The sequence below is a fragment of the Rhinolophus hipposideros genome, assembly GCF_964194185.1.
Source record: "Rhinolophus hipposideros genome assembly, chromosome: 2".
In the NCBI taxonomy this organism is placed as follows: Eukaryota; Metazoa; Chordata; class Mammalia; order Chiroptera; family Rhinolophidae; genus Rhinolophus; species Rhinolophus hipposideros.
The window spans coordinates 75,784,582-75,928,760 of NC_138048.1; the positions used below are offsets into that span (position 1 = coordinate 75,784,582).

A 144,179-nucleotide genomic window follows, 5' to 3' on the forward strand; every position below is an offset into this window, starting at 1 on the left:
AGTTAAATATCCTTAGCTCAGAAATCTTGCGTTCAAATCTTGTGTTCTCACTGGTACAATGAAGCATGAATTTACAAAAACCCTCAGGAATACTGTGCTCATGATACAGATATGGAAAAGTATTTACAGAATTGTTGTGTGTCAGTTAAATGCACTCTGCTTCAGGATATTGGCTCTCCAGAGGTGTCATTGTTTTTATATGTTTCATTTCATTTTGTCACTAATCATGGTTCTGAAAGACAAATACTTAATATGTTTCATTTTATTATGTAACATGGCATGGGTTTACATTTGGCTCTGCTTTTCTTTGCATAACTGTACATGAGTCAAGATAGTCTCCTAAATATAAGTAAGATAATGTTCCTTTAATGCTTTTGAAATGTACCACAATATTTTATACATTATTTTTATGAGTTTAATTCTACTATTGCACCAGTAAATGCATTTTTAGAATTCTTTTCTGAAGCAAAAATGTTCTGTACATAAGTGATCAGAGGTTTTATGTAAAATACTACTGTTGATTAGGTCAGAAGTGAAGTTTGTTTACTGTTCCTTGTCTGGAATGTTCCTTGCCCTGTCTGCCCATCTCTTTCTCCCTGGCTGCATTCAGATACTTCCCAGACCATCTTACCTAAGTTTGAACTCTTAATTATTTTCAATTTTTTTTCTGCTCTGTCTTTAAAGTGCCTGACATATGAGGTCTGACAATTAAGGTGCAAGGATGTTGTTAACCTTTTTTGATATCAGAGGGATCATTCATTAAAAATTTGTACCAACTGGACAAAGAGTTAACCAAGTTTACTATTTGGAAGTACTTAAAATGTTGTGTGAAAAAATTAGACGACCTAAACATTTTGCCAACAATTCATGGCTCTTGCATCACCACAAATGCACCAGCTCACACAGCACTGTTTGTGAGGGACTTTTTAGCCAGTAAACAAATAACTGTGGGGAACACCCTTCCTACTCACCTGATCTGGTCCCCAATGACTTCTTTCTTTGCCCCAAGTAAAGGAAATATTGAAAGAAAGACATTTTGATGACATTCGGGATATCGAGGCTAATACGATGACATCTCTGATGACCATTCCAGAAAAGAGTTCCAAAATTACTTTGAAGAGTGGACTAGGTGCTGGTGTCAGTGCATAGCTTCCTAAGGGGAGTGCTTCGAAGGTGACTGTAGTGATATTCAGCAATGAGGTATGGGAAACTTTTGCTAGGATGAGATCACAAACTTAGTTGTCATACCTCAATTTGGTACAAAGGGAAAAAAGAGTTCTGAGTTTGCTAAGAAATCTAGGTTTTATTCTTGACTTTCTCTATTGTGACATTTGAGCATGCATGTGGGATTTCTGAACTGCTTGGGTTAATTCTTTTTGGGTCTGTCTTTCGTTAGCTTTGTAATTTTGAGTTATTTAAACTTTCTATTCTTTAGTTTTCTTAGATACAAATCGGGCTGTTATGAGAATGAATTCGATATTACAAATCGATCTCTTAGAAGAGTGCTTGGAATATAGTAGGGACTCAGTAAGCGTTAGTTAACTGTTATCTCCTCCAGGAGAAAGCCTCCAGGGTCTGCTTCCTAGCCCTTCCCTTTCACTCCCTTTCCCTGTTTCTTGGTAGGGCTCCCTTGCTCCCTCTGCGGGCCTGCAGTGGCAGGATCAAGCGTTCTGGTTGCTATGGTACCGATGTAACGCGGTAACCAAAGAGACCAAGGCCGGAAGCTCTGGGCAGCTACTTGGGGCCCGCGGAGGTGATGCAGCAGGCTGGGGTCTCCAGGTAAGTTGGCTAGCGGCGGACAGGAGCCCGCGGAGTCCACTTAGTGAGGGAGCGCGTGGGGTCTGGGCAGTGAGAGGAGCACGGTGGGACGGCGGGAAAGGAGACTGGGCTCGGAGTGGAGCTGGGACGCCCGGTCCACTGGTGTTTGATGAGCCCCTGGCATGTGCCCGACACAGTGTCCGTCCTGTGGGCTGCAAGACGTGGCCTTGACCTCAGGAGTTGAAAGTTTTTTTCTATAAACAAACGACTTCCCGGCCCATGGTGCTAATGGAAGCCTGACTCGAGGGTGAACCCCAGACAGCAAGAGCGGACCTTGAGGAGTGTACGCCTTCTACAACCCACCCTTTTAAAATGCTAGCCTCTTTTATCCTTTGAACTTATTTGCGCCTTATGAAAAATTTGGTGCCCTGAAAGAGCATTGTCACACCCACTTTTGTAGCCTCCTTTCTGTATAGGTGGCCACATGCACCTACTTCATTCGAGAAGTAAGTACACTCCTCCCAAGTAAGGGTCGCAGAGAGGGGTCCCAGATTCCTGAGAACTCAGAAGCTGTGGAACTTCTTTCTTTCCCAAATCAGCATTAGAGGTGCTCAGATAGATAGGTTCAGTTATGTCTTTTTTTTAACCCTGACTTTTTAAATTCAGTTAGTAAGTCTCAAAAAAAAAAGTTATATAAAGTTGAAGCTTCACAGTATTAAAACTATACAAACTGTATGCTAATGGCAAGTGAAAAAAAACACACAAAAAAACAAAAAAGCAAAAACAAAACCCTCTGCCTCCCTTCCTCTACTACTTTATCTTAGAAGCTACATAGAGGCCTGCCATGACCTACCGTAATATTGCTGGTGATAGTAGGTATTATAAGTTCATTATTTGAAAGTACCTCCGTCCTTTGTTTATTTCCTTCAAAACAATACTTTCCACAATTATTTTGTTTTTAATTTCTTCTTCCTTCCTTCAGCAGAGTGTAAGTTCAGGGATGATTGGTACTATACCTGTCTGGTCTACCTTGTTCCTCAGTGCTTAACCTGATACCTGGCACAGAAGAGGTGTTCAATGTATATTTGTTGAAAGTCTGGTAGGGTACGTGGAAAAAAGAAAACAAGAAGGTTTGCTGAAGTGGAAAAGAGGATGATGTGTTTGTTTAAAATTTTTTTATATGTGCAATACATTCGAAGCGGTAGAAAAAAATTAAAACTTAGCACATTATTATTGGCAGTACACTATATGTAGGCCCACTACTAATTGCTGGGAATTCAAAGATCAATGGTAGGACTGCCTTCAAATATTTGAGATACTCGGGGAAACAACATCTATATAAGCAAAGCAACAACAACAAAATAACACAAGGCATAAGTAATAGTAAATGAGTGTAATACACAGGATGTCCTTACAGGAGAAGCTCACTTTTGATGGAAGAAAGTTTCATGGTAGAGATGTCCTTCACACTGAACATTGAATAGAATAAAACTTGGCCAGCAGAGTAGTGGAAAATAATGATTGGGATAAATAATGGAGGATGTTAAGTACCAAGTAGAGCAAGGTTTGTTTTTGTTTGTTTGTTTTTGCTTGTTTGTTTGTTTGTTTGTTTTTTCTTCCCTATGGCTATGGGGAACTATGTAGAAACAAAAATTTGTGACCTCATATTACATGGAAGCAATCTGACACCCAAACAATTTTTAGTGGTGTTTGAATTTATTGCTGTAAAATTTGGAAAACATTTGATGTCAAACAGTTCTTTTTCCAAATTTCCATTTCACTACAGGTTAAGAGTACAAAAGGTGAGAATGATATATTAATTAATCATTTTAAGTATATAGAACCATGTTTAGATTTCAAGTCTAAAGAAGAGCTAACAGGAGTGGAATAAAATTATGATTTCTGGCTTTGTCACCAATCTTGGACAAATGCCTTAATTTTCCCATTTGTAAGATATTCATAAGTGAACACCTAGTGTAATAGTGGTTCTTAGGAGAATGAGTGGAATGAGTTAAATATATGAAAGAGCTTAGGTTTCTGAAAGGTATGATTATAAATTTAACACTTTCATTTTTATTTGTAATCATATAAAGTTTTTAATTGATACAGAATTAATAATTGTATATTGCTTTACAGTTGTGCATTTCAAGTTTTTTTTTTTTATTTGTTTCAGGTGCACAAAACAAAGTAATAGACATTTATTATTTATATCCTCACTCCGTGTCAACCCTCCTCCCCGCATCCACTATCCCTCTTCTGACATTGCACACAGCCATTACATTACCACTGTCTCTATTCCTAATGCTGTACTCTGCTTCTTGTAACTATATACATATATATAATATATATAGTATATATATATATGTATATATATATATACATATATATATATACTATATATATATATATATAAACTTGTAGTTGACATTCATTATTGCTCAGCTTCAGCTTCAGGTGTACAGGGCAGTGATCAGGCATCTACATCTTCCCTGAGATGGTCTCCCTAACGAGACAAGTGTCCATCGGATACCTACAAAATCTTTACAACATTATTGCTTACATTCCCCAAATTAACTTTCATAACCCCGTAGCAATCTTGTGGTTACTGACTGTGAATTCTAATCCCCTCACCTTCCCCCTTATGCCTTCCCCCCTCCCATCTAGCAACCCTCAGTTTTTCCTCTGTGTCTCTGAAACTGTTTCTGATTAGTTCATTCATTCATTCTTTTCTTTAGATTCCACATATAAATGAGATCATACGATATTCACCTTTCTCTGTCTGACTTATTTCACTTAGCATAATGTTCTCTAGGTCCATCCATGTTGTTACAAATGGTAAGATTTCTTTCTTCTTTATGACTGCATAATACTCCATTGTATAAATGTACCACAGTTTCTTAATCCAGTCATTTCCCGATGGGCATTTTGGTTGTTTCCATGTTTTGGCTATTGTGTATAGTGCTGCAATAAACATCAGGGTGCATACATTTTTTGGAATTAGAGTTTGGGATTTCTCCCGATAGATACCTAGGAGTGGAATTGCTGGATCATAAGGTAGTGCCATTTTCAGATTTTTGAGATGCCTCCATACTGTTTTCCATAGTGGCTGCACCAATCTGCAATCCCACCAACAGTGCACAAGGGTTCCCTTTTCTCCATGTCCTCGCCAGCACTTGTTGTTAGTTGATTTATTGATGATAGCCATTTTGACTGGGGTGAGGTGGTATCGCATTGTGATTTCTATTTGCATTTCTCTGATGGTTAGTGAGGTTGAGCATTTTTTCATGTCTGTTTGCCATTTATATGTCCTTCTTTGAAAAATGTTCGTTCATGTCCTCTGCCCATTTTTTAATTGGGTTGTTGTTTTTTTTGGAGTTGAATGAGTTTTTTATAAATTTTGGATATTAACCCCTTATCGGATATATCATTGGCAAATATCTTCTCCCATTCAGCAGGATCCCTTTTTGCTTTATTGATGGTTTCCTTTGCTGTGAAAAAACTTTTTAGTTTAATGTAATCCCACATGTTTATTTTTTCTCTTACTGCCCTTGCCCGAGGGGATATATAAGTAAAAATCTCACTCCGAGTAATGTCTGTAAAGTTTCTTCTTATATTTTCTTATAGGAATTTTATGGTTTCAGATCATACACTTAAGTCTTTAAGCCATTTTGAATTTATTTTTGTATATGGTGTAAGGAGGTAGACCAGCTTCATTTTTCTGCATGTGTTTCCCAGCATCATTTATTGAATAGACTGTCTTTACCCCACCTTAAATTCTTGCTTCTATTGTCATAGATTAAATTACCATATAGACATGGATTTATTTCTGTGCTCTCTGTTCTGTTCCATTGATCTATGTGTCTGTTTTTATGCCAGTACCATGCTGTTTTGATTACTGTAGCCTTGTAGTATAATTTGGTGTCAGGTATCGTTATACTCCCACTTTTTTCTTATTTCTCAAGATTGCTGAGGCTATCCGGGGTCTTTTATGGTTCCATATAAATTTTAGGATTATATGTCCTATTTCTGTGAAAAACATCATTGGTAGTTTGATAGGAATTGCATTGAATATGTATATTGCCTTAGGCAGTATGGACATTTTAACTATATTACTACTTCCTCTCCATGAACATGGTATGTGTTTCCATCCATTTGTATCTTCTTTCATTTCTTTTTTCAGTATCTTATAATTTTCTGAGTACAGATCTTTTACTTCTTTGGTTAAATTTATTCCCAGGTATTTTATATTCTTTCAAACAATTGTAAATGGAATTTTTAAAAAATTTCTCCTTCTGATGTTTTATTATTGGTATATACAAATTCAACTGATTTCTGAATATTAATTTTGTATCCTGCTACTCTACTAAATTCATTTATCAGCTCTAACAGTTTCTCATTGGAGTCTTTAGTGTTCTCTCTATATAATATCATGTCATCTGCATGATTGCTGTGGCTAGAACTTCCAGCACTATGTTGAATGGAAGTGGAGAAAGTCGCCAACCTTGCCTTGTTCCCGATCTTAAGGGGAATGGTTTTAGCTTTTCCCCATTGAGTATGATGTTAGCTGTGGGTATATCATATATGGCTTTTATTATGCTGAGATATGATCCCTCTATTCCCACTTTCTTAAGGGTTTTTATCATAAATGGCTGCTGGATTTTGTAAAATGCTTTTTCTGCATCTATTGATATGATTGTATGAATTTTATTTTTCATTTTGTTAATGTGGTGTATCACATTAATTGATTTGCGGATGTTGAACCACCCTTGCATACCAGGGATGAATCCCACTTGATCATGGTGTATGATCTTTTTAATGTATTGCTGAATTCTATTCACTAATATTTTGTTGAGGATTTTTGCATCTATGTTCATTAGAGATATCGGCCTGTAGTTTTCTTTTTTTGTATTGTCTTTGTCTGATTTTGGGATCAGGGTGATAGTGGCCTCATAAAAAGTGTTTGGGAGTCTTCCCTCCTTCTGGATTTTTTTAGAAGAGATTGAGGAGAATAGGTGATAATCTTTTTTGAATGTTTTGTAAAATTCACCTGTAAAGCCATCTGGTCCAGGGCTTTTGTTTGTTGGGAGATTGTTGATTACTGATTCAATTTCCCTGTTGGTAATCAGTTTATTCAGGTTTTCTGTTTCTTCTCGAGTTAACCTTGGAAGGTTGTATGCTTCTAGAAAATTGTCCATTTCTTCCAGATTGTCAAATTTGTTGGCATATAGTTGCTCATAGTAATTTCTTAATTTTTTTTGTATTTCTGTGGTATCTGTTGTCACTTCTCCTCTTTCATTTCTGATTTTATTAATTTGGGTCCTCTCTCTTTTTTTTTAATGAGTCTGGCTAAAGATTTGCTGATTTTGTTTATCTTCGCTAAAAACTAACTCTTGGATCATTGATCTTACATATTGTTTTTCTGATTTCTATTTCATTTATTTCCGCTCTGATCTTTATTATCTCCTCCCTTGTACTCCCTTTGGGCTTATTTTGCTGTTCTTTTTCCAGATCCCTTAAGTGTGAAGATAAACTGTTGATTAGTGATTTTTTTTGTTTCTTTAGGTAGGCCTGCATCCTATAGATTTTGGGTCATCGTGTTTTCATTTTCGTTTGTGTTGAGATATCTTTTGATTTCTTCCTTGATCTCATGGTTGACCCATTCATTATTTAGTAACATGTTATTCAGCCTCCATAAATGGGTGTGTCTTCCAGTTTTTTTCCGGTAGTTCATTTCTAATTTCATAGCACTGTGGTCATAGAAGACAATTGGTATGATTTCAATTTTGTTAAATTTATCAAGAATTGTTTTGTGGCATAACATGTGATCTATCTTGGAAAATGTTCCATGTGCGCTTGAGAAAAACGTGTATTCTGCAGCTTTGGGGTGAAATGCTCTGAAAATATTTATTAAATCCAAGTGCTCCAATGTGTCATTTAAGGACGTTGTTTCCATATTGATTTTCTGTCTGGAAGACCTGCCCCTTGTTGTCAGAGGTGTGTTGAAGTCCCCTACTATGATAGTGTTACTGTTAATCTCTGTCTTTATGTCAGTCAATATCTGTTTTATATATTTAGGTGCTCCTATGTTGGGTGCATACATGTTTACTAGAGTTATGTCCTCTTGTCGGATTGATCCCTTTATTATTATATAGTGCCCATCTTTGTCTTTTAATATGTTCTTCATTTTAAAGTCTATTTTGTCAGATATAAGTATTGCAACTCCAGCTTTTTTCTCACTTGCATTTGCATGAAATATCTTACTCCAACCCTTCACTTTCAGCCTATGTGTGTCTTTTGATCTGAGGTGAGTCTCTTGTATACAGTATATACAAGGGTCTTGCTTTCTTATCTACTCAGCCACCCTATTTCTTTTGATAGGAGCATTTAATCCATTTACATTTAAAGTGATGATTGATAGGTACATAGTTATTGCCATTTTAAAAATTTGTAGTTAGATTGTTTTCATCTTTCTTCTGTTTACAGAAGTCCTTTTAATATTTCCTGCAAGCTGGCTTGGTAGTAATAAATTCCTTTAGTTTATTCTTTTCTGGGAAGCTGTTTATCTCCCCTTCAATTTTAAATGATAGCCTTGCTGGATAAAGCAATCTAGGTTGTAGGCCTTTGTGTTCCATCACTTTGAGTATCTCCTGCCACTCCCTCCTGGCCAGCAATGTTTCTGTAGAAAATCATTTGATAGTCTTATAGGAGTTCCTTTGTATGTAACCCTCTGTCTTTCTCTTGCTGCTTTTAGGATTCTCTCTTTGCCTTTAAGCTTTGCCATTTTAACTATAATATGTTTTGGTGTGGACCTGTTTGGGTTTATCCTGGTTAGAACTCTCTGCACTTCCTGGGCTTGTATGTTGGTTTCCTTCACCAAGTTAGGGAAGTTTCCGGACATTATTATTTCAAATATGTTATCAATCCCTTGCTTCCTCTCCTCACCTTCTGGTATTCCTATGATGCACATGTTGTTGCACTTGATGTTATCCCAGAGGTCTCTTAAACCATTTTCATTGTTTTTTATTCTTTTTTCTTTTTGGTGTTCTGTTTGGGTGATCTCTGCTAACTTGTCTTCTAAGTTGCTGATTCGATCCTCTGCTTCATCTAACCTGCTGGTCATTCCTTCAAGTGTGTTTTTTATTTTAGTTATTGTATTTTTTAGTTCTAACTTGTTGTTCATTATGATTTCTCTGTCCTTCTTTGTGTCGTCACTAAGCTCCTTAAACATTCTTATCATCAGTGTTCTGATTCTGACTCTCTCAGGTTGGTTACTTCTATTTCATTTAGTTCCAATTCTGGAGGATTCTTCTGTTCTTTTATTTGGGACATGTTTCTTTGTTTCCCCATTCTGGCTAACTCTCTGTGTTTGCATTGATGTATTAGGTAGATGCCCTAGGGTTCTTAGTTTTTGCTGGCTTATCTTATGTAGTATGTGCCTTTTATGTTTGACTTGCACCACTTCCTTCTTCTCCTATACATGTGCCCCAAAGGTGACTCTTGTGCTGTGTATATTGTCCTGTTAAAGTTGATCTTTAATTGCTTTACCCTTGTGAGTAGGTAGGGTTAATTCCTAGGCTGACTAGTTGTGAGACTTGGCTCTCCCTACAGCAGGATGTTCTGCTGCGTGAGGGTTGACTGCTTAAATGAGGTTTGGCCTCTATGTGCTCTTGTGCCTGTAGAGAATTCCCTTTGGGTGTGTCACTTGTAGGTCAAACTCGGTAATACTCTGGTTTGGTCTGGCCTCTGGGTGTGTTGAGTCTTATGCCTCTTAAGTTGGACCCTAGTGAAAGGCAATTTAAGAACACAGCAAACCACCAAGCACAACAACAACAGCAAAGAAAAAAAACAAATACATTCACATGTAAAAACAACCGATAACTCATACTCAACACAGGCAAAGATATCAAACATATAAAAACAAAACAAAACAAAACAAAAAAAGCAGCACCAGTCTTGGCTTAAGCCCACCAAGTAATCTCCAGGTTGTCCTCTGCTGTACCAAAGAGTCCTCTGTGTATTGTGCAGGCAGAGTGGGTCACCTGGTGCCCAGAGTGACCTTGAGACTACAGATTTAGATGAGTGGTGCTAAGGGGTCTGGATGGTAGTTTCTACAAAGTCAGTGCAGTTTGTGCTCTTGCCTGCGCGTATGTGCACTTATAGTGAGCACCACCAGCCCTGTGCCCAATTCTCCTGAATCTTAGGGCACTTCTTCCGTGTGTGTGTGTGTGTGTGTGTGTGTGTGTGTGTGTGTGGCGGGCAGGAGATTTCTGAGCTGCTGAAAGCTGGGAGCTGCGTCTGCCACTTACTGCTGATCTCTGGGAGTGCCTCCACTGTTGTAATTGCCCTGCCCTAGGCAGGCCAGAAAGCGTGGTGGCTGGGGGTGGAGGAGTCTCTTCTCTCCCAGCCCAGCAAAATCACACTCTTCCCTGCCTCTTCTGTGGGTCAGAGCTGCAAGCAGGTCTTTCCAGAGGCTGAGCACTACGGCTCCTCTGTAATCTGAAACTGCACCTCAATTTAGGGGGCCGTTTAAGTCTCTGGAAGGGCAGGGGTAGGATTGGAAGAGCGAGGGAGGGGCCCAGGTATGGAGTTTATATCCTTTGTCCAACCTAGGGCCCAGCTGGAGGTCTCAGCTGAGGTTACTACCTCAAATGCTGGATATGTTGCCCTCTTGGCGGGAGAGATCAGCTGTGGGACACAAGGAAAGAGCCCACCTCCTGATTTTTGTGGTCTCTGTTCCATCCCGGATCCCCTGTGTCTCCACAGCCACGGATGCAGGCCACGTCTCCACAGCCATGGAGGCGGCTGTGTCTCCACTCCGCTCTCTTCCCTCTAACCCCGCTTGCCCAATTTGCCCACCTACAAGTAATCCTTGTCCGAGTCTCTTAGCTGTTCTGCGAGATGAACAGAGTCCTTTGATGGGTTACAGATATTCCGTTTGTGGTAAGATCTGGAGGAGAACTCAAGAAGTCCACTTCGCTGTCACAATTCCGTGCAAAAGGTCTGGCTGCTTGCCGCGTGAAAGCCAAGACTTGAGAGCTCAAGGGTTTTTTTTTTAAGCTATAGAAAAGTTTATATTAAATCTGACCCAGAGGCCCATTATGTAAAATAGATGAAATCAGAGAAGCTGTGGATAAAGCAGAGCCTTTGATGCTCTCCTCACTTCCTTCTCAAGGTAATTTCTAATACTTCTTCCCTTGTATCTAAAGGCAACTTTCTCAGTTGTTCTCTCGGGAATTTGGTCATGGAATGTAAAAAAATGGGTGACTTGAGTACCATTTAGTGCCCTGAAGCAGTGTTTATTTATCAAATAGGTGGGTTGGCTGAAAGATTTCGTGCAATTTGGAAGTCAATACCGAATTTTCTTTCAGGGTTTCTGATTTCTAAATACTATGCTAAACATTTTAATCCATCCAAAAGAGCTTGCTTATTAGACCCTTTTTAAATATGTGCTAAAGTAAAGAAAAATCCTATTTATAGGCTTTTAAGTTTTCAGGTCTAAGATTATCTGGGTCATTAGAAGAATCAACTAACCTTGGATAAGTTTTCAGTTACAAAAATTTGCCCATTTTGAGAATAATGATTTCCCAAACCTCCCATTCTGCCCATGGTATGATGATAAATCCTTTAGGAGGCTAGGGAAACTCTTGATGAATTATCTGAGTTCTAGATTTATTGCTCATTGTAATTTCCTTGTTTCCATTCTGTGGCAGCTGCCTTCGGTGCTTGGCTTGCATTCCCAGAATGAGAACTATGTAGAAAGATCATCAAAGCATCATGGACAATATTGGGTCACATTGTGTGTATATGTGTGGGGAAGAATAAGGTTGGGGACAGAAAAGTGATGCAGCCAAATAAATCAAGTAACTACAAAATTTTCCAAAAACAACTGAATTTTTGGTATTTCATTACAAGAAAAAAAACTGAATGACCAAAAATCAAATGCAACACTGAGGTTTGCGTAATAGGTATTTTTATCTCTATTTCCCTGGTTCATTAGGTGACTAAATTTTTGTGCTTTGCTATTCTTCCTACTAATGTTGTTATATCCTAGCTGTCCCAAGAAAGGTGACTAATTCTCTGTTGGTTTTATGTAAGGAAACTGGCAGAACAGTATGACTCACAATTAAAAACTTCCTTTTTCCTTCATACAAGAAAATTGGCTTATGTGTGTGATTTAATAAAACACTTAATTGAGAAGAAGCCATACTAATTGCATTCAGTGGAGTGAAATACCCCCTGAATAAAACCATTTATTGGTTAAATCACATTATAAGCAGAGCTATAAATATGAATTATCTCATCCTAATGAAATTCAAAGACATTTTTTCATTCATTTCAGACTTTGTGTATCAGATCAGCTTTATGCATATGTACATCAACTGTCAAATTGTATATTTCAGTGTTTAAATAAAATTAAGTCAATTTAAATTATTTAAAATAATTAGACACTAACTTTGGGGATTCTTTTATTATTATATTTTAAATAATAATGGTAATGTTAACATTTTAGAACTTTTCATGAAAAACTTACAGTAGAAAAGGACCAAGAGTTGGATTTCCTGTTTATGATCAAAAAGGGATATAGACTCTATGTTATAGGAGCAGGATAATTCCTGCAGGTTTTTTTAAAGATAGTTTTTATAACCTCTGTTTCATAAAAATGAGATAAAGATTTTAACCTACAAAGAAGGCATAGAAAATACATCCTCCCTTCCCAAAAGCAAGCAAAATCCTACTTTTCCATTCCTGGGGAACCTTTAGTTCTCTTTGATACTGAGTTTAGCTTTGAGAGATAGGACTTGGTGCTTGAGAAATGAGTCTGAGTTGGATGTTCCCAAGTACTTCTTTTTGTCCTGGTATTGCCATTGTTTGTCTGGCTTTCCCTTTGATTATGAGTTGAGGGAAGGAACCATGTCTTAGTTACCACTGTGATTTCAGTACCTATAATAAGGGTCACAAGGGAGCAGCTACATATATGCCTATTGATCGAAGGCACACATACACTTAGTCTTATGATGGTCACTATATTGCTTATAATATAAAATTTCATTTTGGAATTATCTTCAGAGAATAACTTCCTTCAGAATTTCCTCTAAGGCAGTAACACTCTATGCTTTCTTGCTAGATTTGATTTTTGAACATAGAGTAATTTGAAACTAAGTTTGAGTGAACAAAGAAAGTAGTCCCTCCTGTTGGACAATATCGTTTTTAGTTTTCAATGAAGCACACCAAAGTACATTTGTGTATTTGTTGGGGGTATGATGGACTCTGCAGTCAGTTTCAAAAGAAGCATTCCAAAAATGTTTTGATCAGTGGTTGCATCATGGACGTTATGAGATAGTCTCCCAAAGGAACAACAAAGAAGAACAAGTTATTTGATTGTGTAGACTTTGATGTCACCCTTCCACTTGGTTACTCCTATTCTGGTACCTTCTCTCCTTAAGTCTTTGAGCAAAGCTTCTAGACTTAGTTTCTGTCCTGCCCTGTAAAACTTTTAGTGACTCTCATTACCTAAGAATAAATTCCAAAAGTGTTAAGTTGGCATTTAAGCCACTCATTACTGGGCCTCAGCCTACACTTCCAAATTTACGCCTACTTTTCCTTATCCATATAACCTATATATCAACCAAATGGAGCCAGTCATCAGTTTCATTCAAGAGCTGTTCTTGCAGTGTGGAATGTCCATCCAATCCTTATGATCATATGTAAGCCTAGCTTCTCCTTAAAGCCCTACTTTAAATGCTAGCCAGTTTGATTTCTCTCTTTCCTCTCACTTCTTTTATTATTAAATCTATCAATTTTATGGCCTTTATAATTTCTATGTTGTTATACGACTTTTATATGTAGGTCTTATATACCCTATATAAGCCCAGAAAACAAATGTCCTTGGGCCTTGACTCCTCCATGCCTCTCAGCTCAGTGCCTTTATGTAGCAGAGCCTCAATAAAAATTCATGGGGTTATGAGCACATAGGAACACATATATAAACTGATAGTAGCAAATAATTTGGCACTTAAGACTAAGGACTCTATGGTATTGCCTCTTCTATTTAAGAGAGTTTGGAATTTTTTATTCAGATAAAACCTAATAGCTTTCAATGTAATTCAGCATTACCGAGGAGATTATTATAGAACCACGAATAATTGGGATACTCAGGAAACAGGGTGTTCTGAATAATTTAATTTTCTGGTTAACTTGGAGTTTGGCAGAAAAATCTGTTTTGTTTCATCTCTTGTTGAAAAATTCTTTCTAAATATGCTAATTTCTGATCTTAGGCAAAGAGCATCATTAAAATTTTCTTTGATAAATGAGGATATTAAGATGCCTTTGGGTAATTTATTACATGCCTTAATTCTCATTTTACAGTACCACATATGTTTAAAAAAAGAGGTTTTTAAGTTTGGATTGTAGCTATAAGGTTCTTTTCTTTTCACTCTATTTAGCCTTGGATATTAGTTTTGGATGGGAACAAATACCTGATACATATTTTTATAACCTTAACATAGAAAGAGCCAGAATATGTGTTCTATTTATCTTTATGAATGCATTCTTTACTTTCAGTTGAATATTTCCACAGTCTTTTACCACATAATTATTGGTAAAATTTTATTTCCATCAGATATATTTATAACTTTAATAGTGTGTACATTTATATAACAATTAAGCTTATGTCATTTTTTATTATTTAACCTTTGATTTGGCCTTTTCACTCATAACTATTTCTGTTTTTAAAATTTCATTGAGTTATATGTAGTTTCGAATTTGTAAGTTAACTGTTTTACCTCAGGCATAATTATTTTATCTTTGTTATTTTTCAGAAATTTCCATAAATCAATAATTTTTAGACAATATTAAGACACTAATCATGAACACCAAAGACTTTGTAGTTCTTCCATGGGGAAAACCTGGACATTCGGTAAAGCTGAAATATAAGTAAGTGTATACATATTGACTTAAATAGAAATAATTGACTTAAATAATTTTCTGTATATTGTAATGTATTCTTTTTACATGAGGCTATTTAGAGTTTAACTCAAATTTTGTCAATTCTTATCATCATATTCTTCACAGCTATAGTTTAAAAACTTTAAAAAATAAGGACTAAAAATATTTATGCCACAAGAATCGAAGTGAAAAGCTATAAATGGAGGTTGAGCTTACTAACTATTAAAGCAATATAACGGAAAGTTACAAATACTTTTATGACACTTATTCAAAGTTAAAAGAGAATTACTCTGAAGAAACTGAAATTTAGGAAGATTATTAGGGTGCTTGACCTTTAAAAGAGAATAGAAGGTAGTAACTACCCTAACACTTTGCGTAGTTAAAAGATGTTTTGTTGAATTTACTCTTCCCAAAGAGACTATCTTCTGCTCTAGATTACCTGGTGGATGTACTCAGCCAGAGCCAAGCAGATCTGGGTATCCTGGAAATTTCATGACCTGGCGGGGTACCAGAAGTTTCAAGATACTGTCTGCCTTTGAGATCATCCAGAGTCACTGGAAATTCCCAAGTCCTTCCTCTCAAATATCACTAAAGGCCAGCCAGCATGGGTTGGGAACAGACTGTCAATTTTAATTTCAGTTTTTGAATTCTCTGATCCAGATCAGTAGTTCTGTGGTTATTCATTGTCTTCAGATCTTTCCTAATTCTCCCTTTACTTTTGAGATACTGTATGTAAAATCATTGTGTAAATTGGAAAATGTTATATAAATTTATGGCATTATCATGATAAGGTTTACCGTTTTTTGGTGGGGAGCAGAGCTATGCAATTGCTAGTATTACCACTTTTTCTTTTTTATAGAAAAAGAGAAGGGGGAATGCATTATTCAGTTTTGGTGACATGTTTCAAGTCTGTGTGTGATACAAAGTGTGATCAAACAATATGGTGAATGTTTAATGAAAAAAATATTACAGTAAAAGATGCATTGAAATTAATTCCCTGCAAAATATGCCCCTCACTTTGAACACACTTTTCCCATTGTTCTTGCCACTTTCTGAAGCAATTCTGGAAGTCCTCTTTCGTGAGTGTCTTTAGTTGTGCTGTCATCGCTGCCTTGATGTCCTGAATCATTTTGACTTTGGGGAAGAGCCAGAAGTTGCATGGTGCCAGATCCAGTGAATAAGGTGAATATGGACACACCATAATGTTTATATTTGACAGAAATCGCCATATACCAGAAGTGACATGCGACACGGAGCATTGTCATGATGGAGGATGATTTACAGCACACTTTAAAACACACCTTCTCTCAATCGTAGCTACCACCTGACTGGACTGACTGCACCGAACAAGTTGAAACTTACCACACACACTGTTACTAAAGTTCGACATACTGCTTCCCATATTGAAGATCTCTGTCTTTCCATTGGATGGTACTTGGCAGCAGCATTCACTGTATTTTATGATCATAACAGAAAGGCTCTGTGTTACACATCGATTCTAGAATACGGCAATTTCTATCAAATAAAAACATTATGTTGTGTCCTCATCCACCTTATGGAAAGGTAAATGTTTTGAATCGACTCATGAAAGAGGACTTCCAGAAGTGCTTCAGAAAGTGGCAAGAATGATGAGACAAGTGAGTTTGAAGTGAGGGGGAGTATTTTGAGGGGTATTAATGGCAATGTGTTTTTCACTGTACATTTTTTTTAATTTAAATGTTCACTGTATTGTTTGATCTCACCTTGTACTTACAAACACTCATCTAACAAACATTTATTAAGTACATGTTCTACATACTGTACTAGGGGATGGTAGATATAAAAGTAGGAAATCACAATTTTTGCCCTCAAATAATTTGTACTGGATGTGAATAAGTAAAATTACATTTATGACATAGTGTGAAACAGGATGTGATGTGAAAGCACAGGGGGCCATAAGAATATGTCCCAAACTTCTGAGGTGAGGTTAGAAGGTCTCCAAATTTTGCCTGAAATATGCTGTTAGTTGGCTAGGTACTGGGTGAGAAACTTGGGCAAAAGCACAGAGACCACATAATTTGGGGCCTTTCAGACGTATACAGTTGGCTAAAGTTTATAGAACAAAGTTAAAGAGAACGGCAGGGTTGTATAGGTAATAAATTAACTTGTGTGCCACACTGAGGAGTTTGGAATTTATTTTGGAGATGCAGGGGAATCACTGTTCTCTGGCCTTTATGTGTCCCTAATCCACCCGTGATCCACAACCTGTATAAACTAGGACGGTAACACCTACTCTATGGTAATTGCTCTGGAGTTCCCATTCTTGGCCTTTCCTTATTCCAAGCCTATTTTCATTTGACATCCTCTTCACAATTGTCTTTATGTTTTCTGACATTATGGTGTTCTCCAATTTCTCACTACCTCTTTCCCAGCTCCCAACCCATTTCAGTGGGTGGATTTGTTGTGTTGACATGGTCCAGGATCAACTTTAGTTTTTCTTGCCTGTCCTTCTGTCTCTGTAGTCAAGGCTGTCTCCAAGAGGAATCTTTTGTCTTGTTTCAGATCCATAGAATTCCACCATAAACTTGAACAATTGGTCAGTAGGTCAGTCCTTTTTTTTTTTTTTTTTTTTTTTTTTTTTTTTTGTTTAGTCTCACCCCTTTCTTCTACCACAGTGGGAATTTCAGAACCATTAAAGTTTTCTAAGCAAATGAGTGACACGGTCATATTTGTGCTTTTGAACTCTTCCCCTGGAAGCCACATGGAAAGTGTTATAGGCCCTTTGATACTTTGAGCAGGGAGACCAGCTCAGGGACTAATTATGAACTGTGTCTTCTGCTCATCCCAGCGTGATCCAGTTCAGGAAATGGCATCATTGTCTTTCTGATCACTCAAGTAAGAAAACTGGGATTATCTCAGATTTCTTTCTTGTTCTTTGCCTGGTCAGTCACCTACTTCTGGTCAGCCTCTTAGTCCAATTAATTCTATTTCCTTATTTTCTCAAATGTTCCCATTTTTCTCGCCACTGTTTCTATCTAGTCAGACCAGCGTAATGTCTCTATTATTAAGATTACTGACATAGTTTCCTCACTGGCTGCCTTACTTCCAGCTTTGCACCCTGTAATTAATTTTCCATTATACAGCCAGAGTAATCTTTCTAAAATGCAAGTCTGATCAATTCTCTTAAAACCCTCTAATGATTCTTATTGCTCATAGAATACAGATCCCAATTTCTCATCATGACCTTTGTGGCTATTCATTATCTTTCCACTGTCCACCTCAGCAGTTCCATTTCCTGCCACCTTTCCCATCCTGCACTTAATGCCTGGTCACACAGAACTTCTAATTCCTTGGCCGACACATCACTCTTCTACTTATGCGCACACTTTCTTCCTGGAACACTGATCTCACCACTTCCCTTTAACTGATAAAGTCTTTTCACACCTTATGGCTCACCTCAGACTTCACTTTCTCCAGGAATTGTTCTTACATGCCCAGGGGCTGGGTATGTGGCCTTTCTGTGTGCTCAGATACCTCCCTGTACAGCTCCAATGAGAGCGTCATCATACTATGTTTCAATTACCTACATGCTTGTCTGTGTTCCTTTCTATACTGGAAGCTCCACTGGGTCTCATATCATATCACCTACTGCAGTACTTGTATGTAGTAGGGGCTGAATTCCTCCTTGTGGAGCAGATGTAATGAAAATAATGTCTCCTCCTCAATATCTTTGCCAGTTTCTCTGAACCCTCCGGACAGCCTTTGCCTCCTATCACTTTCCGTACAGCTCCCTGGATTGTGTCCATTTTGGGACATATGTTTGGCCCACTGCTCTTTGGTGACTGCTCATCATCTCTGTAAATTAGTTGCCTTTTCTGATCTTCATTATTCTTGTTTCCTTGCCATAGCATGCCTGGTCACCTATGTTACATGATTATAGTAAACCACTAGTAATGTCATAATGAAGGAAGAGGCTTAAATTCATGGTAGATAATAAAAGCTAGAGAACTAGGTTGGCTTAGACCTATGAAAGAGAGTTAGTGACTAATGCTGAATAGAGACTAGAATTGTAAAATGAAGAAAATGGCCTGTGTTAAAAGCTTGATGAGCTTCAGATAATATCAAAATCTCTTGTACAAGAATCTACAAGGGGGCTCTGCTCTGTTCTCAACAGGTCTCTTCTTATTGCTTTTCTTTAGAGGAAATGATAGGTTGGGCTTGGCTCAGTTCTCATTTAATCCTTTTAATGGCTTCTATACCAAAACTCTTAATGGGTACTTTTTCCCTAATAGGCCCCGAGCAGGCTCTGCTTTTTTGTTGTTGTTGTTGTTGTTTACTTTTTGGATTATACATGTCTGACATAAAGGTAGAAATTTATTGAAGGCTTCCAAGATGATCAGTTCAGCAAAAATGTGTATTCTGCCTATACAGAAAAAATAAAAGTGATTTTAAACACTGTGCTTCAAACTACTTGAATCCTTAGAGGAAAGACAGTATGGAAATTAGAAAATAATTTTTCTTTTGTTTCCTATTCATATGTCATAGATATTTGTTCATGCATACAGATACAGTGTATATATAAAGTGAATTATGATTCGAAACTTCTAGCAATGTAATAGGAAAAGCAAAAGTCTGACATCTGAAGAGATACCTTGCTTGAGGAGAATATTAATGGAAGGCACTTGCTAACTTTAGAAACCATATTTCAAAGAAATACAAAGAAGTTAAAATACTTCATCACAATTTATTATTCATAATTCTACTTAAGAGAAAAAATGATATAAAATTATTTTACCTTGTTTTTGTTTGTTTGTTTACCTCAAATAAATATTCTGCATTTAAATCTTTTTCAGAAATGCTCAAGAACTGAGGATGGAGAAAGTACAGTTAGAGATGGAGAACCAAGAGATGGAAAAGAAACTACAAGAATTCCATTCAACACGGAACAGAGAAAAGGAAGAAAGAGTGTAGGTGACATTTTTAGAGAATTTCAAAGGGATAAACAAAATTATTTAAAGAACTATTTTATGTACTATTATAATTCCTATAAAGATCTGTTCTGAATGAATAATTTCTGGTTTTCCTAATGAATTACATTTCCCCTACTACTTCTATTTGTGTTTCTTATATAAGGCATGCTGTTTTTTAAAATTATTATTACTTTTGTTTCATCTGAGCCTTATATGCTCTTGTATTTTCTTATTTCTTTTCTTATGTTATTCTTTTGAATGTTTAGGACAACAATGCAGAATTTACCCTTTGCTCCCATAAAATTGCCATGAACAGAAGATTGCCAGTTTATATGTAGAGTCCTTTTTATTTATTAAAAGTCTTTTGGGGCAGGAGTGTACATGTACACATAAAAGAATCATTCAAATCCTCAATATGTTTGAAATATTTTTAGCAAATGTGCTTTAGCTGAAATTTTATAAATGATAACTCTCCAATGTTATGCTTGTATATCTGTACTAATTTTACTGAGAATTTGACTTCATTATAAAAATAATAAATAAATATGATTAAAGTTGAATAGAAGTGATAGTTACATAATGAAAGTCTATCTCTTAGCTGTAGGCTGACACCCAGCACATTTTGTAGCACCAGTTTTAACGATTAAATTTTTCCCCTTCAAATGTCTTATCTTTTAATGATTACATATTATTTCTTTGGGTGGACATAATAGCATTTATTGTTCAAATCTTTATTAAGTTTTCAGTATTTTGATTATATGTACTGCCATGAATATGCTTATATATATATATATATATATATATATATATATTTTTTTTTTTTTCCTTGTACCAGGGATAGCAAAAAAATGTATGCACATGACTTGTATTCATCTTTTGTTATCGGTATATATTGAGTATTATAATTTTAATACATTTTTTTTCCTTTCTTAAAATGTGTATACATTTTTTTGGCACCCTCTGTATTTGCAACAGTATCTATGGGGTAAATTCTTACCTGGATAATTTTCGGTCAAAGTATATATGTAACTTACATTTTGGTAGACATTGGAGAAATTGTTTTTCAAATAGGCTTCAAAAGTGTGTAACGTTGTCCTGTACAGAATGGGAGTGCATGTTTCACATGCTTTCGGCAGTACTGACTATTCCCAGGCTCTTTGTATATTAGATTTGCTTTTGTTTGCTGCTCTAAGTGATGATCATCAAATATCTATTAAGTACCTTCTGAACCATTAAAGAAAATTCAAATATTTATTGTAGCTTCAGTAGCATTTATCTTTAGAGCCTAGCTTTTTGAAAAACATTCAGGACACATACACACCCTCTCCAAAAACTGAAGCATTGGTTTAATCCATGCATCTCAATGTTGTACATTATCCCAGGTGACTAAGTTTATTGTGTATCTTGCTGCTCTTCTCTTAATGATCCAGTGGCCAGTTCTATTTTTTTTAACCTTCGCTGCTTTGGATTTCTTAGTGGATCACAAATATGTCTGTGAATCAGAGTTTCTGAAATCAGCCCTCAAGAATGAATTTTCATTAGCTCAGGAACCTTTTCTAGATATTTTTTTAAATGTTCTAAAGCTTGACTGCATTTTCAGATTAGTTAAATGTTTTTCTAAGGTCACGTAGATAGTAAATGTCATAGCCAGAATGAGAACCTGCCACTCACTGGTTAGAAGGTTATGAGTCCAATATTCTCATCTTGACTTTATTATTTATTATCTGCGACATTGCATATGTTTTTGTCTCATTATTTTTAAAATAGGAATTGGATTCACTGCCTTATTAATTTCAAAAACAAATGTGAAGCTCAAATAAAAGTGCTTTGAAAACTAAACTATAAAACTAAACAGTGTGCCTTCTCTGCAATCCCTGTTACCTTTCAATGGGGCCTCATTTGAAGTCTTAATAAGGTGTTGATCACTTAGTAGATCTGCTGAATATTCTTATTATTTTGCTTCCTTTTCCTCTTTACATTTGTGGACCCTTAGCTTTTAAAAATATATGGCAATCTTTAAAATGTCTATAAATCCATAAAGCTATCTTTAGTCATTATAAATGACTAAAAAACGGAATTCTTCATCTGTTTGGACATTTCACTGTTATTCATTTTGTCTCAAAAGTTCCAAATACGATAGAGTTATATTTTAGAATTACTGAGGATATTGTGGCATTCTTGACATTTTATTTTTATTTTGTGGTAGTCTGTTTACATGTTAACAACTGAATTTCCATTTCCTGAAACAGGGAAAATACATTTGTTTTCATTAAAAGGAGATGTGTATTTAGTAATTACATTTTGTCTTCTGTTTATATGTATTGAAGGTCAAGTGAATATCACTGGAAATCTGGAAAAGTGGGCAAATTGGGTAATCAATCACATATAATGTCACAGAATAAAGGAAATGTTATTAAGGTAAGAAAATACTATTTGATTCTCTGGCAATTTGCTAAGCAAGAAGATATAAATTATTTTTTCAGATCTTGCATTCCCTTTCATACTTAAGAACTTACTGTTTTGGTTTTAACAACTTTGCATGTTAGGGTATTGTGATTGAAATTAAAATTTTATAGGTTGTATACAAGTTTCATCATTCAGATATGTTTTTGTTTTTCATCTGGAAGTTGATGTTTAGAAATTCACCTTGAGTTGAATTTTTCTAAACCAATTTTTTCCATTCAATTCTGGTTTCAAGTGTGTGAAATAGAACTATGTAGTTCTATATTAAGGTGAAAGCTATAATTTAATGTACCAAAGAACAGATTTTTATCCACCTCTGTATTATATCACATTGGTTTAATGTGTTTGTGTTCTGTTTGAATAGTAATTATTATTCATATACTGTTGATTGTATGTGTAAAGATATCCAAGGAAAAAATTCTTACAGGTTTCCAGATAGAATTGTTTTATTACTATCTATCATTACATTATAGGTATAAGTAAAACCAGAGTAAATGTATTTCTGTACAGAAAACTGTTTTGCTTCTGGATTCTTTAGTACAAGATCTGTGACTTTGTAAGTTTTAACTTATACAGCTTTTTCTTTTTTTATATAACTATCATTAAACTTTCATTGGGCAGTTGGCATCTATAAACATCTTACTCAGTGCTTCTAAACTTTTTGGCTTTGAAAAATCATTTTATTCTGTAGTGTCATTCTCTTACTGAAATATGTTTCTTTAATTTTGGGATTAAAAGTTTTATAATTTGCTTTGCATTATTTATTACTTCTTGAGATAGTGTTCCATGTTTCTGATGTTATTGTAAATATATTAAAAATGCTGACTGTAATTATTGACTTCTTTTTCACTAGCATTTATTAAGTGCCTTCTTTGTGGTATAATGAATTATCCTTATTCTCAAGGGGATCCTCATCTAATTTGGAAGGTGATGCACCTATAAAAATATATAGAAAAGTCAGTATGTAATTTTTGCCATAGCTATTTAGTGTATGAACCAATTAGTGCTTGGGAAATAATAGTTTAGTTCTACAAATATTTGAGAATCTACAAGATCTACTTGTAAGAAAAAAAGAGATGAATAAGTCATAATGCCAGTCCCCACAAACCTCATGAATGAGTAGGAGGATGAAAACTTGGAGGAGCAGGAAGCTGTTGAAGGTGGGTATAGAAAGTGAGCTAGGGCATGGGGAAAGGCCTGGAATATCAGACTCAGGAGTCTTAAATTTTTCATTGGGTGAATGGAATTCCCTGAAAGCTTTGGAAGAGGAGGGTAGTGAGACTAAGGTGATAATATATGATGGTTGATTTTTTCAAATATCCAGTCCATTTCTAGTTAATAAATACAGAGAAAATGATATCTAAACTGTTTTGATTGTGCATCATATCAATAAATAATTTATTTTGAGCACGGACTTTCTACCCATAAACTATTTATTTATTTATGTATAAAATGTGTGTGTGTGTATACATATACACACACACGCATACTTGTTTACTATTAGTAATATATAATACTAATATATATAGATATCTATATCTATGTGTATATATATATATATATATGTTTACTAATATGTCATGTGCATTGTAAACCAAAAATTGAAAATTAATCAAGGATAATATAAATATCAATAGATGTTTCTTTTCTACTTTCTGGCCTTTTCCTGAACTCCCTCAGGCCTGCATACATGCTATTTTGGAGGCCACTGCTATAGAAGCAGAGAGATTATTTGGAAGACTATTGAAATAATCTAGAGATCAGATAAGAAGAGTCTGAATTAGAATGTAGATAAAGAAATATAAAGGAAAATATGAAACCAAGAAACAGTGAGAAAGGAGGAAGTCAGATATATAACTATAAGATTTCAGGACACATTGACTAGGAGATAAACTAAAGAAGGAAGTCAGAAAAAATGTTCTGGGGTATAGATTTAGTGCTTCCTTCCTTCCTTCCTTCCTTCCTTCCTTCCTTCCTTCCTTCCTTCCTTCCTTCCTTCCTTCCTTCCTTCTTTCCTTCCTACCTTCCTTCCTTCCTTCCTTCCTTCTCTTTTTCCTTCCTTCCTTCTCTTTTTCCTTCCTTCCTTTCTTTTTCTTTTCCCGAGCTTTATTGAGGTATAATTGACAAATAAAATTATAAGATTTTTAAAATGTACAACTTGATGATTTGATATATGTATACATTGTGAAAATATCCCACATCAAGTTAATTAACACATCCATTATCTCACATATTTCTTTTTGTGCATGTGAGAACATTTAAGTTCTACATTCTTAGCAATTTTCAAAGATTTAGAGTTTTATTTTTGAATTCTCATGTGTTAGTTGAAGCTGAGAATGTAAATGTGTTTCCTAAGAATTTATAAAAAGGAGAAGAAAGGTGTGAAGGATAAAGCTCAGGAAGGGCAGCTGTGAAGGGTGAAGCTCAAAGAATATAGAGGCAGAGAACTTTAATATTTATTCACTAACTGTTTTATTCCAGTCAACAGGTTTCCTGCTTTTTCTGTTTTATTCCATTTAGTGTTTGTATCACCCCTAAAAGACAATTGTTATTTTTCCAGTTCCACAGAGGGAGTAATTATACATCAAATAAGTTTAACTTGCTCATAGTCAAGTGTCAGGACCAAGATTTGGAATGCAAGCTTTCAGGCTGATTCTAAAGTAATTTGCCAGCTCTGTAGTAAAGGGAGTCTGAGAAGAGAAAGAATGAAAGGAATAGAATCAAAGTAATATAATTTTACATAAGATGAAAGTGAAGGAGGGTGTTTTTAGAAAATATGGAAAAGTCAACATTGGCTGATACATTGTGTAGTGGAAAAAGTTTTGAATATAGTTTTAGACCACTGTTTGTCCTCGGGTGCAATTGTACTCCCAGGAGACATTTGTCAATGTTTGGAGACATTTTCAATTATCACCACGAATAACTAAGGTGATTTAAGATTTCTTTGTTCTTTTGTTTCTTTTTTTTTTTTTTTTTTTGTTTTGTTTTTGCTAATGGTATGAGATGGCTATAGGACAGGGATGCTGTTATACATCCTATAATGCACTGGGAAACTCTGACAACGAAGAATTGTCTTGGCCAAGGTCAAGAAACCCGGTGTTAGACTTTATAGATTAAATTCCTCACTCATTTCATTAACTCTGTGGTTTAACTCTGCAAGTCATTTAACCATTCTGAGTCTCTGTTACCATTTTTGTAAACATGCATAAGAATACTTGCTAACTACTTCACAGAATTTTGAGCAATGTGTGAGATAATAGGTGTGAAACCAATTGTAACACTGACTGAAAATCACATTAGGATGTCTAATGTGAGGGTCTATTTAGGGGTAGCAAGTTAGCTCAGTTGGAGCATGGTGCTGATAACATCAAGGTTGCCAGTTTGATCCCCACATGTGCCCCTGTGAAGCTCCGTACAAAAAAAAAAAAAAAAAAGTTAAAAAAAAAAGAATTTATGGAGAATGAGACTCCATTCTCCATAAATAGACTCATATTCTATTTATGGAGAATGAGACTTTCTAGAAACACTGAATTTGATTTGGTGATTGTATTATTATTAGATGCAAACATATTTTCAAGTCGTTGAGAAAGAAAGGTAGGTGGCAATGAGTAAAGACAAGTGTTGCAGTGACCATGAGAATAGAGGGTAATGTCTCAAGGGTTTAATGGGATCAAGGAAGGACTTCATTTTATTGTATTTTAGAGTCAGGGAGGAAATGTGGGTCAATTTGTAGTTGAGGAATGGACTAACTAGTGGAGGAAAGATTGAGGATGCAAATGAGAGAGGTGCCATTTGCTGGGGGTCTAGTCTTTGAAGAAGAGAGGACACATTTTCTCTGAGATAAGAAAGATGGAAGAGAAAACAGGTGGCAGTAGGGGAAATGTTTTAGAGGTTTCATTTAACAGCAGGTGAGGTAGGAAGCTGTGGCAAACTCTTAATGGGAAGACCTCAGCATTCTTAGTAAATTTGAAGGTAAGATCATCTGCTCAGATTAAGGAAGAGAAATGGGGTGAATTTGAGTGTTTTGGAATAGAGAAGGTTGGGAGCAGCCACTATGGCAGTCAGGATTGAGGTTTAGCAGCAAATGATAAACGGATTGCTGAAGAGCTGGAAGAGCCCACTGGAGTTGTTCAGCATGTATTTGTAGGGGGCCCACTCAGTATTATGTCATCACAATGGTAGGTAGAGGTGGGACGTCTAAGAGGAAGAAAGTGAGGTGATCATGGTTAGCACTGAGAAACTCTTGAGTTTGGGCTTTGAAGGTGTGGCCATTCAGATTGCTGCTTAGGTTCAAGGTTTTGTCATAATGGTCTGGTGGCTGAAGAGCCATTTAGATGTTCACGGTAGTCAGTGTGTTGGAGGGTTTTTCAGCATCAAGATGTCAGGCAAACATGGACATTGAAGTCTCCACGATCATCGCCCAGAAATGCAATAGAGACACTGGACAGATTCCTAAAGTTCAGCTGGAAGAGGATCTTGGGTATTGATAAAGGCAATAAGTGGATGGTGAGGACCTTTAGTAAAGGTGACTTTGCTGAATGATGAGAGCAGAATATTCTAGAAGCAGCACTGGGAAGCAAACAGGGAGAAAAATTTTTGTCTCTAAACCTGGTGAGTGAAAGGGAATAGAAATGGAGCTAGTTCCTCTGGAAAGTTCTGTGGAGGAGGTTGTGTCTAGGAAAGGTGTGTCCAGTTAATGTGAACTTTTTGGAAGACATTTTTAGGAAATATTTAAGACATAAGATAGTTAAATGACTATTTAATAAGAGCTCCGTGGAATGGCAGGGGAGTCTAGATGGCAGGACAAGCAGTAGAGAATGGCAAAGGTTAAGTAACTGGATTAAGAATAAGAATATTTAAAGAGGTTGCTTATGGGAGAAGTGTGGGCCCAGCATGCCATATGAGGGCATTGGTGGGAGTTTGGGGGCATCTGTGAATGCCAGGGAGGCTAATGATGACAGCATAGCTTGACCCCAATGACCCAGATGATATGTCTGTGTGGTAGAGCCACTAAGCTGTCCCTGACCTGTGATTTAGCATCTGCTGGTAGAGGTAAAAGAGGGTTAATAAGGCATAGGCTTCAGTATGTTGAAGTACTGATGTTTGGATATATATATAGCTGCATAAATATGTATATACATATGGATATGTGTTGTGGTGTGTGTGTGTGTGTGGCCTTGGTTCAGCCTCACTCCACCCTCACCTCTTTCCCAGATAAAAATTAGACTTAGAAGGAAATTCTGCTTGCCTAAAAATAGCAGCTAGCAGTTTATTCATTGTAATATTTTTATGCAGTTTGAATCATTTGAGGTAAATATAACTATATTCATAGAACAGAAAATATTCTTCAAAATAATAAATACAAATTACAAAATTTCCCTAATAATGGCTTCAGTTCACTTTGACAAATCCATTCTGCCCAGGTTGCCTATAATCATATCGATCTTATTGCAATTCAGGTGTATTGTTAAGGTAATAATATTGGATAATTCGGTTATGACAAATGAGATTAAGTTATCAGCACCTTGTATAACATTGTCAGTTTAAAAATAAAGGTGTGATTCACTAAAAATTGATGATTTCAATCCTGTTCTCTTTTCTTTTGTGTTTGATACATAGCATCTGAGTAGCTACTTAAAGAATGTGAACAACAAATGCCCGTTTAAAGCAAAACCACTAGAATCAGTGAGAATAATTAGGCCTAAATTTTCAGATGACTGCAACTGGTATAGGCATAGGCGTAGAGGCAGCCATTGTTCTCATATTCTCATATACAAATTGGGCAATTGAGCATGCAAACTGCAAATCGAAAACCCGGCATGAATTGACCGTGTCTGTGTAAATGTGCACCATCATCTATATTCGTTTGTGTACTTTGAATGTTGGTTTTAAAAAGACCAAGCCCAGTACAGGCAATTGGCAAGTCTACTTTATTTCTTAAAATCTTAAGATCCAAGGATTTTAAGTGGTTATCTGAAATACCTAGCAGAGAGCCTCATTAACTCATTTTGTTTTGTTTTGTTTTGTTTTGTTTCTTTTGGCTACAACTTGGGAAAGTCAAAAATCACAAATAATATATTTGAAGGTTAAGTCTGAGATGCTTGAACACCTGGTTCTCTAAATTGGGCAAATAAGATAATAAGATTGGTGTCCACAGTTATGTAAACAGACTAGCTCAGTCAGAATTCAGTTTAGACTCAGCCTACAAATATTAGGCTTTCTGTCTTTCAGAAAGATCAGAGATAGAAAAGTCTTTATAGTATTTTAAGAGTAATGCTTTCCTAAAAATCATTTCATGATGATATATAATGATTTTTGTTTAAACATAATTTATGGAATGTTTAAAATCTGGTTTATATGTATATTTCCAAAATTTATTTTCTTTTTATGAATTTTCTCTTAATTTAATTAGAAGATCTATATATGCTTTAATGATGATCTTTTCTATGAATTTTATATTATTATCTCAAATTTTTTGTTCAAGATGCACCAAAATGTTATCGCTTTCTAATATTTTTGTTAATAGCTTAAACCATCTTTGAATAATAGAATGTATAGTGACAAATAGTATTTATTTCATTAATACAGTTTTCTGCTGGAAAAGTGAAATTAAAATTACTGAAGGAGCAGTTTCAAGGTAAACAGCTTCCCACTCTATTACTAGATGCTACAGATATAATTCATTTTTCTTCCAACTGAATTACATAAAAATTAAAGTACCGGAATTGTTCATGCAATATAAAAAGTACAAACCCCTATATTATGACTCTTTTATCTTTGATGTTCAAAATACATTTTATTTATGTATTTTTTTGGGGGGGCTTAATTTTATGTCAAAAATGCCAACTTAGAATATGATTATAATATAGCGTTTTTCAAAAGTGAAGACTTTGCTTAAAATTTGTCATTACACACTTTAACTAGGAAGATCATTTCACAGTATAAAATTACAATTTGAAATTTTACTCTAGGAAATTAAGAGAATATTGAAAAATTCTCTTATATTTTAATATATCTTGACAATAGCAAAAACCATAATCAATTTTTAATTTATAATAATTCCAAAGAAATAAGACTTTTTTATAGAGGATAAACATTTGATTTGAATGGTTAAGGTAATTTGGTAGTTCTAAAAATATATATACATATATGTAATTTATATATATAACATCATATATATACATATATATGTATATATATGTGTGTATATATATACATACATATACATGTATGTGTGTGTGTATATGTGTATATATATATAATTATATATCTAGATCAAACTAAAGCCCACACAGGACATCTTCTGTAATAAATTATATATAATTACAGAAGATGTCCTGTGTGGGCTTTAGTTTGATCTAGAGATGGGACAGAATGCCATAGGAATTCTATCAAGAACATAGTTTTTAACTGTTACTACATTTTGTAATTTTATATGTCTAGTACTAAATCTAGTTCAAGAGTGGATATGAGTGGATGTGTGTGGCCCTGTGGTCACGAGGGGCTGGAGGGAGACTGTGGGCTCCCCAGCCTACTGGGAGGATTAGACTTGGCTAAATACCAAACATCGTATTTTAAAGTGATTAGTCTGACTTATTTTTTTTTCTTCCAGAGGCAGTGAGACAACCACTTAATTATAAAATGGCAAATTCCTCTGGAAGTGAAAAACCCAAGATAAAGGGGAAGGTTTGTGGACAGTGTGAGAACAAAGCTGCTCTGCTAGTACGTACATGATAATAAGATATTGAGATAGAACTTTCGCATGGTCTCTGACACCTCTTCCAGCTTAACCTGCTTTAGTAGCCATATCCTTGTCCTTGACAGTTATTAAGCGTGAAGTGTGCGTGCTGCTGGGGAAGGCCAAGGACACACTGAACCTCTTCCTGTTTAAGGTCACACCTTAACTCTTATCCTCTCTGTACTGGATCACCAGCCCACAAATACTGCGCAGTAGCTCCCATCTAAAACCAAAACCGAAACTAAAAACAAACATTCTCCTTGGACTTCCACATTTCCCTCTTTATCTCTTGCTAACACCTCTGAGGAGTTAGTGACTTCCTGTCATCATATTTTCTCCTCTCATTCTCTCTCTCTCTTATGAGGAATAATTTACTTACTGTGAAGAGGACAGATCTCAAATATACAATTAGATGTCTTTTGACAAATGTCTCTATACCCATCATGATCATTGAATATGCCCAGAAGTTCCCTTGTGCCATTTCCACTTATTCCCTCCCATAAAGACCACTACTGTTCTGATTTTTAACACCATTCATGTTGTGGTGCCTATTCTTGAACTTTATGTAAATGGAATTGTGTGGTATATATTCTTTTGTGTAAGGTGTTTTTTTTTTTTTTTTTTTTTTTTTTTTTTTTTGCTCCATGTAGAGGTTGATTCACACTGTTACATTTATCATTGGTTGTTCCTTTCTGTTACTGAGTAGTATTCCATTGTATAGATACACCAACGTTTATTTATTCATTCATGTGTTGAATGACTTGGTTGTTTCAGTTATTTTTCTTATTGTTTTTAAGGCTGCTGTAGACATTTAAGTGCAAATACACCATAATTTAAAAGTTACCATATTTAAATATATAGTTATTTTAACTATGTTTTAAGTATACAGTTCGGTGGCATTAAGTACGTTCACATTGTTGTATGACCATCATCGCCATCCATCCAAAGAGCTCTTTTCAACAGAAACTGAAATTCTGTCCTCTTTAAAGAATAACTCTACATACCCCCTCGCCTCAGCCCCTGGCAACTACCATTCTATTTTCTGTCTATGCATTTGACAATTCTTGGTGTCTCATACAAGTGGAATCATGCAGTATTCATTCTTTTGTCACCATTTAGTTTTGTCCTTATTTCACGTAGCATAATATCTTCAAGGTTTATCCATGTTGTAGCATATATCAGAATTTCCTTCTTTTTTAAGACTGAATTCCATTGTATATAATTTCCACGTTTTGTTTATCCATTGTCCATTGATGGACACAGGTTACTTCCACCCCTTACCTATTGTGAATAATGCTGCTGTGAACATGGGTGTACAAATGTCTATCCAAGTTCTTACTTGCAATTATTTTGGGTACATACCCAGAAGTGGAAATGCGAAATTCCTGTTCTCTCTTAAACCCTCTCCTTTCAGAAATAGGTCTCCACGACTGCCCAGCAACTCCTCCTATCAAGGTCATCAGTGACTTCCACATTCTTAAACGCAGTGGTCAATTCTCACTTCTTATCTTAATCTATTAGTAATATTTGACACAGTATTCCTCTCATTTCCTTTGACTCTTCAGTTGGCTTCCCCTGAGATACCATTCACCCTTGGTTTTATTTTACTTTGCTAGCTGCCCCTTCTCAATCTTTTTTGTTGGTTTTCTGTGTTCTTGACCCCTTAACATTGGCATGCTACAGAGCTCAGTCCTCAGGTCTCTTCTTTTGTCTGTAGCTATACAGGTAACTCCAGTATTACATGGTTGTTAGGTTCCTAAAAACGCCATTATGCAAATCCGCGTGATATGAAACAAAGAACTAGTACAAAAAGGGGTTAGGTTCCAAAAATTGAAAAACAAAAACCATACTGTTATGTTTTTATAATTAAGAGAAATATCTTTATTAAACCAATTTTCACCAAAAATATATTAACATGTATTAAATGTTTTCTTCGTCATCACTACTAAGCACTATGAACTGAGGACATTTTCTTTTTGACAAGATATCTTCATCCTCTGAACTTAATACTCCATGAACAAAATGGATTTAAAAGTCTAGCAAATTTTAAAATTCTGCAGTCAAATCTGATGCATCCACACTCTAATGAAAATTTTCAAATGAAATATCTTTTGCTCTTAAAAGCTTTTATTATGTTCTGTGTTATTCAGGAATGTCTCTAATTTCAAATGAGATGTTTTTTGCTCTACAAAGCTCTTATTACACTCAGTGTTATTCAGGGATTTCTCTAATTCTCAAACTGTGTTGGAGTGAAGCTGTGTTTTAGGATGCCGTGTTGTAAGAGGGTTTTCCCCAATTCTCGAACTGTGTTAGAGTGAAACCGTGTTATAGAAGTGCCATGTTATACGGGGGTTACCTGCACTTACTCTTTAGGTCATTTCGTTCACTTTCTTGGCTTTAAAGACCATCTCTACTTTGCCAGATTTACATATCTAACTCATATCTCTCCTCTGAACTTTGAACTCAAGCTGCTTAATTAATTCCTCTACGTGGCTCACAGGAATCACTAACTTACCATGTTCAAAAATGAACCATAATTTATCTCCAACAATTTTCCCTCCCACAGTTTCCTCATATCAATAAAGGTCAACTCAGATGTTACCTACCCTGACAGATCTTTGTAAAATAGCAACAGCTCAGTTGCACACTCTAGTTTCATGAAGGTCCTTCATTCATCTACATAGCAGTTATCACCCTTTAATATATATTTATTTATTTTCCATCCACCTATAATGTAAACTTCACGAAAGTGGGGAATTAGTTTTGTTCACTGCTCTGTGCCCACTACCTTGAATTATGTCTGCAATTTAGTAGGTTCTCAACAAATATTTGTTGAATAATCATTTCTTTAAAATTTTTCTTTAATATAGACTTTAGATATATCTTCCTTTCAGCTAGTATTGAAGATACTCCAATAACTTTTGTAATTTAAAATATTTAAAGCACACTTAGGAAACAGGTCCCCCCAAAACATTTAATGATTATAACTAACATTGTAGATTATGTTATAGTTTCAGAGAACATAGCCATAATCACTCTGATTTATGACTATATTACTAGCTTTATTTCATGGTAGTTTTAACTGGACTGAAAGAGTTAGAATGCTGTAAATCTAATATAGAGCTAATAACAGTATTAAATGAAAAACCCTGGCTGTTGGTAAAATGTTCTTACTATTACGTCATACTATTTTCTGAACAAAATTTAAGGAATCTTAGTCATTTGTACTTATCTAGAAATGTTTAAAAACATAAACGAATGCTAATGTTCCTGAAGTTGGAAATATGAAAGCTGAAAGAGACTTACTTGTTGAGTTGAATTGTTGAGGTCCATTGTTCATAATCTGAAAAGGATTTATGTAGTAGCTATGAGGCAATATTTTTATTGAATCCTATTCTGTACTGAGCCCTTTTTAAAGGCCATGGAATTTGAACAAATGATATGTAGTAGGTAAGACTTGACCTGGAAATAAAGCATCTCTTTTTCTGTAGAGTAGGAAATGCAAGAAAAAGGGCATCCCAGACAGCATAAATGGTATTTGCCTTTACTGGAAAGCAGATGAGTGACATGTGCAATAATTAAAAAGCTGATTTACCTGAATACTATTGTATATAGAAGCCAGGATTTAGGCCCTAAACATACTTAAACATTTCACTAAGATTTTAAGAAAGGATATTCTTTGATTCGAAATGAAAATAATATCTTAGAATGCTTGTCAAGGCACAATAATAAGTTATTTAAAAATTCAAACTAGGTAGGCAGATCTAATTAAGCAGACTGGTAGTGTTGAAGTGTTTTTAACTTCCATCATTCTAGATGATAATGCTGACTGGATGATTAGAGTCAACCTTTCTATATCTTATGATAGGGTCTTTAAGAGGGAAAGATTGTGTATTGGGGTAGGGGTTAAGAGCTTGTGCTTTGGGGAATTGAATCTCAACTTTACCTGTTATTAACTATGTGACTTTCAGCAAATGACTTCATTCCTTCATATTTCCGTTTTCTCATTTGTAAAATGGAATACTATAGATAACAGTAGTCTATACCTCATAGTTATTGAGGATAATGAATAATGCATGTGAAGTATTTAACATTGTGCCTACTATATTGAGAGGAGACAATAAATTGTGTATTATTGTTGTTGGCACATTTTCTTATGTCCTGATGCATTCACATACATTGGTGGTAAAAATAAAATTCCAAACTTACAAATTTCTTATTTTTTTTAAAGAAGTTACAGTAGCTTTAGGCTGTCTCTACATGACAAAAGTGAAATGGATAGTTAAAAATTCTACATTAATTTGGCAAATTTGGATAACTTAACTCAAATAGATTCTGAAGGTTTAGTACAACTGATCTAGCCTTAATCAATTAAAAAAATGTTTGCTAAAACTGCACTTGAGTATTCCATCATCGAAGAAGTATCTGTAGTGGAATGGAATCCTTATCTATATTTTAGTATGTTCTTGCCAATTATACAAACTGCCTAAAAAGATTTTCCACTTGGCGGTCATTTTAACCCAATTTAAATCCAAATATGCTTGTATAACAAAATATATAAGCTTACTCTGCAACTCCAGCTTTGATCTTCCAGTTTACAAAATCTGTTTAACTACTTTCATTAAAAGTCTGTTTTTGACAAATACTTGGCTTAGAATTATATGTTGAAACTGATTTTCAGTCCTCTATAACATTGTGAGAACATTGTCAAATATATATGTAAGAAATGTATTAAAATATTAAGTAAAATAAAAATTATGCAGAATACATTTTGAAATCTACATTAATATAATAATACTGTCCTATGTATGTGAAATTATAGTTTATTAATTGATTTTGCACTTGAAAAAATATGGATTTAGGTAATGTGTTTGTCATCATTTCTCTGAGAATATATCTCTTGAAGAAACAAGAGTTGAAAAGGTAGGACTTGTTCCCATACCAGTAACAGTGTTTATTTTTCCTCTCCTTAAATTAAAAATCCAGTTTATAGCTAATCACATTTTTAAAAATGTATTTGGAATTTGACAAATACTGGACTAGTGCTATCATTTCAAATACTGGATTTTATTTTGCTGCAGATTTTATCAAGGTTTTTTTTTTCAGTGAATGATTAGCACTACAAGTTATGATTAATGATTGATTTAATGATTAGTGGGTTGTGGGTAAAATCTTGAGCTTTGATCCAGACTTTGGGGTAAAGTCCTGGCTCTGTTAGCTGTACCTGGACGGATTTTTAAATATGTCTTTTTGTTACCTCATCTTCACAATGAACATACAATGATCATCCTAAATTTAAAGCATTGTTTTGAGTTTTAAATGAGATGAAAATATGAACTGCATTATTCAATTTATCCCTAAATTTTAAAAAAATTACATTTTAACACTATAGAGAATTTGGAAGGTAAATGTAAACTTGTCCATAATCATTTCATCATAAACATTGCTGACATTTTGATGCTGTTCCATCTAGTTTTTGTTTTTGTTTTTTCTTTTTTAAATGTGTTTTCTTTTTATTTATTATTTATCATTTTATTAAATTTATTAGGATGACATTGGTTAATACAATTAAATAGGTTTCAAGTGTACAATTCTATAATACACCATTTATATATTGCATTGTGTGTTCACCACCCAACGTCAAATCACCTTCTTTCAACATATATTTGACACCCTTTACCCTTTTTTACTTCCCCTCTTTTCCCCTTATCCTCTGGTAACGACTAAATTATTGTCTGTGACGATATATATATATACATGTATATATATATACATATATATATATATTTTTTTTTTCCTCTTATACTTTCTTTTCTTTGAGGGATCTTCTAAGAACACTTTTTAAACCATATTTTGAGAATCATCAATGAAGGAGTACTAATCAAAGATGTGTATGGGGACATTCAGAGGCAAATAGTATATATATCATTTGAAACTAATTGTGCCCTGTAAATCCATACAGAAAGATATAAGGACTCCTAAAAATAAAGTAGTTTTGATTCAGAGATAATGCTGTTTAGTTTTTACCAGGTACGGAAGTTTGACCTGATGCTGCTGAGTTATTAATGATTTATTAAAAAACTGCACATAAATATATGCACATATACCTAAAACTTATATTCTACCTATTTATTTTGCTGTGAGAGTAATTGGTTTACAAGGTACTTTTTCTCCGAATTGAATCTTAACTCTTGGACTTTTCAATTCTGATGAAATCTAGGTATGTAATTGGATAAAGATAATTGCAATGGCATCTGTATTCAAACATTTTCTCAAAGTCATATAAGATACGATATTTTGAATATCTTTTCAGGTATGCCTTGAATGTGGAGAAGATTATTGTTCAGGATGCTTTGCTAAAATTCACCAGAAGGGGGCACTGAAGCTCCACAGAACAACTCTTTTGCAGGTATGTCTTTAAAATGTACTGTAGTGAGTGTATTTATAGAATGTTTCAACACAAAAGACATTTAAAACATGCTTAATTATCTAGAATTTAAGATGATTTACATTAATTTCTAAAATTCTATTATATACAGACAGTCTTTACATATATCTTAAAATTATTTTACTGAACACTAATCTGGGTTCTATTTTGCTGTTTAAACTGTGTTTTAATATAGCTCCTGAAACACTTAGGTTGATTAGAATTTTTAGATTATGCATTCTATCTGTGAACTTGACATTTAAAAATTAGACAATATGTTTATCTATTGTTATAAGTGAACACATGACTTAAGTATTGTTCCCATCTAATGTATAAATAGCAATCTCATTTTGCTTTTCATGTTTATTTTTTAAAAGTATTTTTATTTGTCCTCACCCATTATTATTTAAATAAGCTTATCTCTCTAGTTTTCCTCCTACATATCAGAAGATTTTATTTATCCTCATATAGCCATTGTTTATTGAAATGCCTAAACTCAAACCATGTCAGATGGTTTTAAAATTCTAATATTTAAGCAATGACTATGGTTAAATATAGATATGACATTATACCAGTTACATTTAATGATGGATTTATGTGTCATAAATCTCATTCATTTTACTGTAATTTATTCAACAAATATTCCTTGAGTGCCTTTTAGGAAGCAGGGTCTGAGGTAGGCAGTTACTTTACACAGATGAGTAACACTAGGAACCTGCTCTTAAGGACCTGGAGATAAAAGTGAGACCAAGGACCTTCTGTAATAAATTAAGGATTTAATATTATTTTAGAAGCAGAGCGATGGAGATGATCAGATTGGTATTTTGAATGATCACTGGTAGGTTTCAATCTTTACATGTTACTTGAATATAAATTTTGATAGCTCTGATAACCCAAGTCATGGTAACTACAAAACATAAAATAGACCTTTCCAGGTTACTTTCCAGGGGATACCAAAGCCAGTTACTTTCCAGGGGATACTCAATGTTTAGAGCCCTCTGGCAGAAATGATGGAGGGAACCAGAAAAAAACAAACAAACAAAAAACCCCAACTACCTGCTATTCCCCTCCCTCAGGATGGTACAATTGGACAGTCAGAAGAAATGAAAATTAACATATATAAAAGTGAGTGTAATTGTCAACATAGTAATAATATAGAATTTAACTAGTCACTCCCCGTTAAGAGGAAAGAGTGTAATTACCCCACTGTGAGTTCATATTAGGAATTTTCCATTCATTGATTTATTTATCACATTTTCTGAGTTATCATTCAGTGAATTTAGGTACTGTGCTAGTTGGTATGAAAGATACAGAGAGGGATGAGACATGGCTTCTTCCCTCGACTTCAGTATTTGACCTTCAAGATTTATCCATGTCTGATTCTCTTCTCTCTCCCTCTCTCTCCCTCTCTTTTCCTTTCCTCCATCTCTCTCTCTTTCTCTCTCTCTCTCTCTCTCTCTCTCTCTCTCTCTCTCTCTCTCTCTCTCTCTCTCACACACACACACACACACACACACACACACACACACAGGAAGTGGGAGAGGGAGAGAGAACATCAATTTCAATCTCTGTTAAACCCTTAATTGCAATATAAAATGCATGAGAGAAATTACTGTTCTCTTGCTTATTTCTCCTTGTTTTTGTCACCTCTGTTCCACTCCCCCCCAATCTTTCCCTAGTGTTGAGGTTCTTGATGATCTTGTGCCTTGGCCTGATGACCACTGTTGAGCAATGAGTGGATATCTCTTTCTCTTTGACACTCATTAACCAGTCATAAAGCGTTTTTAGTTTTCCACCATTTTAGTAATTATCAGTCATGAGATTTCTCTATTGACTACAGAAATCATACCTACTTGGAGAAGTTAGGGAAAATGTGTGATATCTGAATATTAGGTATTGCTATATAAAAAGCAAGCATTCTAGTCTAATGGCTACTATACTTTATATTCTTTACTTATGCTTACATTTCTGGTTAATTTAAAGCATAGCCAAGTTTCATAGTTGTAAACCGTTTAAGCCCCCATCCTGCAGCCCAGTGAGTCTTTACAAAGTTCACAGTCAATAAGGACCATTTTGTACTAGATTATCTTGTTCTACTTAAGAGATAAATCCCGGAAAAATTGAAGGCAAACTAGTACCATTTACATGTTGACTAACACTATAATTTCACAGGGCCTTTCTGTTGATTTATGATTGATTTATAGTTGCCACTGATTCCAACACAAGTTTTCGTTTTCTTTTCCATCTCCAAACTCTGTTAGATAATTAACTATCTACAAAATAAAATGTAAATGCATGAGAGGAGTTACTAAGGATGAAAATTTACTATATCTAGAATGATTTTTCAACACTAAAGTTTGAAACAGAAGGGTTTTTCAGTGGGTAAGCCTCATGAATGATGAAAATAAGGTCTTAATATGTCAGGCATTCCTATTTTCTTTTAACAACATACACTTAAACAGAAGAGACAAGGTTAAGAGATAATAGAAGACAGAGGGGAAACAAACAAACTGCATTCTGTTCTGAAGTATGACATACACAAATGGAGGTTGCATTAAATAAATCATTAATAGGTTCTGGTATGTATATTTTCTTAACTGGAAAGGGGATTTTTGTTGAAAGGAGAAACCTTGGGAAATGGGGAGCTTAGTAATGAAAGAAGAGATAATTGAGGTAGAATTTCTGTATTTTCTGGTATGAGGCATTTATACACAGCCTTTTTTACATTGTTTTATCTCCAAAGAAAACTATGCCTATATAAATATGGATATAAGTGGGAATATATGTTTGTTTGAAGATACCTACATGAAACTAATTATCAGGAAGAACTTTAGGTGTCATCAGAGTATAATTTATGCTTACTAACTTTTTGGTGGGTTTTTATTCTTTTAGTTGACAATGACCAATATTAGCTTTTAGACTCACACTATCATTATTTTGTTAATTTTTAGAATAATACAGTATTTTAATTTATTTTATTTATTTTTGAGGTATAATGACATATCATTAGATTATTTTCAGTTGTACTACATAATGACTCAATATTTGTACATATTGCAAAATGATCACCACAATAGGTCTAGTTAATATTCGTCACTATAAATTTTTTTTTTGCAATGAGGACTTTTAAAACTGCTTTCTTAGCCACTTTCAAATAGGCAATATAGTATTTTTAACTATAGTCACCATGCTGTACATTACATTCCTGTGACTTATTTGTTTTATAACTGGAAGTTTGCTCCTTTTGACCCCCTTTTCCCATTTTTGCCAACCCCCCACCCTGGCCTTTGGAAATCACCAATCAGTTCTCACAATACGGTATTTTCAGATCATAGCTAGTCATTTTGGATAATATCATGGATACTTACTTGGATGATCTTTTTTATTATTAAATTTATTGGGGTGATGTGGGTAGTAAAATTATGTAAGTTTCAGGTATACACTTCTATAATACATCATCTATATGTTGCACTGTGTGTTCACCGCCCAAAGTCAGTTCTCCTTCCATCACCATCTATTTGATCCCCTTTACCCTCTTCTACGTCCCTCCTCCCCACTTACCCTCTGGTAACCACTAAACTGTTGTCTATGTCTATGAGTTTTACCTTGTTTGTTTGTCTCGTTCATTTATTGCTTTCAGTTTTATATCCCACATATCAGTGAAATCATATGGTTCTTGACTTTTTCTGTCTGACATATTTTGCTTAGCATGGTAATCTCAAGATCCATTCATATTGTTGCAAATGGCAGTATTTTATCTTTTCTTATGGCCAGGTAATATTCCACTGTGTATACGCATATGTACCACATCTTCTTTACCCAATCATCTATTGACGGGCACTTCAGTTGTTTCCATGTCTTGGCTACTGTAAATAAGGTTGCAACAAACAGGGGTACATATGTTTTAATGGATAAATGTTTCCCAATTTGGGGGTAGGGATTGCTGGATCATACGGTAATTCTATTAATTTTTTGAGGAAACTCCATATTGTTTTCCATACTGGCTGTACCAATTTACATCCCCACTAACAGTGTATGAGGGTTCCTTTTTCTTCACAACCTCTCCAACACTTGTTATTCCTTGTTTTGTTGATAATAGCCATTCTAATAGATGTGGAGCGGTATCTCATCATGGTTTTGATTAAAGTGGCCTGTTTTAAATGCTGTGCATACACATATTATAGATGCTATGGTGTGCCATTTTTCTTAAGAGTAGCATTGATTAATATTTATAAATAGTAAATATATACATTTTTTAGGACACTTACATCACCTGGACTCTAAAATCTTGTTAATTATGATAATTCCTTTTTGAGGGAACATTTGTTCCCCATCCTTATATTTCAATCTTATTGGTGAGACTTTGGGAGAAGAAAGTGAGCTTCTAAGCTCGGCATATTTCTCAGCTGTCTGAGCTGTGCTTCTGTGTTAAATGCTGCAAGATTCCTCCCAAGAAGATGTCATCCTATTGGCAAACTATTGTTCCTGTTCTTATCCTCCTGAATAGATTGATGCCAATAGTGGTTTGATGCCTGTCTTATGAATCTGAAAATTTAGTTAACCCTGGTAGACTCCTTGGTGGGCATTGCCGTTAAGTCTTTAGATTAACCAGATTTAAAAAAAAAAAAAAAATTGGCGGGATACCCAAAAGATAAATGAAGAATACTTATATAGGCATCATTGACAATAATTTTTTTAAAAATAGCTTTCTTGAGATGTAATTCATTTACCATACAATTCATTCATTTAAAGTGTACAATTCCATGGATTTTAGTGTGTTCATAGCTATGTGCAACTCTCAGCACACAATTAATTGTAGAGCATTTTCATCACCTCAAAAAGAAAGCCTTTTTGAGGCTTTCCCATCCTTTTCTATGTCCCTCCCCCCAGTCCCCTGGTAACCACTAATCTACTTTCTGCCTCAGCCTATTCTGGACATTTAATATAAATGGAATTACATGACATGTGGTCTTTTATGTATGCCTTTTTTTTAAACTTAGTATAATATTTTCAAACTTCATGCATGTTATGGCTTTTATCAGTATTTCATTTATTTTTAATGCCAAATAACACTCCATTGTATGGTTATACCACATTTTGTTTATCCATCCATTGTTTGACAGACATTTGGTTGTTTCTGCCTTTTGGCTATTATGAATAACATTGCTATGAACATATGTGTACAGGGTTTTGTGTGAACATAAGTCTTCACTTCTCTTAGCTGTATCTCTAGTCGTGGAATTGCTGAGTCAAATGGTAACTCTATCTTTAATTGTTTGAAGAACGGCCCGATGTTTTCCAAAGTGGCTGGCTGCTCCACTTTACACACACCCCATCATCAGTGTGTGCAAGTTCAGATTTCTCTGTCTTAGCCTTCACTTATTATCTGTCTTTTTATTCTAGCATCTTAGTGGCATAGTATCTCATTGTGGTTTTGATTTGGATTTTTCTGATGACTAATGATGTCGAACATTTTTTCATGTGCTTATTGGCCATTTGTATGTCTTCTTAGAAAAAAGGTTAACAAGAATTTTTTGAGAATCCAAGACATAGAATAGTTTAATAGCTTGCAGTTCAGTGAAACTACATCTGTAGGGTTTCTGCTACCATCAGAAGAGTTGGAAGAACATAGTGGTTTAGAGAGTATGTTGCAGAATCAAGTGACAGACACAGTGGAGAGGGTAGATGCAGGGCACAGGTTAAATGCAGAGAGGGCACCAATAAATGTCAAAGGGAAAGAATACTTTTATATTTGTTAATCTGATCCACACAACAATGCTGAAGTTTCTGAGCATGCATATATATGAGTTTTATCTTAAAAATTCATACATCTGTAATGATTACTACATCTGTAATATTTATGTAATATTCAGCACAATTCCTATACCATTTAAGTTTAGAAACTAGAAAACAAAGTAATAATAATGATAATGAGTTTGAAAAATTAATGAAATGGTTACTTTTGGTTTTAGGGCTGTTTTTCAAAGTGGAAACCTTATGTGAAAAAACAGTGACGTTTAGAGCTTAGTATATCAGAGTATATATAAAAATACCGACTTCCTCCTTATCCAAATAGAGAATAATCAAATCTCAATTTTGCAGGGGCCATAGAGGTCATTGGTGTAACCACATGGCTGAACCTTTAATCTGGGTATCTGAGGAGCCTTTGTAAATTTGCGGGTGCTACTTAAGTTATTTTACAGGTTTTTTTCATGGATTCTGACAAATTTTGCAGTAGTTCTACTTACTATATTTTATGTTCATTTGTCTTTATGGGATAAAATTAATCTAACTGTGATATAACAGCATGAATATATATAAAAAATAAAGATGATAAATTATTATTTGTTGGTGAGTATGATCTGTTGTGCTTAAAAATGTCAAAGCATTGCATATAAAATCATGTGTTCCTCATGCAGCTCAAATATAAATAATTGCTGAATGTAGCTAACTCATTTGGATGCATTTTTACATGTAATATTAGTTGAAAGTAATAGTAAGTGCTTGCTAAGATAATTAATATAGTGAATGATTATATGGCATCAAAACTGTGAATAGCAGATTGCAGGTGTGAATTTCCCGCATTATTTCTTGTTGCTATTCTGGTTTACTTTTAAGATTGCTCTCTAAATAGAACTTTTAATGTTGTAATAAAATTTGAAAGGCACAATTGTTTAGACCAAGATCACATTTTTACTTTCCTTGATGCCAAGTTATTTAAAAATTTTTGACAAATATGTTACCTTTTGAGCTATTTATATGCTATGTTGTTTTATTTTAAAATATTTTGATTGCATTAAGTGTGTGTTTTTTTCTCATTATTTTCACGTTACTATAGCATAGTACTAAATGTATAGTTCAGATTGGTTTTATTTGACATTTGCTATCTGTTGAATAGCAAACTGCATTTATAATTAGGGGCATGTGTCCTGGTCCTTAATTATTTTTATTATCTTTTTATGTGTCAAGCAGGAATAATAATACATTGATCTTTGATTAATAGAACCTGTAGTTTCCATTAGACCTCTAGAGGTAGGGTCCTTTAAGTTCCACTTTTAGTGACACTTAAATGATACTGGAATAAGCAATAGTTTCCAGTCATATAAATTTCACACTTTCAGGATTTGATTCCCATTTGGCTGGAAATAAGAAGTTTTTTATACCATCGATATTTTGTACTACTCATGCAAATTCTATATCTGTTTTTAGAAATACGTTAAGCAGAACTGTATTTAAAACATGATTCTGTTGTGAGGTCCCCTGTCACAATTTTCTTTCAGCTGTAAATATTTTGTTTTATCTTGTTTTTCATGTATTTACATGAGGATTTTTACTCAAATTTTGTTCTTTGGTTTTAGTTTCTGCCATGTGGAAATTCCTGTTCTCCTCTGCTTTTCCAGGGGCCTGAAGTTTTTTCTTCTTTCTTCCTTTTGATCCTAACAGTAAATGAAACCTTTGGTCAGATAATTTAAAGCTGTCTTTTTCATCAACTTTCATAGAAAATTCAGAGTTGACTCTATGGTAAAGCATATTTTTAGGGAATAAATTTGTACCAAGGCTATCTATAAAGATGAATTCATCAGAAAAGCAAACAATTTGCTCTAAGAATAGAAGATATATTTTATTTTATTGTTTTGCACTGTTTAAAATTTTTTTTTAATTTATTGGGGTGACAATTGTTAGTGAAATTACATAGATTTCAGGTGTACATAATGTAAAAAAATTGAGAGATTAAGTTCATGTTTTTCATTCTTGTTTAATGGATTAAGATGTTCAAAGTTATGTATTCTTATAAGTGAATTTTACTTTGCAAAGATATTTTTATCGAGTGGAAATTTAATGGAGTTAATATGCATTTTGTCATAGATCCATGATAATGAAGAATGTATCTGCTTGGTATAGTCAGTATTCCTTTTCTATGTAGCTCCCAATTCATTTAGTCTGATTTGTTATTGTTGATTTTAGATAACAATATCTTTATGTTGTCACCACGCAATGTGTTCAATACAATGTGTACATAGAAATACAGGTAAAATCACCTGTAGGAGTTTCTTTCTATAAATAGATCTTGAGCAAATGTTTTGATGATTTTTAATAAAAAGTTTACTTTGTTATAAATTAGAACATAATTCTTCAGTGTACATGTATTTCTGCCATAATATATGATTTCTGAAAACCTTCCCATTCTGGAAAATCACCCACCTAACAAACAAGGCTTCTCGTGCTTCCTTCTCTGTGGTGTAGGTCCCAGCAGCAATTCACTTCTAAGAGACCATTTTCATCAAAATGAAAAATCTCAGTCAAACTGCCCCCTTCTTTATTAGTCCATTAGTCCCCCCTGTTTTAAATCAGGGAGAATATCTTTATAGCTTCTTTATCTGCATTTACATTTTTTTCCAGAGACCTTAACTTAGGGGAATGTGTGGTTGTTAAAGCCCTTAAAAGCGTCAGTTCTTGCACTAAGGGAAGGCATTTGTATAAATTTTCAGCTCTTTCTGTAAAGTCTTCATATATTGCTAAGATTTGGACTTTAATTGTGAGACAGTTTGCTCCGATTGCCTCAAAACACAGTAATGTACTGGAAAAGAAAAACTTAAGAATCAATTTAACTCCACAGTTTTACTAACATCATACCCCTATTTACCAATTGGCTATGAGGTAATTCACAACAAAGGAACCAGAAAAAACCGTACTTGGGAAATTCCTGATACGCAAGGGGAGTATTTTCTCAAAGCCAGCCCCCTTCCCCCCCAAAAAAATTATATGTATATAATTCAAAAATTCCATTAGTGTGTAATTTGATCTTTCTGAAATGCTTTTGTCATTAAAAACTATCAAAGTCCAACCATAGTCAACAATCACTGCAACCAATGAATTCATAGGGTTTCTTGAATTCTGCTGTAACACAATTTTTTTCTGTGTGTGTATATGTATCTCTATCTCTCTATTTGCTTAGCAAATACAAATGAAATAACAGAACTCTTCGGAAGAAATTAGTTTTCAGTTTTTAATGTAAGGCTGTGGTGGCAATAAAGCTTTTCTAAGATTTTATAATTTGAAAATCAGTGGCAGTTAACACCCTGAAAAGAAACATTCCACCATTTTCTTCATATTTAGGAAGTAACCTAATCTAAATTATGTGTGAACTTATTTGAGCCGGAACTTCTGGATCCAAAAGGAGGCATGGCTTTGTCAACATGATCGCTAATATTTACTGCTGGATAGTCAGGGTTTGGGATGATGATGGTAGTTAGAGTTTTGAAGCACCTACACTACCACAAAGTATATCATTTCTCTAAAGGAAAACTTTTCTTCTTGTACCTTAACTTCTACAAGGTGCCATCCATTCCAAAAAGCTATAAAATATCACCTCTCTTTGCTTTGATTAATGATACATTGTCAGAGTGATGAATTCTTCTAGAGTATAATTTGAAAGATAATATCATTCTAGGGACAAAAAAAAAAAAAAGAAATAGTTCAGGTGAGAATTTAGAACAGTTACCAGATGAAACTCTACCATCACAGTGTGTAGTGAAGGATATGGGGGAATCTGGAAATGCCAGCAGTAAATCACCTTCTTTGGCTTTAGTTTAAGCTTTAGGCTAAGTTTAGTTTATTCTACAGTGAGATATATGATTTACTATGTGTCCCGAAGGCTGTTTTGGTTTGATTTTTAAATATTTTTAGCATGTAGATAAGTTGTGCTGGTAATTTTAATCATTTTCTTTCTCTTCTGCCTCCTGTTGATACCTTTTAATACTGCTATATGTAAATTTCCATCTTTATAAGATGGAAATACAACTATCTGGAGTTTCAAAATTGGAAAGTATTTTAATAAATATGGTACAGTGATGATAATTCATGCATAGTTATCTATTTTTAATATTTTATAACAATAAACTTCACATTCTTGATCATTGGTTCCTTATTACTTAAAATGATAGTTTTTATGTTATTAAGTGAAAGAAGGTGTATTTTCTGTTGCAAATCTAGATGTGTCCTTCTAAGCAGAGACAAAAGCCTGCAGAGATATATACCAAACTACTCATAGCAGGTACCCCTGGGAAGTACTATTCATGAATTAGAAGGAGCTTCTATTTCTTACTTTTAAATATAGTGGTATTATGATTTATTTTCACTAGGTTTCTGTAACTTTTAAAAAATGTTGCTAATTTAAGGCTATGTCTATGTATTTTTTTAATTTTTATTAAATTTATTGGGGTAACATTGGTTAGTAAAATTACATATGTTTCAAGTTTACAATGTGATAATACATCATCTATATATCATATTGTGTGGTCACCATCCAGAGTCAGTTCTCCTTCCATCACCATATATTTGACCCCCTTTTCTCCTACCACCTCTCCATACCCCTTACACTCTGGTAACCACTAAACTGTTGTCTGTGTCTATGAGTTTTTCCTTGTTTGTTTGTCTTATTCATTTGTTGCTTTCAATTTCATATCCCACATATGAGTGAAATCATATGGTTCTCGACATTTTCTGTCTGATTTATTTCCCTTAGCATGATAATCTCAAGATCCATCCCTTTTGTTGCAAATAGCAGTATTTCATCTTTTCTTATGGCTGAGTAATATTCCATTGTGTATATATACCACATCTTCTTTAATCATCTGTGGAAGGACACTTCAGTTGTTTCCATGTCTTGGCCACTGTAAATAAGGCTGCATTGAACATTGGAGCACATATATCTTTATGGATAAATGTTTTCAGATTTTTTGAGTAGATAACCAGAAGAGGGATTGCTGTGTCATATGGTAGTTCTAGTCTTAATTTTTTGAGGAATCTCAATACTGTTTTCCATAGTGGCTGTACCAATTTACATTGCCACCAGCAGTGTTTGAAGGTTCCTTTTTCTCCACAACCTTTCCAACACTTATTATTTGTCTTGTTAGTAATGGCCATTCTAACAGGTGTGAGGCGGTATCTCATTGTGGTTTTGATTTGCATTTCCCTAATAGCTAGTGAAGTATTAGGAACTGAAGAGACACTTCTCCCAAGAAGACATAGAAACAGCCAACAGATATAGAAGACAACAGATATAGAAGACATAGAAACAGCCAACAGATCTATATCTGTTGGCTGTTTCTATGTCTTCTTGGGAGAAGTGTCTCTTCAGTTCCTCTGCCCATTTTTTAATTGGATTGTTTTTTGTTGTTGAGTTGTATGAATTCTCTGTACATTTTGGATATTAGCCCTTTATCAGAGGTGTTGTGTACAAATATCTTTTCCCATTTGGATGCTTGCCTCTGTTTTGCTGATGTGAAGAAGCTTTTTAGTTTGATATAGTCCCATTCGTTTATTTCTGCTTTTACTTCCCTTGTTTTTGAAGTCAAATTTGTAAACTCTTTTCTAAACTTAAGGTCCATAACTTTAGTACCTATGCTTTCTTCTATTTATTTATTGTTCATATTTAGGTCTTATGTTTAGGTCTTTGATCCATTTTGAGTTAATTTTGGTATATTAAAGCAATCTAGTTTCATTCTTTTGCATGTGGCTTTCCAGTTCTCCCAGCACCATTTACTGAAGAGGCCTTTCTTTTCTCCATTGTATGCTTTTGGCTCCTTTGTCGAAAATTATCTACCCATACATATGTGGGTTTACTTTGGGTGTTCTCAATTCTATTCCATTGGTCTATGTGTCTGTTTTTCTGCCAACACCATGCTGTTTTGATTATTGTTACTTTGTACTATAAATTGTAGTCAGGGAGTGTGATTCCTCTGTCCTTGTTATTTTTTTCTATGTATTTTTTCAGTGGGGATGCTCTTGAGTATTTGGGTCAGGAACTTTCCTCACATTTCAGAATATTCACTAAACTCGGTTATCACTCATTAAAAGTCAGTAATACTCCCCAATGATTGTGAAAGCACAAAACACCTCCCCACATTTTCAAATCTCATTGCCCCAATAGGGATGCAGGGATTCTTGCATTAGTTAGGTCTATTTACACTAGCTTGAACAACAAAGAATTTTTTCTTGTTGACAAAGGCCTCACAGATGTTTCATGGTGTGGAAGTAGGGATGAAGTGCCTGAGTCATAGGATGAACTACCATGGGAAATTGGAAAGTTGGTGAGAGCCCAAGTAGACTCCTTCCACATTCGACTTTATGTTTTCTGTGTATCTACTTTATTATTTTCTTGTAATTAACCAATTACGAATTTACATAATAGAGGGTCAGTGACAGAGAGATGAGATGTCACCTTCTTGATTCCAAATCTAAATCCTCATTAACTCATCCTGGACCAGATGCTCACTTCTTATCCAATGAACCATGGCCCGGAGGGTAGAAGTTTTCTAAGTAAATTTGCAAACATGTACAACAATCACCACAATTGAATTTTAGAACATTTCCATCACACCAAAATGTTTCCTGGTACTTTTTTACAATCAACTCTTGACCTGCCACTTCCAACCCCAGGCAACCCCTGGTTTATATGGTGTTGCTATAGATTTATCTTTTCTAGAAATTTCATATAAATGGAATCATTCATATGTGAACTTTTCTATCTGATTTTTTTCACTTAGAGTCTGGTTTCTGAGGTTCTTCCATATTGTTGCATATTTATGGTAGTAGTTCATTCTTTTTGATGCTGAATAGTATTCTTTTATATGGATATATCATGTTTTGTTTATCTTGTCATCAATTAATTGATATATAGATTATTTAGACTTTGGCTGTTAGAATAATGCTTCTGTGAACATTTATTTGTGCAGACCTTTGTGTAGACTTATATTTTCTTTGCCCTTGGGTACATACCTAGAAATGTAACTGTTGAGTCCCAAGATATTTAGTATCTTTTTAAGAAACTACCCAACTGTTTTCCAAAGTATATGTAGCATTTTACATTTCCCACCAACAGCAGATGACGGTTTTATTTTCTTCATGTTGTTGCCAAGACTTGGTATTGCCAGTCTTTTGCATTATAGCTATCGTGGTATGTGTGTAATGATATCTCACTGTGGTTTTAATTTGCATTTCTTTAATGCCAGATGATGTTGAACATCTTTTGATTTGCTTATTAGCCAAATGTGTATCTTTGGTGCAATGTTTATTCAAATCTTTTGGCCATTTTAAAATTAGGCTATTTGTGTTATGGAGGATTAAGAGTTCTTTATGCTTTCTGGATGTATGTCTTTATCAGACATATGATTTTCAAATATTTTCTCCTAGTCTTAATTTTTATGGCTTGACTTTTTTTTGTAATGTAAAATTTAAAATGTAAATTCTAGGTCCTTTGCATTTCCATATACATTTTAGAATAAGATTGTCCATTTTAGGATGAAATTGGCAATTACTCCAAAAAAAAAACAAAACAACAACAAAAAAAAAAACAACTAAAAAAACCAAAAACTAAAAAACCCAAACACACAAAACCTGCTGTGGTGTTGATATAGAATATATGGATATATGGTATCTACAGATCAAATTTGTTTTAATAGAGCATTAATTTATCAATTGTTTCTTTTATAGATTATATTTTAAGTGTCATCTATAAAATTTTTGCATGATTCAAGGTCTTAAAAATTTTCTCCTGTATTTTCTTCCATACGTCTTATAAGTTTAGCCCTTAAGTCTATGATACATTTTATTAGTAAATATATGATGTAGGGTAGAGGTCTAAATTTATGTTTATGAATATGGCTATTCAATTGTTGCAGCACTATTTGTTAAAAAGCTATCATTTCCCACTCAATTGCCTTGACATCTTTGTTAAAAATCAATTGAACATACTGACTTCTTCCTCTACTCTATATTCTATTCTGCACTTTTGATCTGTATACCTAGCCTTATGCCAACACCATCCTGTCTTGATTACTGTAGCTTTACTAGAAGTTTTTAGATCAGGTAGTATAAGTTCTTCAACTTTGTTCTTTTTGTTTAAAATTATTTTGACTATTCTAGGTTCTCTAAATTCCACATACTACATGTTTAAATTTTTATCTGTGGTAAGATATACATAACATCAAATTTACCATCAATATATAATTCAGTATGTTTATATTATTGTACAATCAATCTCCAGAACTGTATCTTGCAAAACTAAAACTCTATACTCATTAAACAACATTCTACTTTGTTTCTCTCAATTTGACTATTTTATGTGCCTAATATAAGTGGAATCATACAGTATTTGTCTTTGGTGACTTGCTTATTCCAATTAGCATACTTTCCTCAAGGTTCATTCAGCTGTGGCATATGTCAGGTCTTTTTTTTTTTAAGGTTGAATAATATTTCATTGTATTTATATATTGCATTTTGTATACCCATTTATCCATTGATAGACACTTGGGTTGTTGCTTCTACCTCTTGACTATTATGAATAATGATGCTATGACCATGAGTGTGCAAATACCTCTTCGGGGCCCTGCTTTCAATTGTTGTTTTGGGTATATACCCAGAAGTGGAATTACCAGAATGGTGATTTTATTTTTAATTTTTGGAGGAGTCTCCATTTCCCACTGCAGCAGAACCATTTTACATTCACATTAATAGTCACAAGGGTTCCAGTTTCTCCACATCCTCACCAACACTTGTTAGCCTCTGTTTCCTTGGAAGTAGCCATCCTAATGAGTGTGAGATGATATCTTGTGTCCATATACATAATAAGATAAGTTTGTCAATTGCTACAAAGGGAAATCCTCATGGTATTTTGATAAAAATTTTGTGGAGTCCACAGAACAATTTGGGCAAAATTATCGTCATAAAAATACTGAGTATTTCATTCTATGACATGATTTTTGTTCCATTTATTTAGGGCTTATTTAATTTATATTATCAATGTTTTGTAGTTTTTAGTGTTAAGACCTTGTACTTTTTTGTTGAATCTTTTCCTAAGTATTTTATTGTTTTTGATGTCACTGTGGATATAATTATTTTCTTTATTTTTGGATTGATCATTGTTACTACATAGAAATACAATTGATTTTTGAATATTGATTTTGAGTCCTATGACCTTGGTAAGCTCACTTATTATAGTTACGTTTTATTTACTTATTTTTTGATTCCTTAGGATTTTCTACATTTAGGATCATATCCTCTAGAAATAAAACTAGTTTTACTTTTGTCTTTCCAAATTAAATGTATTTTATTTATTTTCCTTGTCTTATTGTGTTAGCTAGAGATGTCAGTAAAATGTTAAATACAATTGGTAAGTGTTCACATCCTGACCTTGTTCCTGATTAAGGGCAAACCATTTAGTCTTTCACCATTAATTATGATATTAGTTGTAGGTTTTTTATAGATGCTCTTATATAAGATGCCTTCCTCAGTTTGAGGAAGTCCCTTTATATTCCCTGTGTGTGTGTGTGTGTGTGTGTGTGTGTGTGTGTGTGTGTGCCTGCTCTTACTGAAATGATCATGTTGTTTGTCCTTTATTAATGGGACTTATTATAATACTTGATTTTCAGTATTCAGTTAACATTGTATTACTGGGATATAATTTTACTTGGTCATGATACATATTTTGCATGTGGGTGGATTGGATTTGCTAATATTTTGTGAAGGAACTTTACATCTATGTTTATGTGGGATATTGGACTGTGGTTTTCACTTTTTTGTAAAATGGTTATCTACTTTGCAATATCAGCAGTATATTGGCCTCATTAAATGAGTTTTAGAAGTATTTCCTCCTCTATTTTCTGAATGTGTTTGTGTTGGATTGGTATAATTTTCTTTCTTGAATATTGGCTAGAATTTTCCAGTGAAACAGTCTGAGTGGGATTTTTTTTCATGGAAAGATTTTTAAATTACTTATTCAATTTCTTTACCTTATTGGTCTATTTTAATTTTCTATTTTTTTCCTCAGTTAATTTTGGAATTTTGTGTCTTTCACTGATTTTGTCTATTAAATCTTTAAGTTGTCCAATTTGTTGGCATAAATTTTTCAGATTCCATTATAATTATTTTAATTTCTGTAGATCTAGAGTGATGCTTCTTCTTTCATTACTGATTTTGTTAATTTGTATTTACTCTTTTTTTTCATGGTCAGTGTAGCTAAAGGTTTATAAATTTTCAAATCTTAACAAACCCAGTTTTGGTTTCATTGATTTTTTTTCCTATTTCTTTGATGCCACTGTGATCCTTATTTTGTGATTTCTGTGTACTTTTGGACTTTTGTTCTTTTCTTTTTCTACCTTCTTGAAGTGAAGCTTAGATTATTGAGTTAGACCTTTTTTCCTCTGCAAAACAGGCACTTAAATTTTACTCAAATCACTGCATTAACTCTATCCCGTACATTTTGATATTTTGTTTTCATTTTCAATCAATTTAAGATATTTTCTAATTTCTCTTGTGCTTTATTTATTTTTCTCATCCAAAGTTTACTTAGAAGTGGGTTGTTAAACTTCTAAATATTTTATTTCCCAAAATTATTCGTTGCTGATTTTTAATTTGTTGTTGTTCAGATCAGAGAACATGCTTTCCATGATTTCAATTCTCATGAATTTCCTAACACTTATTTTATGTGGATCACATGTTCTATTTTGAAGAATGCCCCATGTGAGCTTGAAAATGATTCTGTTGTTGTGAGGTTGCGGATTCTTTAAATGTCACTTAGGTCAAGTTACTAGATGGTGTTCAAGTTTTCTATATCCTTACTGATTATCTGTGTAGATGTTTCATTAATTTTCTGAAAGGGAAGTATGAAAATTTCTAATAGTAATTTAAAATGGGTTTATTCTCTTTTTAGTTATGTCTATTGTTGCTTCATATACTTTGGCGCTTTGTTGTTAGTTGTATGTATAATTATTATGTCTTCTTATATTATTGACTGTTATTATTATAAAATATCACTCTGCATCCTGTTATATTGTTTATCTTATTAATATAACCACTCCAGCTCTTTTATGGTTATGCATTTCAATATATATATATTTTTTCATACTTTTATTTTTGACCTATTTGTCTTTGTATCTAAAGTTAGTCTCATAATTGGCGTAAAGTTGGTATTGCTTGTTTTTAAATCAAGTCTGACAATTTCTGCCTCTTAATTGGAGTGATTAGTCCATTCACATTTAATGTAATTATTGATGTGGTTGGATTTACATCTTCCATGTTGCTATTTGTTTTTCATATGCTTATGTAATTTTTTTCCTCTATTCCTCCTTTACTGCTTTCTTTTGTGTTAAACAAAGATTTTTTTTATAGTGACATTAAAATTACTTTTTTGATGTGTGTGTGTGTGTGTGTGTGTGTACATGCATGTGTATGCATGTATTTGTTCAGTGTATTACAATAGGTATTACAATATATGTCTTATAATAATTTACTTCACATTGATACTGACTTATTATAGTAAAATATTGTAATGGCTTTATTTTTAGCTCTATTTTTCTCCACTTCTTTATGCTATCATTATGCATATGATATCAATGTTATAAACCCATAGCAGTGTTAATGTTACTGTTACATATAATTTTATGTTTTTAAAAGAGATTAAGAGAAGAAAAGAGAAAATAAATATTTAAACATCTTTTATATTTATCCATATATTTATATTCCTGGAGTTCTACCTTTCTTCTGGTGGATTTAATACCTTTCAGTCCAAACACCTTTCTTTATTATTTCTTGTAAGGCAGCTCTGTTACTAATGAATTACCTCTTACTTTGTCTATTTGGGAATGTCTTTATTTTTGCCTTTATTTTTGAAGGACAGTTTACTGAATATAGAATTATTTTGACAGTTTTTTTTTCCTTTCAGTACTTTGTATCATTCAATTGCCTTCTAGTTTTCATTTCTTTCAGATGTGAAATCAGCTATTATTCATATTTATGCATGCTTATGTGTGATGAGTCATTTTTCTCTTGTTCCTTTCAAATTTTCTTGGTTGTCTTTGGCTTTCAGTAGTTTGATTATGTCTTGTTATGAATTTCTTTCTGTTTATCTTTCTTGAGTCTTGGTGAGCTTTTTGGATTTCTAAAGTAATAATTTTCATCAAATTTGAGAATTTTTGTACTGCGATTTCTTCATATATTTTTTGTGCTCATTTTTCTCCCTCTAATATTCCCACTAAATATACTATGTTGGATGCTTGATGCTGTCCCCCAGATCTCTAAAGCTGTGTTATTTTCTTCAGTCTTTTCCTTTTTGCTTTTCAAATTGGATAATTTATCTAGATCTATTTTTCAGTTCACTGAGTTGTCCTTTCATTGACATCCTTTGTTAACCTATTTTCATCATTCTCAAGACTTTTTTTTTGGTTCTATGATTTCGGTTTCTTAATCTAGTTCCATTTCTTAAGCTCTGTGTAATTTGGTAGACATTCTATTTTCTTGATATTACAACTATTTATCCTACAGAGAAGTAATACATTGTGATTTATGTAAAATAGTAGCAGTCATTTGAATGCACTATTTATGTTATCACTCTGCTAGGTGTTTTTCATCCAGAATGTATATTTTTCACAACAAGTATGCATTGTCTTCATTTTACAGGTACAAACACTTAGAGAGGCCCATGATTTGCTCTTTTGTGCTATTATTTTTAGTGCCATTGATTTTACATGTGTTGACATTGACTTAGAGAGTTTTGGTATAAGGAAGCAATATTCAAATGGAATTTTTACTAATTTTTATCTAAGTAAGTCAGGTAAATTTGAACAACAAACATTTCTCTAGTACTTAACCAGCATCAAACAATGTTCTAGTTGCAAGTGTGAAGGACAGGGCTGCAGGGAGAAGAATTGAAAGAGGGTGATGTAAAAATTGTATACAAGGCAGAGTAAGACATGCTTTCTTTTTTCAAGGAATTCATAATCACTAAAGGGAAGATAGATGTATTCAACCAATTATAACAGAACTAACTGATAAGTGATTTGAAACAATGATGCTCAAAACTTAAGTACGTTCAAGTTACTTGTTAAATTGCAGACTGTAATTCAGTGAGCCTGAGTGGGACCTGACATTCTGTATTTTTAGCAAATTTCTAGGTGACTGTAATCTGCTGATTTATGGCTCACGTGATGAGGAGCAAAGCTCTAGTATTGATGTAAGCAAGGATTTATAAGAGCACACAAAGACATGTTAATTTTGCTGTGGTTAGTTGAGGAAGGAAACTTTGTTTCAGAGAGATTAAACAATTTTCCCTTCTGTGCTGCTTTTTATAATGCCATTGGGTATTCATTGGCACTCCATAACATTTGATCTGGACCTAAAATTATAAACAGAATTATAACAGGAAAGCTCACCTTTCCAAATAGAGAGGAAAACTTTGGAAAGACAATAATGTATTTATGTACGTTATTAATGGGAAACATCTTTCTAAAGAAATATATATATATTTTTTTTTTGCTAGCTCAAGCAATACCCAGGTAGGGGTATTTTCCAAATATGAGGTTGTACATTAGGGTAATGCTTGCTGCAGTAAACGAAGGACATTTGCTAAGAACTAAGACCTATTGCTTGTGTTCCTAATGCTAGGTTCTCAGAGAGCCTCTGAAGGGCCTGCATCTTTGCCTTGGAGTTAGTTTGGTTCAAGCTCAGAAGGCATTCAGAACTCTGCAGGGTCCTTGGGCAAGTCAGGATAGTGCTGATAGGAGATTCCTTAGAGAATAGGGCCCTCCCAAGATTTATCTGTTCCTTTTCAGCCACTCTAAAGGCACTTGGAAAGGTTTTTTGAATTTTTTTTCTCAATCATTTATTTTAATTCTTCAGTTATTCTGCTCCCTCCCCAACACCTTGTTTTTACCATATGTTATTTGCCAGGCATGGTGGTAGCCATACAAAGATTTATGAAGACATGATTTTTTCTTCTGTGAGCTCATATGGTATGATGGGATATATGTACATCAACAGATGATGTAAAATCAATATTGTAAGGATTGGTAAGATCTACTCAGCGTGGGAAGAAGATACAGTGAATAGGCAACTCATACAGCTGGGGGAATAAAGCATGAAAAGGTTTCTAGACCTGTGCGGATACGATGGGACAAATCCAGAAGAAGTAGGTGTCTGCCAGGCAAAGAAGATAATAGAGGAGAGAGGGGCTTCCTAGTAATTGAAACTCATGAGCAAAGGCACAATATGAAGAGAAAATCGGAGTGCACTGGGGAACTACAGGTAGACACACTTCTTGATGTGCACTTTTTAATAGTTAATACTTTTTAAAGATGTTTTACCATGAAGGGACACTTATTACTGCTTATTCACGCTTCTGTTGATTAGCTATATTTAGTTCTTTAGCTATGATGTGCACCAAATAACATCTATTTATTTTGGATTATTGTAGTGGAAAGGCTCTGAGTCATTATAATTATATACACCTGGGTCACTTCCCAGCTCTGCCTCCCATTCACCATGTGACCAAGGGCTAGATATTTAAACACTCAGAGCTTTTGTTTCTTTATCCCTAATACAGAGATAAAAATAGGTATGTTTTAGAGTTGATTTTAGGGTTAAATGACATGTTTTTAAGATACTTAGGACAGTAGGAGCCCAGACTAGCCCCTCAATAGATAGCAGCTGGCACTATTATACTGGTTGATATAAATGTCAATTTGTATTTTTAAATATTAAAGTATACGTTGAATTTAGTTGTCATAGAATAATGAAAATATGATTTGATGTATGTAAATTACTTAGGCTGACATATTAGGCTTTCTCATCATATTTTGTTCCTTTTTTAATAGGCAAAATCTCAAATATTCTCCAATGTATTGGATGTTGCCCATCGGTTTATAAAAGAAGTTAATCCAGATGACCCCAGAGGGGAGATTCGCTCTACAAAAGAGATTAGTAAAAGTCAGCATAAACCCAAATCTCTTCTTCGGCAGGGAAGCAGCTCTGAGGTAAGCTGAGGAAAATGTAGTAGACATTTTCTGTCATACATGATCATGGAGACTGTCATTCGTATACTTAACTAGAGCTGTAGAGTTTTGCAGGTTATTTTTATCACATTGTTATTTAATGTTAATTTTTTTGACTAATCAAAAACATCTTGACTGTAAAAAAATCTCTTGAAGGATATTGCTCTGATTCCACTGAATACTGATTTTTTGATGAATGATCCTTAGACTATGTGGCTTTCTGGGCATTTCTACCATGTCAGGAAATTAATGAGTATTTTGGAGGAACATAGAAGTAGATAACACCATGTAATATAATGATTTTATATTAATCAGGACTTCAGAGAGGCTAAAATACAAAACACTGCCAAGTGTTCTGGGTGACAATAAATCTCACAGTTATTTAAATTTGGATTTATACCAAATGGTGGTAGTTATTGAGATTGATTACTGATCCCAAGATGTGCTAGATAAGTATTTATCAGCTCATTGTCTATATTTTTATAGTAGACTTGTTGTATTGATTTTTTATCAAGAAACAAACTTTCTCAATTTTGATCTATGTGATGATCGTCATTCTTTTAGATACCATTCATCCTTTCACTGCAATTCAGAAATAGGGTATAACTTGGCCAAAATCACAGTGTGTTGACAGAGAAAGGCTTCAACTTCAGTCTGTTGAGATCCAAACCCATGCTCATAGAATGTAAAAGAAAACATGTCCTATGCTAGTAGGATCTCTTTACAGCAGAGGAACTATGCTTGAATTGTTCAAGAAATCAGCATATTTGAGTGGATTTTGTGTTCTAATAGACCTGCCAAGGGTGTTTGTGAGGAATCACTGAATGTGTTACAGCCTCACTATTATAATAATAATGTATTGAAGACTGACTATGTGTCAGACACTGTCTTAAGTATTTTATATGTATTATTCCTTTTTGTCCTTTCTTAGTTATTCTTTTTCTTTTCAGATGAGAAAATAGTGGCAAAAAAAACCCAACAGTTTTAATAAATTGCCCAACATGTCATTGATAGTAGAAATTATATTTGCGCCCAGATCTGATTCCCAATTACTTGCTTTTAACTACTTCTCAGAGGCTATGGTTTTAAGGGTTCTCCTACGCTCCTGCCATTTTATCTAATTTATTCTATCAGCAATAATAGTGATAAATCAACAACTAACATTTATTAAACATCTGATGCTAGGTATTGTGCTTATTCCTTTACCTGCCTTACCTTATCCAATAATCACAATAACCACATAAGTTTTGCATTGTTGTTACCCCATTTAACAGATGAGAAGGACAGTTAAGTAAGTTGCCCTAACAAAAAGCTATAGAACTTACTTCTTTGCCTGCGCCTCTAATCCCTACAATAAATGCTGCCTCTTGTCCATGTAGCTAACTGCTCTATAGCCCCTCCACCTCTTGTCTTAACTTAAGAACCATTAATTCAGTGGTTTCATTCGGGAGTATATATTACGATCAACTGGAGAAACATTAAAGAAACACACATAACTGAGTTCAGCATCTCTGTGGGTGGGGTACAGACATGTGTGGTTTTAGCAACTTCTCAGTGATTCTGGTATTTCTGATTGATAGTCACTACTACTGACCCTCAGGTGCATATACTGAAGAGATACCGCCTCGTATGCTTGGTATTGTTCTGTGCTGAAGAGCAATGGGTCTCCAACTGTAATAAGCATGAGAAGCAATAGGTGTGCATTCCTCGTCTGCCATTCAAATTTCGTGGCCTTTTTTTTTTTTGCATCTAGCTTAGAACCCAGGAATCTGATATTTTTTGTTTAAAGTGGCTACTTTTTTTTTTTAATTTTATTGGGGAAGGGGAACAGGACTTTGTTGGGGAACAGTGTGTACTTCCAGGCCTTTTTTCCAAGTCAAATTGTCCTTTCAGTCTTAGTTGTGGAGGGCACAGCTCAGTTCCAGGTCCAGTTGCCGTTGCTAGTTGCAGGGGGCACAGCCCACCATCCCTTGGGGGAGTCGAACCCGCAACCTTGTGGTTGAGAGCCCACTGGCCCATGTGGTAATTGAACCGGCAGCCTTCAGAGTTAGGAGCATGGAGCTCTAACCCCTGAGCCACCGGGCCGGCCCCCAGGAAGCTGATTTTTAATTAGCCTACCAAGCAATTCACCTACCTGGAAAAGTGAAAGTGAAAATGGGGCTAATGCCTGATATCTTCCTTAGGGCTTTTCTTATGGATTCAGGCCAATAGATATATCCTTGGAAAGAGGTGTAGTTCATAAAAAGGCTTTTATTTTAGAGACTGAAATATGCATTGGAAATACTGACCCTGGTTTTCTTATAGCTTTTGTAACATTGGGCAATTGACTTAGCCTTTTTAATCCTCTGTTCCCTCTTCTGGAAAGTGGGGGTACTAAAACATATCTGCAAAGATATCAGGTGGTCTAGAAGGGTGATGAGTTTCCAGCACGGGTTCCATGTGCTCCTTCAAATTTCCCAGCCCTGTTAAATTGGTCAGGGTCATGTTGAACTCTGAGAGGAAGAGGCAGTTCTGGGCTGAAACTTTTAAGAGCCATTGTACAGTCCTCTGTCTTTTTTCCTATCCTGCCACCGCTCTGTGGAAGCCACATATTCCAAAGGTATAGGTATGAAATGCAAATGTCTTATGTCCCTGATTCTTTCCTTGGAAGGGAGCTGTCCTGGACAGCTGCTGGAATCCCTGCCCACTTAAACTCAATGCTTCTTCGTTAGTGCAGTAAACATAAATATACACACTCATGTATTGCTTACGGGATACTGGATACTTGTAAGTACCTTCACCCATACTTCAAAAACTGTATTTTCTAACTAAATTCATTGTTCGTCTCCAAAACCTATGGATGTTACTGTTGGTGTCAGCTTATCTTCTAGATTTCCAGGCCAGCAAGAACAGTTATTTTCTACCGTCCTTTCTCTCCCTCCTCTGCACATCTGATCAGTTTCCATGTCCCATGCAGTCTACCATCAAAAAACTCTTGAGGGGCGGCCGATGGCTCAGTTGGTTAGAGTATGAGCTCTGAACAACAGGGTTGCTGGTTCGATTCCCACATGGGCCGGTGAGCTGTGCCCCTGCAACTAAGATTGAAAACGACAACTAGACTTGGAGCTGAGCTGCATCCTTCACAACTAGATTGAAGGACAACAACTTGGAGCTGATGGGCCCTGGAGAAGCACACTGTTCCCCAATATTCCTCAATAAAATTAAAAAAAAAAAGTAAAGTAAAATTATCCCAGCTACATCCCCATGGTATTACCCAGGAAGTAAAAAGATCAGGAAATACAATTATTTAAAAAACAAAAACAAAAACAAAACTGAAAAACTCTCTTGAACATTTAGTCACTTCTATTCTTATTGCTATTCCAAGTACTGAAATAAGCTTTTTTTTAAAATGTAAAAGATTTGTAAAATGGAAATTCCATTTCATTCTCTCGACTTACAGGACTCAATACATATTTCAGTTTGGTATGTAGGTATTTATTGAAACAAATAATATACTTTGCATACTGTTCTGCAAACATGCTTTTTATAATTAATATAGTTTGATATGAATATAAGTACATTCTGTAGCTTTCTCATTGAAAAATGTTGTTTTGCATATAGAACATATATATGTATACATGTATATGTATATGTATATGTATATGTATATGTATATGTGTATATATATGTAGGTGTGTGTGTGTATATATACACACACACACATCTACACACACATACAGAGGGTGCCAAAAAAATGTATACACATTTTAAGAAAGGAAAAAACTGCATTAAAATTGTAATACTCAATATATACTGAACAAAAAAAATGAATATAAGTTGTGTGTATACATTTTTTGGCACCTCCATTATATATATGTGTGTGTGTGTGTGTGTGTGTGTGTATGTATATAAAATCTCCATATGATACAATCCTAAAATTCCTAGCTGAAGAGGGTTATTGCATTTATAATGTTGATAGATGTTGCCAAATGGCCGTAACATTTTAATTGGTTTCCTTGTATCCAAACTATTTCCCAATTTTCTCTCTCCCACACTATTGTGTGGGACTCTTCAGTGCCTTTATGTTTCCAATAAGTTTAAATCTAACTTTGTCTGTAGGGCAGGCAGGACCCTTTATGATCTGCCCCTGCTTGTCTTTCACCCTTTATATATTTTCATATCCCATTTTTTGTTGTAGCAACATAAACTACTTACGGTTTCATGCCACTGTGCTCTTTGACTCCAGGTCTGAGCATATATATCATTTCCATGCTCTGGAATCCTGCCCCTGACACATTTTGCCCCTAGGATTCTTGTTTATCTGACTTAAATATCTGCTCCTTAGACCTGTTTCTATTGTGAACTTACTAACCTGTGTTTCTGTGACCAACAGCTTGCATAGTGTTTAGCAGGTTCCCAGATGCTGTTTATTTATATTTAACATTTTTTGTACACATATTTAACAATCTTCTCTCAATTGTACTCTAACAAGCTGCCTGTTATTTTGCAATTAAGGGCTGAACTTAAAAGATTCTACTCTTGTATCTAGAAGATACAGAATGGGGATTTACCAGTTTAATCAGTATAGGTCATCCACATTTGATATAGTTCACCATTGTGTAGAATTTGTTTTAGCTTTCCAATCTAGATGTTTTTATTCTGATTCACTGGATAACTGCCAAATCCTACCTTTATTTTCTTCTGTGTGTTCACAGTGGATTTGTGTTTTTACTGAATTCATCTTTCCCCTTTCATTATGCTAAGAAGCATGTAATGTTTTGTATGCATTTATTTGTTCATTCATTCAACCTGCTTTTCATGAGCACCTACTTTGTGTCAGGCATTGTCTTCGAACTAAGGAAAAAAAACAAAATAAATCCTTGATCTCATTACATTCTAATTGGGAGAGACAAGCAGTAAACAAATAAACATGTAGAGTAAATTCAAACAGAAGTAAATTATTTGAGAAAAATAAAGCAGATAAGGGAATAGAAAGTGAGCGGGAAAGGGGCTGTATTTTTAGGCTCATAAGTAGGGTCATCACCTACTTTCGGAGTAGGTGACATTAGAGCAGAAATTGGATGACATGAATGGAATGGCTGTGTGATGATGTGAAGAAGGATCGTTCCAGGTATACAAGACCCTCAAGTAGGAATGTGCTAGATGGGTTCCCAGAATTTTAAGAATATAAATTTGGCTGGAGCGGGGTGAGTTGAAGGGAGAATTGAAGGAAGTGGACTAAAAGGCTGGGTATACAAGGCTATGTGAGCCCTTGTAAGGCCTAGTAGGATCTGGGGCTTTAGAGAGAGTCATTGGAGGATTTTGACCAGAGGCGTGATGTGATGAGATTTACATGTAAAAAGTTGCTCTTTCTTTGGTGGGGAGGTTGCAAGATCAGGAAATTGAAGTAGGACTTCTACAAACAAGGCTAGTGTTGCTTTCCAGGGAGAACACTGGTGAATAACATAGTGATAAATCCTTAGTTCTTCAGGCTCTATTTTTAATAATTTCTGAAGAGATTGTTTATAATTGCTGATGGAGTGTTAAAGAAGTCAATAGAGCACATAAATAGTACAACTGAAAAACATTTTATTCTAAGTTAAAAAATAATGTGTGTTCAGAATGCCTAATAATTAATACTACCTATATTTTAAGATCCAGAAAACATAGTAAAGCATACTTAGATACATTTTTCATTGGTTTAGGCAGAAGTTTCAACAACAAAGAAAGCAGAATGTACAAACCCAAGAGATAGGCTCTTGTGTGAAGGGTCATTTAATGAAGAAGCTTCTGCCCAGTCCTTCCAGGAAGTTTTAAATCAATGGAGAACTGGACATCATGATGACAATGAAAAACAGAAATTACGTGCAGCAAAACCAGGTACAGCTATTTTTCTAAAATTGATGTTGTAAAAGAAAGCTGAATTTATTTTATTTATCTCTGTTCTCTGTGACTATAAATGCAATGTTCAAAAACTACTAACATTAGGATAACAGTTTGATATAACTGCTTAAAGGAATATTCATTGTGTGACCACTAGTTAGTGGTTTAATATTTATATAACCCCTGTTTTGTATGTAAATTCAGGCTATCAAGTGAATTCAGAATTGGTTTCTTTCAGCTCCCCCTCTCCTAGCAGAAAATTTTTGTCAGGACAACTATTTCTTTATTGAATTATAATGATAACACATAAAACAAGGGGATGTATGAGACAGAGAAGTAAATACTTTTTTTATATGTGTGTTGAAAACAATATTTTAAGAACCACCATGTACTTCAGGGGGAGAATTGATTTGTCTTTTGTTTTTCTTTGTTTTTGAATAAAGACTTCTTGTTTTTAATTTTCCTTGATGATTTGCACACCCATTTCCTAGATATTGAAGAACTAGATGACTGACATTGTGGTATCTTTGCTTTGAGTTTCTAAATATCTCTTGAGGAAAATCATACTTCTTTTTTTATTTTTATTTTTTTAGTTTCAGGTGTACAAAATAAAGTAATAGTTAGCTGTTTATACCTCTCACAAAGTGATATCCTCCCTCCCCCAATCTATTACCCCTCTGACATCGTATATAGCTGTTACAATTCCACTGACTCTATTCCTTATGCTGTACTCCACATCCTGTGAATATATATATATATATATATATATATGTATATATATATATATATATATATAATTATGTGTATATAATTATAATTATAGTTGACATTCATTATTATTCAGCTTCAGGTGTACACTGCAGTGGTCAGGTACCTACACCATCCATGAAATAGTTTTCCAATAAGACAAGTATCCATCTGATACCCTACAAAATCTTTACATTATTGATTGTATTCCCCAAACTGTCTTTCCTTTCCCTGTGGCAATATTGTGGTTACCGATTGTGCTTTCTAATCCCCTCACTTTCTCCCTCAGCCCACTCCACTCCCATCTAGCAACCCTCAGTTTTTTTCTCTATATCTCTGAGACTGTTTCTGATTAGTTTGTTCATTTATTTTATTCTTTAGATTCCACATATAAGTGAGATCATACGGTGTTTGTCTTTCTTTTTTATTGCTGAGTAATACTCCATTGTATAAATATACCACAGTTTCTTAATCCAGTCATCTACCAATGGGCATTTTGGTTGTTTCCATGTCTTGACTATTGTGAATAGCGCTGCAATAAACATAGAGGTGCATACATTTTTTCAAATTAGTGTTTCGGATTTCTCTGGATATATATGTAAGAGTGGAATTGGTGGGTCATAAGGTAGTTCCATTTCCAGTTTTTTTGAGATACCTCCATACTGATTTTTATAGTGGCAGCACCAATCTGCAATCCCACCAGCAGTGCACGAGGGATCCATTTTTTCCACATCCTCGCCATCACTTGTTGTTTGTTGATGTATTGCTGATAGCCATTCTGACCAGAGTGAGATAGTAACTCACTGTGATTTTTATTTGCATTTCTGTAATGATTAGTGAGGTTGAGCGTTTTTTCATGTCTCTTTGCCATCTGTATGTCCTCGTTAGAAAAATGTCTCTTCATGTCCTCTGCCATTTTTCAGTTGGCTTGTTTTTTTTTGTGTGTGTGTGTTGGTGTTGGTGCCCTTGAGTTGAATGAGTTTTTTAATAAATTTTGGATATTAACCCCTTATCAGATGTATCATTGACAAATATCTCCTCCTATTCAGTAGGATGCCTTTTTGTTTTATTGATGGTTTCCTTTGCTGTGAAAAAACTTTTTAGTTTGATGTAATACCATATGTTTATTTTTTTCTCTTACTTCCCTTGCCCAAGAGGATATATCAGTAAAAATATTACTGATATTTTTACTGCAAATTACTGCAAATTTACTTCCTATATTTTCTTTTAGGAGTTTTTTTTCTTTTTTAACTTTTTAAATTTATATTAAGTGTGTTTTTACAGGACCTATCAGCTCCAAGTTAAGTAGTTGTTTCAATGTAGTTGTGGAGAGCGCAGGTCACAATAGCCATATGGGGATCGAACTGGCAACCTTGTTGTTAAGAGCACCGCTCTCTAACCAACTGAGGTAACTGGCCACCCTCTTCTAGTAGTTTTATGGTTTCAGACCTTACATTTAAGTCTTCAATCCATTTTGAATCTATTCTTGTATATGGTGAAAGGAGGTGGTCCATGTTCATCTTTTTTGCATGTGTCTGTCCAGGTTTCCCAGCCTCATTTGTTGAATAAACTGTCTTTACCCCAATGTAAATTATTGCTTCCATTGTCATAGGTTAAATATATGGGCATGGATTTATTTCTGGGCTCTCTATTCTGTTCCATTGATCTGTGTATCTGTTTTTATGCCAGTACCATGCTGTTTTGATTACTATAGCCTTGTGGTATGATTTGATATCAGGTATCATGATACCTCTAAATTTGTTCTTAATTTTCAAGATTGCCGTGGCTATTTGGGGTCTTTTATGGTTCCATATAAATTTTAGGATTTTATGTTCTTTTTCTGTTAAAAATGTCCTTGACAGTTAGATAGGAATTGCACTGAATCTGTATATTGCTTTAGTTAGTATGAACATTTTAAGTATATTAATTCTTCCTATCCATGAGCATGGTATGTGTTTGTATCTTCTTTAATTTCTCTCTTCAGTGTTTTATAATTTTCTGAGTACAGGTCTTTTACTTCTTTGGTTAAATTTATTCCAACATATTTTATAGTTTTTGAAGTAATTGTAAATTGGACTGTTTACTTAATTTCTCCTTTTGGTAGTTTATTATTGGTGTATACAAATGCAACTGATTTCTGAATATTAATATTGTATCACGCTACTTTATAAATTCATTTATCAGTTTAAATAGTTTTCTGGTGGAGTCTTTGGGGTTCTCTATATATAGTATCATGTCATTTGCATATAATGACAATTTTATTTCCTTCTTACCAATTTGGATGCATTTAACTCTGTTTCCCCAAAAATAAGACCTAGCCAGACAATCAGTTCTAATGTGCCTTTTGGAGCAAAAATTAATATAAGACCCGGTATTGTATTGTATTATATTATATTATATTATATTATATTATATTATATTGTATCATATTATTATATTATAGTGTATTGTAATATATCATATTATATGTATTATTATATTATATCATATTACATTATATTATATTATATTATGTTATGTTATGTTATGTTATGTTATGTTATACTGTGTCTTATAGTAAACTAAGACCGGGTCTTATTAATTTTTGCTCCAAAAGATGCATTAGAGCTGATTGTCTGGCTAGGTCTTATTTTTCAGGGAAACACAGTATTTCTTTTTCTTGTTTAATTGGTATGGCTAGAACTTCCAGAACTATGTTGACTAAAAGTGGAGAAAGTGAGCAAATTTGTCTTGTTCCAGATCTTAAGGGGAATGTTTTTAGCTTTTCCCCATTGAGTATGATGTTAGCTGTAGGTTTACCTTACATGGCCCTTCTGTTGAGATATGATACCTCTATTCCCGCTGTACTAAGAGTTTTTATTATAAATGGGTGCTGGATTTTGTTGAATGCTTTTTCTGTATCTATTGATATGATCATATGATTTTTATTTTTCATTTTGTTAATGTGGTGTATCACATTAATTGATTTGCAGATATTGAACCAACCTTGCATACCAGGAATGAATGCCACCTGATCGTAGTGTATACGCTTCTTAATGTATTACTGAATTCTGTTTGCTAATATTTTGTTGAGGATTTTTGCATCTACGTTCATTAAGGATATCAGCCTATAGTTTTCTTGTTTTGTAATGTCTTTGTCTGATTTAGGGATCAGTGTGATAGTGGCATCATAAAAAAGAGTTTGGGAGCCTTCGCTTCTTCTGGATTTTTTGGAATAGTTTGAGGAGAATAGGTGATAATTCTTTTTTGAATGTTTGGTAAAATTCATCTTTGAAGCCATCTGGTCCAGGGCTTTTGTTTGTTGGGAGCTTGTTGATTACTGATTCAATTTCAGTGATAGTAATCAGTCTATTCAGAAGGAAAACCATACTTTTAAAAGCATTTTATTTATGAATTTTATTACTCAGAATCTTGTAGACTTCAAATTGTTTTTCATTGAAAATAAAATGTTAGATAATAAATTTCAATACTGTTTCTTAGTTGACAACATCCAATTTTCCTATTTTTATTTCATTTTTTTCCAGTGAAGGATCTCTCCTGATTAATCCCCCTTATAACAGTATAATTTCTATCATCAAGGTATCGAATATTGTCTTCCCAATTAGCACTAGACTTTTTGCTAAATGATTTTTTCTTTCAAATTTTTTCCTACACTTCTTTGTGATATATTGACTTCATTAATATTTCCAAGACTTTATTTGTATATTCTCTTTTTTTGTATGTACTTCAATATTACTCTCATTGACAATGATTTTTATGTGCTTTTTTATTCTAACTTTTATATTTTGATGTATTTTCACGTTTTTTACTCCAAAACAGACTAAATTCCCATAGAAATACCTTTTGATTGTCCAATTTGAAAGACTTGATATTTTAAATGATGAAAAGACTGATTTGATCAATTAAATCAGACTAGGTCAAAGAAAAAGTCCAAAACAACTTAAAATTTTTGTTTTTCATAGTAGAAATAACTATATCATAGGAATAATATCATGATTATTTTAAATGATTTGGTTACAACAAAAAAGTTACCAAGAAGAAAATATAAATAACCCAGTCCTACAATCTGGAGATAACCAATGTTAAGATGTTGGTACATATTTTTCAATAAACATAATTACATACACATACACACACACTCTTTCTCTCTCAAGACTAGATGAGATAATGCTGTATATGCCATTTGTTAACTTTTTCACTTAGATTCTGTCATGTGCAACTTTCCATATAAATATAGATATACATCATCATTTGTAACTGTTGCATAGTGTTATTCTTTACACTTGATCTTAGCCAAAAGAGCAAGAAGCTGCATAATATTCTTTATGCCATTATTTACTTAATCAGACATTTACTGATGGATATTTTGTTTCTAAATCTTAATATTATAAAATAAGTTTTGGTGACTATAGCTATTTGTGTATTTGTATAATTACCTCAAAATAAATTTCTAAATGTATAAATGTTGTGTCAATGTTGATTTATTTATGAAATTTTGATGAATATTTTCAAATTACCTTCTTAAAAGAATGACTGTCAGTTAAATGCTCACTAGAAGTATGTGAGGTGACGATTCCCCTATATTTTCTAATTTTTTAACTTTAGCTGATTTATTTGATGGACAATAAATGTTTATCATTTTTAGCTGGCTTTTCACCATGCACTTGTGAAATAATATTGGCTATTTTAATTTTTTTGTAAATATATTTAGTACTTAGTTTTTGACAATATTGAGGTACCAACTAATGTTTTAAATATTAGGGATATACAACTAGATAGTCATGCTTTTAACAAATAATGAGTACCTATTAAGTGCTGTGTGGGATAGTGATGTGCAAAAGCAGTCACAATCTATTCTGGAACTTATAGTTAAATGGAGGTCAAAGAATTCATCACATGATCAGTATAAGCTGGATGGAGAGGTGCGATACCTACCCCAAGTGAAAATTACCATGTGCTGAAGAAATATCAGTATCCTGTCAATTTGTATCACATGTGTCTGTGAAGCACATAGGGGAATTGATTTTTTAAGAGCGTTAGATTAAGAAAGATAAAATATAAGATTAGATCAGGTTGAATTTATCAATATAGATGTACTTATACAAGACACGGGATTTAATGTGTTGGCTCAAATACTTTAGGAACGGTATTAACAATCTGCCAGTTTGGTTAATTGAAGCCTGGATTAGATTTTGCTGTTAATAACATAGAGATACTGCAAGTTCCATGACATTTTATTAGGGAAGAAGTTTGAAGGCTCTGAGAGATAGGAATGAATGTTGGAACTAATAGTGTGCAGCCTACTCATTCATCCTTTATGCGTACCCTCTATAAAGGCCCAGAGGACCCTCTCATCACCGAGGTATTGAGCACCATAATCCTCAAAAAGGTTTACTGTAGTGGAAGATGATTGTGGGTGGAGATGCTTTAATGGAATTGAACTGCCTGATTTCAAAGAAATCGTGGCAACCTGGAATGGTAGAGGCCAGGTGTTGCCATCTGAACATCAAAGTTATGGTGGAAAAATTACCAAAGTAAGTGACAGGGAAGAGTAGTAATGAAAATACATCAAGTCATAGAGATCTGTGATGCTAATTGGGGTACCCACGAATAAAAAAGTTGTACAGTCTCCTATTTCTATCTGATAGGCGGAGACCCAACTTGAGCCACTATATTAGAGATTCAGAGTTTTTATAAAGTTCCCAGACCACAGATCCGGAGCCCCTTAATTGAAATAGAGGCTGAGTCCCCTCATAGGATTTTGTAGTGTGGCCATAAGGGTACTCTATGTATCTTCCTTCAAGCCTTTACTACAGAACTTATGGCTATTTACCAGGGTAAGCATGCAATGAAGGAGGCAACACACCTTTGGAAGGGTTAGTAGATTCTGGCTCTGAACTGATTCTTATCCTTGGAGACCCTAAGCACCACTATAGTCCACCAGTCAGTCTCAGGAATTTATGGAAGTGATGTGATAGATAGTATCCTGTTTGGATTGTTTCATAGTGAATGCATTGGTACTATGAGACCATTATGTGGTTATTCTCCCAGTCCTAATATATATTGGGAATGAACCTACTTAGTAACAGGTAGAATTCCTATGTTGGTAATCTGACCTTTGTCACGAAGGTACTATATTGGTAGAAGACTATAACAGTCTCCCACTCCTACCAACTACCATGCTAAAATAGCGTTCCATATGCAATACTGCATTTCCGTGGATTAGAGAGATCGATACCAACATCAAAGACTTAAAAGATGCAAGAATACGGTTTTTATTGTATTTTCATTTAACTTGCCTATTTGCTGCAAAAGCCAGTGGTCTTGGAGAATGACTATGGGTTATAGTAAACTTGATCAATGATGATGATGTCAATCACAGTTGCTTTTCTGGATGCAGTATCTGTACTGCAGAAAACCAACACATTCTCTGTGGCTGGGTGGGAGGCTGTTTGCCTAGTGCATGGGTTGGTAAACATTTTCTGTAAAGGGCCAGATGGTAAATATGTTAGGCTTTGAGGGACATTCAGTAGTACTCAACTCTGCCACTGTAACATGAAAGCACTCATAGACAATACATAAACAAATGAGTGTGGCTATGTTCCATTATAACTTTATACATGGACACTGATATTTGAATTTCATATCATTTTTACATGTTATAATGTATTATTCTTCTTTTGATTTTTTTTAACCATTAAAAATATGTTTAAAAAATATGTTAGCTTGAAGGCCATGACAAAACAGTTAGTGGACCAGATTTGGCCTGTGGGCTATAGTGTGATGATCCTTGACCTATCAAATACATTCTTTGCTATTTCTGATAATAAAGATAATCAGAAATAGTTTGAATTGATGTGACAGGGATAACGGTATACCTTCACAATTTCACTCCAGACTTACATTAACTCTCCTCCTTTCTAACATTATGTAGTCCAAAAGGACCTTGATGGTCTTGATATTGCACAGAAGATAAATGCTTGCCCATTAGATTGATGGCATGATGCTAAGAATATTTGGTGATCAGGAAATATCTGTTATAGGATGATTATACTGAACACTTTCTATCACAAGTGGGACAGTGATTTGCCCTCAAGGGAAAAGCCACATATTTCAAATATGGATTTGTCTTCTCTTCCTGTGGTGTGCCTGCCAGCAGAAGCCTTATTTAACACCATGATATCTCACACAACATTGTCTCAGATCAAGACACTCATTTTATTATGAAAGAAGTATAACAGTAGGCTCATATCCATGGAATTCACTGACCTTAACCTAGGCAGTGTTATTCAGATGCAGCCAACCTTATAGTTTTGTTGAATCACTGCCGAAGGTATAGTGTAGGTTCCAGTTGAGAAAAAACATCTTGTGAAATTGGGGTGCTTTTCCAATTGGGTGCTGTATATTACATGACACTCCAGTCATGCTTCCATTAAATAAGAAGTTAAGACTACCCACTGGCATTTTGAGGCTCATCAGCCCTAAGTTAATAGTGAAGGGTCACTATATAGTCATGTTGGTTGAGTACAAGAACCAAAAAAAAAAACAATTCGATTATTATTGTACAATGAAGAAAAGATAGACTTCATCTGGAAACCATTCAATGGCACACATTAATTTTTTTGTGTTCAGTAATATTGTTCATTAGGAAAATGTGGCAACCTAATGAAAAGAGGGCTTATATGGTCTTGGATCCTTTGGAAATGACGATTTGAGTGACTCTGCCAAGTAAAGAGGTGTTAGCAGACAGTAATGTGAGCACGGAATGGATTGTGAAAGAAGGAAACAGTGGTAATTAATTCAACTTAAGCTTCAAAACCAGCTACAACAACACAGACCCTAGCAGCTATATTTTATGTTGAGTAAGATTTTTATGCTTTATTTTTCCTGCTACCTTATATGATGTGTACTACTGATATCTTACATTTTAATTTAGGTTTCACTTGAGAGAGTCACTAAGTCAAAATCTCTCTATGATACAAAGTGCCTATAGCTCTTTGTATTTTGTGTTTTCTCTATGCTTCAGACATGAGTTTCTTTCTTTTATTTCATTTTATTCCCCCCTCCAGAAAGAGAGAGAGAGAGAGAGAGAGAGAGAGAGAGAGAGAGAGAGAGAGAGAGAGAGAGAGAGAGAGATGGTTGTTTAGATGCAAAATAAGTAGACCCTGTCTCTCCAGATCCATCGTCTTCCATTTCTGCCCTATTCTGTGCTTCTAGATTTTGACCTTTAGAGCCCTAGGTACTGCATCACTTGAACTTCTCTGTTCTCTGGCGTCTGGTTGTGTTTGTCCAACTGGAGACACTAACAAGACATTGAAGCATGACTAGAAAGAGGTAGAGGTATTTGCTCTCCCTCTCCTTGATGTGCTGAGGTTTTGCAGTAACTGCATTTTCCACCTGTGTTCTTAGCATCACTGAGATGAACTCTACCCAGCCGTCACTTTCAGAGACTTCTTCCAACAGTTCTCTTATTTTGTCCTCTCAAGCTGAGGGTTGGTAATAGTTTTCCACTATTTTTAGTCTCTTAGTGATGCAATATCACTTATTCCATTAACCCTAATGCATGATTATATGTGAATCCTTTCATTTGACCTTCTTCAAATTACCACTTTAAGTTTTCTTTTTCTTGTCAGGACTCTGAGATACAGATGATCAGAAAAATTGTTCTAAGAAACCAAGATTTGAGTTAAGGTCCAGAAAATTAGTTGGAGAGTGGGGACAGAAAATATCATGTGCCAAAGCTCTATGATGGAGGGGAATATATCGTGTTAATGGGGTTGTAGGTAGATGGGTGTGGCTGGACCTTAGAGAACAAGGAAGAATATTCTACTTAGGGAGAATATAACAAGCTAGCAAGGAATTACATTTAATGGCCTGGAAAGGCAAGCCTTTAGAGAGGCAAGCCTGGCATATATGTAGGTGGGAAAAGTACATTAAAGTACATTATCATAAAAACCATTGAGGATAGCATTTTTAAATAAAAAAGGGAGGTCAACAGTGTCGTTGCTGTGGAGAAATCATTAAGATGAGTTTTGTTGATATAATATGTGATTCTTTTTGCCCCAGAATTATGTAATTTCATATATACATATAATTACTTTTATGTGTGTATTATATGAATATATGAATATGTTTGTAAATATTTTTCTTTTCCTAAGATATTAAGTAGATACCAAAAAACATTGATAAAATTTGCATAGCTTATGAAGAAAAATAAAACACTAAACATCTGTTTCCTCCCCTCTTCCTTTCTTTCTAAGAGATGATCATTAGCCTGAATTTTGTCTTTTTTCATTACCTTGGTTTTCTATTGGTTTACTGCATATGTATATCTCTAAACAACACAATGTTAAATTTGCTTGTGTTTGAATACTATGTAAGTGGAAAATTAGTACATGTATTCTTTTGCAACTTATTTCCCTCGATATTATTTACTGATATTTACCCATGAAGATTTACATAGTTGTATTTCATTCTTTTTCACTGCTTAATAGTCTTCTTTTATATGAATATAGCACTACTTACCTGTTTAAATGTCAATGGTTGTTTGAGTCGATCATCATTTTTTCCATTAAAACCCATGCTCTTATGGATATCCTTGTGCAGGTCTCCTGGAACACATGTGTACACATTTCTAGGATGTCTATTCCTGGGAGTGGGATAGCTGGGTCATAGGGTGTACGTATCTTCAACAATATTAAATAGAGCTGAATTATTTATCAAGTTATTTGTATCAGTTTACACTCCCACCTGCAGTGTGTAAGAGATTTGGTTGCTTCCCATTTTCACCAACACTTAAATTGTCAGATTTTTAAATTTTTTCTGATCTTTGTGAGGGGTGCAATGTCTAATTATTGCATTGTTTTGTACATCTGAAAGTAATAAAAAATAATAATAATAATTTAAAAGAAAAAGAAAAAATATTGCTAGTCTGACAGAGATAAAATGATACATCTAATTTATGCACATCATTGCAAATGATATTTTCATGTTTCTTGTCTATTTAGCTTAGTAATGTGTTTTGAATTTCTAGATAGTTGTTGTTGATTTCTAATTTAATTTCATTTTAGTGTTCTCTCAAGCCTCATTTCCTTCAGTGTGAAAGGAAAGTACTTACAATGGCCTAGAAGGTTCCCAGTAATCTAAAGTCTGTGATCTCTTTGATCTCCACTCCTGTTACCCTCCCCCTTGCTTGTTCTGTTTCAGCTACATTGGCTTCTTGCTCCTCAGATATCTTAGGCACATTTTCACCTTAAGACTTTGTGCTGTCTATTAAGGAAAACACCCACCATCCCATCTGTATGAACAATGGAGCATCTCACACAGATTCTCACCAAAAGTAGCCAGTAAACTGAAACAAGAGAGCAAACCGAAACCTAAGTTGCACAGCTTGCATGGCATTTTTTTCAGGGAGACGTGCCTCATAAATCCATGTATTCTAGCAATTCTATAAGGAATTCCAAACCAGGGATATCCTGATAAATTCATTACGTAGCTAAAGATACTTCGTTTAGCAAATATCATTGACCTATTTGCCAGTAGATCCACTTATTAACATACTCACAAGGAAATGAACCCAGGTCATGTACCACTTTTTATGTCCTGGGAATAAGCCATTGGTAATGGGAGAAGAGTGAATCACAGCCCAGCTGCGCTACCTCCGTCCTCTTCATCACCTGTCTAGATTTGGGGGTTATCAAGAACAGTGGCCCTTCTCCATAATCTACACAGAAAAATTAAAAAGTAATCCTCATTTTTTTTTCAGCTTTCCTGTCAAGAAATATTTTGGTTTGTAATGGAAAGGGGGTCTCACAGTGGAAGGATCTCCTTTTCCCCATGATTTGCTGTTGTCTTATCTCCTGCTCTTTCAATTTAATACATTCTGGTGGTGTTTCTCAGAACTTCCTCAACTGCTTTCTTCAGCACTCTGTTCTCTTTGGAAAGAATAGCAGTGGGGTGACTTACATTCTTTTGGTTTATTTCTGTTGCTGGTGTTTCACAGTTTCTGGAAGCTATTCATTAAAGGCTACAGTATGAGGCTGGGACTAATCTCTAGTGTCAGAGTCTATAAAAATAATTTTCCCATCTTTACTACTTTCATTTTTTCCTCTTCCAACATTGTCCCCCTCCAACATTTTCCCACCACGATGGCTAGTTTGGAGAGAGGGATGATATCTAGGAGGGTAGAGAGACCAGTAACCCTGGATTTACACTGCTTTCTCTCCCAGCAGTCTCCACCAGTTTTAAATATCTTTGAATAGTGGTTTTAATTAAGTAGTACTTCAGAAACATCTTAAGCAACTGGAAGGAAATTGCCGTGTATGAGGGCAGTTGTCTCTTCTGGGTGCCATTCTGAATTATTTATTTTCTGTTCCACATAATGTGTAAATATTATTGTCAGTAGCTATAATTCATACCTTTATGTGTCTGTGTGTTTATACAATATATAATTAATGTATTTGTATTTATAGTTAGCATTTAAAAGAATTAGTTGCTTTAAAAAACCTTGTGATTCATTAGATTCTTTCATTTCAAGGGATTATTGAAGAAAACTTTCTATACAGTCATTTAATAAATCACCAATATTTAACACTTTTGCATTATTTAAGACTAGAACTGTTGATTATATAGGTAAATATCCAAGCATATTTGCCTCAAAAATGGTGAGTTCTGTATCTTGAGAGAAGTTGTGGTAATTCATAGACTAGGGCACATTAATTTTGCATGTTATGTTTATTTTCATAGACTCATTGGAAGAATGTGAAGTACAAACTAATCTGAAAATTTGGAGAGAACCACTTACTATTGAATTTAAAGAAGACAGTATATCCTATATGGAAAAATTATGGCTTAAAAAACACAGAAGGTATTTCCTGAGTTTTGCATTATTAACAAGAAATATAAAAACTATTTATGTTTTTTGCTTGTGTGACATGCTTTTTTGTAGCAATTTTATGTGAGCTTCAATTTACATAAATACTTTTAAAGCCATATTAAATCTTCATGAAGCTTCTACTGTTCTAATGAGAACTTTAATTATACTAATATATATAATGCATCATTAATTTAGAGTTTTCCTTGATAAATGGAAATGTATATGTAGGAGAAAAGGCACAAATATGGTCTAAAATTTAAGAATAATAGCAAAATAAATGAAAGATTACTTTGAAAAGGTATTGCTCTCAGATTTTTTACAGTAGCATAAAATTTGAGGCTATACTTTTCAGAATCTACTTTTAAGTTAATTACTTTTAATTTTACAATTTTATTGATAGTATTCAAATATATTTTATTCAAAGACTATTAGCATTAGATGCACCATTTCATGCATTGGTTAAAAGTTTAACATTAAATATTAATAAACATCATTTATTTTTCACAGTTCTTAAGGCTGGGACGTCAAGATAAAGGTGCCAGCAGATTCAGTGTCTAGAGAGAACCAGCTTCCTGGTTCATAGATGGTCAACTTCTCACTGTGTCCTCACATGTGGAAGGGACAAAAAGGTCTTTCTCAGGTCTCATTTTTATAAGGGCCCTAATCCCATTCATGAGGACTCTATGTTCATGATGTAATCACCTCCCAAAGGCCCCCTACCTCCTAATACCATTACATTGTGGGTTAGGATTTCAACATGAATTTTGTGGGAACACAAACATTCAGAAATGAGCTTTCTGCCCCTGGCTCCCCCAAGGTCATGTCCTACCCACATGCAAAATATGCTCATTCTATCTCAATATCCCCCAAAATCTTAACTCATTCCAGCATCAACTTAAAAGTCTGAAGTCTAAATTCTTACATAAGTATCATCTAAATCAGATATGGGTGAGACTCAATGTATAACTAATTCTGAGGAAAATTCCCTGAAATTGTGAAATCAAATGTTTAATGTGTTTTCAAAATATTATGGTGGCATGGGCGTGGGGTACATATTCCCATTCTAAAAGGGAGAAGTAGGAAAGAAGAAAGGAATAACAGGTCCCGAGCCAGTCTGAAACCTAACAAAGCAAATTGTATTAGATCTTAAACCTTGAGAATGATCCTCTTTGTCAGTGCTCTGCCCTCCAGACCCACTAGGATGGAGGTCACACCTTCTCAGCACACTAGAGCAGGGGTCTCACCTTCTGGACACACTGAAACTACATCCTTGCCTCTGTAGTTTTGCTGGGCAGGGGTTGGGCCCCCAAGACTCTGGGTGGCTCTGCCTCATTCCTATGGTGGCTCTGTGCTGGGTCACACACCTATTACTCCTCTGTGTTGGAATTGTGTTGCTCTTCCAGTCTCAGGTCACAGGGGTAGCCTTCCTCCCACAGTCTCCCTGGGCATTGTCCTAATGGGTGCTCTCTGCAGTGGCCTGGAGGTCAGTGATGGGAAGGAGGTCCTAATGACTTCTGAATTGCCTATGGGGTCAGTGAATTTCCACTGTCTTGAACAATAGGTCCTGGCTTCTGTTTAGATGGCTGACTAACCACCCTATCAGGTGATCCTATGGCCATCTACTTACTGGATAGGCTCTCTAATTTTTTAAATATATGGGTAGGTTGAGAATGTTCCAAATTTTAAAGTATGAGTCTCTTTTGATTAATAATTATGTTTTTAAGTCATTTCTTTCTTCTTGCATTTTACTATAAGCAGTGAAGAGAAACCAGAACTCTCCCTCAACACTTTGCTTAAAAATTGTCTCAGCCATATATGTAATTTCAACACTCACAAATTCTACCTTCCACAAAACACTAGGACAGAAACTCCATTCTGCCAAGTTCTTTGCCAATTTATTACCAAAGATTGCCTTTTCTCTATTGTCTAATAACATGTTCCCCATTTCCATCCGAGACCTCATCAGAATGGCATTTACCATCCATATTTCCACAGACAGTCTAGTCAGGTTTACTTAGGTATTCTCTAAGAAGATTGAGGCTTTTTCTACAGATCTCCTCTTTCTGGGCCCTCACCAGATTTGTCTTTAAAGGTCCATTCATAGCAATGTAGCCTTTTTCTAGCATGGACTTCAAACCTCTTCTACTTATTACCAAGTTCCAAAGCTGCTTCCTCACTTTTAGATATTTGTTTCAGGAGTACCATACTTCTGGTACCAATTTCTGTCCTTGTCCATTTGGGATGTTATCACAGAATACCACAGACTGGGTAGCTTATAAACAACATGCATTTATTACTCAGAGTTCTCGTGGTTGGGAAGTCCAAGATCAAGAAACTGGCAGATTTAGTCTGGTGGCAGCCACTTTTTCTGGTTCACAGGTGGCCATTTTTCCACTATGTCCCCACATGACATGCTTCTTATATAAGGATACTAGCCCCACATAGGAGTTCTGCTTTCATGACATAGTTACCTCCCCAAAGCCCCACCTCTTCGTACCATCACACTAGGTGTTAATAGTTCAACCTATGGACTTTGGGGGGACACAAACATTCACATCATAGTAATTAATAAATATTTTAGGGAAGATACTTTGAAAGGATGAAAAATCCCGTTTTTCCTTATGTTAGCATCTACTAATTTTAGCATTTATCAGTGGGTTATGCCTGCAGCAGCTATTACTCTGCTGCTTTATTGATAATTTTCTATTTCCTTCATTCCTTCTGTATTTATTAATTCAAGTTCTTCAAGGAAGAATTTCCATTTATTTATTTGTTTACTTATATGGACTCATGGATATTCATTTTTTGGATTAATATACAAAACTATTTTTATTTATTTTGTGACTCAAATAGTTTCTGCTTTGACCACTGAGAGCTCTTTCAGGTTGACCACTCTCTTTTTTCAACATGTTCCCTCCCTTCCTTCCTTCCTTCCTTCCTTCCTTCCTTCCTTCCTTCCTTCCTTCCTTCCTTCCTTCCTTCCTTCCTTCCTTTCTTTCTTTTTCACTTTTGCTTGTTGGTTAGTTTAGTTTGAACACCTCTCGTTTTTATGCCACCCAAGATGAATTTCTCTGTCCTAGCCCAGGAATCATTCCTCCTAGGAATCATGATTCCTTTTTTTGGAGAATGGTAATCAGTAACCAAGACCTGGACTCCAGCTGTGCTCATTGCTACTCAGGTGTTACAGATCCTGGAACTTCTCAGAACATCTATGAAAAAAAAGTGTATATATATGATATATGATTTAGTTCTGTGCCTATCTACCTGGATGTCTATTAAAGTAAACATGAGTTCACACTCATACCTTCAACTCCAAACCAACACCATGCAGTTCATTAACATTCTCCCTTTTCTTATGTGTAGTTTCTTTCATCTACAGTGAGAATCCTGGCTCTCATCATCTATGATATATTTATTAATTTATTAACTTTAATATATATATATATATAGTAATATATATAGTAGTTTCTGAATTACTAAGTAGTATCACTGTGAGAAACAAATTTACCAACTAGAGTACATTGTTTGTGTACAGCACTTTTTATCTTTAGCCTACTGTATCCAGTCAAAACCTTGTTTTCCAAATTTGCTTAGGTCATGGCACTGATTTCTTTCCCACCTCCTTTAGAATGGTTCTATCATTGAGTATTTTAAGAAAATTTGACTAGCATAAGCTTGTGTACAGTTCTGTGGGTTTTTATGAATGCCTAGAGTCATGTTTACCGTAGTACCAAACATCACAGTTCCTTCATTCTAAAATTCCATTGTACTTCCTCATTGTAGTCAATGCTTCTTCTACAACCCATGGCAATCATTGGTCTGTTTCTATCCATTTGTCTTTTTCTGAATGTCATGTACATGAAATCATACAATATGTAGCTGGTTTTCGTCCTTCATTTAGCAAAATGCATTTAAGATTCATGCATACACACACACACACACACACACACACACACACACACACACATATATATTTTTTTTTTCCCAAGGAGGTCACAGCTCACAGTGGCCCATGCGGAAATTGAACTGGCAACCTTGATGTTATCAGCATGTTAGAGCCCATGCTCTAACCAGCTCAGCTAACTGGCCACCCCCATGCATATTCTTGAATAAATCAAAATCCATTCATTTTTATTGTAGAGGCACATTTTATCATTGTAATGTACAGTTTATCTATTCATCTGTTGAAGACTATCCTGCTGATTTTTAGGTTTTTTGTAATTATGACTAAATCTGTTATAAATATTTGTATATAGGTTTTTATTTGAATATATGTTTTTAATTCCCTGGGTAAATAAAAACCTCGGAATGGGATGGCTAGGTTGTATAGTGAATTTATGTTTATCTTTATGAGAAACTGCCAAAATGTATTCCAAAGGGGCTGTATAATTTTGCATTCCTTCCTGCAATCTATGAGAGTTCTAGTTGTTCTCCATTCTTGTCAGTGCCTGGTATTTTCATTTTTTTCCTTTTTCTTTTGGTAGTCATTTTAATAGGTGCGTAGTTGTATACCACTTGGCTTATGTGGCAGGGTCTTGAGTTCATTCATATCCTATTTTGGTTGTTCTTATGTAACTACTGTTTATGTTGTCCATATCTCTTTTAAAATATGATGCCCTTAATAGCCCTTCAGATGTGAAATTCAGTAGTATGTACCTGTTATAACCTCTTTCTAATTTACGAATTAGTACATAAAAGTAACCTCAAGGTTAGTTACCTTTTTGGTAGCTACCTTTCCACATCTTTCACATTGAGTTTCTTATACCACCAAAGAAGCACAATTTTGTTATTAAATGATCACCATCATTTGTGCTTGGACACATACAAAAAGTTTTAGTTGTGAACCCATGAAGTCCTGAGCTACACTGAATTCTTAATATTGGCAAATTTCCTTAAGATAATAGTTATTGAACATATTCTCCAGGGTCTTATTTACATAATAATTTTTTAACAGTAATAATTTGTGGACTTAATTCTTTATGTTTTAATTATAGATGCTGGTGTAGGGCAATCCGTTTGCAATTTAAAAGTTTGTGGTTGTAAATTGATTACAACATTTGTGATGCCGTGCTTCTGAAAACTTTCCTATGTTGACAAAATTGGTTAGGGTTAAGACTTTATTTTTGACTATAATTGTCATGTTTTATAATAGGCTTGTAAATATATGTTCTATTTTATTTTGTTTTTATGTTTCTTTTCTGATTTGGACATAGTAGCATTTCTCATATTTTACATGCAATGGATACATAAGTGTTGATAGATCTTAATAGCTATCTTAATATCTCCACTAGATCTATTAAATGCTAGGAAAGTTTTGTGAAAGAGAGCATACAATTTGGATACTGAATACTTTAAGGTGAATATTAGCAATTAGCTGGTATTCCCACTCTAATTTCCCTACTATTTTATTACATTTAATTCCCAGTTCTAGCTGATCATCAGAAGCACCCAGGGCAAGTTTTTAGAATACTGATTCTTCAACCCAGCACCAGACAGATGTAAAAATCAGTTTATTAAAGGATGGATTTGGCTTGTAAAAAAACATTTTCCCTGGTGATTCTGATGCAAACAGCCTAACACTGATTCACAGAATATTTTTATAACCACTATAACAAGTTTCCTCAATGAATTGGCCAATGTTCTAAATATTTATTTAAAATTTGATGAAAATCTGGTGAGGTAACCCTATTCTAAGAGGTATTTCATCCGTTATTTATGTGGCATGATTTTTTAACAAAGCATTGATGCCGAGCTCCCAATATCCAGAATGAAGATTTAGTTTAATGACTAACTAGTTGTTTGTTAATGGGCAAATCACTTAAATCTCTTGATCCACATTTTCTCATTGGCAAAATATTGAGTTTAGAGTAGATAATTTATAGGGCTTCTTTAGCTCTAATACTTTATTTTCTAAACTCTTTAAGTCTTTGATTCAGGGCTTTACACACCAAATTAGATAAGTTTTCACTTCATGAAAAGTATTTGTATAATACCCTGTTTCCCCCAAAATAAGATCTAGTCGGATAATCAGCTCTAATGCATCTTTTCGAGCAAAAATTAATGTATGACCGGTCTTATTTTACTATAAGACTGGGTGTTGTACTATACTATACTAATAATATAATATAATATAATATAATATAATATAATATAATATAATATATACCGGATCTTATATTAAATTTTGCTCCAAAACATGCATTAGGGCTGATTGTCTGGCTAGGTCTTATTTTTGGGGAAACATGGTACTACATTTATGTGTATCTATGATTGATTTTTTTTAATACAGTATATCCCTATTAAACTGGAAAGAGATTCCTGGTGATCAGGTGCCAATTTGTCATGATATTTACTCTTCAATATTTTCCATCACTTAATTAAATTATGGAATGTAAGATGGCATCCTTATCCAATTTAAGGCACAAAGATGAATAAAATATAAATATTTTGGAGCATTCCGATACATTGCATATATTGGGAAAATACACATAACCATAGATTGCTAGGACACTATCAGTTTTTCAGTACCTTTACAAATTGCGAGAGGCAATATAGAGTAATGGTATAAATATGGACTTGGGGAGAGACACCTTGGGTTCAAATTCTTCTTCTGCATTTACTATCTGAATGACTTTGAATAAGTTGATTAACTTTGTGCTTCAATTTCCTCATCTGTAAAATTAATACTAATTCCTATTTAACGCAACAATTAAGATTTAATGCCCCAAATTAGAACAGAACCTGGCATATTTTAAGTTTTGTATTGATGTTACTTACTAATATAATTTAGAAGGCCCTGATTTTCATATGGGGACCTCGTGAGCTTGCATGATCTAGAAGAGCTGTAGCTACTTTTATTCATGGTTAAAAAGTGACCATCTCCCCAGGATTTGAGAATATCCTCTAGAATTGGATGCACAATCTTGGCCTCTGAGAATCCCTTTGCTCCATTGCTTTCCATAGGAGATGGGCCATGTCAAAGTTCATTGTTAATTGGGTGATAGGTACCACAGTTACATTCATATCATGGGAGCCTATATTATCACCCTATTGGCTTGTTGGAAGTTTTAAAAAATGTCTTCATGCTCCCTTAGATAATGCCAAAGCTGTGAGACAAAACGCACATTCATAAATTAGCTTTCTAAATAGTGTGCTATGTTTAATGGACTTTGTATGTCTTTTGCAAAAACACTAACTTCTACCATAACTTCATTTTTCATCCTAAATGAAAAAAACAACAACAGTGGGATATGCAATTAAAAAGTCTGTGTGATGTTAATTTGATTTACAAAATTGTTTAAGTAGGTTAAGATTCTGTTATGTAATCATACTTTTCTTCCATGAATTAGAGGTACAGCTATGGTTTTATTATTAATTTTGTAGAGTTACCTATTTGTGACATAAATCAAGATCTTGTCCGGGAAGTTTTAGATAATGTATGTTAGTCTTTTAATTGATTCCTTCTTGTTTTGCAGAACACCGCAGGAACAACTTCGAAACATGCTACCAGATATATTCATACCTCAGTGTACAACTGCTCGTGAGTCACCATGTCCTCAGCATGAAAATGATGAAGTTAGTAATGGTTAGTTCAGCCTTGATTAGATATTTTCAAATTTATTATTTCAAATTATATACACCAAAAATTAACCAATATTTTCTTTTGTTATCTTTACTGTATCATTCTCAATTGGGCTATGCCTCTTGTATCTCCAGATCATACACATACTTCTTCCCCTTCTCTAGATTTACTGTGCCTGAATTTAACTAGTTTTATCTAAAAATTCAATGTTAAGAAAATGTGTATTTTACTTGAAATAGGGAAATTGATAGCATTTATACATTTGTTTGGGTACAAAAGAGGACATTATTATTTTATTGTTGGCTATTTATTTGAAGATAGGAAATTATTAGGTAAGTTATATTCTTTGGTGATATTATTTTCTAATTTTATTTTCTAGTTGAGGAGACCAAAGTACAATACCCAGCTCTTTTTCTGCCAGTAGAAGAATTAAGCAGAGAGAAACCTGAACCATCTCTAAAAATAGTTGAACTGGATGATGTAAGTGCATAATGACCACTCAAATTGTTTTAACAAATAGAAAATTCATAATATATAGTTACAACTATGTATTATTTTGAATAAGATTTATTTCATCATTCAACATAGTATTCTTTTTTTTTTTTTTTTTTTTTTTAGTTTCTGGTGTTCTAAACAACATGATTAGACATTTATACCCCTCACAAAGTGATAAACACCCCAAGTCTACTACCCCTCTGACATCATACATTTAATAGGAAACTTACACGTGTTTAAATTTAAAGATGATGATAGTAACAAAACAGTATTATTTTAATGTAGCAGTAAATTTCTGAATTGATATCATGTCATTTTTTTTTTTTTGAAGCCTGTAGTATGGGAGATGAAAAGACATTTGACTCTTTTAACCTACAGAAATATAGTTTAGTGTTTATTTAGTTGTTTATGTTATTAGGCTTTTAAACAAGGATTAGTCTCCTATGGTATCTATTTAATAAAATTTTTATACATTTGATTTTTGAATGTCATTTAATATTATTTTAATTTAAAGGAAACATAGTGTGAATGTAAGGGATTTAGTATAATAATAACTTGAATACAGACCTCCAGAATACAATAAGTAGAATCAGCTAAAGCTAGAGCCAGTCAGAGCTTGAGCTCTGAGCTCAAAGTTTAAGTTGTGACAAACTCAGTGTATTTGTGACTTTCTAGTCATCTACTAGCTGAATATACATACCACTTATCCACAATCTTTATATTACTGTGATGGTCAAACAAAAATACTAGAATCTGGGAAGTACCTCTTTAAATACTAGTTTCTTCTTCAGGTTAATAGCTTTTGCTATTAATACCAAGCAACATTTTCTTCTGAATAAGTTTAAGCTATTGAACAAATGAATAGACATACATATACATATACTATAGGTGTGTACGCTTGTTATTAAATTGTTGATGCATAGACTAAGCTTATAATATGCTAGCCAGAGAACTAAAAACATCTTTGTCACTAATTTACCTGGCATTTAGTAGTTACAAAATTATAAATATAAGTTGTTATTGTTGGTTGTGGGTGTGATAGTAGTGATAAAAATAACTGAAAGAGCAAATGCTTTCAACAAATATCTGTTAAATTTGTTGGGTTCTCCTAGAACTCATGTTTTATGATGTGTATTCAGAGAGCTCATGACATTATTTGTAGAAAGAAAATTCTCTGAATCTTACTCATAAGTTAGTTGGTTAATATATATCACATTTATTAAACATACTAATATTATGTAACATGCATTTAATAAGACTCATGATGTGGAATTTGAAGAACCAGGAAATGCCGTGCCTTACAAAGTTGAGTTAGCTGATGCAGACAGTCAACAAAGGTAACATCTTTCTAATTCATTTCACTACTTATTAAAAAATCAACCATCTCTTAAATGAGAAATTCATGATGTAAAAACAAGTGACTTAGTATCACAGTATATTTTACTAAAACTATGTTTAAATTTGTGTACAATACTAATATTTGTCAACCTTCAATAATTAGAAAACTGTCCATAATGATATGTTTATACTCTTACCTAATATCTGGGTTATTTAATAGATGCTTCTGAATTTAGGAATTGTTATTACTTGAAATGGCTGACCAAGGCTGATCATTTCATATGATTTGTCTTCTTTTCTCCAAAGATGCTCTTTGAATTTTTCTCACTTTAGTTTGCTGTGAATCCTAGATAAAATAAGTATATTAATGATTAGTTTGAGAGACAAAAAGAACTTCCAAACTATTGATTACTTCCTAGGTAGATTTTACTGTGTGATAAATTAAATAAATGAATTGTAATGGTTCACTCTGCAACCTTTTTGTAGAATTTTGTCATTTCCAAATGAAAAATAATATGTAGCTGTATTTGTTAGTAATGTTAAAAGTTACTCCAAGTTGCCTTTGCTGTTGAAATTTTAGCTAAGATTTTAGTGTTTTGACCACAAAGTATTAAATTGGCTAAACAGCAGAATAAAGTTCCTATTAAGTAGCCTCTATACCAATTATTTGTTTATGCATATATGTTTAGATCGAGTTAGGCCCCTGTCAGCATTTGAAAACAGTGATGGGCCTAAGTGATGTTCTCAGATCTGAAAAGCCCATGTTTGGACACATAGACCTACATACCAGCAGCAAATGTCTTCTGACATTTGACATTTTGACAGAAGGCAGGAGACAACCTTCCAGTCAGCAGAGAAGAGGTTTATATCCACTATTATATCCCTAAGGAAATGTATGGCATTTTTGCTCGCTAATCAGATTCTTTTATACATCTTACCACAAATCTTTGCTTTGACCTCTGTATATGATATTAGAGAAGGCACAGAAAGTTAAGATCATGGTTTGGCAATAGTTTTGCATCTTGGGTTTGGAGGTCCCTATAGAGCTTTTTATTTTCTAAGAAAGATCATAAAGAATAATAAGTGATACAAGATGGCATTTTTGGTTAAGCATAATCCATGTGTTTTTATGATGCCACTACATTGAGCTTACCTATATAGGTATTATTAAATATGTTATTCAATTCATAGAAAATGTTATTTGTAACTGTGCTTGTATATAATAATCATCATTTAAAAATGAAACATGAATACCACAAATTGATTTTTAGAAGAAAGAATATAAGGAAACAAACTTAGTTTAGAATATTTTGAAAAAGAAACTTTCAATTGAAATTTTGTAGTTTAATCAGATTTGATCCAGTTACCCATTTCCTTTAAATTAATAATACTATTTAGTTACGTGTAGTTTAGAATGTGTACATAGCAAGATTAAAACAAATATTAATGTGAATATCCCTATTCCAAGTTAAGCTTTTGCTATACTTGTTTTAATAAGGTGGGACTTTTTACTTTTTAACATATTATTTCTTTCAACTCTTTTTTTTTACTTGTCCATAAACCTGAAAGTTACACATTTCATGATCATCAGAATACTTTTCTGTATGAAAATTACTTCTATCAACACAATGTTTTCACTAAGGGAAAAACAGATTTCTTACATCTTCATCTGAGCAGCAACTCTTCTTATTGTGAAGATAACTCAAAAGGTAACTTTTTTCTTGTGGCTTAATGTTATTAACAAAAAATGTTAGCAATTTAATAAAAACAATAGGTAATGCAGTATGTAAAATATTTGCCTATTATGATGTTCATTTTAAACCCAAAAATTTGGTACTCAGAAGAAAACTGGTTGAAAAATATACCCAAATGGGATTTTTTTTTTCCTGATTCTTTTGGATTTTGTATGTAGACAAGCCTGTCGTCTGTGAACAAAATCAGGTTTAATTATTTTTTCTCAATCTGTACACTTTTAAATTTTCTTGTTTTATTGCATTAGACCTTCTAGCTTGGTGTTGGAAAAGAGTGGTAAGAGAGGACGTCCTATCCTTGTTCCTGATCTTAGGGGAAATGGTTCTAGTTTCGCTTCATGAAGTAAGATGTGAAATATATGTTGTTGTTTGTTGTTGTTGCTGATAGTCTTATCAAGCTGAGGAAGGTTCCTTTATTTCTAGTTCTCTGAGAGTTTTTGTCTTAAATGGGTGTTGGAATTTGTCATGCTTTTTCTGCGTCTATTCACATGACCCTGTGATTTTTCTTCTTTAGTATGTTGATGTGACAGATTAGATTGATTTTTGAATGTTGAACCAAGACATCTAATTTTTATAACTTAACAGGGCTTCCAACAAATAGACTAAATCATACCTGTACTTTTTACGTCACACTTGAAACATTATTAAAAGGCAGTTTTGTCATCTTTTCAAGAACGATAGATCCTAATGGAATTTTGCAACCTTGAAAAAATATTGTAGAGGTTAGTTGTGAACATTTACGTCTAAGAAATGGTATCTATTTGTGCCAACCAAAAAAATCAGGTAATTTCTATTGACATTTAAAAAGAAAGCACAGCATTATTGTGGCAGTTTCCCTACATTGAAGAGCCTTAATAAAGTTTTTCTTATCAAAGTATTTTGATGACATAGATGTTACTGTGTTTCTCATAGTACTTGTGCAATTTGAGAGGTGATAGTTGTTGGAAGTGGAAGTTCTAAATACTGCGTGTAATTGCCAAGCTGTATAAACATTTGATTGCGACAAGTAAGTCCTTTGGGCTGCAAAGCAGAATTTACATAGTGGAGATTATTTTAGTCATAGACTCTACTGTTTTACATAGTCTATTTATAGAGATAAGCTATTTATATTGGAAAGTGAATAAGGGATTATCAGATGAATGTGTATTTAATCTGGATAATGGTATACTTGTATACATTTTTATTTAAAAGGAAATCAATGTGGTACAAAAACTGTTAAATAATTTTTTTCTTCAGAAAATCTAGACCAATGTTTCACATCCCTAGCTGTACATTATATTCACCTGGAGAAGTTGGTGGAGGGAAACAAACAAACAAACAGCAATTACACATAGTGCTTGAGTCCCTCCCCCCAGCATCTGGTTTAGGGTCGGGCCTATACACTGGCAATTTTAAAGAGTTATCTTCAATGATTCCATGGTGTAACCAGATTGAGACCAGTGACTTAAACCAAGTGATTTATTAAAGGCAGACTTAGTGAGGTGGTGACCAATATAACCTCACTTATTTTATAGCTTTTCAGAGTCAGGTGTCCCAGTTTAATCATTGTGTGTGTCTTATCTGTTACTCTTTTATCTGGCAGATTTCCCTTGACCCTCTCCTCAACAGTAGGCATGCCAACGAAAAGAGGCAATATGTGGAAATCAGGTTCCCTCCGCATTATTTCTCATAAATTGCTGTTGTAAAACTTGAGTGGGAGAAGATGTAGGAAAGTGGGAATTGAACCAAAGGCTAAATAAAAATGTACATAGATTTTAAAATTTTATTACGAAATGAAATCTTTCCTCCTTCCCTTTGCACAGCTCATTAAGGTTTAAATGCATACGTAAATTATTATCATCATTTCTGAACATAAGCATAGTGAAAGTATTTTAACCCTGAGAAATCACTAAAGAAATGTTGATAATATAGTGTTTATTGATACAGGTTTACACCACAGAACATTTGATTTGTCAACCAATTAATCAATTTGTTTGTTTAAATTTACTTATTTAACTTTTATAAATGTGTGTTTTCAACAGCAGGGACTTCAAGCGTAAAATATGACAACATTGTGGAATCTGAGGTTTATTCTCCTGCTGTTGAAAAATCAGGAGAAAGCAGCTCTCTTGAAAGACATTTCAAAGAGAAATGTATAGATATGGAAAGTAATCAAAAGTCTGATGATTCCTGCATATCACTTTCGAGCAAGGGTTCTTTGCCAAGTGTTGATTTAGAAACACCTTACATTAAGGAGACATTATCTCAAGACTTTGATGAATTTGTCGAATTTAGCGATCTGCATGAGAGGACAAACTCTGAAGATTCAAAAACTACGAAGTCCTCACTGGTAAATCTCTATTATGTTTATTATATTAAAAATTTATAAGCAACATTATAAGAAAATCTTATATTGACACCATATATTCTTAAATGTTACTTTTTAGAAGTTAAAATATGCTACCTTATATTATCACGAGGTAGTTGAAGATTGACTTGTATGGGAAAAAATGTTAATGACTTATAGGACAAATTCTAATATGGTAAATGTCATTATAGTATATGGTTTCTATAACAAATCATACTTTAAGGTCCATTCACGCACCAGAGTAAGTGTTGTTACTTTTCTAAATAAAATTTGTTATTATGAAAAAAATAGTATAATAAATTATTTCTAGCTTTTTTACTCTATAGTCACTGGTTAAAATGAAATAAAGGCAGATAGGTAGATAGAATCAGTTTTGTGGCTTAATGAAATTATAGGTTTTAAAGGTAATTCCTTCAGTCTAATAAGGAAATAAGGGTGTAGTTTTTGTTTCTTCTTAGAGGGAAAAAAAGGTAAAGTAGCTCGTTATTGCATTATTGTCAAATTTTAAAACAATATTTGAATATCTGTTTTACATACTAAAATTCTTAAGTAATCGTGACTGTGAACAATAAACTCTTTGGAAACGGGGAAAATTAAATGTTAAATTGTTTGGAAATTGGGAAGTCATACGTTTTAACAACCCTTTAAAGTCATTCAAAATGAATCTCCCTGTGCCTAAAATGAAGGTGGGACCAAAATAGTTGAAGACTAAATAGTGAGCTGCTGCTAGTTTTTCTTGGGGACTGGATTTCTGTGCCCAACTTATGACAGTTCTCATCCCTTTCTGAAGTGAGAGACTGTAACTGAGATTCTGCAAAACCTTAGATCCTTCAAAGTTTGCTGAGTCACTGAAGGACTTCACCAGGAGACATACAGGCTCTCACAATTAGGTTGGTGAACCTGTTGCAATGATGTTGCTAACCTTTTTTGATATCAGAGGGATTATTCATTATGAATTTGTACCAACTGGACAGTTAACCAATTCACTACTTGAAAGTGCTGAAAAGGCGGCATGAAAATGTTAGATAACCTGAACTTTTCACCAACAATTTATGGCGATAACCTGGACTTTTCGGAAATAATCATGACAATGCACCAGCTCACACGGCACTGTCTGTGAGGGTGTTTATAGCGAGTAAACAAATAACTGTATTGGAACACCCTCCCTACTCATCTGATATGGCCCTCAATGGCTTCTTTCTTTACCCGAAGATAAAGGAAATATTGAAAGGAAGACATTTTGGTGACATTTAGTACATCAAGGGTAATATGACGATAGCTCTGATGGCCGTTCCAGAAAAAGAGTTCCCAAATTGCTTTGAAGGTTGGATTAGGCACTGGTGTTGGTGCATAGCTTCCCAAGGGGAGTACTTCGAAGGTGACCTTAGTAATATTCAGAAATGAGGTATGTAACACTTTGTCTAGGATGAGTTTGCGAACTTAATTGTCATACCTCATACATATTCACAGATGCAAGAAGATGAAAAGAAACTGATTTCTGTGGGGGTTCTGGGCCAGGTCAATAAAATATCTAACTTGAAAAATAGAAATCTTGGGCTTTCACTTAGCATAGGTTTGAAGTTTGAATATACATTTCTGGTTTGGTATCTCCAAGCCACAAAATTAATATTAATGTTAATCCATCTATTTATACCCAAATGTATCTGGCAGAAGTAAATCCCAATCTCTTCTAAAAAGTAATTCCCACAATTTAGGCAATAAAATATTCCCAAAAAGAAAGTCCCACTGCAGATGAGCTACTTCTACCCTCTTCTGATGAAGAAAATGATCATAGATTGAATTTCAACAAACAGAACAAACAAGAACTCTAATTTTCCAATTGCCATGGTGCATCATGAAGAGGGCTAGATGACACCTGCACATTCAGTGTGCTGTGTTATAGGAGAGGAATCCTGAGCATAGGAAACCCAATTCTTTTACATTTGTTGTAAGCCTATCTGACTTTTGTCCTAGAGGAGACATTATCTTCTACAACCTAATTAGAGGCATTTGGCAAAGCTTCAGTATATATATATACTGTATATATATACAGTATATATATACAGTATATATATACAGTATATACAGTATATATATATACAGTATATATATACAGTATATATATACAGTATATATATATACAGTATATATATATACTGTAGTAGTTCATATATTAATGGAAAGCAGTGTAGCAGTTAGAACTACTTTTATTAACAAAGATACATCTCAAAAATATGTTAATTAAATATAAAAAGGTAAATCAAGTCTGATAGTATTTTTGGAAATATTTCAGACAATTGTAACATTTTATGGGCACATTCAGGTGTAATAATAATAGTCAAAAACATTATTTGGATAGAATACATCAACTTTAATGAAATAATATTATTAGCTCTCTATATAAAGACATATATGTATATTTGGCATAGAAATCTGAAGCAAATCTTTTAAATTACTGATATCAAATTGTGTGATCAAAGTGTAGTATGTGTGTTGATATAACTACATATTCAAAGTATTTCATAATTAAAACTGGAATGCTGAAAAGCTTCTAATCATATCTTGATCTTTTATGCAACTATTATAAAAAATATGGTAAATGATTACATCATAGAGCATAGTGGTAGAATCTACTTCCTTTTCATCCCTAATGACTGCACATTAAGTGTTTTTATTCTCCTCCTGCCCCTGTAGAAGCCATTCCCTGAGCAGAAACTACTTAAAATTCCCTTGTGCTCCAGTAGAAAATACAAGAGTAAGCAGGAGGGGCAGTTTTTAGCAGTGGCATTACTTAACTTCCAAATTGAGTATAAGACAGTTCATTTTGCTATTCAGTTTTCAGAAATTGGGTTCTTCATAATAGTGGAAGCTTCTATGGAATTAAGTACCAAGTTGTAGATGAGCAGCGATGAGGTATGGTCAGGTGCCGGGAAGAGCATGGACGAATCAGGGTCTCATGATTCTGGTTCTGAAATTAATAATAGTTAACTTTGTGAATATGGGAAACAAACAAACACTCTTTCACTATGCTTATCTGTCTATCGAGGCTTTAAAAAACCCTTCCAGTTTTGCTATTACTATCTAATTCAAATATGTGCTTCACTAGATCTGAAGGGTTTCTGTAAATTGGTTTCAGTGTCTGGGAGAGCCAGTGAAGCTGTCATGGAGACTTAGACTTGTCTTTGAAGGAGATAATTTATTGATCACTAACTAGGTTGTATATTTTTTTTTACCATTTTTATGACTTATAAATTTTAATAGAGTTACAGTTTTCTCTGTGTTGGTTACCGCCTTGAACATTTGCATTTGGGCATTAATTCGATCTAGTAGGACATTTTTCAATACTGATGGACACTCTGATCATATTTTAAACCCATCTGGAGTTCTCACTTCTGAATCTCTCTAGTCTGTTTCCTACTAGACTACTAGTATTTTTTTTAAGTCCCATTTATATTCTCCCCGAGGAGGAAAGCATATAAAACATTGAATTCATAGGGTGATGGGATAAGCCTAGGCATCAAATCAGCCAGGCCTATGTTCAAAACCTAGGTCTGCTAGTTTCTAGCTATATAATAAACTTCTCAAGTTACTTAGCTCGATTTTGCCTCAGTTTTCTACTTATATATTTGCTTTATGATGGACGTTTTGTTAATATGATTTTGTCTATGACCATGGTTGAACCTGATTTATTCCAATTGATACTTACTTTCATCTTTGAAATAATTTTATATATAGACCAAGACGTTAGTCCAGAAGCATAGCATATGGGAGAGATTCTGTTTTCCAGAGTAATGTATGTGCGGAAACATTGAGGCAAGAAAATAAAGGAAAGAAAGGAAAAAGAAAACTTTATATTGTTTCATGAACTTCTGTCTTCCTTAGATTGATAGCAACTTTCAGATAATTACTGTAAATATGGTTTATGTAGTTCTCAGAACCTACCGTATATGTTTTGTTATTATTTATATTCCCACTACTAGAACTTTCACTTGATGAAGGCAGAATCCATTCCAAGAACATAGTAGGTACTCAATTAATGAATGTTTTGTTTTGTGTTTATAAGATAAACTTAATTTTGTTGAATATTTTGTTTCCTAGTTGTTACAAGAAATAGCACTCAGAAATAAGCCTATAACTGAAAAATATCAAGGACTTGAAAGATTCTTTGTTTTTGATAAAAATGAAAGACTCAACTTACTTCCTTCTAATAGCTTAGAACACAGCTATTCCAGTACTACGATTACAATTTCAGGTAAATGAAATCAGATGGCCTGTGGATCAACCTAACAATTCTCTGACACATTTTTTTAAAGTTTGTCGTCATCTTAGGAAATACTGGGCAACTCTGTTCAACAAATAAAATCATTTTATTCTCTAGCTGAAATTATTAACCGGTGAGTTGCCACATATTTATATTGAAGGCGTTATCAGAATGAGAGATAAGATGACTATAAGAAGACTGGAGAGAGATTACATTTAGAATTTAGAAATGTGGTCCTTACTAAACTGCAACATATAAGCTATTTGAATCACTTTGTTAGCTGTCATGTATGGTATGATGATTCTTAAATGTCATAATACAAGCAAATCTCAAACTCTTAGAATCTGTGAGATTTCTGAGATATACCTGTAATTTCCTTTTGAAATTAGGTTTCTATGTCACATATACTCTTAGGTTTCCTATGTATTCAAATGTCTTTATTCATATATAGACTATCATACTTTATGGTATGTGGTTGTATAATTTCTAAAATACTTGTTTCTATTCAAGCCTGTGTGTGTAATATCTTTGTAATCTCGAGTTTATTTTTTCTTTTTATTAAGCTATGTGAATCAAATGGTTTTAATTGTGCAATTATGAGGTTTTATCTTTTGAAATATATATCACACTGTTACAAATGTTCCTTGTTTAGCTAAATATTATCCAATAAGACAATAAATATAATAAAGCAACAACATGAATTTCTCTCCTTTTAAAAATGTGTATTATTTTATAATTTTTCTATTTCAGGAAACAGAGACTGGATCCCAAACGATAGCATAAGTGCATCTGCTCACAGGGCAGTTGCCTTGTGTGTTCTGCAGAGCGCCCAGAACCCACCACCAAGTAGAACCCAGCAAAATATAGGTAAGGTGGACTGTAAGAGCACAGTGCCATGTCGCTGGCTCACATTGTTTATTAGCTTGTCTTGCAGCAGTTTACTAGCCACCTAAAAATTAATTGTTGCAGTTTTATAATTTAAACTGAATCTTTTTAACTTTCTGTCCTGGTCGTTCCTTCCCAAACCAAAAAGAAAAAAACAAAAACAAAAACGAAACCCTAGAGTAGTCATTATTTCTCTCCGAAAACCCAAGTTATATTTATTCTTAGTTATTTTCTGGAGCAATGCATTAGAGAATGATATTTTTAACATCTCAGGACATGGTGTATATTTTGAACAATCCTCAGACAATACACAGTCAGTTTATTACACTCTTAGGAAGCAGAGTTCTATATTAGGTGTTGCTATTCTTCCACTTGGTTAATATGATGGCCAGACATAGCCCTTGGTGAAAGGAATGGTTTAGGTGAAGATTGCTGTTTGTAGCCTTGGGAGAGACACTTCCATTCTAAACCTAACGCTAAATGTGTTAACCCTGGGATCTTGATTTAGTTCATTATCTTCATTGTCTAACCAAAATAATCGCACGATTTTCTATAGGATAACTCTCTTGACATGTTGAATGTTGTAATATTTTCCTAGTGAGTGTATACAGAGGATTTTGACATCATTAGAGTCAGTATTATTATTAGGTCACTATTGTTATCCAATAACATCTGCTAAAGTAGGTTTGCTTTGGCTGAATTTCGTATGAAGTTGCAGGAGATGCTAACGAATTGAGGCCATTCGGCACGGATATGCTGAGTATGTGGGCACTGTGTTGGGCCTGGGGGAAGAGGGATACATCAGTCATGTTCCCTGATCTTCTGGAGGAACAGTTGACTAAGGGGGCTGCTTGCCTTTGTTTGAGGGTCACCTTCAAGCCAGAAACTTAATTACATAGGATTGTCTAGATGGGTAAGATTCTATGTTTCTCTTTCTTTATCTACAAGATTATGTGTTGCTCTTGTTTTATCTAAATCCTGTGATTACAGCTGCTAGACTAGATTAGATACTTTCCATATGTATTTGTGTTGCAAAACTGTCAGATATAAGAGGTTTTTCTTTAGCGGAAAAACTATCCATTTATGTTAAATGTTTTTTGCCTCTATTGTTAGATACCTATTCTCATATCAAAGTTTAGAGCCACTTCAAAAATTCTGGTTGTTTCTTTCTGAGGCTGTCAAAGGAATTGTTTTAAGTTACTGTATGATGAAACCAAATTCACATACATACATACTAGGACTGATCTCTAATAGCCAAATGCCTTTAAGAATCAATTTGGAATGGTCAGATGATATCAATAAATTACCACAAAACACATTTGTGAGAGCACCTACTTTAGGCCAGGCACTGTCAGACACTGGTGATACAAAATGAGGCCTAATTCCTGTAGCGTGAGGGTTTAGGGTCCAGTGCAGAGTTTCCCAAACTTCCCTGTGAGCATAATTGGCTAGGAAACCCTTTGTAATATGCTTTCTCCACCTTACTCTTAGAGATTCAGATTCATTAAGGCTGAGCTAGGATCCAGGAATTTGCATTTATTTTATCAACAACTTCTTCTTATGCTGATGTAGTAGTCCAAAACTCATACATTGAGAAAACTGCTCCGTGGATAGCAAACACACAAATTATACCATAGGTTTTATGAAAGGACTATGTAACATAGTTTTGGAGATTAACATGTAATTAATAATATAGCACATGTGATCAGTTATAATAGAGATTAGGTATGTGTGCAGTCTTTTCGGAATGAAGATGATGAAAGAATTGCCACTGAAAGTATAGATATGCAAGGTGTTAGAGATTAGGTGGCATTTCAGCTGAATCTTGAAGAAGTCATAAGATTTACCAGTTAGGGGCTGTATGGACATAAATGGCTTTATATCTGTGGCCTGAAATAAAATAAAAATTTTCTGGCTATGCCATAATTTACAGAAATCTTATATTCTGAACTAATGACAGTATGGTAAGGAATTCCTATTTCTGTAAGGTTTTTTTTTTTTTTTTTAAATTTATGAATGTAAAAATGTGATAGTTATACATATATGTGTGTAAGTCCATTGAATTTACCCACCCTCTGCAGAAACCTACTGCTACCTCCTCACCTCTCCCACATGGAGAAATCTGAAACTGAGAGTCATAGTCATCTTGACTCTCCCCTCTACCACATCCTACTTATCCCTGGATCCTGCTGATTTCAGCTCTCAAATCGACCCCAAATGAAACTGCTTCTATCTTTACTGCTCAAGATGAATCCATACCAGTTGTCCATCATCTTCCACTTGTCTCCCCCAAATTCACTTTTGCCTCTCTCCAAAACATGTTCCTATGATTAATTTCTATCCAATTCTACTATTTATAGTTAGTGAGTGAACTGTTGATATTTGTAGTCATAAAATTGTTTGTAATTTATAGGGAGTGAATCATATTTTCTGTAAACTTAAACCATAAATTTCATCATGCCAATCTTCTGCTTAAAAGCATCCCATTGCTTCCTGGAGAAGACAGAAAAACATTATATCCCTTACTATGCATTACACAGCAGTACCTGAGCTGGCACTGCCTACCGCTGCTAACTGCAGCTTCTCTCCCACCTTGCAGCCCACTGGCTTTTTCTGTTCTTAGACCACATTCTTACCTTACTTCTCAGCTTTGAAATTTGCTCTTTCCTCTGTCCCAGGATGTTCTGAAGCTTCCATCTGCATCTTGAACTTTTTCATATAATCGATTCTTTCCCATTATTCAGCCTTAGCCCGGATGCCACCTCCTTAGAGAGGCCATCCTATGTATTTACTACTGGTGTCTTAGGTCCCTTAATCACATTTACCATATTTTATCTTTCTTAGAGAATCTACCACTAAATCACATTATTTTTATTTACTTGTTTTCTGCTTAAGCCACCTTCATTGGAAAGAAAGCAAGGGCCTCGTCTATCCTGTTCAGTGGTGCCTCCTCAGGGATGGAACAGGGCCTGGTACATTGTAGTTACTTAGTAAGTGTTTCTGAATGAGTGAGGCAGGATAGCAGGACTGTGTGTTAGCTTGGAGTGAGACTTGAGCTTAGGAGCAAGGTCTCCTTCACTTTTGAATACCCAGATCCTGGCACAGTGCCTGGCAGTTTTAGGGTTTGACGAAGGATTTTATAAATGAGTTGAATTGGGTGTTAATTTATAGGCTCTCAGAGTTGGAGGGGATTTCAGACATCATTCTGTCCAACTTTTTAATTTTCCTGGTGAGTTACAAATTGTCATGTCTCAGCTCACAAGATAATTTCTAATTCAGTGAGATTAGACAATAGTCCTTGCTTCCCGGTGTAGCATTTTTTTCCCACTAAACCATGCTGCTAAATAAAATTTACATGTATGTTTCAAGAACTCTTAGAACTATATTTCTATTTTTTTAATGTATACATTCTTAGTAATTTACACAGTGGAGCAAGGATATCAATAGACAATATTTTGCTACCTTTTTTCAAGTATAAAATATTAGGTCCTTTGATCAGAAAGGTATTTGTTATTGAAACACTGTGCAAAAAGCAGGTTACTCTGATTATGCTTCATCAGTTCTAATTTATAATTAGAACAGCAACAATTATTGTTGTATTAAATATTATTCAATGAGTGATTCAAAGCTTTTATATTCTTATCAGCATTCTGTGCTCATTAATGAGGACTCTTCTATTTTATCTTTCAAATATTTGTCATGGTTTCATTAGTAATCATAGAGTATATATTATTTAGCTAATACCAAAGACAGTTTATTTTGTTATATTTAAAGTATAACTGTGATCAGTGTTAATCTGTAATTTCCTAAACTGATGGCACAAGTTACTCCTAAAGTAATGTGTTGTGCTTATAATCTACAAACTGGACTTTAAAAAAAATGATGGAATGATCTCTTCAGTACTGGCATTTTTGATTACTGCCAGTTTTAACTGTGTTTTAAATCTTAACCCTTGCAGTAACATTTATTAATGTTACAATAAACATCAGAGAGAATGAACACTCACCTACATGAATAAAATAAATGAATGAAATCATGGACCAAATTGGAGCATCTTCTATCTCTTTCTATGTGCTGGGTAGTCTAAATTATGCTTTGAACATATTTCCATTCAGAATGATGGTCTGTCTCTTTGTTGTGTGCCAGCGTAAGTCTCATCATCCCTGGTGTACTTTTCTTTTTTTTCTCAATTGGGATCAAGTAATATCAAATACTGTGACAACTAGAGGTTGCTGCAAGAGTTCAAGTGTTTGTGCTCTTCTGAATCTTCTGAAGGACAGCTACATTATGATAACATTTTCTTACTTCATTTATCTGTGTTGGCAGAAGTCCAGTTCTTGCTAATAACATCTTTCATTTGTTGGTTTTATTTTAATAAGAGTTCCAAATACTTATAAATTTTACTTGACTGAGATACAGCACAATACAGATAGAAGAGTATGGTTTTCTCAGTAGATGTGGAAGTTTTGATTTTTGTGGTTTAATTACCGTTACACTCACTGACCTGTTCTATTGCTGTTCCTACTACAGCTTTATTATGGAGGAATGGCAAGTTGCTTTGCTTGGTGGCTATGAATAAAATATTGATTCTTTACATATTACAGGAAAAGAGAGAAGTAATTTCCAAATTCTTGCCATTAAAATATTTCTTAGGGATATTTATATTTATTTTTCTTAAAACACAGACACATTTTTTGTCAGTTATTTTTCTTCAGAATTATCTCTGAGCACAAACAGACACAAAAGGTCAGGATCTTAATTTATTCATAATTTCATTCCAAGAAAAATTGTTTTCAAAATTGATTTCTGAAATGTTCATTAAAATTGATGCCCTTTGGGACTTACCTTAGTCAGTTTTAATTGCTTAAATAATTACACACTGCATTAAGATTCTTCTTAGGATACTAGCTACATGCAAAGTAGATCTTTAATGTTTAACAAAAAAAAAAAAAAAGGCTAACTCTATAGTTATTAAATGTTTAATACATGACAACTGCCTGTAGCCACTCTTCTGAATTTCATATTTTCCTTTGAGCCAATAGTTTGGGAATAATGCTATATGGCATATGTTCAGTCAAATCATAATTTTTATGATAATGATGACAGCACTTTTCTAACAAATTCATGGTTTTACACAAAACCAATTTGTGTTAAGGGAATGCAAACTTATAATATAAATCATTCATATTTAATGTAAATATAGTCATCTAAATCAGATCAATGAATCAGTACACTAAAGCCGTTACCTGTGTTATGCATTTCTAAATGTGTACCTTGAAAATTCCCTTGTAACCACAAGATTCTTTAATAGAGGGAATTTTCAAGGTACACATTTAGAAATGCATAACACAGGTAACGGTTTTAGTGTACTGATTCATTGATCTGATTTAGATGACTATATTTACATTAAATATGAATGATTTATATTATAAGGGGGTGGGGGTTGGGTGATGAGGGTAAAGGGGATCAAATATATGGTGATGGAAGGAGAACTGACTCTGGGTGGTGAACACACAATGGGATTTATAGACGATGTAATACAGAATTGTACACATGAAATCTATGTAACTTTATTAACAATTGTCACCCCAATAAAATTAATTAAAAAAAAAGAATCTTGGAACAATGCCAAATTAAAATTAGTGATATTGTATTAGTGTAAAATTTGAAGAGATTTTTTTTTCCTACTATGAACAAAACACACATGTTGAAGAAACCAACTAAACAAACCTTGAGATATATCAAGATAAAGTGGTGACTGCACTTATTATAGAACAAAGTAATAACCTGAGTTATATCTGTGCTTCTGGAACTTTTCTACTAAAGTACCCTATAAAGCAGCAGAGAGTGAAGTCATATTTAGGAAAATCAGAGATGTGATCTCAATTTCTTTAAACCCTATGTTGTTGGGTTTTTTTGTTTGTTTTTTTAATGTGTATACTAGCCTATTTTGTCTCCATACTTTTTCTAATATAAGAATAAATTACATGCCATCTGGTAAAATTGGTTCACTGGGGAGTAATACCATGTTTATCCTATGGGTTTTTCTCTTACAAGGCACTGGTGGTATTGTCCTAGAATTTAAGAAATGTGGCATAGCAGTTGGCGATGGGAAAGGCTATAAGACTGAATGCTGGATTAGTGTGGAATTGACTTAGTTTACCGATGATTTGCTTCAGTTAAAATTAGTTTATCTTTTTCTAAGTGTAGAAAAATTTAGGGAAAAATAACCCAGAAGTGATCTGTATGACATGGTAAAAGTAATTTGGGATCAATAAATTATGATAAACTAGTATGGATGATAATCCAAAATTCATTTTTTCATAAATTTTATTGCGTAACTGCTCTAAATTTGAGGGGGTTGATATTTTATATCTTTAAGCACTCATTCGGAATTATAAAAAGAGCTGACTTAAAAAGTTTGTATTTTTCATTTTAGATCAGACATCACAGAGACCTTCAACAGCAAATTTGTCACTTTCTAACTCTGTTAAAAGAAACTCCAGTTGCCCTTCCTCCTCTCATCCTCCATCAAGAAGTGCAGCCTCTCCATCACTATCTAGAGCTGCTTCTGAAATTTCCAAAATTGAATATATCGACATTACTGACCACAATGAGCCTTCCTTAGACAGCGCTGCTGATCAACAAACCTTAAACAGTTTGGAAAAAGAATTAAATGTGCTGAGAAATCTTTCAGGTAATGCTGTTTTTTTTTTCACTGCAGGCAATGTTAACTCTGCCTTCTTACTGATTCTTCATATTGTATTCCAAGAAAACAAGCTAGCAAACACAAAAGCCTTTCCCTTTTCCTCTTTGAGCAATAGATTTTTGTGTCTGTTTTCTTGGATATTCCCTGGTGTCACCCGGAAAATGTTATGTGTGGATGCCAACCACACTAGAGACAGTGTTTCTTAGCCCATATAATACACAGTTAAATCGTATTGCAGAGGAACCTTTATGTGGACAGAATTCTTTTCTCCTTTCGACAAAACTTCTGAGTGCTTTATGTCTGTAGCTTTAGGAGAGCTGCTGCCCAGAACTGTTGGAGTATTCAGCTGTTAGACCTCTTAAAGCAGTGTTTCTCAAACTTCAACATATACACAAAGCCTTCGGGTATCTTGTTAAAAATACAGATTCTGACTCAGGCTCTCTGGGTGGGGTCCGGAGATTCTACACATCCAACAAGTACCCAGTTAATGCCAATGCTGCTGGTTGGCAGGGCAGTTTGAGGAGAAATTATTCATGTGTGTTCTAGTTCCTGAACCTCAAAGGGTGTAGTCTGGTAACCATATTCTTGAATTTAACAAAGGTTTATTTTGGTAACAAAACATCAGGGGAAGTAATCTTAATTTTCATCAGAAAGCTGTTCATCTAGTTTGATGGAAACCAGCTGCAAGTCTAAGAGGCAAGCTAGAAACTTCTCAGAAGCCTGTATACTCCATTCATGGCTCCTCCTTCGGTTTTGTTTGTTGTTGTTGTTTTAGTGATAGTCACCTTAGAAGAATGACGTTGCTGTTTTCCTAAAAAAGAGTACATCTCGGTTTTGAAAACTTCAAGCAAAACAAAACAAAACAAAACTAAACAAACAAAACAACTAAAGGAAACCAAAATCCCCACAAAATCTCACTACTCTAAAAACAATCATTCTTAACATTTGATGAACATCATTTTAAACATCTGTTTATAAGTGTACATATAAGAATTTATAGTTAGAAGGATGAATAAATTGAAGGAAAGACAGTAATAATTTTCTAAACATAGGTTTTGTTCTATACTTTTTAAAAGACATATAACTATTCACTCTATTTAAGAAAAAATTGAGATGAAACTAAAGGAAATTGTCCATTTCAGGTAACTACTTTTTCATCATAAGTTGAATGATATGAAATTGCCTTTTTGTAGACAAAAAACAGTGGAATATTTTACAAATAGCCCTATAAAAATTAAGGAAAAATGTAAAGAGAAACAGTAAGCAATTGAGACCATTTTAAACTATATGATTTAATTTTAGACAATAATAATGAAATCCCTGTAATAAAAGATAAGAACTCATTTATTTCTTATTTTTTTTAACCACCTGTGATTATAGATAGTATTGAATATATCCCTGTTACAGTGATGCTGCTTTTCAGTTTTTCAAGGTTTCTTTTCACTTTCTTTTTCTTAGTGAAAACTCGTATGGATTAAATATGATCGGTATTAGCATTTTTACTATGACTTCCCAATTGTGAACCTTTTATTTTGATTCTTCCCTGAAAGGTTTGATTGTAGCAATCTTGAGAATATCTGTGTTTCATCTTTATGATCGATTGGCAAGTTAGCTAGTTTAATTTAGTGGATCACAATTCTCTTTCTTTGCACTTAGTACATATTTCTGCAGTGTTCTGTCCCTGAATATTGGTGCTAGCTAATTCCTTAGCACAAGTTTTCCATTGAACTTTTGTTTGACTGAATTTGATTGTCAGATAATCTTTTCTCCCAGGCAGGGCTCATGCTAGCTCTATTACTCAAGTTCGTTCATGTTTCAGCATGCCTGACTAAGTTTACGTTTGAATGGCAAATTGGCTGAGGGTAAATTCCTTGCGTCATTTTTCTATTCATCATTTTCTCAGTCTGAATTCTGCTCTAAAGTAGTTTGAGGTTACCTTGATTTTTGACTTCACCCTCTCTTTTGCATGTGACATGCTTCTTTCATCACTGGATGTTTGAATTTTTTTTTTTTTCATATCATTGAAATTCAGTAACTGAACCAGGATTGTGTTTCAGTTTTAATAATTCAAAATTTCTTAAAACAGAGGGTTCTCTTTCTGTCTACAAAATAAGTTCCTCTTTATTTTCAGAGAAATTTTCTGCTGTTGTCTATTTGAATTGCTTTTCTGTACCAGTTGGTTTTCTCCTGCTGAGAAACCTATTTTGTTTACGTTGGATCCTCTTTGTACAGTGCCTTTCCTTATATTTTCTTCAACTGTTTTATCCAGTTTTTATTTTCCTTTGCATTTACTGTGATGCTCTCAAGCATGTCTTCTATGTCTGAATTTCAATTTTCAGCTAGTTATAGTCCATTCTTTATTGATTGACTTAGTAAGCTAGCTCTTGTTTTCACTATCTTTGGTAAATATTCACTTTGATATAATTTCAAACTTACAGAAAATTTGCGAGAATGTAAAAATAGTACAAGGAACATTGTGTACTTTACCCAGTTCACCACCCATCTTTTGCCCTATTTGCATACACACACACACACGCACACATACACACACATACACAGAGCTCTTTTTTTTTCTGAACCATTTGAGAGGAAGTTATAAACTCATGACCCTTTACCAATAATAATAACAATAATAATAATAATAGTAATAATTCAGTATGTATTTCCCATGAACTCGGCCATTCTCTTACACAACCACAGTATAATGACCAAAACTAGGAAATTTAGCATTGATACAATGAGATTCTATAATCCACAGTGCATATCTAATTTATAAAAATTGTCTCAGTGATGTTCATTATAGCTTGTTTTTTTTTTTTTTTTTTTTGTGGTACAGGATCTAATCCAGAAACAGCTGACCATTTAATTTTTTTTTCTTTATGGTGTCTCTCACATGTTGTTTGATCTTTGAGATTAGTTTTACTCTTTTTAAAAATCTTTTTATTTCTTTTGTAGCCAAAAGACTTAGGGGGATTTTCTTATGGTCTTGATCTGTTTTCTACCAGATTGGTATTTTATTTAGTCATTCTTTGCATGCTGTGGATTCTTGGATTCTGGTTTGTTTGTTTGTAAAGCTAGTTGCTGTCATTTCTTTGTATCTTACTTGCTCATACTTATTGTGGGTAGCTTTGCTCACATTCTCTGTTTTTCTTTGACATAGTGAGACTATATTCTCTCTGAAATGCTTCCCGCCTGTACTGAGATCTGTCGGTCTTCTCTTTGGAGCTACATTTGTGGGTTGGGTATTGCACTCTTCTACCCTGCCGGCTCCAAGGCATGGGGGAGGATAGATGCCAAACTAAAATGGACCTGGTTTCTAGTGTGTTCTGTCCCTGTGGGTTCACCTGCAGGTTTGCCATTTTCTTGCCACAGCAAAGATAGTGGGTATTTAGGGACTTTAAAAAAACATTTCAAATACATTCTCTTTACTTCCCCTCCACTACTTTTCTAAAAATTGTTGTGGTATGGGTGAGACTTGTCAGTACTTTAGATGACTCTCCTTTTCCTATCTCTAGTTTGGTGTGCATACTGGGCAGCACAGTGGGGAGGGTTGGGCAGGAGCAACACCCAACTATACCTCAATGAATTCTCCGTGTATTTCTTTGGTTACCCCTTGTCAAAGTTTATTATATGAACTTGTATCCCTTTCTTTTTGGTTCCTGTTATGATTTCATTTTATTTTTATTTTTCTGCTTTTTCTAGTCATTTCATTGGAGGTCAAGGGAAGAGAATGTATAATCTGTCAGTACCCATCATCATTCACTTGCTTTACTCTAAATTACTAAAAAATAAAATATAATTTGAAGATAATTCTCACACTAAAGGCAAACTCTAAAATGAAGCTTGTCTGGTTTGACCTAGATCTGAATTGATAATCATACAGTTTTTAATCAAAAAACGAAGAGGTTTTTTTTTTTTTAATTTTGATATATTGATAAGTTCTATTTACAAATGGAATAAGGTACTTACAAATGGTGGTCATTTTATAGGTTTGTTTTTAACCACTGAGCTTTTTCATTGCCTTTATCACATCTGTTCTTAATGCTTCACTTTTGCCCTGTGTCTTTCCTTTTCTCATACACTAACACCAATATTTTTGCTGGGATACGTAATTGTTCATATATGAAAGCAAGCACACTGCATAGCCTGTGAAAGGTCAGGGCTTCTCTGCTGGTCCAGGAGCAGAAGGAACTGTGTCACCTACACATACTCGACCCAGGAATGGCTCTCTTTCTATTGGGGAAGATTGGCTTTGAATGAGTGCACAGCTTGAATGAGACACTCACCTGGAGCTGAGGAGGGAAACGGAGGGCACACCAGCTGAATCAACCCCATTGTCGGGGAGGTGATAGATGCTGTAGTGAAATCAGGCCCTATTCTAGAAAATTTACTGATTCTGCACAAGGCTTTTGTATTCTGTTTAGCATCAATGGACAGAAGAATTCCACTCACATTCCGCTACTCATGATGCAGTCTGGAAAAACACTTTTCATGAGATTTGGTCTCATCCAGACACAGCTACAAAATTCGACTCTTATACAAATGTAAATGTGTTCGCATCCCTGTGAAAGCTGCATTTTTGTGAGCAGCAAACCTTGTGACTTGTTTTCGGTTAGCTCTAGGATGCATCTACTTCCACTAAATTCTATGGAAAATAACCTTGCCAAGGAGATGGGAGAAGAAAAGACGGAAAATAACTACATTAAGTAAAGTGTTTCTCCATTGATTCAGATTGCTGTGGTGGATATTAGAGCCATTTCAGAAGTCGGAGAGCTGGGCACGGCAGGGGATGTGTGCAGACACAGCTTCCTGCTGAATCAGGAGACAAGGGGAAGCAGGGCAGTGTGGTTGAAAGCCAGGCTCCGGGGCCGGGGGGATCTAAGGTGGGAGGGCTGGTGAAACAAAACCACCACTTGCTAGCTTGCAGACATTGGGCAAATTATTTTCATAATCTTATTTTGTATCAGTTTCTATGTATGAAAATGGGTATAATAACAGGTCCTACCAGAAAATGGTTCAGTGATTGAATTCAAATATGTATTAAACATTATATTTATGAAAATAGATTTCTCTCTACAATAAGGAGTTTGGATGTCATTCTAAGAGCACTGACAAGCCATTGAGGTTTGAGTAGGAACACACACACACACACACACACACACACACACACACACACTCAGCAGTGCCTATCGCATAGTAAGTCCTGAAAAAAATCTTATATAAGGAATCAGTGGGTGGTGCTTTCTCCATGCTTTAAGGAAAGGAAGGTGCTCTTGGTAAGTCTAATTTTTAGTCCCGAACGTCTAAAACTTATTTCCATTCTAAAACTATGTTTTCTTCTAGACCACTTTGAGGATTATAGTTTGCTGTTATCTCATGCCATATTATCCTTCTCTCCACAAATGTCTTTGTAAATAACAGTATAGTAATTTATTTAATAAGTTCAACATATCAGTATAACATTTATTAAGGATTTTGTCAGTTTTGGGATGTTGTCATAACCTGAAGAAATTTGGAAAAAATCAGAGATACGTTATGAGAAAGTATCAGTAATGATGTACTTTAAAACACGTACTTTTTCATAAGTAAAAATGACTCCTTTGTTTCAAACTTATTCTGTTTTAAGAGTTTTTGCGGGCCTTAAATCCCCATAACAGTCTTTGTATGAGTTCCTAGGTAGTTACTGAGCCAAGTAATTAGAGAGAGAAAAGTACTTTTTTTGAACAAGAAAGAGTAAAAATCTCTGATACTAGCAGATGTAGCCAACTGTCTGTGAAGTAGAGAGTCAGTGGTTTCCTAAGTAATTGAAGCCTCTGTTCATTGGTTGACCATCAAGCAAGATAGTAAATTGTAAAAATGTTCTAGTTGGGCTTTATAGGTAATAAATTAATTAGATAAGCCTTGTAAAGACCATCAGGTTATGATGGGCTAGAATGGCAATATTTTTGCTTTAGGGCACCTTTGAATTTCTGGAAAAAAGCTGAGTGCTACATACAAGTGAAAGTCAACATATTAAAATTTTTTGATAAAAGGAATATGAAACTTTCAATGAGTGGTAATAATCACTGTTTTTATACTTAATGTTCCTCCATTTGATCTTCATAGCTTCTCTGGGAGGACGATGGGATAGATGCTGTTTTGAATTTCCCCTTTGTGGATATAATAGCTGAGGCTCTGGGTGATGTGACAGCCCACAGTTTCCCCTGGGTGCATAAGATTTCAGACACATACCCAGGCATACCACCATACCACAATGCGACTTAGATCATTTGAAATCCTTACTTCAAATCAACATTGTGACTACTTCAGTGAGAGAGGGTGTGGGCAGAATGAAGGTAAAGGGAAGAAGATATGGAGGGATAAACAAGAAAAGATACAGTGGCAAAGTGGAAGAGAGATGGAGGGAAAGGAAAGCAGGAGACTAGGCTGGGGATGGGGCTTACAGGTTACAGGGTGAGTGTGCTGGTTTGTCATTCCCTCCTAAACATTGGTATGTCATTTGTAGGTATGTTTGATAGTCCTTTAGAAGTTTTTATTGTTGCTTTTGTTTTTGGTTCCTTCTTGGAAAACAGCCTATCTGCTTTGTTTCCATTCTTTGAAGTTTTTAACTTTTTAATGTTTTTAAACTTTTAATGTTTCTTTGGTCCTTCCTTTCTTCTTCCCTTTATTTCTTTTATTCATATAAATGTTTATTTCCATGTGGAATAAAGATATGTGTATGTGTTTTAAATGACATGCATTTTAGAAATATACCTTACAAGTTTATATTTAGTCAAATTTTCTTCTTTGTTTAATTCTTTCTTATTGTATTTAAGAGATTCCTTAATGATCAGACAACATACACTCTTACTCCAGGATAGAAAAGGTTTAAGTTCACCTCATTTTTTCAACAATTAGCTGACTTGACAGTTATAAAGTAAAATTTACAATATATTTATATTGAAATCTAGTTTTTCCCTGGTTCTGTATTAGAAAATCAGGAGACTTGGGTTTTTGTGTAATTGACCTTTTAGGATTATACTAAGCTGCAACAGTGTTTTTGGAAGCAGTTTTATTTTTGTCTGCCTTGAAAATCAAATGATGTCACCTTTGCTCCTGTTAACTTGACAAGGTTTTCTGAAATATAATCCTGAGAATGAATAATTATACAAAACCAGGCCCATTCTTTTTGCATAATCTGAATTAGCGCTGTGCTCATTCAGTTAGGACTCAAATGCCTAACAGCGGTTGAATACTTCCTCTGGTGGTATTCTTTAGATCTAAGAATCACTGTTGGGTTTTAGCACTGGAATCCTACCAATTCCAAATCCTGAATTAACCATTTTCCTACAGGTAACATTTCCTATCATTGGGGCATGTAATGGTAACTTGCATGCCTCTCTTATTTTACTCGGTGGAAAACTAGAAGAGAAGCTGAAAGCGAAAGAATTAGATTCTGGAACATGGTGATCTATGATATTGGTGAGCTAAAAGAGCTCAGGTCTAGTTCTAGTTCTTCGACTGTGTAGTTGTGTGAATTTCAGCAAGTTACTAATCCCCTGTGGGCCCTTAATTTCCTAGTCTAAAAAAGTGGGAATGGGACAAAAATTTTAGCTGAGGAATCTTTTTGTTTTCCTCAAAATTAATCTTATATTGAGCCCCCAAATGTAAACAAGACCAAAAGAAGCCCTTCCAGTTTTCTTTGGGGTGGTGAGTGCAGGAGCCTTTTCCTTAAGCCTACTAAATTTCTCCATGTCTCATAATTTGAAAAATCTCAAGACTAAATAATTTTAAGGACATTTCTAGTTGTAAATGTATTGAGTCTATCTTGCAGCTGAAAGAATCCAAGTTACTTTCAGTAGGGGACTCTCTGCTTGCTCAAAAACTTCAAATTGATACTAGCTATACACACACACACACACACACACACACACGCACACACACACACACACACTCACACACATTTAGTTTTTCTTTAGTCAAGTATACAACACATTGTAGTTTGGTGTTTGGTTTTTCTGTTCAGGAGAATGTTCACTTGGGACTTTCATAAAAGTGAAGGGGAGACTAGCACCCCATAATTTTCTCAGTGAATCAACTATAATTTTGTGTGTGTGTGTGTGTGTGTGTGTGTGTGTGTTCACACCATGTGGAGTACAGCATAGGGAATAGCATCAGTGGAACTGTAACAGCTATGTACGATGTCAGAGGGGTAGTAGATTGGGGAAGGGGTTATCACTTTGTGAGGGGTGTACATGTGTAACTATTACGTTTTTTTGTACACCTGAAGCTAATAATAATAATAAAAAAGTCACCATAGCATAACCTTATGTACAAGTTAGATGACTCAGAACTTTATCAATGACAAAAAAATGGCATTATGGCTTTTCTGATATTGTAATAATTTATTTATATACTTGCATTTTTGATAGTTTATATAAAGTACAGTTGCTTATACATTTTCCTTATTTAATTTATACTATTTGCCATTACCTAGGTTTAATCAAGGCCGCCTTCATGAAAAGGGAGAAGATTTAAGGCTTCCTTCTCTCCTTTCACATACAAATGTTTATTTTCTACCCAAACAAAGCAAGGGAGCTAGAAAAATCAAGGGCAGCTTTGCCAAGACTAAACTTTGCCTCAGATTGTATATGGGTGAACCTTTTATATCTTAGAAAACAAAATGAAAAAAGTATTTAACATTCAGGCAGTTTGAGGAATTGCACAATATTCTAGCTTTAAAGAGGATCACTGGATTTTCTTTGTAATTTTGCGAATTCTCAGGACATTTGGCACTTAAGTATAATGTATATTGAAAATCAACGTGACTGTGTGAAATAAGTTAGACAGAAAGACAAATGCAGTATAAGATCACTCTATATGTGGAATCTTAAAAAGCTGAACTCATACAAACAGAGACTATAATGGTGGTTGCCAGCGCTGGAGGGTAGGGGAAATTGAAAGATGTTGGTCAAAAAATACAAGTCGTAAGATGAGAAGTTCTGAGGATTTAACATATACAGCCTGGTGATGATAGTTAATAATACTGTGTTACATACTTGAAAGTTCCTATGAGAGTAGATCTTAACTATTTCATTACTAAAAAAGAAATGGAAATTATATGGTGTGATAGAGGTGTTACCTAATACTGTGGTGGTTATCATTTTGCAATAGATACGTGTTTCAAACCAACACATTGTATACCTTAAATTTAAATGATGTTACATGTCAATTATATCTCTATTGTAATTAAATAAAACTGGGAAATAAATAAAATTGGGGAATTTGCTTTAAAAAATCAATATGACTAAAGTGACTTAATACTCACGCACTAATTTGGAACCTCAAATCAAACTTACTTCATACTCTGCCCTCTCCACAATCATTAGAATATTGAGAAATGATTAAAAATCTGTACTGATCCTCTTTATACTACCTACAGTTTACTCTGGATAAACTTTCAGAGCCATATGCTTCTTGAATTTATATGTTGGCAATACATGAACTGTATTTCAGATCCTTCAGAAAAACTTTACAGCCTAACCTCAGAAGAGTCACCTGCCTCCAACAACTATTTGCTGAATGTAAGTCGGACTACTCTAGATTTCCTTAAGACCTTACATGCGATGGACCCCTGTGAAATTGAGGAACTAAGGTAGGTTAAGCCAGTGGCTTATACATAAAGATAGTGCATAGTAACAATTTTGACAAGCCCTAACTAGTTCTCTTTATTATATAAAGAAAGATTGTCCTCATGTGTGGACTTTGTATGGCTATTCTTTGTAAAATGTTTGTATACTTTGCTGATCTATTATCAGGATTTATGAAAAGAATACTCTAATGCAAAATATGTGTCAGAAAAATGGAAAAAAATAGAAATTTAATAAACCAACATTTCATCTTATATTGATAAACAATTGCCTTTCTTGCATTAATTAACCTAATAAATTTCAGTACATTGCATTAATGTGAATTAAAATTTTAAAATAGAATATTGAGAAGTTTCTTTTTAGAAATCCAGTCCAGGTTGTTAATGATAGCATATTTTAATATGTTATCATTTCATCCTTTCCTCACATAAGGCAAGAACATTACGACATGTTGATCAGTTTATAAGGAACATAAGTTATACTGATAAATGTTTAAGAAACATATTTTGTGTCACTCTACTATTGACATATAGGAATTCCTTGAAAAGGGAGGAGGGTTTCTTTTAGAAGGACTAAGATAAATGTAAAACAATATTCCCTTGAATTACACATTCTTTTGATTGGTTTGAAGACTGATATTACAGACTTCAAAAAGTCTGTAAAAAGGGGAATCGAGAATCTGTTACTCTGCCTTTTTGAAGGAGGAAATAATTTAGCTGTGGTTCTTGAATTTTTGCATTTCCAATACCACTTACATTTTTTAAAACAGGGATCAATGTAAAGTTGCTATTTTCCCCCTAAAGTCATTAAAAAGCTACCACATACTCTCACCATCATTTCATAAAAGAAAAGACATTTAATACTAAAAATACAAGGGACGTACTAAGAGAATAAACTACTAGGGAGCGTGCTAACAGAATAAAAAGCAGTTCTTTACAATTAAATCTATCACATAAAAGTTATTATCTTGTTCTTCTTTTCTCTTCTCTTCTTGGACCAGAAGAGAAGATAAACAATTGCCTTTCTTGCATTAATCAGAGATCTGCACTGGTCCTGAGACCAGAGTTTAGGCACTGCTGATTTAACCTGTATTGCACATAAAAAAGAACACTAAGAACAGTTATATCCATCACAGGATGAAGGATTTTACATTATGTAGTGTCATACATGGGCTGGCAATCTAGATAACAGACCAAAATGTCTGCATTGTACAGGCTCCTCTCTCTTCCCCTACTCTATCTCTTTTCTCAAACCTCAAACACCTGTGCACTAGAGCCTCCAACAAGAGTTTCCTTTCCACAATATAATGTGACAATGTAAAATAACGAAATAATTGCTGTCATTAATTTTGGTTTTGGCATATCGTGACTGACTATTCACATAGTCCTAATTTACTGTACACAAAAGAGGTGATTTATCTGGCAGGCTATTCAATGGGATTTTATTAAACAGCCAATGTAATGATGAATGTCCTTAATGATGACCCTGAGGCTCCGCAAGTTTCTGAATTACCTTCTGAATCATTAGTGAAGACACAACCAGAGACCGTAAAATCTCTCTTTGGTACAACTGTGGCTTTATTTTTTGGAAGAGGGAGAATGATTGAGAATTTCTCATTAAAAGGAGGCTTGGTATATTGGGCACATTAAGCCCCCAGTCGGTGACTGCCCTCTCACATCTGCCTGCCTCCAGTGACTTCAACGTATGTAGTATTGATCAGGAGATAAATGAAGAGTTGAAACCCAGTTGTGTCTATTGTGTATTGATCTTTTAATGTATTTCCAGCTCTTCTGAAAAAGATACTGAAGTTCAGTCTTTGCTGACACTTTCTGAGAGCAGCACAGAAGAGAAGGAAGAGGATTTTCTGGACAAGCAACATGTCATCACACTACCATGGTCAAAGAGTACCTGAATTTTATTGTTTTTTCCATTTTGTACCCAGAGTAAACTGAAAAAACTAACAACTGAAAGAAGTAACCAAGGGATTACTTGTCCAGGTGCTGGAGATTTTTGATTGTTAATGTCTCTGATATTTCAAGGTATGCAGACTAATAAAAAGTTAGCAATATTATGAGTTTAAGGGCTTTTCCTTCCAAATTATATATAGTATGTCAAATACTAATCTGTGTTACAGGTCATATTATTAAAATATGGTGAATTAAAAAAAACAAAACTAACAGCTATAACTGTGTCTGTGGAACCTACCAAAAGCCAAAACATGATTATACTTAAAGTAATATTTAATTGTTAAATTATATTTTAATTATGTCATCAATAAGAGTGTATATTTGTCAGCCAAGTCATACTTGGCAATATTGTTAATTATACCTGGAATCCATTTATTACTTTGGTAATTACATTTTTTTTTTTCTGTTAGTGTTTTCATGTTTATAGAAGTTCTGGTAGCTTCAAAAGTTGCTGCTAGAAAAGAGAAAGAAGACCCAAAATAAAGTGGACATAATATGTATTCTCTATTCTAGAAAAACACAGAAAAGACCCTCAAAGCATCTTATTTTGGGAGGGTCAGCGTGATGGTTAATTTTATGTGTCAACTCGGCTAGGCTACAGTAGCCAATCTAGATAACTTAGACTGAAAAGTCTCAGTTGTTCCGGCTCCTTTTTCTCTACTCTACCTCTTTTCTCAAACCTAAGACACTAACACACTAGAGACTCCAATAGAGCTTCCTCTCCACAATAAAATGCGACAAAATAAAATAACTAAATTATTATTGTCAGATCTTTGGTCAAACATTAGTCTAGCTGTTTCTGCGAAGGTATTTTTCAGATAAGATTGACATTTAGAACAATAGACTTTGAGTAAAGCAGATTACCATCCATAATGTCAGTGAGTTTCATCCAATCATTTTGAGAGCCTTAAGAGAAAAAAGACTGAGGTCCTCCATGGAAGAGGGAATTCTGCCTTGAGAATGCATCTGGGTTCAAGATGCAATGTTGACTCTTCCCTGCGTCTCCAGACTGCCAGCCTACCCTGTAATTTTTGCATGGGCTAGCCTCCACAATTGGTTCTGTTTCTCTGGAGAACCCTGACTACTACATTTAGTTTGAAGGACTGTTGTGATAGCCAAAGAAGATAACATATATGGAAGTATTTTGCTGGTCTCGGGTTCTGGTAGATAATGGGGTTGGTGGATGTTCAAGGTTTTACGTGATCTTGTAACTTAGGGGCTTAAAAGCAGAAGAAGAAGACATGGGGGGGATAGTTTTATGGATGCCACTTTGTGACCTTTTAAGAGTTTGTTGACTTATCAGAAAAACATCCTTGTAGGTCGGTTTGCCATCACCACAGCAAAATCATATCTCAGGGTTCAAACTCTTTTGTCTTCTCCGTGATTCTGGATAATAACCCCTTATACAAGATAGATGGTTGTTTAGGGTAAATTTATCTTTCATAGTTTTTTCCGTGGCATCGATAAATTATACTGGCATTCACACACATCATTTACTCACAGTATTGAAAATGATGATGAAGAGTCCTATAGCCATTTCTATGTCTTTTAATATAAAAATGCCCTTTATTAAAAATGATTAACATAAATGAAAAATAAGCAATCAGGGAAGCCAATCATACTATCAGAATGATTCTTCTTCAAAAGAAGTAAATATCTTAAAATTAATTTTTACTGTTCTCTTAGCACTTTCTCTATCCGCAATCCCACAGAGAGATAACAGTGAGTCACTTGAAATTTCATCATTTGTCTCAAAAGCCCTTCTGGCATCTTGTGCTGAGGCTGCTAGCTTTCTGAACTTTAGTATTTATAGTTAAAATGGGGATTGCCTGTTCATCTGTTAAGAAAATATGTATTTTTTTTTTTTTAGCATGTCCACTCAGGTGTGACATTTCATGACTCTCCCTACCCTCCTTTGCTCTCAGACAACATCTTCCTTGTACTTCTGATTAAGAAGAAAATTCTTTCTCTGGATGCTATTTATAAAACTCCAGTGTTTTTCTCAAAGTAAAAGGAGGTATTGTCTTTCTCTCATTAAGGATGTGGGACTACTGCTATTCCTTCTGTATGTCCAGTCATAGCTTGAGTCTTTTATGAACTAGCTCAGAAAAATATTTTATAAGATACCATTGCCTTTTACAACACAAGAATTTTGAAATAAAAATTAAGCTGATAATTAGTTGTCGTCAGGACATTTCCGGCCAGAATTTGAGATGATGAGTGCACCACTGACTTTGTCATTTAACTTCCAATATGACATTATAATTAAACATGAGGGTTCTCTGTGGCAGAGCAGAGCAGACCCACTTCTGCCTTTATTTGCTTCTCATAACCACATATATAGAAAAGTTCCTTAACTCCTTTGCCATTAGTCTAACGAGGAAATAAAAACTAAATAAGATTAGAGCCTTTGTCTGAAGCAGTTGCGATGTGCTCTGTCATTTAAGCTCAAGCTTAAAATTGCTGTTTAAGGCATGCCCCTAGTTCTTACTGTGGAATTGAGTTACAGACATTCCAGAAGAATCACCGTCATATTCCTAATACTAGAGTTAGTACATGTGCCTCTTGCAACTACCAGACAAATGATCACATGATTTTACATACATGTTGGGATTTAGTAGTTTATATCAGACTTGCCTAGTTGTGTAATAGCTATGTGAAATTCTATAATTTCACAGCCCTGGACATACATATGATGGAAACAAATTGACATTAAATTATATATGATAGCATTAATATGTTATTTGACATTTGTTGAAGTCATTATATTTAGTGCATTCAGAGTGTGTCACACAGCATAGACCAGTGGGGTACACCACCTGTAAGACCACTTGTCTGTGAGGTAGACAGGAACGTTTTCTTCAACAAATGAGTGTTACAAAATGGTTCCATCTCTGTAATAGGGAACTCAGATATTTTAAATAATGCCTTGAGTCAGAAAAAAAAACAGTTTTCTTTGTCCTTATGATTCAGTTGTTGGAAAGATCTTGAGCAAGGCTCATCTCATCTTGGTGCTGGCCACGTGCTATTTCTCATCTCTAAGGTCTGAAACTACCTGCTCAACAAGACTTTCTCTAATTTGTATCTAAATTAATTATCCCTGTTCCTTTCCTTTCATTCTTTCTCATAGCATCCTACTTTTTCCTTTATAGCACTTATAATTATTAATTTATTTGTGTATTTTTGAATGTGTATCTTCCAATTAGACCATACCTTTCAATAAAGCAAGGATTATGTCCATTTTCTTCACCGCTGTACACTTAGCCCTTTATCATATGTCTAGCTTAGACTGGGTAGTCATTAGTAATGAATGGATGGATGAATAAATGAATGTGCAGGATCTATCTGATAAGCCATCACTGTCCCTAACTTTTCCCAAGGGGAGACAATATGATATATGCAGTGGGAGAAACAGATCATCAAGTTACACGATCAGCTAGCTGGAAGATCACTTATTTGAATGTGTTTCTTCCTCATGCAATGGAGAAAAAGATACTGATTTTACTTAGCTCAAAAGAATATTATGAGAATCAAATGCAGTAATGAATGTGAAAACACTTTGGAAACTGGAAAGTGCTCTGCCATGTTTATCATCACTTTTCATGATTTTAGGCTACAGGCATTGAATATACAGACATTTTAATGGATGGATCAATTTGAATTTAGGATTAAGCTGACATAAATGATCCACGAAAATCACTCAATATTGAAAGTGAAAAATGCTTTCCGTGAGTTAGACAATTAGATTGAATGATGTTTAAAGCTGGCATTTATGTCAAAAGCTAAATATCTAAATTTATTAAAAACATTTCTGAAACATTGTTTCTTATATTTATAGATTTCTTCTGTCGTGTAAATTCGGAGCTTTTAAATATGAAAATTGCACTGAAACTTTATAAACATTCTGTGTGTCATACTTTCAGAGAGGAGAAATTTTAAAAGCGTACTATCTGTACCTCCCCAAATCTGTTCTTTTATAGGATATTCTGTTCCAGCATGATTTTCATACCTGGCTATTTATTACTAACTAGCCACATTTTCATAAAGAAAAAAAAAATCTTTACTTTCTCAGAGTTCATCTGTGCCTGTAATTTCTCCCCCACCTAAAGTCATAATTCATTGTTAGCGACATGCTGTTGTTTTGCTGGGTAAGTGATTATGATGTTGCAAACAGGATTATGAGTTTAGCTGGGAAATAACCAGCAGGCATAGATGAACTCTAAGGAAATAAAGATGTTCTTCTTTTCATGCAAATGTCTTTCATAGTTAAGAAAAAGGAGTGGCTATTCTTAATGTTCTCTGTGAAGTGACAGTTATGTTTAAAATGAAAAGAATTAATTAATTGATGGGTTTATCCTGTGTTTCTTTTTTCAAATACATATGCTTTACAATAACAGTTGTGGAAACAGTTCTGAAAGGGTTTTCTATATGCTTTTATTTCTGACAGATGGAAGTGATATGTATATAGCTATTCAGAAAACTAATACTAATTATTCTAGTACAAATGCTTAGAAAGATTTCCAAGAAGGGGAATGTATTTCACCCTTATTTTACAATTAACTAAACCTTATATACGCATATTCAACATAAGTATGAAAGCAATGTGTAGGGTAAATTTTGATACAATTCCACATTTTTAGGTAATTGTCATATTTTTATAGGATCATATTATGTTGTTTATTAAAACAATGGCAGAGTTCTTAAACAACTTCTACACTTAAAAATAGAATTACAAATTCTATTTGTAGAATAGAATACTACAGGCGGGAGACAAACAGATGCATCTTTAATTTTTCAAAAGTAATCATCCCGCGTACTTTCTCCTCTGACCTATGCCAGAGCCCTGAAAGAATAGCTAGTAAATTAAGCTATTGAATCAGTTAGGATTTGGTTTGATTTTATATTATAGGAAACACCAAACAAGAGTGGAATAACATAGAAGTTTATTTCTCTTCTATGTCAATTCTGGCAGTAAGCAGTCAAGAGCTGTTATGGCATCTACGTCTTACTATGTTGTTTCCATCCTCAAGGTCACCTCATCATCCAAGATGGTTGTAGATCTATAGCCATCATGATCTGAACCCCAGGCATCAAGAATGCAGAAAGTGAGGAGAGCAAGATAGGCACCTTCTAGGTGAGGTAGCTTCCTTTGAACCAGTCCCCCTGGAAGTCTCACACAACAGTTCTGCTTGTATTTTGTTTGGCCAGAGCTTAGCGTGATCACCATGATACGTTCTCTTTTTTCACCCACACTCCCAACCCCCTGCTTATCTGGCAACCATTAAAATGTTTTTGATTAAGTGGGCACATTTCTGCTCAGAATAAAATTGGGTTTGTGTAACTAGGAAAGATGAGCAAAGCGGATCCTGAAAGCGACTTGAATTTCTGTCGCAGGCTCTAATGTTATTCTCTTTACTGATCCACAGCTGCTTATTTTCGGAAGAGACAGACTTTGCAGTTAATATGGCTTGAAATATGAGATAGAAGCCAACCTTTTGAGATTTAAGGAAGTCAAATTTAAGAAACACTGCTATACTTAAATCACTCATTTTAAAAATATAAAACATACCTCTTTTTCATCTGAAAGACATATTTTAGTTACACAGAGACCTCATCATTATTCAGCTTCAAGTTTTCACCTTAGGACTTCTTGAAATATATTCCACATCTCTTTAAAGTTCAGCCTTTAGGCAGATGCCCAAACCCAATGTGCTTTGGCAAAGACTTGCAATGTACTCTGTTAAAAATATTATGATATGAAATATTTGTCTCAAACATTAGGATATTTTATAACTGGTGATGTTGGAAATTTTCACAAAAATACACAGAGAACAAATATGAAATAGTTCCTATAGGAATGTTGAATATTACTATAGCAGAGCCAGAGATTATAGATGGTCTCAGAGATAAAGCTTCATGGTTATGTTCCCACATAGCAGTGCTTAAACCCTTCGTAGTCCATATAAAATGGGAGATTAATTGCTTTTAAACTGAGTTCTGGGGGCTCAAGTTTTCTTGATGCGGGGGAGAAGTATGAAGTGGAACTGAGTTATTCAACAAAACATCAATGCTTGGATATTTTTTATATAAAGGGATTTTGGTAAGATTAAAGAAAAAAAATTCTGCCACAAAAGTTAGAAATCTGTGGCTTTGAGTCCTTCAGGATCTCTGGGCCCCCTCAGTCTGGTATTCTGGGATTTATGTTGTCACAGAATGTTATATGTTTTCAGGATATGTGACTGACTTTTCATCTCTTCTGTAAGACCAGACTCCAGAGAACCATGGAGAGAAGATTGTTTCACCTCCTCAGCTCATTGAAAAATATCCAAAAACGATCCAAATTTATTCAGCCATCTATATTGCTAACTGACTTTTAGTTAGACTTTTTTTTTCCAATGACAGGACCCACTCAAGACATGAAAATAAAGTGTATTTATTTTAGTAAAAAGTGGGATTGTATGGAAATCCAAGAACAGGAACTATAGAAGAATTGGCCCCACAAGAACTGAGAGTTCCTAGACAACTCTCTCTCAGCACTGTGGGGCACTCATGGGTCCCCACATTTTGGGGGCATATTAGCTCTATTTTCCCCTATTGATTGGTTTTTCTTTCTTTCTTTCTTTCTTTCTTTCTTTCTTTCTTTCTTTCTTTCTTTCTTTCTTTCTTTCTTTCTTTCTTTCTTTCTTTCTTTCTTTCTTTCTTTCTTTCTTTCTTTCTTTCTTCCTTCCTTCCTTCCTTCCTTCCTTCCTTCCTTCCTTCCTTCCTTCCTTCCTTCCTTCCTTTCTTTCTTTTATCTTTCTTTTTTCCTTTCTCTCTCTCTCTTGCTCTCTTTCTTTGTTTTAAAATATATACTGGGTTTTTTTCTGCACATTTTATTTTTTAAAGATTTTTATTAAAATATAGCTGACATACAATATTATAATAGTTTCAGGGGTACTCCATAGTTATTCAACGTTTATGCACATAAGAAGTGATCACGATGATAAGTTCAGCAACCATCTGACACCACGCAATGCTATCACAATATTATTGATTATATTTCCTATGCTGTATATTACATCACCATGATTTATTTATTTTATATCTGGAAATCTGAACATCTATTCCCTGTCACTTCCTCTCCCCCTTTTTAAATTTTCAATTACAGTTGACATTCAATGTTATTGTATATTAATTTCAGGTGTACAACATAGTGGTTATACATTTATATAATTTAAGAAGTGACCCCCCCCCTTGACTAGTTACCCACCTGACACTATGCATAGTTATTACCATATCATTGACTATATTCCTGATGCTTTACTTTATATCCGCATGACTATTTTGTAACAACCGATTTGTACTTCTTAATCCCTTTCTCTTTTTTCACCCACACTCCCAACCCTCTGCTTATCTGGCAACCATTAAAATGTTTTCTGTGTTTATGAGTTTGTTTCTGTTTTGTTTATTTTGTTCTTTAGATTCCACATATAAGTGAAATCTCATTGCATCTGTCTCTCTCTGTCTGACACTCCACTAAACACAATACCCACCAGGTCCATCCACGCCGCCGCAGATGACAAGAACCCATTCCCTTCCATGGCCGAGCAATATTCCATTGTATATATGTACCACCTCCTCTTTATCCATTCTTTCATTTTTCCAACCAGGCTGCCTCCACTTCTTGGCCACTGTAAACAAGGCTGCAATGAACACATGGATGCACTCGTCCCCTTGAAGTAGCGTTTTGGGTTTCTTTGGATAAATATCCAGAAGTGGGATTATTGAGTTATTCCTTGTCTCTTGTTATGGTTTTGTTTTAAAGTCTATTTTGTCTGGTACAAGTATTGCTACCCCAACTTTTTTTTCATTTCCATTTTCATTAAATATCTTTTTCTACCCTTTTATTTTCAGTCTGTGTGTGTCTTTCAATCTGAAGTGATCCTTTTGTAAGCAGAATATGTAAAGGTTTTGTTTTCTTATCCATTCAGCCCTTCTATGTCTTTAAATTGGAGCATTTAATCCATATACATCTCAAGTAATTGTTGATAGATATGTAACTATTGACATTTTATTATTCATAATTTTACTTTAACTTTTTTTTTTTTTCTGTCTTAAAGAAGTTTCTCTAACATTCCTTGTAATATTGGTTTGGTGGAGATGAACTCCTTTAGATTTTTTACTTGTCTGGGAAGTTCTTTATCTGTCCTTCAATTTTAAATGATAGACTTGCTGGGTAGAGTACCCTTGGTTATAGGTCCTTTTTAATCACTGAATATTTTGTGCCAGTCCCTTCTGGCCAGCAAAGTTTCTGTTGAGAAATCAGCTGGCAGTCTTATGGGAATTTCCTTATAAGTTACTAGTTGCCTTTCTCTTGCTGCTTTTAGATTTTGTCTTTGTCTTTAGCCTTTGCCATTCTAATTATGTGTCTTGGTGTGAGCCTTTTTGGGTTCATCTTGTTTGGGTCTCTCTCCCTTTCCTGGACGTGTATATACAATTCCTTCACAAGTTTAGGAAAACTTTCAGTCACTTTTTCTTCAAATAGGTTCTCAATCCCTTACTTTCTCTCTTATCCTTCTGGTGCCCCTAAGATGCAAATGTTGTTATGCTTGATGTAGTCCTGGAGGTCTCTCAGACTATCCTCATTTTTTCCAATTCTTTTTTTCCTTTTGCTGTTCTGATTGGGTGTTTTTTTGCTACCTTGTCTTTCAAATCGCTGACTCAATCCTCTGCTTCATCTAGTCTGCTGGTGAGTCCTTCTAGTGCATTCTTCATTTCAGTCATTGCATTCTTCTCTTCTGATTGGTTCTTTTCATGGTTTCTATGCCCCTTTTTATGCTTGCTGTCTCTCTGTTGAAGTTTTCACTAAGTTTTCTGAGCATCCTTAAAACCATTGTTTTAAACTTTGTATCTGGTAGGCTACTTGCCTTCATTTCATTTAGTTTTTTTTCTGGACTTTTCTACTGTTATTTCATTTGGGACACATTTCTTTGCTTCTTTCTTTTGGCTGCCTCTCTATGTTTGTTTCTATGTATTAGGTGTATCTGCTATGTCTCCCAATCTTGGCTGGGTGACCTTATGTAATAGTTGCCCTCTGGATCCTTGGCAGTCTCCCTGGTCACCTGCTCCAGGTGCTCGATGAGTGTGCCTTATGTGGGTTGTGTGTGCCCTCCTCTTATAGTTGAGACTTGATTGCTATTGGCACATTAGTGGGTAGGATTGACCCTCAGGCTGATTGGCTGTGGGGTTTGGCTATGCCCACAGCTTATGGGCTGCTGTGCCGGGGGAGAGGGGGGTTTACCCCACTGAATGGGATTCATTCCAGTGGGCTCTTGTGCCTGTTGAGACCATCCTTTGTGTGTGCCACTTGTGGGACTAATTGGGCAGTATTCTACTGTGTTCTGAAGACACTCTCCAAGTATGTTGTTTCTGGGGGCTATTGGAAGGGGCTCCAGTACAGGCCCAGGTCACCCACTGTCAATGACTGGCTGGGAATTACCTGGTAGGAGCAATAAAGGGATCCACACTTATTTGCTGCCTGTGTAAAACCTGGAGGTGCATGGGAGAGGCTACTCTGTGAACTGAATACATCTGCCAGCAGTACTGGGCCTGGGGTAGCTCCACAAAAAGCCAGGACATCCCAAAGCCTGCTGCCACCTGCAAGCTCCCTTAAGGGTCAGTCACTGATAAAGCCCATTGTTGTATGAAAGGTAGGTGAGGCAGGGAGTCACTCCAGTGTGAAGACTTGTGGATACCAGGTAATATAGATTCTTGTTTGGTGTCAGTGTTGAGCCTGGAGCTACTCAGCAAAAGTCTCAAAGCACACTGAGGCCAGTCCCACCTCTGATAGTTTTCCAAGAAAAAGAGCAATGTGGGGAGGGCTGGCTTCTCTTGGAGAAAGTGCCTTTGGTGTTGGGGGAGTTAAGTGGGGCGGTGTCCCAGTGAGACAGCAGAATGGAGACGCAGAGCTCACCAGGCCAATCAGATTCAGATTTGGCTGTGGTGGGGGCGGGCTCAACATAGGAAAGAGGGCACCTGCCTGCCAGTGCACAGGAGAAAGTTTCCTCACAGGGATAATGGCTACTGTCCTCCAGCCCTCAACCCAAAGCTACACATCTCAGTTTGACCTTCATATACCTCTGACAACCCTTGAGTCACCGTCCCTTTGCCAGAGCCCAAGGTGAGTGCCTATGAGTGAATCTGTGCTCAGGCCCCTTAAGAGGACGTCTGGGTTTTCTGCCGCCTTCTGTCCCACCACAATGGTCAGAATCTCCACTGTTTCTCACAGACAGATGTTGTGGAGGCTCCTTTTCTCGACACCACTACTCTGGGCTGGGGTCCCTCGTTCCTCTAGGGGGAATCCCCATGGCCAAGATATCTCTCCTGATTCTGAACCACTACACAGAGGTTTGAGGCCAGCCTGTTTCATGTCAGCGCCCCTTCTATCAGTCTTGATGTGGCTTCTTTATGTCCTTAATCATAAAACTTCTGTTCAATTAGACTTCAGATAATTCTCCAGGTTAATTGTTCTATAATTTAGTTGTAATTTTAATGTGTTCTCAGAGGGAAGCAGGCACAGTGTTTACTCTGCCAATTTAGATTTCTCCATATTCCCCCTACTGACTGGTTTCTTGTGCTCACTCATACATTTTGCTTATGCCCAAGGATTTAATATATTATGGTTCATTCAGGTCTCTCAATCTGCCACATGGATTTTCTCTCAAGTAACTGATTCAGTCTCTTGAATTGATTTTTCAATTCTAAATTCATAGACAGAAGGTGGATTTATATTTTCAAACCAGGAAGCATGGTTGCCTAAGAAGGGCCCAGAGATGAGTCCATCTCAAACAATTGTTGCCAGGCCGTGGTGAGAAAGAGAGTGGAAAGAGGGAAGAGGGAAGGACGATTTGTTATGAAACATCTACATCTCAGCAGACCCCTCGCTATGATTTAAGGCAATTTAAAAACAGTGAAGTGGGTCTGGTATGCCACAGACTTCTTGGAAAGACCCTGAGGGAAGTAAGTCAATGTCAAAGAGATGAGGTTTACAGGACAGAGTTGTAAATATTGAGGTGGATGTGAGAAGGTGGACAATAATGGAAAGGGCATTAGAGGCAGGTGGCACATAGGACCACACTGATTGTGTGGGAAGAGTTCAGGTGGTTCTTTTAGTCTCAAACAGCATCAACATGAAGTACAGCTCCTCTTACTAGATGTCCCCAAGGTTATCTTCTCACATGTGTCTCAAGTGTAACTATTACTCTGTTCTCAAAGAACCATTGCTGGAAATGAGTAACCTGGAGCTTCATTATAATTTTATTTTCTAATGTCCTTATCATAGACACTTTTTAATTTCCAGGACAGATCCACTTGACAAGTATGAAGTGAAATTTCACACCAAATTTCCCTAGGGGTAGAGTATTTTCTGGAGGTCCCAGCAGATTTTCAAAGCAATATTATAAATGTGGCAGGTGTCTTCCCTTGGCTTGACCTGCATCCAGGGCCAGATGATTCTGATGGGAGCTCAAACCTGCCGCACACAGATTCCTCTTGATTGGTTCTTGAAAGGGTCCCATTTTCTTCTTTATTGAGGAGGAACTAAACCTCAATCAGATGCTTGTGATTAAAATAAGAGATAATGACAATAGAACTTACACCAAATATATGTCTCCTCCCGCTATTAGAAAATGCCAAGGTAAAAACAAGCCATTTATCTGCAAGTAAACATTGCATTGGGGTAAATGGTTTATTTTCCAAGTTTGAAACAGTTATAGTTTGAAGCATCATTCTCAAGCTTTTAGGTTTATTATAACATCATTAAAAACACATTTAGTTGGTATTAGGGAAACACAGTTCATTGCACTATTATGTAAAAGACAATTCTAACATAAAGCTAGTCAAAAGCAGCAGTCTCAATTTAATTTTCCATAGTTCAAAAAAAAAGTATTTCCTACCTTTTTATGAATAAAAATATCTGATTTACTGAGATGTGTTTGAATAGCTGAAATATTCTGTTTTTTATAAATAAGAATGATAGACTACACTTATAATAAACGGCCAAATTTTCATTATATAGTATTTGCTATTCTAAAATGTAGAAATAGAAATGCATCTTTTTCTAAATTAAGTGTAAAGACATTATTTTACTTGATTCTATAACATCAGTCAACATGAATGCTGAAGAAGAAAATTGTTTTTGCATTTTCTTTATAGAATCCCAAAGTTTAGATACAGGTTAAGCATCTAATTCTTGGAATGAATAGCCTTTGGAACACCTACCACAGATTTGGTGGGAAATTTGTTTACAAAGGAGATAGAATTCCCATCCCTGCTGAATCCAAAAAGTTCCTCTTAGAGAGTGGACAGCATACCATTACACTTTCCATTGAAAAATAGATTGTTTTGATCCCTTCTCCTTAGTCATTCCCTTCAATCATTTTTGCTTCCTCCACAGTAAAATTCCTAAAAAGACATGTTTGCACACCAATTTTCACAACTCCTGTATTCTTTTTGACCCATGGAATTAGGCTCTTGTTCTCACCATGACCATGATGTGCTTGTCAGTAGTGACCTTTATATTTCTCAGAGTTCATATCAGTTTCTCAGTATCATTTGATGTGGTTGATTACTCCATTGTACTTATAACTATTCTTCACATATCCTTGAGGACATTGCATTCTCATGATTTTCTTTTTATCCTGTTGACTGCTCCATCACAGTGTTGTCTGAAATTTCTTCTCTCTTTCTCAGCTCCTGGATATCAGTGTGCTCAGGGTGCAATTTTGTAAACTTTTATATCTACAGTATTAAGTGATCCTGTCCAATCTGAATTACATAATTTCATTTTAAAAATCACCCCCCCCCATCTTTCTCTGCCTTTTGGCTAAGATCAAGTGTAAAAATCACCGCCTTGACTCCAGATTATGATACGTACATGCCTAAAACAGAACTTTGCATCTCCCTTTGCAAATGGTCCCTCTTTTTGTCTTCCCCATTTTTTCAATAACAGTGCTATTCATCCACTTGCTCAGGCCAAACACACTCGGAGTCACCTTTGAATCTTATTTTCCTCCAGGCTCGGATTCATTGTGTAGTAAGTCCTATTAACTCTGTCTTAAAATATACCCTGAAAATTGCCTGTTCTAATTGCCCACACCACTCCCACCCAACGCAATTCACTCCTCTCACACTTTATACAGTGTCTGTACTTCACAAAATATGTTTACAAAGAATTATACATTTACAAAGAAAACCAGATTACATGCCTCTGCAGTGCAAACTCCTCCACTGGCTTCACATTACAATCAGAATTAAAGCCAGAATTTCACAAAGGCCACTGAGGCCTCGTGTTATCAGGCCCCACCTAGCTCTAGGGCCTCGTTGCCTGCCCCTCTTCCTCAAGCTCACTCTGCTCTGAGGACACTGGTCTGTTTGCTGTTATTCGAAGTCAAGAAAGTTCTAGCTTCATACCTTTGGACTCACTCTCCCTTCTGTAACACTCTCCCCCTTGATCCTCACATGGCTCCCCACCCTCTTCACATTTAGATCTTACCTCAAATGTTTCTCAGAGAAGTTTCACTGGCCACAATATGTAAATGAGCCATATATCTCTCCACTCTCTCTCCTTGCACATGTTCCCCTGATGTTAGTACAGAAAGCATTTGTTTAACTTTTCACTAGTGTCTTCCGTTAGGATATAAGATTCCTGAAGGCATGCACTGTCTTGTTCATAACTATGTCACTAATGTGTGTCTGGCACAGAGAAGGTGGTTAGTGTATAGTGATCAAATGAAGGAATGCTTTTCTATGAAAAGGTCTGTGGAAGAGGCAGTTGATAGAAGAAACTTTCTACAATAACTTTATAACATATATTGAGTAGTTATAATGTACTGTAAGCATTTTTCATTGCCTCACAATAAACCCACATGGTGAGAACTATTATTAATCATCATGTTACATGTGAGGAAACAGAGGCACAAAAAGCTTAAATAATGTGCCCAAGATTAGCAAGCTAGTAAGTGAGAATGCTGGATTATAAATTTTGATTCCAGAGTCTATATTTGCCAACTTGTACTATATTTCCTTTCTACTTCTTCTCACTTCTGTGAACTTTAAAAAAATAGTTTAAAAAGTAGTCTTAACTTTAGGTGTTAGGACTGGATCTAAGTTTTTTTTGTAAATTTTCTTTTAATTATCTTAATATAGCTTTATTATAGGAAAGTCATAATTTAATTCTGAAAGAAAGGTGTTTCTTTGGGAAAAAAAAATTTCCTACATTGCCTTGAACCTAAGTAGATATTTATGAAAAATGAAATCTAAGTGTGTGGTAATATTCTTACTGTTATCATTAGAAGGGTTACTTTGCTTCTACAGGTGGACTACATAGTTTTTTTTTTTTTTTTTTTTTTTGATGGATAAGAGGTGATTGGTGGGGAGTCTAAAGCTAGTGTATGGCCTTTTTGTCCTTGGCTATAGTCTCAAATACCACTTAGATCATCAGATTTCCTAGTATGTCTGCCCACAAAACAATTTTATGAGGCACCTCACTTATATCAGTAGTCAGCATTATCCACCTAATAAACATTTTTGACAATCCATTATGTTCTAAACCCTGAAGTAAGCTTTGGGGCATAAATGAATAAAGTATGAATCTTGCCTCAAGGCATTTATGGTCTGACAGGGAGGATAGACACATACATAATTGCACTAATGAATGTAGATTAACTTCACTTCTGTGAGATTTGCACTAAGAAAGGTTTTAGAGAAGAAGTGATGTTCAATTTGGGTCTTGAGAATGATTTAGGTTTGTCATCACAATCAAGATAGTTGGGTGGTGGCTGAAAGCATTCCTGGAAAAACCTATGTGGCAGAAACAGCCCACATATATTGGACAACAATTGTCTTTTGGGATTTCTCATTAATAAGTTAATTAATTATCATTCAGTTCTGTATTCAGGCAATTTATAGCTGAAAGATTCTGAAATTCCACATGCTAAAGTCGTCTTAAGTTTGTCATCAGAGATCAGTATGTTCTTCTAAGCTCTAAGGACTTGACAATCTGTCTTAAAGGGACATGAAACAATATAGTCTATTTTTTAAGTTATAAATTAATTAGTGATGACAGGATAGAAAAACGAGCAAGGAGGTCCTCCACTGATATGTGGGGACAAGCGGAAACCACTGTCATTCAGCATAACAGCAGTGTGCTTATTTACCTCTCAAATTCCTGGAAAAAGAGTCATCATCAGGGACCTCCAGCAAAATGAGTGATAAGATCATGGGCTGTCTTTTTTTTTTTTTTTGAGTTTCTGGAAGAGGGAAAGCAATATCTACACTATTTGTTGAGATATTTATCTTTTGCATTGTGATATGCAAATTAGATTTAACACAGAGAAAAATATTTTATGTTTTTGTGCTTCAGACTCTGCTCCATGGAGCATTGGTGGTTCCAAGAAGACTTCACAGGGTGGAGGGTGTCAGGAGGCAGGGTTGTGATGCCTACCCAAGTTTCAGTCACAGAAACTCTGTTTCTTTCTTCTACTTATCATTTTTTGTATAAGATTTTCCCATACCAAAAATTTCTCATTTGAAATGTTGAAATAACACTGTTCTAATTCTAAATGTATTATAATGAGAAATGAGTCTTTCTTATGACTTTTACTTTAATTGAGTGTAATGGTACTGTGTACATATCACATTTATACAGCATAATGCACATATTTATAAGATGAACTGCACAGCACCTTGTTTAAGAGAAATTCAGCTTGACCCAAAATCTGAGTCATTGTTCTGATGATGCACTTTTATCCTATATATTTAAGAAGCCCTTTAACTCTGTAGTCCCTATTTCTGCTGAAAGTCGTTTGAGTGTGTGAAGTGACTCTACAATCTATTTTCAGTCACTAATACTTGTAAGAAGCCGAACAAATAAGATAACATTTTAGTCTTTTTATTTCAGTATCAGAGGATTTTTTTTCTGCTCTTAAAGTATTTGAAGATGTTTTTGAGGTGGACCTATAGAGATCAGGAGGGTCCAGACCTAGACTGAAGACATATACTGTTGGTGGGACAGGAACCAGGTGATTAGGGGATAGGCCATCATCCAGTTATAGGCAAGGAGAGTGGTCCAGCCTTAAAGTGGACACACTAGAAATAAAGGGGAGGCAGAATTAGCTGAGCCCTGCCTTCTGCCTGGTATACAGGACAGTAAATGCAGTAAGATCAAGGGAGAACCACAGCAAGAGATCACAAGGGTCTTGAATAAATCATCAAAACAAAGCTCAGGAACGATGGGATACATGGAGACTTTTGGTCAGAGAATTAAGTTGAAATCCATTCCTTAGCTTGAGGTCTCTGGAATATGGTGGAATGGGGTCTCTGAAGAACTGTTAAAAGGTTTGTGAATCCTATGAAATTATAAACTTGCATGGTTTTATAATATATAAAAAGTTCATGGCTTTCATTAGAGTTTTAAAGGAATTCACATATGAAAATTTTCAGGTTTTCTACAGGGTACCCAACATTAGATGTGATTAAGGCCAAGGTGAACTTGAAGCTGAGATATCTGAATAACAAATTGTTTCCCAATAAAAGTCAGGAAGGGATCCAAAATGTGTGTAGGAATCAGCCCTAATAGGAGGGTTAGCTAGCTCCTGCTTTGGGTGGAGGCAGAGGGAATTAGCAAAGTTTAATTAACTCTGTCCTTACTGAAGGCTTCTCTCTAGCCAGAATTAGGGCAATAAACAAAAAGTGCCATTCCAGCCTCATCAGTAGAGATTTGCATGCTTCCTTTCCAGTGAACTTCGACTTCACTGATAAGAGAAAGAGCAGTGGAAAATGACTCTCATGTTTTAAATCAAATTAGGAGACGGTGCTATCATTTACAGAAATGTTGTGACAAAATTTAAAAGGAAAATTTCATGTGATTATATATATTTAACTTATGCCATAATATTTCCCAAACTTATATATTTTGGTCAAGGTAAAGTGACCTGCTTCCTACCATTTAGTGATGATTTTTAGCTTTTATTATTATAACTATGAAATTTTATTATATGAGGTTCATACTGGTTTTTTCTGTGGTTTGATATCTTTCAGAGTTGATATGTATCATATCTGCAGAACAAAATTTTTAATATGGCAATTTATCAAAAATACATGGAATTAAGCAAACATAAATCAATTTACTTATGAGAAGTCTGAAAATGATACAGTAAAATATCTTTAATTGACTTGCTTTGGAATGTGATGGCTGGTTAATTCATAGGCTTATTGGGAAAGCAATCTAGTCCTGATGTGGAGATAATGGACTGCTAATTGTCATGCATTGGAGCCTGTTAATATCTTGTTTCCTACCCACTATGTTCCCTCCTGTTTGCATGTCTGCCAAGCAGATTGACCTGAACTGTTGGATAAGGTTAAAGTGCTTAAGGCATTAAAATTGCCAGCCACTTTCGTCTACTGCTAATGTTTTTTTGATTATTAGTATTTTAGAAAAGAAATGTTGGGACATTTAGCCATCAGAGAGAAATCAATCTCTTTTAATGCCACATAGTTTATATGCGGAGCCATTAGTAATAAAGACATACAAGTTAGATCATGGAGCTGGTTAAGAACACATTTAGCAAGAGTATAACAGAAGTTATAAATTCTCAAGGACTGTAAATATTTGAACTTGGACCAAAAAAAAAACAGCACATGAAATAATGATTTGAAGCCATATATTTGCTTGAGTTTCAAGTTGACCAATGGGTGTTTGTTCATTAATCATACGACTGACAGAGGAGAGAGTATTAATAGAAAGGTAAGAACTAGAATTGACCTGAAAGATCAATTTTGCCCAAGCCAGTGATTTTATAAAGAAAACTTGTGGGGCAGAAAGGTTAAATGACTTGCCCAAAGTCATAGAGCTAGTTAGTCAGAGCTAAAACTAAATTTCGACTTAAGATTCTCACACAGAATCTCTTCCAGGATGTGTGTGACTTATGGTTTACTAGCATATCTCTCCGAGGAAAAATCTATGTGGTTCATTATTCATTAATTTAAAAAAAGTTTTTATTCAGAACACACCATATTCTTAGCACTCCCCTGGGTATTTTGGACTTAGGAATCAATAACCTCTTGGCTTCAATGAGCTTACATACAAAGGGTGGTGAGGGATAGGATAGCATAGTAGTTCAGTAGAAAGCCAGGTATGTGCTGGGGTGAAGAACCTGAGGGGAAGGCCAAGTTGGGGGTGGAAAGGGAATCCCTAATGATGAGTAGATTATTGTTAAGTCAGGAAGGAGAGGAAATAGAACCCACTGCTAGACTATAAGCACATTTGTGTGGAATTTAAAAAGTGTTCCCTTTGAGCAGCTATATCCCAATGGGCACATGACTTGGATAATGAATATAGGACTAAATTTCAGCCCAGTCACTCCCTGTGCCTCAATTCTTATGTCAGGCACAATCTCCATAACATGAACAGACAGATGTTCCAAGATGAGGGACCCTAATAAGAAAAACTTCTTGACCTTACATCTGGAAGGTCATTATTAATTTAAGAGAGGTGGAACAATTCTTATACACTTCTCTCACTATTCCTCTTCCTAACTCTATCTATAACTGCCCAATCGGTCTATATGCCCAAGAGTGACACATTATGCTGCTTACAAATATACTTTAATTTACATTGTTATTTTGTTCTGACCTATAATAGCGTAGTTATTACAGGTTTTGAATTCTGAGCTCATCAATTGCTTATTAGCTATGTGAACTAGCATGAGTTAATTTTCCTGTCCTATGAAATGCAGGCAAAACATGCAATAGGAACTTCATGATATTCTTATGAGAGCTAAGAGAGTAAAAATATTCAGAGTGCTTCCAAAAGTGCTTGGTGTATAGTTAAGTCCTATAGAAACAAACATTAGCTGTTGTTATCTAATTTGATTGATATAGTAATTCTATAATGTCAGCAGTATATAATTATCCCATTTAACATATGACCCATAGATCACTTGAGATCTCAGAACTGCTTAACATTTTATAAGATTGATTGTGGATTGTGAAAGCCCAAAGCCCTTCCTAAAGCTTTTTAACAAATTCCTCATGGCTAGCACTCTCATGATCGCCTTAGATCCTTCACTCTACTGAGAATAACTTGACTTTTCTCATTGAGTCATCACTCCTCCCTCTATAGCCTCCACTCTTTACCATCAATCATCAGTACAAAAAGCTCTTCAGTGTAGTAGGATTGCTATTGAAATTTGAGGATTTTGACAAGAAATCAAATTGTACCACAGCAAACAATTTAAAATTGTGCATTTTCTCCTGCCCTGCCACATAGATGTGTAATGCCTATGACAGCTGATGTTGTGCCCCCATACTCTCGCCATCTTGCTGTCATCTCTCTCTTCCCTCCTATTTCTTCTTTGCTTTTTTTTTCCCTTTCTTCATTCTCCTTTCAATAATAAAAGCCAAATTTATCTAATTTTCTTGTGCAAGAAAACTAAGACTCTCCACCCCCCCGCCTCCCCCCACTCCCCACCTTTTCTTAGCTTCTGCTTCTGTCCCCAGGATCTTATCTTCTATCCCAAGTGTTTTATCACACACCTTTTCTAAACAAAGTCAATTCTCTCCCAGGATCTAGATCATCTGTTAAGAAAATTGTTTTTTCTTCTGTGTCACCAACACATGGGGAAACCAAAGAGAACTCTTATGAATTGCTGGAAACTACCCACATGATATTCAGCAGAACATGGACTTGAATCAAATTGCTTTGACTCAAATCCAGTACAATTTCTGTTGTCTTTTTATGTAAGAAATAGCTATGAGATACTTGAATGTTTTGTCTTTTGACATATTTATTGAGTATGTGTTCAATTGAAGGCACTGCTAGGGATTAATGTTTCAAAGATACATAAGACTGAGTCTATGCTCTCAAAGTACTTAAAAATTTACTGTGGGCAGCAGTATTCTTTACAGGTTACAGAGAAAATGACCTTGCATCAATGAGAGTAATTCTGCTTTTGCCAATATTACATCTTGGCCTACTAAGACTTTTGTTGAAGAAATAGTTTATAGCTATTTAAAAAAAGGAAAAGAAAAGAAAAGAAAAGAAAAGAAAATGGAAGATAATAATCAATATAGAGAGATGAGTGTAGAAGTCCATTGTTTCATCATTTAATACTTCCTCAATCAGAGGCCCTGATAGTTCTTGACCAGTAATTCAATTCGTTCCTCTTTAAATAAACGTGCACTGTTTTAAAATTCAGAAGAACATACATATGAAAGTAAAATTAATCTCACTTACCCTACTCATTTATTGTTGTTAACTCTTTATCATATTTCCTTTTCGTTTTTGTCATGACATACACACGCCTATAGCCAGAGAAAATCTTTCGTGTTATGAACTAAATAATGTCCCCTCAAAATTCATCTTTTGAAATCCTAACCCACAAATAAGGCTATATTAGGTCAGAATGTAACCTTATTTGGAGATGAAGTCTTAAATAGGTGATTAAGTTAAAACGAGGCATTTTGGATGGGGCCTTGATTCAATATAACTGGTGTACTTCTAAGCAAAGAAAGAGACACCAGGAGTCAGCATGCACAGAGGGAAGGCCATGTGAGGACACAGTAAGAAGATAACCGTCTGCAAGTCCCAGAGAGAGGCCTCAGGAGAAACCAAGCCTTTCAATACCTTGATCTTGTACTTCTAGCTTCCAGAACAGTGAGAAAGTTAATTTCTGTTGCGTAAGCCGCCCAATCTGTATTACTTTGTTACGGCAACCCTTGCAAACTAATTCAATTGGTATCATGTTTGTTCTACAATTAATATTAGGTCATAAGCATTTTACCATGTCAATAAAAATTCATGAGCTAACCCCAATAGGGAAATATCATAATTTAACTGTTCCCTATTGATATTCAACTTTTGTTCCTATTTCAAAGTTAAGAATTAATGAAACCATGGGTCCCTGATTATGGTCTGAATAAGAAGCTATTGGGTTCATTATCTGTGGTAAAATAACACTGACAGCTTATTCCAACTAAGACTGGTAAAAGAGGCATCACACTTTCTACTGCAAACAGTGTAGCTTGATTGCAGTACAAGTTATTGCAGTTAAAGACCTGTCATATGAACCTCCATTTTCAGGGTTTTAAAACATTGGCTATTAAGACTTTATTTGAAATGAAACTATGCAGAATCAATTTTTACGTTTTCTTTTTCAGCCCTTCATTCCTGAGCTTTCATTGTAACTTGGTTTGAATTTCATTAAAATGATAAAGGGGATTACTAGCAGGAGTTTACTAGTTTCAGATCTTATCTTTGGATCTGTTAATCTAGCAATTTTACTTCAAAATAGAATTTCATAGACCATTGCTTGATCATATTGATTAGTTCAGCTTACTAAGTTATTTTAAAACAAAACCACAGAGATATTCAATTCTAATAAAGTTTGCATATCTCCAATAACTGCTTCTCAGCTATTTAACCCACCTCCTGATAATACTTCTCACAACTCTGAGGCAAAGAGAACAATTGCTTATTCTGTCTTCTAATACATTATTTAATGAGAATAAGCTTTTTCTGAAACAATTTGGAACTTCATAGTGTGATAGGAAGACCACTGGGTTGTTAATCAGGATAGTGAATAGGGCTCAAGCCCTGTCCTCTCACTACTAAGAAGCCTTGTAAACATGGACACTTGGGCCACTGGACCTCCAATGACATTATTAAGCCTCAGGCTGATTACCTGTATGGTAAAGGTGTGGGGACAGAACCCCAGAAAGCAGTTTCCAGGCTCTCGGCCTCACATAGAAAGGTGCTGGCTCAGGTAGTAAATGGCCATCAACTGTGATTGGATGGCCATCAGCTGTGGCTAGTTGGCCATCAGCTGTAACCAGTGAGACATTGGCCACTAATATAACTGCCGTGGCTATGCTAGCAGCAAATGGGGGCTATCAAGAGCGGATTGCAGAGGCGGATGCCGCCAGCGAGGATATAGTAGTATGACTCCCATACCTATGGCTCCGTGGGTGTTCCTGTTTGGCCTCACCATGTCCTGCATTCTTATGTGGGAAGCGGGAGCTGAGGCCCTGCTGGACGCCCTGCATGACACATGGCGCAGTTGGCAGGACAGGGTGTCGGCCAAAGCCCTCCGAAAGGCAGTGGAGCAGTTTGTGCCTATGAAAGCTCAGTCTAAGGAAGACCAGGAGGAGCAGCTGCACGAGAGCTCGATTTCCATGGAGGGGTGGAAAGATGTGGACGGTTCCCCAACCAGCAGAGGCCAGAGAAAGCGAAGGTTGTTGCTGCCCTGTGGGCTTGGAACTGCTTGCTGAGGCAGCCCGGATGCAGGACTTGTCCCAGGAGGAAACGCTTGCTGAGTCCTCCGTGGGAGATGAGGGTGAGGTCAAGGTCATCCCTCACCACCAGGACAGCCCTGGCAAATGACTATGGACTATGGGGAATTGCCTTCTATCCCTGATTTAATGGACAGCTTGACTATTTGAGAACATACCACCATGTATTGGAACTGGCGGATGTTTGCTTTTGTGTCTTGACTGGCCGCCATTGAGAATATGTAAGCACGTTGACTGTGAGCTGCTGTTGTTCCAGCACGGTACCCTGAGAGGCCCTGGCTGTGTCCAGGGAAACAGGTGGTACCCTAAGAAGCCCAAAAAGTCTGGCTGTGCCCCGAAGTACTGGGGTGGTGCCCTGAGAAACCCTGGCTGTGCTCAGAGAGCCTGGCTGTGTCCAGGATATTGCATCCACCTCCAGGCTCCTCGCACAGGGACCCTCGCAGAAGACGCTTGTCACGTAGATTGTGAGGCGAGACCCTGTAGGGGTGGAGTGTGGGGACAGAACCCCAGAAAGCAATTTCCAGGCTCTCGGCCTCACATAGAAAGGTGCTGGCTCAGGTAGTAAATGGCCATCAACTGTGATTAGATGGCCATCAGCTGTGGCTAGTTGGCTGTCAGCTGTAACCAGTGAGCCATTGGCCACTAATATAACTGCTGTGGCTACGCTAGCAGAAAATGGGGGCTAGCAAGAGTGGATTGCAGAGAGGCGGATGCAATCCAGTGAGAATATAGTAGTATTCTCCCCTACCTATGGCTCCGTGGGTGTTCCTTTTTGGCCTCACCATCCTGCCTTCTTATGTGGGGAGTGGGAGCTGAGACCCCACAGGCCGGCCTGCATGACAAAAGGTAATAGTAAATATAGCCCCCATCCCTCCCCACCCACCTCAACTATTAGGGACCAAATCCACATGTACTTTATAAACTGCAAATGTTAGTTATCGTTATTCCCTGGTGCAGAGAGGAGAGCTATGCTGACCTTTAAACAAGTAATACATGCTTGTCGCTCTGCTTACATGATGATGATGCATGGCATGAAAATGTAAAGCTTCCCTAAAATAAAGAGAACAAGAAGTTTCCTAGTTAAAGACCTTACGAATTTTCTATACCATCAAGAAACGTCTCTCAAAAAGTTCATATTCCTATATGGAGAGTTGAGCATCCTCTGTTTTGAGGACTAGATTTTTTTTCTTCTTTATTTGAAATGCAGAGTCACGACAAACAATAGTCTGCATTTTAATTCACGCTGTTATTTTCAGTTATTTAAACTGTTATTTTTAGACACTTTTTTTTGGTGGTTTACAAGAAAAGTTAGCCGGTTCCTCTGGTTTAGTACAATTTGCCTCACATCAGTAACCTAAAATAACAATTGGATAACCTAAAATAACCTAAATAAACAATTGGAATAGTTTTGCTCGTGTTTTAGAATTGAGAACATTCAGCGTCCTTTATTTTGTATTACTAATTGGAAACCATCAGTAATGGGGCATTTATAAATTAGTTTGGAATGGGAATTATTCTTTGACTTTTTAACTGTTTAATGAGAAAGGAGTAACCAGATTTTTTAATTTTTAATTTTTTTTTAGTGTTTGTGAAAGGAAGGAAAGGAGGAACTTCTATTAATGAAAAAATCTTGGTTATAAAATTCTCCTATCACATGGAGTAGATCTAAAAATAACTTGTGTTATGGAAACATGAAATAGATTGCCCCCGTCAATCTACTCTTATAAAACCCAACCCTAGCCTACCACATGGACCTTGGACTGTGAACCACATATAAACTTAGATTGTGTTTGAGCTATTAGACATGTTGGTCTATATTGTAGTTTGCAATTCCTAGGGAGTTTTTTTGTTTGTTTTTAATTGAACCATCCTGGACCTACTGAATCAGAACTCTTTGGGATGAACTACAAGGAATTGTGAGTACAGGGGATTCTGACAGACAACAAAGTTTGGGAGCTACTGAATTAGGTGATTCATTTATCCTTACACAGGCTAATAGTCCTACATTTGGTCAGTTATTCTCTCTACCTAGGATATTCTCTCACACTCAGCTTCACATTTCCATTCAAGTTATCTCCTAAGGCCTAATTCCAAAGCTACCTCTCTATGAAATCTCACCTGAACCTTCCAGAATCAGTGGGATAACAATTAGCTGAGGTTACTTCCACTTTGCTTATCCTTCTTTGGTGTCACATATTGTGTCTTTCAGCAATTATTTGGGTGACGTCTTCCTCCTCATCACTATAACTAACTTGCAAGTTCTCTGGGGGAAGAGAACCTTACTTCTCTCTACCACCTGACTGAGTGCCCATACTCATTATTCCCATATATTCTCAAATGTTATAAACAACAATACATGTGTAGTAAGTGGAATTTATTAACACTTCAGAATCCAAGAGAAATATGGTACAAAATAGGAATAAAATTGATCTATATAGTTATGCAATTATTTAGAGAAAGTGTTTTAGAATTAAAGCCCCAGGGTAATCTGAGAATCTTTGACACTTTTGTTTAATTTCAGGCTCCGGTTTCAGAAACTGAGTCTCTTCAAAAGGCATATAGAGATGAGGCGATGCTGAAGACTCTGAATACTCTTTAGAAGTAAGTTTCCAAATAAAAATATAGGACATCCAATTAAATTTAGTATCAAGTAAGCAATGAGCAATGTTTAGTATAAGTACGCCACAGACATTATTTCAGGCAATGTTGTTTATCTATAATTCAAATCTAACTGGGTATACTGGGTTGAATTGCGTCTCTCCAAAATTCTTGCCACCTGGAACTTATGCACTTGATCTTGAATGTAAATACGACGTTTGCAGATGCCATCTAGTTGAGAGGAGGTCATATTGGATTACGGTGGGCCTTAAATCCAATCACCGATGTTCTCATAAAAAGAAACACAGACGCAGAGGGCAGAGGCCATGTGAAGATAGAGGCAGAGATTGGAGTGATGCACCTGGCACCTGCAAGGTAAGGAATACCAAGCATTGTGGGCAAGCACTAGAAGCTCAAAGAAACAAGGAAGGATCCTTTAGTAGAGCTTGTAGAGAGACCATGGCCCTTCTGACAACTTCATTTCAAACCTTTAGTTTCCAGAACTATGAGAGAATAAATTCCTGTTGTTTCACAGCACCCAGTTTGTGGTACTTTTTTATGGCAGCCCAGAAAACGAATACACTGAGTGTCCTGTCTTTTTATTTGCCAAATCTCCCAGTTCTGTAGAGGATGACTCCACAGTTTTTTAAAAATATTTATTTGATCATCAAGTATTCATGAGAACAGGATGTATTGTGATTATAGCTATAGAGTTGTAAAACATTATTGAATAGACCATAATTTCAATAGAGTTTTGAATTGATTGTAGGAAGAGATGGCTTTTTGATAAACTCTAAAATTAAACAAAAATCTTACATAAACATGTGCATATCACACAACCTTTTATAAGCTCTAGTGCTAGTATTCCCCTACTCACTATAAGAGGTAAGATAAAAGAGTAAATCTGTACATGTGATTTCCTTGGTCATTGTAGATAGCATAGTAAAAGGCATAGTAGATGGCATCAGTGCCCCACTCATGTCCTCTTTGCTTAATCAGGAGATCACGTGCATACAATTCCCATACAACCTGATGGTTTACTAAGTCTTTCTGCTTGAAAGTATTCTCTGGATGCTGTAGCTAGCTTTTTTGGCATCATTAGGCCAGATGAACCAGAAAGCTTATGCCATTGGAGAGACCTTCAGCCAACAAAGCATGAGTGCTTGTAGATGTATCTGCCAACTTTAACAATTGTCAGTGATACAACCCTGAAGTACATTTCACAGTCTGTCAGTGGATCTCAATGTCATTGGGACCCAGTTTCCACGGAGGTCAGCTGTTCATCAACTCACTCTTCATTGGCTTCCCGGCTTCCCCTCACACTTCCCCATTCTTCTGTTCTTCCTGAAATCATATACCAGGTTTGGTATATGTTTATACACTGTTTGTGTATAAAGCTTTATCTCAGAGCTTTTGTTTTTCTTTTTCTGTCTGCTTTTGGGAAAACCCAAACAAAACCAAAGTGAATTCATATTTAAAGAGCTTTACATTAAACATATATATATTTAAATTGCTTTCCAGAAAGAGTAAATCTGCATACACTCCTACTGCATGGCATTTACTTTTATTTTTTAAACTGAATTAAAGTCTTATCCACACTTCTTAATCCTGTGTGACAAAAATAACCCGTTTGCCTCACAGAATTAGAGCACTTTTGAAGGTTTATTATGTCATTAACAAGTCCAGCAGCAGAAGTTTTAATGAATTACTCAAAATATCTAATTCAAAAACCTGTTATACTTTTGCCCAGTGGTTTTTAAAGCTTTGTGATTCCATTCAGACCTGATAAGTGTTTTGATCTCTGCTATTTGGCTGGAAAAACGGACACAATTTTATTTATTTATTTATTTATTTATTTATTTATTTATTTATTTATTTATTTTTATTTATTTTTATTTATTTTTTACAGTAGTGAAATAGCAGTTTATTATATAAAAAAAGGACACTTCAAAGAGGTAGAAGTGGGCCTGGGCAGAAAGCAGTGGCTCAAGAGCCATTATTAGAAGAGCAAGTACACTCCAAAGAGTTTGGAGCAGGTCAAGCTAAAGAAGGGGCTCAAAAGGTTCAAAGGCTCACAGGCCCCTGACACAATTTTAAATGGGACCATTTAGACAAGATTTTTTCAATTTGATCTTCCATTTCCTGAAACACAACCTCTATTATTTTATGACTTTCATTTTTCAAATGTTCCTCTTTTGAGTCACAGGATGTATGCTAACACATTTTTAATTGACCTTTGAAAGATATGCCAACTTCAAATCTAATAAATAAAGTCCTGTTGATTTTCGCCTTCACTGTACTAAATATATTTCACGAATATTATATATAATTTTTCCTTTTACTTTATCGTATTAGGATATCCATGTGTCTGTGACAATAAGACAAGGAAAAAAGGTCTCTTTAGGATTAATAAAGTTGGTATAAGATACCAACTCTACCCATATTCACTGAAACATGTAAAAAATACAACAAACCTAAAGGGGAAAACATAGGGACGATTCTGAGAAATTGTTTCTATAAAGCTAGATATAACATTTCAGGACACTCCTCTTCAAGTACTAAGATGTCTGGAGAAGGGTTATTATGTTTTCCTTCACTTTTGGATCTTGGCTAATTCCCAAATAATATGATAGAAAAATCAACGTCAATCATCTAAAAAAGATCCTTCAGAAAGTTCAGTTTTTATCAAGCAGCGGATACTGGGTATATATATTTCCTTCATGGTTGATCAACAAGATTTTTCTAAAGTGACCTATAATTACACTGGTACTTGTATGGTACTTACAGATTAGGCTGCAAGACTTGTCATGGACACAGACGTTTACCTTGGTCCAGCTCTATCAGTCCTGAGGATCCAGAAAATATTAACTCATATGGCAAAAATGATTACAAGGAGGTAAAAACAGAGAAACATCTAGAGTGTGTGTGTGTGTGTGTGTGTGTGTGTGTGTGTGTGTGTGTGTGTGTGTGTGTATCTTCTAAAGACAGCTCAGTCTGGGTAAAGATTATTGATGGAAATATTGAGATAACACTTGCATAGTAATTCATTAGGACTGATTAGGGGAAGTGAAACAAGAATGACATGTTGAGAGATGGGGAAATTATAATTTTTATTAATTATTTAATCCAACATTGTGCCTTGCCTTTGTAGACTGTTTTAGGTAAATGAGTCTTGATGGTGATAGCCCAGGATAGATTTCTTATATTAAAAAATGTCCCTATTTTGATTGTGGTGTTATTAGAAATAATGGTGTGTAGAAAACCATAAAATATTTTCAGGACTCAAGAAGTTATTTTAAAGAGATCAAATTCGTGGTAACCAGAGGGGGTGATGGAGGTGGGGGAATTAGATGCTGGTGGTCAGAAAGGTAGAAACTTCCAGTTCTAAGATAAATATGTACTAGGATGTAATGTACAGCATGCTGACGATGGTTAACACTGCTGTGTTGAAGGTTGCCAAGAGAGTGATCCTAAAATTTCTCATCACAAGAGAAAAAATTAAATATATATGAGATAATGGATACTAACTAAATTTATTGTGCTAATCATTTCACAATATATGTAAGTCAAGTATTATGCTGTCATTAAATATATACAGTGCTGTATGTCAGTTATATCTCAATAAAACTAGAGGACAAAATTTAAAATAGTGAAAAGTAAATAAAAAAATGGAAAACAGACTTAAGTGAGCTGGAATGATGGCTAAAAACCAAAAAAATTAAATTATTCATGATTAAATGTATTTGCCTACACTTATTTGTTTGTTTGTTTATTTATTTATTTATTTATTTATTTATTTTAAATTAACCGTTTTATAGATAGGGCTGAGAGAAATCTGAAAATAGTGATTCATATAAACACATGTAAAAACTTTAGTGATATTATTTGACTCCCTTGTTCATCAAACGGCTGTCAAGGAAAACAATAGCATAATTTTTTTTCTTTGATAATGGTCTTCCAAAATCAATATGGACACATAACTGAAGCTTTTTATTTTTTTCCTATGTACAGTCAGGGACTATATACCTTGTTATGTCAAATATCTGGACACATACTGTAGTCTTTATATGTCAATATTTTTTCTATAATTTCCACACAGACAATATTAGAATGTAATGCTTATAGTATAGCAAGATTTGATGATCATTAAGTTTAATAACAGTTTAATTTTAAGATAAAGTAATCTTTTTGGAATACTATTCACTCTGACAGCTTGTCAACAGCACTTTTTTTTTTTAATTTTCCCTATTGTGTATACTATTAAAGATACCTGTCAATTTGGGTTTCCATGATGTTAACTATGTAATTTAATGGGTTGAAAACATTAAATTAGAACTTCCAAGTTGCCACAGCATAATCTGGAAACAGTCAGATAAGAAGAATCAGGATTCAACATCAAAGACTGTTTTTTTCAAGTATGAGAAATGGCATGTGGTAGTAAATATGGGGCAGTAAATTCTAGCATTCTATAGGTGGTGACATAATTAAGCGATTAGAAAACAAATCAAGAGGCTTGCACTCTATACTGATTTTAAAGGCTGAATTGTGGCTCTGACTGTGGAAATGCTTAACTCCTTAACAAGGAAAGCACCTTTCCATTTTTGTTTAATTCTAGTCTGTAGATACATTTTTTCATGAGTAATGTGCAACTAGTGCCATGGGGCAATCTTTGACTGAATGCTCTCCTTGCACCAAAATAGAAGCATCACTGGTAAGAAACAGTGCATTGCATTCATTTAAATATACCAGCAGTTACTGCTTTTATACTGTATGTCAGTACCTGCTGGATGTTTTGGCATTTTCTTATAATGTCAGTAGTCAATGAAACAACTTTGCTATGGTTGTCTTCAAAGGAAGAATATGATAGAAATTGTGTAACCTTAGAAAGGTTTGGAATGACTCTTCTTATTTGGGAATTACTTTATCAGAGATTATTTTCCTTGGGTGAATCCAATGACATTGATGTGTTAGCCTCAAAAAGTTATACTGAAGGGCACAATTTCCCACTTTTTAAAACCTTGAGTAACCAATCACAACTTCTTTAAGTTTTTAAGTAAGTTTCCAATGTTTCCTTTCTGTTAAGTCATTGATTGAAATATTCTAGCGTATATCTGGAATCCTGATTCTCTAAGAGCTTTTATAATAAACGTTTTCACAAATGGGTGATGCTGAAATTGAATTATTACTGAATGAATGAGAGTTATTTTGCTGTCATTGATATGCCACTTTAGTAATTATTAATTGTTGATAAGCCTTGCCTATGGATAAGGGTCCACAAATGTTAATATAGTTACTTTAGAATCTCCTTAAATCATAAACATAAGAGATGTACAGCTCAAGCGCCTATTTTATTAAAAACTTTATAGGTAATTTTAAATACAGCCAGGGTAAAATCATACCTAAGCTGTGTCTCTAATACCAGCAAACTCATGTATGTGGAACTATTTGTGTAGTAAAACGACTTTTTATAAGACGATTACACTAGTTTTAAATTTCTTGCTGGCTCCAGAATTACATGTCTGACTCTCACTCAGTGTAACAGCTGAATCTTAATGAAATAGAACTGAGTCCCTGTGTTAGTTTCCAGGTTCTTAACTAGAAAATTAGTGAAGTTTGCTCTAATGAGCTGTTCCATTGGTCATACCAATGGACAAAAAAGGGACATTTTCAATGGTTAAAGAAACTGCCTATGAGAAGGCATACTTGTTACAACAGGTTTTAGAGACATTACTATGTGATTAATGTTTTGCAGAACAATTTAAAGCAGCAATAGTAACTTAAACAGCAATGAGGTAAGAAAATATTCGAGAATGGCTTCATGACGTATCACAAGTATTACAGTGTGTGTATATCTTTTTATTTTATTTTATTTTTTTACTGTGGAAGCTCAAAATGAGTTAATTTAGAGGGGGTGACACTCCTGAATGTCAGCGTTAAGTGAAGACTTGCATTTATATGATGCCAGATGGTGTAAACTCCTGTGACAGCTCTTAATTAGTTTATATTAGAAACCACTGCTCTAAACTTCTTGGCATGTAGAGATGGCTTGAGGCTTTCTATATGCCATTGTAAACATCAGATTTCATGCATTTAAAGACTACCATTGTGGCTTCAATTTAACAGTATATACGATGCTTTCGTAAATATGTTATCTAAGAAATCCTCAAAATGTTATTGTCAAAACAGATGGTGTGACTCTCAATATAAGAATTACTGCATCTACCAGGAAGAAAATTTGTTTTGTTAAATTTCAGTCTGATTAAGACTGATGCTGATTAAATGTATACTTTCGACAGACACATATCTTAAATTTCTATGTAAAATGCTATTTGGAAAAAGATTAGTTCAGCATGTTTTTTGTTTCCAGGTTACTAAAAACATTCACATTTCTTTTGAATATTTTTGTATTATTTTATTAGATAAGAAGGAAGTCTCTCAATTCATAGTTATTCAAAAGCAGATTGACTGACATCAATCTCTTATTGTAGAGTCCAAGTCAATTTGAATGGTTAACCTAAGAGTTAATAAATTTCCATTCAGTAATATTGACCAACTTTATTCTTAATAGATTTCCTTTCTCATTGCAAAAATAATGTTGTGTTAGACAGGAAAAATACACGCTAGGAGGATATGGAATTGTCAGATTGTCCTTTAGCACAAGAAAATATATTCTGATTTAATCCATCTCAAGTTTACATAATT

The 144,179-nt window shown here is 34.8% G+C and overlaps 1 protein-coding gene across 1 annotated transcript; it reads left to right on the forward strand.

Annotated features, from left to right (window-relative positions):
* The first annotated feature begins 1,687 nt into the window (after positions 1-1,687).
* ZBBX (zinc finger B-box domain containing) lies at positions 1,688-116,367 on the forward strand. The gene is made up of 20 exons (XM_081074693.1): positions 1,688-1,779; positions 14,577-14,691; positions 19,536-19,649; positions 21,980-22,070; positions 28,704-28,752; positions 29,728-29,837; positions 36,167-36,262; positions 56,929-57,087; positions 62,790-62,964; positions 75,460-75,580; positions 83,065-83,174; positions 83,551-83,651; positions 84,924-85,003; positions 86,574-86,713; positions 88,777-89,084; positions 93,201-93,354; positions 94,114-94,230; positions 100,688-100,945; positions 110,453-110,591; positions 112,372-116,367. The coding sequence occupies exons 2-20, from the start codon at positions 14,624-14,626 to the stop codon at positions 112,496-112,498; spliced, it is 2,517 nt and encodes an 838-aa protein (XP_080930819.1). The 5' UTR covers positions 1,688-1,779; positions 14,577-14,623; the 3' UTR covers positions 112,499-116,367.
* Positions 116,368-144,179: the final 27,812 nt, after the last annotated feature.

Excerpts from the sequence above, each read along its gene's own strand:
- ZBBX (XM_081074693.1), top strand. The coding sequence starts at position 14,624 with ATGAACACCAAAGACTTTGTAGTTCTTCCATGGGGAAAACCTGGACAT. Across the intron at positions 83,175-83,550 it reads AAATGATGAAGTTAGTAATG|TTGAGGAGACCAAAGTACAA; the intron begins GTTAGTTCAGCC and ends TTTATTTTCTAG. Across the intron at positions 94,231-100,687 it reads TAGAACCCAGCAAAATATAG|ATCAGACATCACAGAGACCT; the intron begins GTAAGGTGGACT and ends TTTTCATTTTAG.